Source organism: Phyllobates terribilis, unplaced genomic scaffold (assembly GCF_046119375.1).
Source record: "Phyllobates terribilis strain yellow unplaced genomic scaffold, ASM4611937v1 Scaffold_9__5_contigs__length_417890890, whole genome shotgun sequence".
NCBI classification, from domain to species: Eukaryota; Metazoa; Chordata; class Amphibia; order Anura; family Dendrobatidae; genus Phyllobates; species Phyllobates terribilis.
The window spans coordinates 209,977,266-210,095,365 of record NW_027362769.1 but is presented as its reverse complement, the minus strand read 5'-3'; the positions used below and the strand labels follow the sequence as shown (position 1 = coordinate 210,095,365).

Below are 118,100 nucleotides of genomic sequence, written 5' to 3'. Positions count from 1 at the left end.
TTTTTAAGCCTGAAGTAAAGGTCTGATACATGTTCTTTATGTATAGGACAAATAGAGAAACCTAAAAAGATCCAGGTTTACTCCTCTCATAAACCTTTTAAGCATCAGGCATTGATGCAACTGCAACCTCTGCACTAATTATATCTAAAACTTTACCTATCAGTAGGTGGAATCCATCTAACATATAATATAACCACAATTCACTCTTGATTCAAGAGGCCGGATCTGGCTACCAGAAGAAAACTATTATGTAAATGTTCCTCTTTATTCCAGTGTTGATTACTGAAATTTTTACTCACAAGTCATGGATTGTCTAGAGCAGACTTTTATCTAGATTTCGCAATATCGTGCATGTTTGGTAAACTGATGTAGGTCCTTCAATTGGCATGTTTGTTTGGGATTATGTTCTCCATATATGAATGTACAGTCATTGTATGCAATATGTACCAATAAACCAGGTATACTGAGGTAAGAAGAGGCTGCTCACACTGTTGTCCAACCTGCCTATCTGATCTAATACTGAAGATACCAGGATTGTTGAGGTAAGAAAAGGCTGCTCATACTGCTGATCTAATACTGGAAATACCGAGAGTGCTGATTCACTGAAGTAAGAAGAGGCTGTTCACACTGCTGTTCACCCTGTCTTTCTGATCTAATACTGTAGATAAGAGGTGTTCTGAGGTACGAAGAAGCTGTTTACACTGCTGTCCACCCTGTCTTTCTGATCTAGCATTGGAGTTTCCAGGAGTGTTGTGTTAAGAAGGAGCTGCTCACACCGCTGTCCACCCTGTCTTACTGATCTAATAATGTAGATACCAGGGTTTCTGAAGTAAGAAAAGGCTGCTCACAGTGCTATCCACTATACCTATCTGATCTGTTACTGGAGATATAAGGGGTGTTGAGATAAGAAGAGGCTGCTCACACTGCTATCCACCATACCTATCTGATCTGTTACTGGAGATATAAGGGGTGTTGAGATAAGAAGAGGCTGCTCACACTGCTATCCACCATACCTATCTGATCTGTTACTGGAGATATAAGGGGTGTTGAGATAAGAAGAGGCTGCTCACACTGCTGTCTACCCTGTCTAGCTGCATGTGTGATCATTGCATTACTCCACTATCCACATATTTGGGTCTATGGGAGCGTGATGCACATGTAAGACCACCGCTCCTTTCACTGTCTGTGAGACCTGTAGTTGTGTATGTACATTTTGTTAGACCTATAGAAGAGAATAGAGTGGTGGTCACTGGTCACACATGCAATCTACAACTCCCATATACCCATACAAGTGAATAAAGCAGTGGTCATGCATGGGAACTACTCCTCTGCTCACAAGGGGGTCACAGGACTGGTACAGTCCCAGCAGTCGGACCCCTAACAACAATATATTTATTACTTGTCCTGGGAATAGGTGATAAATGTTGTTACATTTAACTTTTATAACCTTTTTCTTTTCACAATCCAGTAACATACAATATGATATATGTAAAAGCAAAGTCACAATATACAATCACTGAGATGAATACCAGTTACCCCAGTTGTCAAACCTATACTTATCTTTCACCCCTCATATACCTGAACACATGTTCCACTGAATTGATTTGCATGTTTTATGTATAGGACATAAACCAGAACCACATGTCATGTAAGGTCTGACATTTTCCAGCACTGCAGACTATTGAACATCATAAGTGGCAAGAAACTGACAGCTTTAAAAAAAACAACATAATTTGGCAAATACCCTGTCGGGAGCTGTTTATGCCATTTGTGTCTATGTGTAGCCACCGATGTACACGGCATGAACCTCTAAGCCCAATGAGTGGCTGCTGTGGTCACAGACACAGTAGTTGTGACGTCAATGCTTATTTCTTAAAGCACCACTCCAGCATTTTATTTTTTTTTACCGCCGGAGTGGTATCACTAATCCAAGTTCCCTGCCCCTATTCTTATACTTACTTGCCACTATCTTCCTCTGTTATTGGTGCCGCTCCAGTTGTCTTCAGCAGTTTATCACCTGCCGGATCGCTCAATCATTTGCAGGTCAATCCGGTAAGTGACAAGTCAATATACAGTACAGACCAAAAGTTTGGACACACCTTCTCATTTAAAGATTTTCCTGTATTTTCATGACTTTGGTTCTTCAAAGTAGCCTTTTGCTTTGATGACTGCTTTGCACACTCTTGGCATTCTCTTGATGAGCTTCAAGAGGTAGTCACCGGAAATGGTCTTCCAACAATCTTGAAGGAGATCCCAGAGATGCTTAGCACTTGTTGGCCCTTTTGCCTTCACTCTGCGGTCCAGCTCACCCCAAACCATCTTGATTGGGTTCAGGTCTGGTGACTGTGGAGGCCAGGTCATCTGGCGTAGCACCCCATCACTCTCCTTCTTGGTCAAATAGCTCTTACACAGCCTGGAGGTGTGTTTGGGGTCATTGTCCTGTTGAAAAATAAATGATGGTCCAACTAAACGCAAACTGGATGGAATAGCATGCCGCTGCAAGATGCTGTGGTAGCCATGCTGGTTCAGTATGCCTTCAATTTTGAATAAATCCCCAATAGTGTCACCAGCAAAGCACCCCCACACCATCACACCTCCTCCTCCATGCTTCACGGTGGGAACCAGGCATGTAGAGTCCATCTGTTCACCTTTTCGGCGTCGCACAAAGACACGGTGGTTGGAATCAAAGATCTCACATTTGGACTCATCAGACCAAAGCACAGATTTCCACTGGTCTAATGTCCATTCCTTGTGTTCTTTAGCCCAAACAAGTCTCTTCTGCTTGTTGCCTGTCCTTAGCAGTGGTTTTCTAGCAGCTATTTTACCATGAAGGCCTGCTGCACAAAGTCTCCTCTTAACAGTTGTTGTTGTAGAGATGTGTCTGCTGCTAGAACTCTGTGTGGCATTGACCTGGTCTCTAATCTGAGCTGCTGTTAACCTGCGATTTCTGAGGCTGGTGACTCAGATAAACTTATCCTCAGAAGCAGAGGTGACTCTTGGTCTTCCTTTCCTGGGGCGGTCCTCATGTGAGCCAGTTTCTTTGTAGCGCTTGATGGTTTTTGCAACCGCATTTGGGGACACTTTCAAAGTTTGCCCAATTTTTCGGACTGACTGACCTTCATTTCTTAAAGTAATGATGGCCACTCGTTTTTCTTTACTTAGCTGCTTTTTTCTTGCCATAATACAAATTCTAACAGTCTATTCAGTAAGACTATCAGCTGTGTATCCACCAGACTTCTGCACAACACAACTGATGGTCCCAACCCCATTTATAAGGCAAGAAATCCCACTTATTAAACCTGACAGGGCACACCTGTGAAGTGAAAACCATTTCCGGTGACTACCTCTTGAAGCTCATCAAGAGAATGCCAAGAGTGTACAAAGCAGTCATCAAAGCAAAAGGTGACTACTCTGAAGAACCTAGAATATAAGACATATTTTCAGTTGTTTCACACTTTTTTGCTAAGTATATAATTCACATGTGTTAATTCATAGTTTTGATGCCTTCAGTGTGAATCTACAATTTTCATAGTCATGAAAATACAGAAAAATCTTTAAATGAGGTGTGTCCAAACTTTTGGTCTGTACTGTAAGTCTATGAGAGAAGGAGCAAGGGCAGAACAAGGTTCTCATAGAGTTACATTGAGAGCTTGTGACCATTTCCTATGATTTCCGGCTAGAAGATGCAGAAACATTAGTGGCACCACTTCAGCCCTGACATAAAAAAAATGCTGGAGTGGTGCTTTAAGAACTATGCCCTCTAGTGGATAGCTCATAGAGCAACCATGACGATGGTGGGCAGAAGTTGTGCACCCGCTCTGGCACAGCAAAAGAATTTAGAATATATCTAACATGACAACTACCATGTATACCATGACATATGCGAGAGGAGAATTCAGAGTTTGTGACAGATCCCATAAAATGCTATTCAGATACTGTCATGTATAGAACCAGATGGGAACACAAATAGTCTGCATCAAGCCACTGGTGATAACATGAAGTGCAATGGGACTGATTATAGGGCTATGCAGCAGTGGAGTGAAGTGGGTGTTGTAGATGCCTGTGGAATGAAGTACAAAAAGTAACATAAAGTAACCCCAGACCTAGTCAGATAAGATATGACACGGCACATGGGTCCTAGAAGGGGAAACCTGCTTTATTTAACCATGTACCTCTGGCTGCTCCCAACACTCCCTTCTCAATGGCAGAAAGGATTTCCGATTCAGTGGGAAATAATAGTGAGTTACAGATATTAAAGGGGTTGTCTCTGCAGGTTAAAAAATAAAAAATGGAAAGACAGGTAATGTGTCACACAAGGTGAGGTAAAACTAAGTGCACAACGACGGGAAGAGGGTGAGGAAGCCCAAACAGTAGGGAAAGGGGGAGTGGAGACCCCTAGGCAGATCTGACAGTCACCCTGACTACCCAAACGTCCCTAAATAGGTTCCGCACCTATCGCCGAGAAGGAAACCTAATCCCTGACTGCCCCTATCAACAGGCCCCAGGTAGAGAGGGGACAGGGTGAGCACTAGTCAGCCCCCTCTGCAACTAAAGACAAACAGTTAAACAGACAAGGGAAACACTTAGCTAGAGATGACACCAGAGAGATCACACCAACTATCCTCCAAGGGAAGTCCAAGAAGACACTAGTCGACTACTAGAACTTCAAGCCTGGATAGAGGAAAATAGAGCTATCACCGGCGACTCTCTGGAGAGACTGAAGGTATTTAAACATCCAGCAAGGGTGTGCCAATTAGCAGTAGAAGGTGGAGGTCACTGCTAACATGGATAAAACTGAATTCATCATCTTTCCACCGTCTCACTCAACTCCCCCACCTGACCTATCCATCATAGTTAATGGCTGCTCACTTTCCCCAGTCCCGCAAGCTCGCTGCCTCGGGGTAACCCAGAACTCTAATCTCTCCTTCAAACCACATATCCAAGCCCTTTCCACTTCCTGCCGACTCCAACTCAAAAACACCTCCCAGATCCGCACATTCCTCAACCACGAATCTGCAAAAACATTAGTGCACACCCTCATCATCTCCCGCCTCGACTACTGCAACCACCTGCTCTGTGGCCTCCCTTCTAACACTCTGACACCCCTCCAATCGATCCTAAACTCTGCTGCCCGACTAATCCACCTCTCGCCCCGCTATTCCCCGGTGTCTCCTCTCTGTCAATCCCTTCACTGGCTCCCCATTGCCCAGAGACTCCAGTTCAAAACCATAACCATGGCATACAAAGCCATCCACAACCTGTCTCCTTCAAACATCTGTGACCTAGTCTCCCGGTACTTACCTGCACGCAACCTCCGATCCTCACAAGATCTCCTTCTCTACTCCCCTCTTATCTCCTCTTCTCACTATCGCATACAAGACTTCTCCCGTGCATCCCCCCTACTCTAGAATTCTCTACCCAAACACATCAGACTCTCGCCTACCGTCGAAACCTTGAAAAGGAACCTGAAGACCCACCTCTTCCGACAAGCGTACAACCTGCAGTAACCCTCGCTTCACCATACCACTGCACGACCAGCTCTGCCCTCACCTACTGTATCCTCACCCATCCCCTGTAGATTGTAAACCTTCGCGGGCAGGGTCCTCGCTCCTCCTGTACCAGTTGCTGACATGTATTGTTCAAAATTTATTGTAATTGTTTGTGCTATGTATATCCCTGTCACATGTAAAGCGCCATGGAATAAATGGCGCTATAATAGTAAATAATAATAATCTGTTGGCTAATTGGCAGGTACCAGTATCGGACAAGCCAGACAGGTATCATGCAGTACCTATCAGGCGTGCACTATACGTACTGATACCTTGCAAGAGTTCTGGGCGCCTGCAGATACAGTTTTCATCCAGAAAACTCTGACAATTTTTTACTAATTTTCATCAGATTTTCATACATGTGCTCGTTTCTTACATCTATATGACATCTGTGTGCGATCTGTTTTCATACAACTACTAATGTTACTCGGATTAAACTCTAGATCCAGTCGGATGAACAGTGGAGCAGATCCTGATGCACGTTTCGCCGACTGGCTTCCCTCATCAAAGTCAGTCGGCGAAACATGCGTTGGGATCTGTGCCACGTGTGAGGTCTGTACAAATATGCCATCTACTTGTCATTTATCTGGTAAACTCTAATGATGCACTGATTGCACTTTATACATACTACCTACACATGTGTTGACAATTTAACATGCACTAATGGCATTTTATATACTGTATATGTGACTATGTCAACACTGAGTTATTGTCATGCTAGGTATGGGAAGAACCCAGCGTACAATGATGGGAAAAGGGGGGGGGGCCAGCAACTAGGGAAAGGGGGAGTGGAGACCCCTAAGTAGATCTAACAACACCCTGACTCCCCTATCGTCCTTAAATAGGTTCCGCACCTATCCCCGAACAGGATACCTTAACCCTGGCTGACCCTAGAGCTAGGCCCAAGGTAGGGAGGGGGAGGGGTGAGCACTAGTCAGCCCCACTGCAGCTAAAGACAAATAAGAGAAACATACAAAGGGATACACTTAGCTTTGAGAAGACACCAGAGAGATAATGACTACAATCCACAAAGGAACTCCAAGGAAAATCTAGCCGGCTGCTAGAACTCCAGGCCTGAACAGAGGATTTTACTCTATCACCAGCTACTCTCTGGAGAAACTGAGTGGATTTAAAGATCCAGCAAGGGTGTGTTAATTAGCAGCAGAAGGTGGAGATCACCACTGGGTCCTAAAGAGGGAAGGATGATGAAAGGATCAAGAAGGAGTCTGCAAGGCCAAGCGTAGCGACCTTCTACAGCCGGATCCAGAATGACTGTCAAACCTGACACACCCGTTACAGTTATTTATATTTGGTATGATAATCATCAGGATAAGCACAATGCACTATATAATTATACTCATTTCCTGCTGAAGTGTATATCAATATTATATTACATGCGGTGTACTGGTATTTATCGATGAATGATTTATATACTGTAACTAGATGTAATACTGTACCTCCCACATAGTGATTATTTTACTCAGTGTGTAATATCCCCTATTCTTTTAATTGTTTGTACATATATCCACTTAATAAAGATGATTATTTTGAACAATTTTGGTACTGTTCCCTTTTTGTAGGATATGAGATTTGCATTAAGTACATACCAGTTGGTATATACATAGCATCTGATATGTTCTGTTGCTAATTATACCATGCACAACGTAGTTTTCACTAGAATTGGCTGTATCACCTGCAGAAAAATGTGTTCGTGAAGTTGGTATATATTATATATACAGTACTGACCCCTGGCCCAGCAGGTCTCATGATAACTGAACATATACTTCTCTTCTCCTCAAGGATGATGTATTAGCTAGCAGTGTCAATTCCCTTATGAGCTTTTCAGATGAGGTGAAGAAACTTAATAATACTGCAAGAAATATATGAAGGTATAAGGAAGGTTACCATTCGGCATGAGCAATCTCCCTGTGTAAACCGGTCTAAACTTCTGAGCCTGTAATGGACATAAATGGGGAAATGTTGACTTCAGAGTTGTCTAGAGTCAAATATAAATATGAAAGCAGCTGATTATCACCAATAAATGATACAAGGAGCATGTGTTTGTAGAAATGCAATTACTGAAAATTGTTCTCAAGATGGTAATAAATCCACAAACAATGGTAGAACCATTCCCCGGCGCGCGTTTTAGGATCGCTTAACTACTTGTGTTCTGGAAAATCGTTTACATCAGTCATTGAAAATAGTCAGATTAGTATTTTTGGGCTTTCATGAAGTTATATTTACATAATTGTTATTTAATATCATAAATATACTGTCATGCTGAGGACCAGTCCCCATTGCACCACTTGTAATATTGTGTGGGTTTCTTCTGTCCTCGTTGCAGCCCATGGACTGTTCCCAGGATCTCCATGATAGTTTCTGCCTGTATTGGTGCCTCATCTGACGAATCATGATGACTACTTCATCCATGGAGATGTTGCTGTTGTGCTTGGAGCGAATCTCTCACCAGGTTTTTGCTACCCCATTGGAGAGCAGTATAATGTAGGAGCAGAGAACCTGATTCCAGTGATATGTCACTTTACTGGGGGCTGAAGGTTTGATTAAAAACTGTCTTATCTGCTGCAGAGCTACCAGTTTTCTGAATGCTGAGCTGTGTATAACCCCACCCACACCACTGATTGGAGGTTTTCTGTCTACACTGTGCATAGGCAGAAAGCTACCAATCAGTGGTGAGGGTGTGGCTAGCAGGGTAAGTAGTTCTCTAGTGATAATCTCCTGCTGATAAAACAGTGATTTTATAAAAACTACAGCAAGCAGCCCAGTAAGTGACACATTTCTGGAACTGGGGTTTCTATCCCTGCATCATGCTGCCCTGAAATTAGGCTATCAAATATTTGGCGACAGATTCCCTTTAATGTTCTTCTCTGCTTCTTTCTAAGAACCCAGAAACAGCTGCTTGGCTCTTGTTTGACTAAAATCCTTGGTCATAATTAGAGATTTTTTCAAGGGTTAGACATTCACAGAGTAGCTTCCTATAGGTGGTGATAGAGATACAATTTTATTCCTTCTTCTTCTTTTAATTTGCAACTGCATATTCCTATCATGAGGGACTTTAGGGTGTTGTACAGAATTTGACAGTGACTCTCAGCACCTTCCAGTAGTCTGGGTAATGACATTACCAAAAAATCAGAGGTTCGATTTTAGAGTCAGAAATGAGGTGGCATATGAGGTGAGATTGGTGTATCTCATGTAAACAACTTTAATTTAGTAAGGATTAAACTTAACCCTTTAGTGACCACCAATACGTCTTTTTACTCACCTGCGATATAAGAGACTAGCATCCCCCGATGGTGACAATCCTGTAGATATCAGCTGTACACTATAGCTGACAACTTGCTGCCTCAGACATGATCACAAGTGTTAGCCATACAGCAGGGAGGGGCTAAGAGGCAGAAAGGGTTATCTGGGAAATGATAGTCAGTGTGTGATAGGAATAGAAGAAGTAAGGAACTTAGAGTTCAGGCCGCAAAGTGTGTATGAGAGAAGGATGTAGACAGCAAGCCTGTAACTGAATCTAAATGTGGTTGTTGATTTGAAATATGGCTGGCAAGTCCTGGGGCCTAGACAAGTGAGACAGGAGGCTAGAAAAGGGAGTCAACTCCAGTTGTACAGAGTCGAAAGTCCAGAAGATAGCTATGGGTTAGTGGGGACCCTGAGACGGCTGGCAATATGGACAGAGACTATGTGTAATCCAGACCTGGCACAAAATCTTAGAGATGGAGGGCCAAAGCCAGATAAGCTATGTAATTGTCAGTTGCTATATGGAAAATGTGTGCCTCTGTTCAACACAGAAGATATGTCAGCTAAATTTTACACCTGCCATCCTCTTTGCAAATGCTTCATCCATCTCCAAAGTTATGTTTATTTTTACAAAATGTACTGACTCTTTCCTTATCTATACTGAAAGTTCTGGGGTCCTATGTCATCAAGCAATGTGCAGCCTGATAGAAAAGTGTCAGGAGAGGTCACCGCCAGACACACACTCTGAGGAACCTGTTTCACTGATGCTAAGAGTTACCCAAAAGATTCTCATGGATTGGTTCTAAGCACCTGATGCTGAGTTGTTTTTCTTCCCTGGCCTTCACAGTCCCCAGATCTTAATCCTGTAGAGCATCTCTTGGATGAGGTAGAAATGGTTGTTCAGAGCATGTCTCTACTTCCATCTAACGTGTGGCACATTCGAGAAGCTATTCTGTTCACATCTACTAATATTCCAGCAGAACAACTTCAAAGCCTACTAGAATTTATGCCATGATGACTTTTGGCATTTCTATAGGTCAGAGGGGTCCAATGTGCTACTCGATGGATGTTTCTAATAAAGTGGCCATGTAGGCAATATGTTGAATAATGATGTATCTATACTCTATGTACTGTATGCATCTATATTCTAAGTGGTAAGACGATGTGATAATGACCATATAAGAGGTCAGCAGTGCCATAAATGGACCATGAAGGCTGAGGGCATTGGGGCCCAGGATTTTATCACACATCTTGTTGATCTTGATTTTGGATTATGGATTTTAGCATCTACCATTGCAAGGAGGGATGGCTGTGCATGTAATCATAAAAATATCCATTTAATAATCCATTGTATATAGAAGCAATAAACACAGTACATGGACCCCTGTATAGATGACTTCCATAGAGGCTGATGTGTATGCCTCGTCTCTCAGCTTAAGCAACTTGTTAGTCAGTGAATTCTACCAGCGGCAGTAACACTATCAATATCTCTAAATTGGGTTCATACCCAGTGAAGCACTTAAAATGGCCTATTTGTATGTGAAATGTCACCCACTTTGATGAAATGAGATTGCTTAAATCGTCCATCTCTCAGCTGGCGAGAGGTGTGAATCCTCTGAGTGTAACGTGTAATCAGAGATCATGGGGTAGTAAAGATCTTCTTACTAATAATTTTCCAGTGCCTTTTTCCTCTGTACGTATTCGCTTCCTTTCTTGAGCTGAAATTCTTGCTAAATAAAACTACATAGCAAACTGCCATCAGTGAGCCATGCTAAATTATGTAAAATGTGTTATTTAAAGCTAAACTTCATTTGGAACCATTATAAATGTGATTTTTGGTTTAAAGAACCAATTCAAACTCCCTATTAGATTCTTTAGCTTTAAGGGGGTATTCTCATGTCTGAAAGTTAATCCCTATCTGCAGGATAGGGGATAACTTCCCGATCCCTGGGGGTCAAATTGCAGGGATCCCCACAGATCCCAAAAGTCTGATGGAGCGGAGGTTGAGCATGCATACCTCCACTCCATTAATTCTTTAATGGGACAACCAGGGATAACTGAGCACAAAGCTCTTCCATAAGAATGAATGGAGCGGCAATGCGCATGATTGACCACTGCTCCATTCACACGGGACTCTTCAGAACCCTGGTTCTCGGGATCAGCAGAATCCCAACAGTCAGACCTCTAGAGATCAGAAAGTTATCTCAGATCCCCTAGCACTTAGACGTGAGCACCACAACCTTACAAGTGCACACTGGATCTATTGATCTACCTATCCCACAGATAAGGGATAACTTTCAAACTTGACTTGAATACCCCTTTAATAGACGGGAGTGCCTCTTCCGGGACTAACGGCAGATCATAAAATCTCTTTCTCTAGAGGATCAGGCATGTCTGGGAATTACACGGACAGCCTACTGCTTTCAGTAGGTTCAATGCAATGCTGCATTTTTCCTGTGGTGGCGCTGTGGAGAAATTTAACACTTGTTTCTAGCTCCTACTGTATTTAGTCCTAGGCATCACTATAGATAGAGGCTGCAAACAAACCTTTTCTGATCCTGCAGTCATACACCCTCTGTCTGTCGCCTAGTTGTTACTAATAGGCTTTCTGCTGGTTAGCAAGCAGTAGGTTACACATAAATGGTTTGTAGCATGTAACAATGGAGGCACATGGTCTGCATAGGAGGCACAAAACGGTGGCAGATTATTTTTTATGACGACTATTTGGAAAGTTGCTCTACTTCTTTTGTTATATGCATTTGGGGCTAAGACATTGTTATAGTCAATATTAGACTAAAGTATTTTCATGTTGGCACTTGGTTAATCCAACCCTTTTAGACTTCAGCTTTTTATGATCACATGTACTAATATGTTGGTTAATGAACACTTTCTGAAACAATTCTTTATACTCTCAACATTGTATAAATTATAACAACTTTGTAATAAATGTTTATTAGAAATTTCCTACTGGTTAGTTTCTACCTCCCCTATACATACTAAGTATCTCCATGGTAACAGACAACAAACAAACTGTGTAGTCAGACTCTGTAGTCACATTTCCTCCAATTAGTCCTCTTCTCCAAGCTAACCTACCAAATGTGAGATAATAGGAAATTAATGGGAAATAAAGTATGACACTGCAGGATTACATTACATTAAGTTTGTGTGCTCTCTGTTATCATGAAGAGGCATAATCTGCATAGGAGCCGGAAACACAAAACAATGGGAAATATTTAAAGGGAATCTGTCAGCATGAGAATGCTGTCCAACCTGTAGACACAGACACCATCTTATAGCGCATACGTGTGAAACTCTGGCCCGTGGGCTAAATCTGGCCAGCAGGATGATTAAATTTGGTCCGCGACAACCACCACCCCTATGTTAGGCTATTATTCTGTATCGAGGACTATGTGGGTCCCATCATACTGTATAGAAGGCAATGTGGTGCCCATAATACTATAAGGAGGACTATGTGGGGCCCATTATACTGTACGGAGGACTAATTGGGGCCCTTTATTCTGTATGGAGGACTATGTGGGGCCCATTATACCGTATAGAAGACTATGTGGGGCCCATTATACTGAATAGAGGACTAATTGGGGCCCATTATTCTGTATGCAGCACTATGTGGGGCCCATTATACTGTATGGAGGATTATGTGGGGCCCATTATCCTGAATAGAGGACTATGTGGGCCCATTATTCTGTATGAAGGACTATGTGGGGCCCATTATACTGTATGGAGGACTGTGTGGGGCCCATTATACTGAATAAAGGACTATTTGGGGCCCATTATACTGTATGGAGGACTATGTGTGACCCATTATACTGTATACTGACTGGCCCAGCACTTTGTCCAAGTTTTTCATTTCGGCCCACTTTGTATTTGAGTTTGACATCCCTGTTATAGGGCAAGGTGAGCTGAGCAGATTGATATATAGTTTTGTGAGAAAGATTCAGTATAATCTGTGTTTTAATCCTCTGCTCTTTCTGTGATTTTCAGTCCAGTGGGCGTTCCTATCAGTGACTGACAGCTTCCTATGTATAAGAGTGCATGCAGAGATAGCTGTCAGTCACTGATAGGACCGCCCACTGGACCAAAAACCCCAGAAAGAGCACGGGTTTAAATGATGAAAGCACAGAATATACTGAATCTTTTTTTCTCACAAAACTACATATCAACTTACTCAGCTCCCCCTACTCTATAACATGATGTCTAAAGATTAGAATTCATTTTCATGGTGACAGGTTCCCTTTAATAAAAAACTTTAGTTTTTGGTGTATTTGGACAACTAAAGAAATGGCACACATAGCCTTCATTAAAAAAAAAACATATCAATATTACTACACATAAGAAGTGTGCTCATTAGTGATGATAGAGTATGTTCTGTTAACCCTTTCGGCAAGCATGCTCGGGTGCTCGCCGAGTATTTTCAGCGTGCTCCGGTGTTATGTTTTAGTCGCGCTGTGTGAATGATTTTCAACTGTTTGACAGGTTTAATACATGTGAGGAATGCCTAAGAAACAGGCATTCCTCACATGTATTAAAGCGTCAAACAGTCGCAAATCATGCACACAGAGTGACTAAAACGTAACATCCGAGCACGCTGAAGATACTCGGGAAACACCCGAGCATGCTCGTAAATCTCGAGTAACGAGCATGCTTGCTCATCACTAGTGGTCATGTCTCTGTCTTTGAAGGTTTCATCTACCATACGTTGTGGTCATAATGGGTCTGATGGGTTAACTAGGTAATGGGCCCGTATACAGTTCCAGAACATGGGCTCTATCTTTAAGGTTTCCCCGGTGGGTCAATACACAAGTTTGTAGAAGTCTAAGTTGAAAATAAAATTTTGACCGACTGACATCTTTATTTCAGCAGCATAAAATACAATTTCACAATGTGGTGACTTTCCTTAAGGACAAGTCAAAAAATAATGTGAAAAAAAAAAAAAGGTGGAGATACAAAAATCTTCTGTGACGGCTTTACACAAATATCTTTTGTTAGCCAGAACCGGACATCAAGCCTGAGCAAGATTGGTGGAGACTTTGCCAGATGCCACCAAACCTCCCCAAAGGGTGCCAATGAAACATAACAGAACACCCCTAAAAGTGGATGGAGTAGTGTCACAATAACATACAGTACCAGGCTAAGGAGCTGAACAATACAGTGCTTTTGTTTTTAATATGGCACATATTATTTCTGTACAGTGTGACATCATCATATACGGCGGCATGTGAGCAATATGTATATATTTTATATGACGTTTATATATATGTACATATATTTTATATATATTTAGAAATCAAAATAGACAAATACATGACACAAAAAGCTTCTCAAAGGGCCACTGTTTAAAAAATGCCCACGTGGTTATAATAGATGGCGCAGAATATAATTTCAGAGTAGCTTTGAACCACTGGCTCAAGTCTCTAAAAAGGATGTATGGATGGCTCTGTGGGAAGATTCCCTTACAGTCCACGTAAAAATAAAAGAAAGGATTCATGGGGGGCCGTAAAGTAATAACATAAGGTAAAATAAAGGGGAATAAGAAAAGAAAATTACTCACCTATACTGGTTGTCCAATCGCGGGCACAACTCTAGGAATGGCATTAAAGGAGTTTTCAGTCTCCAAAAAGCAAACTGTGCTTTACTCACCATCTCACCATCTCCATTGCTGCTTCTGGTCTGACATAATGCCGACAGTGCTGCAGACAATCAGTGAGCTCAGCGGCTGTGTGTGAGTTGTAAGCAAGAGCTGCTGATTGGCTACGGTGCTGTCATCCCTTTTTAAAGGCCTGAAAGAGCAAATTGCGTCACTCTCAAAATCTTCACTCTTATATCTCCACTTTGTGATCTTATTGATGTCTGTCTCATGACAGTGACACTTTAAAAGATAAAAGTTAACAAAAACCATAGCCAAGGGTCTCTGTTTTAAATAGCATTGTCCGTGATTTAATTAATACTAAAAGCAGAAAATATGGTAGAATAACTTATACTTGGATAATACCCCTTTTTTCTAGCAATGCCATTCAGATTTAAGGGGAATCTGTCAGTAGGTTTTTGCTATGTAATTAGAGGAAAGCATGATGTAGGGATTAAAACACTGAATTCAGTGATGTGTCACTTATCAAACTGTGTGCTGTTGTTTTCTTACAATGAAGGTTTTATCACCAGGACACTATCACTGCCAGGACTGGTGATCAGGTGAGCACTGGTCCGACCACGCCTCTTTCTCTGATAAGCAGCTCACTGTCAATATACAAAGTACTCGGAAAGCTGTGGTGTGGGCGGGGCTATCTTTCTTAGCTCTGCTGCTTGCTACATTGAAAAACTTTGATTGTGTCACAACTGCTGCACCCAGTAAAGTAAGTGATACATCCCTGAAATCAGGGTCTCTTTTCCTACATTATGCTGCTCTCAGATGAGGTAGCAAAAACTTGGTGGCAGATTCCCTTTAAGTTATTTTGTTATCTTATCACATTCTCTGCTTTATGAAAAATCTTGAACACCCCTTTAATGCAAACCAAAACCCTGCTCAGGGCAATGTCCTTAGCAAATACCATTAAAAAAATATTATTTCCTACAGAAAACACTTTTTCACAAATCTTTCAGTCCACATACAAGATATGGATGGAACAAATAAATATATTTATTTTTAATAAATATACACTCTTAGACTACACTTTTTTCCCCCCAAATATATGATACAGTATTCAGCAGAGCTCAAAGATGGCAATGAAAATGCATATTCTATAAGAAATGGTGATCTCTGCTGCAATCCCATGCAAACTCCCTTTTGTTTTTTTCAAATAATAAACCTTAATGTATCATCTTTAAAGTGTAACTCCACCTTAAATATGGTTCAGGGGTAGAACATATTATAATTGAAAACGGTTTTATTGTGGTATTTGGGGAGACGTATCAATGCTGTTATAGGATGCATGAATATAGTGGGTAACAATGGTGCAAAGTGCTTCATATTCATCCAAATGCAGCAAGTGGTGTCTGAACCAGAACCAGAGTGTCTGAACCCGAGTACAAAATGGGGATTGTCTCCAACTTTTCCAAGCAGCAAGACATAGGACAGACAAATGCTCCCTTACACATTAGCTCATCATCAGGTTTTGTATCTAATGTGTATCCCTTAGTCATCCTCACATTATTTGATACTGCCATTGTGTAGGGGGTTTGCATCAATTTGTTTGCCCACCAATCTCGATCTGGCCCAATGTTTTGTAATGTTTGATGGGAAAATTTTTAAATCCTTTTAACCATAAAAAGGGAAAAAAAACATTAGTAATTTGGTGCATGGCATGTCTACTATTTTTGGCAAGTTTGCTAAAAGAGTTTTCCAGGGTCAGAATACTAACAGCATATTTTTCGATCGTTGGGGGTCCAGCTGTCGGCATCCTTGCTGAGATCGCAGCAGTGCTGCGAAAGTGCCGCAGTGTGAACACTGTCTACATTGTAGCATCTGCGTTGGGTACTGCAGAGTGGCCCCATTCCTTTTAATAGCGCAACGCTGCAATACCTATGACCATAGAGTTGGACCCCTTAAAGGGAATGTATCATCAGAAAATGACCTATTGTTTAAAACACATATACCTATATATATTTCTAGGCAGCTTACCTAACATTTTTAAAACTCTGTCGACTCTATTTTGTCCAAATAACTCAGATATCTCCGTCAGTCCTACAGACTTTAAATGGAGCAAAAGTGAACATGTTTGACCATTGCTCTATTTAAGCTTTTCTAGAATGGGCGTTGGGACCCCAATTCTAGTGATTGTGGAGGTTCCAGTGATGGAGCCCCCAATCATACATGTAGAACCTATCGTGTATCCAGGATTCTGGAAGCATCTCCTGGAAAATCAGGTTCATGTGTCTCCCCTGATGATTTCCACTGAAGCTCTGTATGCTCAGACTAGCTGCTGTGTAGGAACACAAGCTCGCCAGGACATCAGGGCATGAAGAACTTATTACCATTACAGGGGTATTCTCAAGCTTGGAAGTCATATATATATACACATACACACACACACAGACACGCACGTAAAAGTTGCCTCTCCAGATATATGATAAATATAGATTGGCAACTAGTTTTATTTTATATCACAATCTGTATTTAAAAACAATATAGAATTCCTGTATAATTTTTACTGGAATTAATATATATATTAAAAAAGCACATCTGACATGAAAACTAAATGTAAACAGTAGGTTATTTTCTGATGACACATCAATATTCTGATCTTAAAAATTCCCTTCATAAGTCTCCCCCAGTGGGTACAGTGCTGAATATAGTGTTTGTACTCCCGAAACAGCCCACAATTCTCATTAGTAGGGAATTAGTACCTCAACAGGATAAAGTCTTTTCCCCACCACCCATGAAGAGATACTGTATGGACAAATATCATATAGACACTAATAACCTATCTTGTCTACAACTCCTAGAACAAAGTGAAAAAATGCTCCAAATGTATTTATTTATGTATTCCCCTTCTACATGGGCCAAGTGGTTATCAAATATAAATGTTACCATCCCTGTAAGGGCAGGTGCAGACGGACGTATTTTCTGGCCGAGCGCGATCCAATGTTTTGTCTTGGGGCCGTGCACATGTCCAATCTCTTCTTGGGACAAGATACTCGGTATTCGGATCGCACTCTGCCATGCAAGTCAATGAGTGTGTGGAAAGTATCAGACTGCACTTGGATGACATCTGAGTGCAGTCTGATTTTCACAGCCTCATAGAATGGAGAAGAACAAGAAATGTTTTTCTCCATCTTCATCTCATCTGAGAGAATCGGATCACACTCTGATCACACTCTGATCAGAGTGTCATTTTCATAATTGACCCGATTCTCTCAGATGAGATAATATATCCTCGTCTGCACCTGCCCTTATACTCAAATTAGCAACAAGGTCGTCCTTAGTATAGAAAGCATAGCAGCTAACCTGCTTGTTGGTGGTTTCCAGGCAGCTAACCAGCTTGTTGGTGGTTTCCAGGCAGCTAACCTGTTTGTTGGTGGTTTCCAGGCAGCTAACCTGCTTGTTGGTGGTTTCCAGGCAGCTAACCTGCTTGTTGGTGGTTTCCAGGCAGCTAACCTGCTTGTTGGTGGTTTCCAGGCAGCTAAGCAGATATATTTAGGAAAAAATGATCGGAAAATAAGGCAATGAAGGCATAGTACAAAGTATAGAGCGAATGTGAATAGAAGGTGGAGTTTCACTTTAAAGTAAAATATAACCTGTAAGGGTATAACAGTATCCTGGGAGAGGCATCTTTATGTTACATATGCGTTATTATAATATATAGATTTATTTTACAGCTTTATATTTGTATCTGGCTTTATATATATATTTATTTAATTTCTATAAATATGGATTTGTATATTTACCGTATAAACAAGTATATAAATATAGATATGCCTTAACACACAAACGTACCACATATGCCAACAGATACAGAATTTAACGTTGAAGGACATAACTGCATACACCACATGGTTTAGATTTGTTGTTGTTGTTTTCAGGAGTTTCACCACATTCACAAATTGGACCACAGATACCAATATCTCCCTATAAGTTGAATATGAGAGGTCGAGTGAATGGCAGTGTCCCATAGGATTGCTGCAATCTCAACCCTAAAAGTCCTTAGATGAGTTTTTGGACCTCTGATATGTAGCTTTCTATGTCCCTTGTATCTCATGATAGATGGAATAGGAAGTCAATGGTGGTACAAGGCCTTGACACTTAGAATAATTATCAGCATTTTTCCGGGACAAGGTCAGAAGAAGCCGATTAGACCAACATTTAACAAATGCTTTGCATCGTGGATATTTACTGAGGCACATAGGCTAAATGCTGCCACTCAATCGGAAGCAGCAGAATAATTGCTTCCAATCTCATGGTTCCTTGCAAGAAAACGTTGTGCGACGTCGCTTCCATGGATCTCACGTCACCTCCAAAGATGCTGGGGATACTCTGTCACATTCTGCCCGGGACCTCAGGCTATGCCACTGCTCCACTGCCGTCCGGTGCGTATTTAACATGCGTCGCCAGTGGTTGGACTCTGGGGAGCCCGATGAATACTGACCAATCACTATCCTCCCAATGAAGTCATTGCTGCTTTTCATGTTGTGTCCATACACTGCAAAATAAAATTAAATAATGTAAAATATCACTTTTTTGACATTTTTAAAAGCCATGTGTTTTAAGGGGTAACGTTTCTCCTTGTGGAGAGTGACAAGCCAAGCCTGGCATGTCACAGTGAGGAGACTTATAAGCCATGCATGCTCCTTGAAACACCTCAAAATGCTGTTTCTGCAATTTGAGATTCTGGTTTGGCTTTTATCCTAAGTCATAATGCAAGCCTCATTAAAGAGTCGATATTGACTTTTAGGATCGCAGCTTCCAATAGGTGGCAATAGAGTTTTACTCCTCTTCCTTTCGGAAGAGACAATTTGCTTTCAGACCTCAAATTACTCATGTTTTAACACAGGAACAGTTCAGAAATCAATATCTGGTGGACTAACTATGATTTTTAATCACAGCTTTCATGCGTCTTGGCATGGTTTCCACCAGTCTTTGCTTTCCAATAGAAAACTGTTCAGTGGTCTCTTAATTTTTGCCAGAACTGTACATTCATATATTGTTAACTCATTATTTGCTTTTACTTGAAGTGTGGCCTGTACCAGGATTCAAACTCAGAACTTTTAGCAACAGGTTTCACTGCTAAGAATAGGAGAATTTTCTCTTCCTAAATATCTGAACGGAATTCTTCTTCTTTACAGGAATATTGTACTGGTAAAATGTGTATGTGTAAGGAGATGGACCAGCTGCCGTGTTCCCCTTTTAGAGATCAATGCTGCTGTGGTATAGAATGTGAATAATGTTTTGTTCCTGATATTTAATACTGCAGCCCACACCTAACGGTCACAAGATATCACTGTCTAGAATGTAGGTGAAAGGTGAGGTTTGACCAGGAAAACAGCAGGCATAGAGACAGTGTGAGAGTTAACTAAGTGTAAGGACAACCCATTGTAGGTGGGCACTTCGGGAATCTCTGTGTAGTTTCAAGGAACAGGAAGAAGTGAGTCAGTGGTGAGAAGTAGTGAGAGATGACAAGTAGCAGTCGCAGGTCAAAGGCTGCTAGGGACAATATGAGCCTAAAACCTCGCGGCAGTGGATTGCCAAAGAACCCCTGTGTGAGAGCCCCTTTGCCAGCGTTGGGACCTTGAGATGGACATGGGTCACTTGGGTACACTCAGCCTGCTAAGCTGCCGGAGAAAATGGACTCAAACTCACAGATGCGGAAGGTGATGGAATTTGAGTACACTGCTAGTGGTGGAGAATAAATCTCAGTACTAGGGAGGTTAGCAAGAGGGATGCTCTACCCATACCGAGAACAAGGACTGAAGTTGTGTCCAGTACCTGTGGGAAAGACAACAACCCATTGGGCCTTATCATTTATACCTGTTTGTAAAAACTGCCGGTTACCAAGTAAAAGTTAGATTGTTTTTACAAATTCTGGATTGATTGCTGCACTGTTTCCAGAAGAGGAATTCCTGGATTCAGAGGAGGTCTGAAGGCCAGAAGTAAGTGGAAAGCACCACATACACAGCAGCACACCGGGACGGTGTCTGTAGTGTGCCAAAGCGTGCAGAAGCAGCAGCTCGCCCACGACTACCTCGCTCAGGCACCTTACATATGTATTATGTGTACATTCATATTTTAAATATGCTTGCGTGCATCTCTCTACTATGTACGTGTGTGTGTAATGTATTAGCATGTGGATATTTTATACATGTGAGTGAGTGTGATACATCGCCTGAGACTGATTAGAAGAACTTCTGGCATTGACAGCACAAAGATTGTTGACTTCTGCTGCCAGTGTGTGTGTGTCAAAGTGATATTTTCTGAGAATGGGGGAGGCAGGTGTATTATATACCAGTGTTACAGGTTTGTATGATTAATAATTCAATTATTAAACTTAATTATTTTATTGATTAATTATAATTATTTACTACCATAAGCTAATATGTGGTTGTAAACTGGGGGGAATTCATTATTATACTAATAGGATGATGGATGATCACTGCATTAGTCCATTTAATTTTTGCCTCAGTAAGCAGAAAAGAAGGAATCGCACCTTGGAGAAAGCGTCAACTGATCGGCTCAACGCAGCTCCAGGAGAGGTCCGCCTAATCAACACAGTTACAGAGAAAGCAGGCACAGATACCGAAATGATGAAGAGGGGAGTAACTACCCAAAATATGCAGGGTATATACATTATTTCTGAGCTAAATCTAATACATACGATTGCAAGAGGGATTCAAAAGGCTTCAAAACATTCTTCAGAGATTATGTTGTCAAATAAGTGACCTATTATTGTACAATTTTACCAAATTATTACATTTCATCACTCCAAGACCACATTTCTCAGATGTTGAGTGGGAAGATTTCAAATAAGCCAAAAATCTGACACTGTATAATCACCCGTGGGTTTATGTACATAACAAACCATCCAAATATGTTAGATGAGTAACTGTACCATTTAGGAAAAGAGCTAATTCTAGATATTTGTTTGGAGAACATGCAAAGCATTAATAATCTAGAACGTCTGCTGCATGATGACGCACAGAACTCGTTCCAATCCCGTATGCATTAACCCTATTCCCTTTCTCCCTCTGAATCTATGAATTTCAGTAGTAGCGTAGTCAGGGAAATGTCTCCTTGAGATAGTCCTACAGAGAATAAATGGAGTGGTTGTCCTCATGGTCGACCTCCACACTATGCAGACAGAGCTTTTATGAGCTCCAATTTCGGGATCGGTGGGTGTCCCATCAACAACGATCGTGAAGTTATCCCCTATCTTAAGGTTGTAAATAACTTCAAAAGTTGGCACAAACCTTTAAAAGGGGGCTCAAGTTTCAGAAAACCCCTGTCCCCCAGCTGCAGTTTGTTTTAAAATAACAAACTGCGCTTTACTCACCCCTCCAGGTCCAGCTCTGAGTCTCCGCCGCTGCTTCAGGTTGTCTGCAACACGCACTTCATGTCAATAGCACTGCAGCCAATCAGTGACCTGACGGGCTCTGTCCAGGTTGACGGCAAGAGCTGCTCTGAATTGCTTAGCTCACTGATTGACTGCAGCACTGTTGACGTGAAGTCAGCACTACAGACAATAACATACAACTGGAGCAGCGGCAGAGACTTGGAACAAGACCAGGGAAGGGTGCATAAAGTAGTTAGTTTTTAAAAAAAAAATAAAAAATTAATTAACTGCAGTGAGGAAAGGGGGATTATCCGAAACTGCAGAACTCCTTTAAGTGGCTTCGGAGATAAGTGGCAGTTATTTCAGAGGCCATGGACTAACACCCGTCTTCTTCTTCTCTTTTCACACAGGTACATGCTATTCCCTGCACAATTCCTCTGCTTGCTGTATATGCCGCCATCTAATGCTCTACTCTCCTGTTTCAACTCACTGGTTGAATTCTCTGCTTGATATTTCTGCTCTATCTGTCCCATTCCACTCAATACTCACATATGTCTGTCCTTTCCCCACTGTTGATTTTATCTGATGTTTAGAGGTGCTAAACTGCAGAGCTTACAGAGTCCTGGCTCTGTCTTTGATCACCCAGCCATCTCCTGGTGTGATGACCAGCTGGTAATTTAGCCACAAGCAGCTCCCACAATGCCCCTCACTTGATGGTTTAGTGTGCCCTATATATTTAGAAGCTCTTTAAGGGGTGCACGCGTGCTGGGTTGTGCACGCGTCTTCTTGTGCAAAGTCGCTTCGGAGACCACTTACTCTCTATTACCTATGTTTCTGTTAGCGCTCACTTTACCCTCTATAGTCCTCCACTTTCTATTAATCCCTCAAATCCCTACACCTAGTAAGGAACTTTTCATCTCTCCCTCCATCCTCCCCATTCATCTCACCTCCTCCTCCGAATTATTCCTCAACATTCAATCCTGGATCTCCAAACACAGACATCCACCTCATGCTCTCTCCTGCTCCCACCTGCTAACACTTTCTCTGCTCCTCCTCGTTGCTGGAGATATCTCTCCAACTCCTGGTCCTCCTCACCATATCCCCACAGTTACTTCTACCTCCTATCCACAACCTTCCACAAACTGTCGCAACCCTTCTAACCTCATACCCATCCAACTAATACCCACTTCCTCAGTTGCACTAACAGGAGCTCTATGGAACGCTCGCTCTGTCTGCAACAAACTTTCCTACATCCACGACCTTTTCATTACTAACAAACTTTCCTTCCTCGCCATCACCAAAACCTGGCTCACCCCCTCTGACACAGCCTCCCCAGCTGCACTTTCATATGGCGGATTCTACCTTTCCCACACACCCCGCCCCAACGGCAAACATGGCAGAGGCGTAGGTTTTCTCCTGTCAGATACCTGCGCTTTCACCCAAATATCACTGCCACCCTCCGTTACACTCCCCTCTTTTGAGGTGCACTGTGTGCGTATCTATTCCCCCTCTGACCTCCAACTGGCTGTCATTTACCGACCCCCAGGGCTAGCCACCACTTTCTTAGACCACTTCACCACCTGGCTGCTTCACTTCCTTTCCACTGACATCCCCACTATCATAATGGGTGACTTCAACATCCCCATTGACACTTCCCACTCGTCTGTCTCTAAACTCCTATCCCTCACTTCCTCCTTCGGCCTTGCTCAATGGTCTTCGGCAGCTACTCATAAAGATGGCCACACACTGGACCTCATCTTCACCCGCCTCTGTTCCCTATCTAATCTCTCTAACTCACCCCTCCCTCTCCCTGACCATAACCTCCTCACATTCTCTACCCTCTCCTCTCCAGGTGCACAATCCCCACTCCACAAACTTACACACGCTCGCAGAAACCTCAAACACCTTGACCTACACTCACTCTCTGAATCCCTCCTCCCTCTCACAGACATAAATTCCTTACACAATGCAGATGTTGCTGCCGCTTCATATAACACCACAATAGCTGCAGCTCTCGACTCGGTCGCCCCTCTCACACACACCAAATCTCGCACAATCAACAGGCAACCCTGGCACACCAAACTTACTAAAGAACTGCGACGGGCCTCCAGGGTTGCGGAGCGAAGATGGAAAAGGTCTCACTCCATCGAGCACTTCATCGCATTCAAACAATCCCTCACTACTTTCAAGTCCGCCCTCACTACACCAAAACAAACCTACTTCTCATCTCTCATATTCTCCCTGTCTCACAACCCTAAACAGCTGTTTAACACTTTCAATTCTCTCCTTCGTCCCCCAGCACCTCCTCCCTCTTCTCTCATCTCAGCCGAAGACTTTGCCTCATTCTTCAAGCAGAAGATTGACACCATCAGACAAAGCTTTTGCCTAAAATCCCTACAACCCCTTCTCATATCTACTCAACCTTCCTCCTCCAAACCCCACTTTTCCACCATTACAGAAGGTCAAGTCTCCTCCTTATTCTCCAAATCACACCTGACCACCTGCGAACTTGACCCAATCCCATCCCACCTCATCCCTAACCTTACCACAGTCTTCATCCCAACCCTAACCCACCTCTTCAACCTGTCACTAACAACCGGTGTCTTCCCCTCATGTTTCAAACATGCCGCAATCACACCCATCCTCAAAATCCCTCCCTTGACGCATCCTCTCTGACTAGCTACCGCCCCATATCACTTCTCCCCTTTGCTTCAAAACTACTAGAACAACATGTCCACCTTGAACTGTCCTCCCACCTCTCCTCCTGTTCCCTCTTCGACCGCCTGCAATCTGGCTTCCGACCGCACCACTCGACTGAAACTGCCCTGACCAAAGTCACCAACGACCTACTAAACACCAAATCCAAGCGACACTACTCCATCCTCCTCCTTCTGGACCTGTCATCTGCCTTCGACACAGTGGACCATTCTGTCTTACTACAGATTCTCTCATCTCTTGGCATCACAGACTTAGCCCTATCTTGGATCTCCTCATACTTAACAGACAGGACATTCAGCGTCTCCCACTCACGCACCACCTCCTCATCTCGCCCCCTATCTGTCGGTGTCCCCCAAGGTTCAGTTCTAGGACCTCTGCTCTTCTCCTTCTACACCTTTGGCCTGGGACAGCTCATAGAGTCTCACGGCTTTCAGTATCACCTCTATGCTGATGACACACAGATCTACCTCTCTGGACCCGATATCTCCTCCCTACTAACCAAAATCCTACAATGTCTGTCCGCCATCTCATCCTTCTTCTCTGCCAGATTTCTAAAACTCAACATGGATAAAACAGAGTTCATCATCTTTCCACCCTCTCATTCATATCCCCCATCTGACCTATCCATCAACGTCAATGGCTGTTCACTCTCCCCAGTCCCACAAGCTAGCTGCCTTGGGGTAACCCTGGACTCTGATCTTTCCTTCAAACCACATATCCAAGCCCTTTCCACTTCCTGCCGACTCCAACTCAAAAATATCTCCCCGATCCGTGCATTCCTCAGCAAAGACTCTGCAAAAACACTAGTGCATGCCCTCATCATCTCCCGCCTAGACTACTGCAACCTCCTGCTCTGTGGCCTCCCTTCCAACACTCTTGCGCCCCTCCAATCTATCCTAAACTCTGCTGCTCGACTAATCCACCTGTCCCCCCGCTATTCCCCAGCCTCCCCCCTCTGTCAATCCCTTCGCTGGCTCCCCATTGCCCAGAGACTCCAGTTCAAAACCCTAACCATGGCATACAAAGCCATCCACAACCTGTCTCCTCCATACATCTGTGACCTAGTCTCCCGGTACTTACCTGCACGCAACCTCCGATCCTCACAAGATCTCCTTCTCTACTCCCCTCTTATCTCCTCTTCCCACAATGCCATACAAGATTTCTCCCGTGCATCCCCCCTACTCTGGAACTCTCTACCCCAACACAAGACTCTTGCCTACCATGGAAGCCTTCAAAAGAAACCTGAAGACCTACCTCTTCCGACAAGCCTACAACCTGCAGTAACCACCGCTCCACCACATTGCTGCATGACCTCCTCTACCCCCACCTACTGTATCCTCACCCATCCCTTGTAGACTGTGAGCCCTCGCGGGCAGGGTCCTCGCTCCTCCTGTACCAGTCGCTGACTCGTTTTGTTAAGACTATGTAAATGTGTTTGCTATGTATACCCCTATCACATGTAAAGCGCCATGGAATAAATGGCGCTATAATAATAATAATAAGTTAACAAGTCAAATTATACACATGCAAAAAAGTCCCTGACCACTCCAGCCCTGCTGCTATGGTGGACCTGGCAATCTTTTTTAGCTGTCCTATTGTAATGATGTTCCAACTAATCCTCACGTCAACACTGCAGCCAATCACTTGATAGCACATGATCACTGAGGCCACTGATAGACTGCAGAGGTCATCGTTTGGTTGGTACATCATCACTTTAGAGCAGCCAACATAGACTGGCAGATCCAGCATAGCAACAGTGGAATTACTGGGTTATCTTAACACCTTCTCACTGCAATCGTGGTGATGCAATGACCTAGTGCAACATAGTGCAATCACGCATTTATCATCTCTCTACAGGATGACCCTTTACATTAAAAAGTTAACCTTAACGGGATTGTCCAGGATTTTTACACTGATGGCCTATTCTTAGGATAATTCATCAGTATCTGACTGTGGGGGTGTGACACCTGGCTCCCTCGCCAATCAGGGGCAGCTGGAAGTTCTCAGTTGTGGAGCCTCACAGCTCCGTCAACTGTATAGTGGCCGGGTGCTGCACATGCGCCTCATATTCGAATCAATAGGGGGCGGATGTGCAGTACCCAGTCGCGGCCACTATAAAGTTGATGGAGCTCCACAACTGAGCACTTTCACCCACTGCCCGCATTGGGAACAGCTTATCAGCAGGAGGTGCCGGGTGTCGCATCCCCACTGATCAGATATCGAGGACCTATCCTAAGGATAGGCCATAAAGGTTAAAGTCCTGGACAACCTCTTTAGCTAAAAATACAAGTATGACTGTAATTTGAATTCAACAGAGTGTATGAACCAGACATAAAATGATTCTTGTCTAGTAATATTAAATTCTATAGTAAATATCTAGAAAATATTAGTAAATATTCATTTTCTTTTTTTAGTCTGATCCATTTGCTTTGGTTTGCAAGTCATATTATTAGGCTGGTAAAGTCATTCATAGCATTTTTTGTATAGTACTTTAGTATTTTCATCGTCTGTAGCGCATTGAATCTAAGTGATCTAAATGTAAATGCTTTTTATAATCCTGAAGAACAAGGGAGGTTACAAAAATCAGAAACCAACAAGAACTTTGCTGCCCTCAACAGGATTAATGATTAACATTCAATATAAGAAATAAAACCCAGAACTATTACACAATATAATGAATTATAAAAGCACATTAGAAAAAAAATCCCGAACTTATACATTTCTGAAATTCTATCAGGATTTATTTTTTTCATTATTATTAAAAATTACTAAAACTATTGTATGACAATGCTTTAAAATTGATATTAACTTCTTGAAAGGAAAGGTACGATTTGTAGACAGATCACAGCTGTAACTGTTAGGCAGCTGCACCGGTTATATGTACCGGTGGTCCTATGTAAAACTACATATAACAAGTTGTGATGTAACGATAAGTTGTGCCAAATGAAAAACTCAACTCTCACCAAAAAGTTATCACCTATCTGACATTGATAATGCTGGTCTCTTAATGGGTCGCTATAAAATGATGAACTTGTCCTATTATGGCTGAAAACGAGATGGAGTGCAACTTTCCATTCTATTAGTGTCATTGCACTCCAATGCCTCTTGGAAGAGACGTGGAGGTCAGAGGGCCTCCTGAAAACAATGTTCCCTTTATTAGGAAGTGGGTTTCCCATTGTGTTTGCCTATGCAGTGAATGCAAGGGTTGCCAAAATCAGGAAGCGTATACCCATGCGTGGGTGTGAAAAGGTGCATGGGAATACACCTCCCTAGAAAAGACACTGGATTTGAGTTTATGTTATGCTATCATTCAGTGGTGTTGAGAAGTCTGGCCCAATCCAGCCCTTGTTCATTTTTATAAGAGTCAGCCTGTCAGCATTTTCAGTTGACAGGCAGATGCGCTTATCAGTTATAATTCCACCATTAAAAACCCGCTCTGATAAAACGCTAGCGGCAGGGCAGGCCAGGACCTCCAAGGCGTAGAGAGCCAGTTCATTCCACATATCCAGCTTCGATACCCAATAATTATAAGGCACAGAGGAATCACGAAGGACGTTGGTACGGTCGGCAAGGTACTCCCTTAGCATCTTCCCAAACTTTTCACTCCTTGTGAGAGTACCCCACGCCTCAGGGCCTGTGCAATGGGAGGGGCTTAGAAAATTCTCCCAGAACTTTGACAGTGTTCCCCTGCCTCAGCTGGATTGGAGTTGTGTCTCTCTTGCCTGTACTCCTTGGTTGTCCAAAGAACAGTGACCTCTGCCGCCAGCATTTTCAGATGGGAATTTTTTTAATAGTTCCGCAACAAGGGCCTTCTGGTACTGCCCGATTTTTGTAGACCTGTCCACCTCAGGAATAAGAGATAGAAAGTTCTCCTTGTAGCGTGGGTCTAGAAATGTCACCAACCAGTAATTACTGTCACCCAAAATTTTGAGAACGCGAGGGTCATGGCAAAGGCAGCGTAACATAAACTCATCCATGCGTGCCAGACTGCTAACGGGCAAGACTTCCATGTCCTCACCAAGAGGACGACTGACCATGCTCTCCTCCTCGTCCTCGTCCTCTCTGTCCTCAGGCCATCCACGCTGAACAGACGGTAAGACAGTTGTGCAGGTAGTACCGTCTATAGTGCATGAAACTAGCTCCTATTCTTCCTCCTCCTCCTCTTCCTCATTGTCACCCAATCCACGTTGGGATGAGATGAGGCTGGGCTGTGAGTAATCACCCTGCATGGCTCTTTGCTCCATCTCATCATGCTCCGCCTGCAATGCATCCTCTTTGATTGTGATCAGAGAGCGTTTCAGAACACAGAGAAGCGGGATGATGACGCTAATTATGGCGTCATCGCAGCTCATCATCTTGGTGGAGTCCTCAAAGTTTTAGAGGATGGTACATAAGTCTGACATCCATGTCCACTCCTGAGGTCCTATATGTGGAGTCTGAACTGAATACTGACGGCCTTGTTTGATTCTGGTACTCAACAACTGCCCTCTTCTGCTCACAAATCCTTCCCAACATCTGCAGTGTAGAGTTCCAACGCGTGGGGACATCACACACCAGTCTGTGAGCCGCAAGCTGCAAACGCTGCTGAAACACGGCAAGGGCGGCGGAAGCTGTAGGTGACTTTCTAAAATGGGCACACAGGCGGCATACTTTAACAAGCAGATCCGGCAGCTCCTGGTAGGATTTGAGAAATCGCTGAACCACGAGGTTAAGCACATGGGCCAGGCATGGTATGTGTGTGAGCTCGCCTCGCCACAGAGCCGCCACCAGGTTCCGGCCATTGTCACACACGACCATGCCTGGCTGTAGGTTCAGCGGTGTGAGCCACAGATCTGCCTGCTCTTTAAGAACTGTCCACAACTCTTCAGCATTGTGCGGTTTGTCACCTAAGCATATTAGCTTCAATACAGCCTGCTGCCGCTTGGCCGAAGCAGTGCTGCAGTGCTTCCAGCTTGTGACTGATGTGGTCATTTCGGAGATGGAGGCTGAAGAGGAGGAGGAGGCTGAGGAGGATGAGGTACAGGAGCTGTAGACTGTGGGGGCAACCTTGATTGACCTAGGGCCAGCAATCCTTGGCGTCGGGAAGACGTGTTCCATCCCAAGGTCCAACTGGGTCCCGGCTTCCACTATGTTACCCAGTGTGCCGTCAGCGAGATGTACCGTCCCTGCCCACAAGCACTTGTCCACGTGTCCGTGATTAGGTAGACTTTCCTGGTAACTGCGTTGTTGAGGGTATGGCTAATGTTTTGGGACACGTGCTTGTGTAATGCGGAGGCGGCACACCAGAAGAAATAGTGGCGGCTGGGGACCGAGTACCGAGAGACAGCCGCCACCATCAGGCTGCGGAAAGCTTCCGTCTCCACGAGCCTAAAAGGCAACATTTCAAGCGCAAGCAATTGTGAAATGTGGGAATTTAGTAGTGTGGCCTGTGGGGCGTTGGCTGCGCATTTGCGCTTGTGTTCCAAGTACTGGGGTATGGACACCTGAACGCTGTGCTGGGACAAGGACGTGTACGTGCTTCCTGATGCAGCTACTTGAGAGTGTGAAACGACAGGTGCAGGGCAGGAGGCATGTTCGCATGCACCATGGACAGGGGATTGGCTTGCATGCACAACAGAGGAAGAAGCAGTGGTGCCACCCGCAGACACTGTTCCTAGACCCTGGGGTTCGGCCCACAAAGTCGGGTGCTTTGCTGCCATGTGCCTGATCATACTGGTGGTGGTCAGGCTTGTAGTTTTGCCACCCCTGCTGATGCTGGCCTGGCAGGTGGTGCAAATGGCCTTTTTGGGGTTATCGACAGAGTCTTTAGAAAACAACCAGACTCGGGAATACCTAACAGTTGTACTGGCAACTTCCTTTGTGTTGGTGTTACTGGGAACGGTTGCCTGCCTTGTGTCTGCGGCCACCACACTGCTTCTTCCTGCCTGTTGGGGTGCTCTGCCTCCCTCCGCTTGTGAGCTCCTGTCCTCGCTCTGCATGTCCTCCTGCCAGGTTGGGTCAGTTACTACATCATCCACCACCTCGTCTTCCACATCCGCACCCTGGTCCTCCTCCTGACTTTCTGGCAATTGTGTCTCATCGTCCACCTCTTGTGACACTTTCCCACCGTCGCCTTCGTGTGACCGTGGCTGCTCAAATATTTGGGCATCGCTACATGCAATCTCCTCTTGCCCCACTTCAAGTAGACCGGGCGAGAGGCCCAAATCTATAAATGGAAAAGTGAACAGCTCTTCGGAGTGTCCAAGTGTGGGATCAGTTGTCTCCGGGCACTCGGCATGGTGGGAGGAAGGAGAATCAGGGTGAGGAATATGCAGTCCAGACTCACGGCTACTGAGACTTGACAGTGTGGAAACACAGGGTGGTGGTGGTGGTGGTGGCAAAGTGACTGGAAGCATTATCCGCTATCCAACCAACAACCTTTTGACACTGCTCTGGGTTCAATAGTGGTGTGCTGCGGTCCCCTAGGAATTGGGACAGGAAGGTCGGGCAAGAAGATGTGGGTGTTTGTTGTGGCACAATTTCAGCTTGCTCACGGCCTCGGCCTCTGCATGCACGATCACCATCTCCATCACGTCCAGTTCCCCGTCCCTTGCCACGCGCCTTGCCCATTTTAAATGGAGGACAATATTTTCCATGCTCACTATAAATGGCTGAATTTGGAGCAAAGTTATATGTAATCCGTGTGATGGAGAAAGCACAGTTTTAAATACCTGGCCTGTAACTATTTTGAACAGCAAACTGGTGTCAAAAACGTTGCTGACACACTGAAAAAAATTAGAATGGAGGCCAGAAATGGCAGAATTTTCAGAAAACGTATATGTGTTCCGAGTGAGAGACAAACCACAGTTTTAAATACCTGGCCTGTAGGTAACTATTGTGAACAGCAAACCGGTGTCAAAAACTTTGCTGACACACTGAAAAAAATTTGAATGGAGGCCAGAAATGGCAGTATTTTCAGCGCAATTATATATTGATCCGTGTGACCGACAAACCAGAGTTTTAAATACCTGGCGTGTAGGTAACTATTTTGAACAGCAAACCGGTGTCAAAAACTTTGCTGACACACTGAAAAAATTTTGAATGGAGGCCAGAAATGGCAGTATTTTCAGCGCAATTATATGTGATCCGTGTGATGGACAAACCACAGTTTTAAATAGCTGGATTTTTAGCGCTGTAATATGGAAAGGACCTGGCTGTATTCTGCAGTGCCAACAAGCAAATGGCGCAGAAAAAGGTTGTTCTCTGGATTGCTTTTTAAGCAAATAATGAGGATTAAGATCCAAAAAAAATTATTCCTGGCCCCTGAGACCTGGGCCTTTGTATAGAAATATCTAACAGCAGCAGAAGGCAGAATTGGAATGGAGCCTCTTGTGCTATATGCTCTGCAGTCTGCTATATACACTGCCTGCCTGCCTATATACACTGCCTGCCTGATATCTCTGCAGACGGATTAGTCCTCAGAAGGACTGTTTGTTAAGATGGATATGTGTAATGTACTGGTTTTCTCCCTACACTACCTAATACACAATCAAATCTCTCCCTAGCTCAGCAGCACCTCTCCCTACACTGCCTGATTGCGGAGTAGACTGACGAGCACAGCTATATAGACCTGATGACGATGTGCAGCCAGCCAATCACTGTAATGCCACAACCATCATGGCTGCGGCATTACAGTGAGTGGCAGGCAATCCCTGCATGTTGATTGGTGCTCTAAAGAGTGACAAACATGTAGGGACGGGACCCGAGCATCCGCCCGAGCATCTCGCAAGTACTCGGAGAGCTCCCAGCATCTCGGGTACTGAGATGCTCGGGCAAGTACCGAGTACTTGCGAGTATGCTTGCTCATCACTAGTCATTTCCCTTCTGGAAGGTTAACCTATGCCCCACTCACAAGTCTTTTCCAGCCTCTAACAGGCTTTCCTCCAGGATTGCTCTGTATTTAACTACATCCATCTTCCCATCAACTCTGACCAGCTTCCCTGTCTCTGGTGAAGAAAAGCACCTCTACAGCATTATGCTGCCACCACCATGTTTGACGGTGAGGTTGGTGTTTTCAGAGTGATGTATAGTGTCTTACATTTAGCACGAAAAGTTCTACCTTGGTCTCATTTGACCAAAGCACCTTCTTCCACATTCTGTGTTTCCAACTTGGCTTTTTGCAAACTGCAATTGGGACCTCTTATGGATTGCTTTCAAAATTGGCTTTCTTCTTGCCTCTTCTATAAAGTCCACATTTGTGGAGTATACGACTAATAGTTGTCCTGTGGATAGATTCTCCCACCTGAGCTGTGGATCTCTGCAGTTCCTCCAGAGTGAACATGGGCCTCTTGGCTGCTTCTCTAATTAGTGCTTTCGTTAGATGCCAGGTGATGTGGATGGCCATGTCTTGGTATGTTTGCAGTTGTGCCATACTCCTTCCATTTTTGGATGATGGATTGAGCAGTGCTCCATGAGATATTCAGAGCTTGGTCTATTTTTTTTAGAACTTAACCCTGCTATACAATTCTACACAACCTTATCCCTGACCTGTCTGTTGTGTTCCTTGGTTTTCATGATGCTGTTTGATCCCTAATGATCTCAAACAAACTTCAGCGGTGGCGTTCACAGATCAGCTGTAGTTATACTGAGAATAAATGACACCCAGATGGACTCAATTTATGTGACTTCTGGAGGCAATTGGTCACTCAAGATTTTATTTAGGGGTTTCTGACTACAGGTCACAATTTTCAAATTGAAATTTACATTTTTTTTTAAATATTTAGAAAAACATTTATCATTTCCTTTACACTTCACAAATACTATTTATATTACATAAAATCCCAATAAAATAAATTTAAGTTTGTGTGTGTAACATGAAAAATATGTGGAAAACTTCATGGGGTACGAATACTTTTGTAAGACACTGTACATGTAAAATTGCTCATGGATTTCATAGTTTCATAGCATAGAGCAGATCTGGGGCAGGGGTGGACATACCCTTGGGGCAGTATGTGCCGCTGCACAGGGGCCTAAGAGGTAAGGGGGCCACTTTTACCTCCAGCATTTGTCACGCACATAAAGAGGTGCATTGTAAATAGCTAGTGGACTACAGGGGGCCATAATATACTGTTCATGCAAAGGGGCCCTATTCGGACCCTCCCCTCTACTTATCAAGGGTAACGTAGCTCCATATAAACATAATAACACTGCTACACTCACAGTCAGACGCACAGTGTGTGCATGGCAGGCCAATCTGTCACTTTGCATTACAAGCTCTTAAGAGCCTATGTAATTGAATTATGAAGTGCCCCAGCAGATGAGTAATCTGGGGGGGATACACAAGCTGATATTTTACCTCATCTGTAAATTAAAACACGGAGCAATTATTCATGTAAAGCCTCAGAATTTCCATGCCAGACATTTGTCCTTGGTTTGTAAGAGCCAGGAGCATTTCAAAGAAACACAATAGAAGCCAGAAATTAATATTTTTGATTCATTTTGTGGAGAGCGTCCAATGACAACCCTCATGGGCAGCTGGCAGAATTTGGGAGAACAATTGTCGCCAACACTGAAATGGCTTTGATTGTTGCTTGTAATATTGAACAATATATAAATTAAGGGCAGAGCGGATAACCTTAGTCTGTTGCTCAGCTATCTGCATCACAGAAGATGTCATTGAGCGTTGACGATGATCAAGTCTTAGTTTATCGTATGACTGGCAGTTTCCTCCTCGCAGTAGGTCTACTCCATTGTGCCAAATGTAACTGCTATTTTCCTTAGAAATGTATGCAGGGCCATTTACGGAGCTGTCAATGGGGGAAGAACATTTGAAAGTCCCGGCGATCCTTTATGTATGTATTGATCATCTTTATTTTTGTCACAAAAAGTTTTGATTTTGAAAACAGTTAAAGTACGCAAATATGTGGGGGATGAGCAGTGAATATGGGAAAATCATTATGCTTGAATCATGAAAATAAATATATGTATCACAGAATACATAAGAAAATGGAGGCAGAACTGTTATAAAGTAAGATTAGAAATAAAGTGCCTTTTTATTGGCTCATAATGGCAAAGTTTCAGTCCAAATGAAGACCTTCCTTGAGAAAGGTCCTCATGTGCATCGAGACGTCACCATTATGGGCCATTAAAAAGTCACTTTATTTCTAACCTTACTTTATTGGAGTGCTGCCTCAATTTTTTTTGTATATACTTGGAGGATTGGGCTTGGCACCCTACAATTTTTTGCTGATGGTGCACCTACTTTCCATCTTATGACAAAATAGAGTTATAATAATTGAGTTATGACCTGGAAAAGGGTTGCCCAGAGGAAGACTGCTCCAAGGGTAGGGAAGAGCATTAAGGCTTGAAGAACCCAAATAAAGGAGTCAAAGAAGTGCAAATACCTGGTGGGATGTCAATGTAGTCAACCCAGGGCCATCAAGTTTTCAGGAATGGGTCTATAGTCTCAATCTAGTGGGCATGAATCTTTTCAGATGTCAAAGTCTGATTTATTCTAGATTTCATCATGTCCATACAGCAAAGAGGGGACTTCCATTGGAAAGCAACATGTGTATACATATAGTATGCTGAGAAAGCTTGAAGAGAGAAGCACATAGGATTATCAGAGAGTATGAGAACAAATGGGAATATCATAAATGGAACAAAGACCTGGATGTTAAGCTGTAACATTTGAGACCAGAAAGCTAAGACCTTAGGACACTATCACTACATGTACAAGTGAGTGCCAAGATCCATGAAAGCAAAGTAGTGAAGACCCTGGGTAAAAGTGATGGATCCTAATGAGAACCAGATAGGTTCGATGCAATATCATGATGGAGTATTCAGTAAATGTAACTATTCTCACTTTTTTGTCTCCCAGATATATCTACAAATGATAGTGGGTGCGGAAATAACTCACAGAAGTGATGGTGCTGCTGCATAATTTCCTAGATTATAAAATGGAAATCCTTTAGGCTGTTTTTAGAATCGTATCTTTGGCTATGTATTGCGTGTTTTGGCTAATGCCGCATTCAGACATCCATGTGACGTGGACCGAGCACGGACTGTGATGCATGGATTCTTCGCAAATCTCATGACCCAAACTAGACAGTCTCACAGGACAGTCTATCCTGCAGATAGGTCTTTAATATCCTTGTAGTGGACAACTGTGGCGCCCCTGAGGGTTCAGTCGCCACAGAGGTACTGCACCTCACTCAGAGGTGTGGTGTCTCCTTCTCTCAGGTAAGGAGGGAGTGCTGCCCGGAACCCCAAACACCTGCATCCAACACTACACTACTCCAGGTCGGCAGGAGGGGCAAGACGCAATGTATGTTTCTGCTGAGCCCAGACCCTGGCTGGAGTGGGAGGAACCCAAAGGTAGGGGGAACCAGTAGTGGGTGTGGGTGGAGGAAGTAGTTAGGGGGAGCACTTTGGTAGGAGTGTAAAATAGGGAAGCCATCTTAGGGTGGCAGAACAGTTCAGCAGATGAGTAGTGAGGAGAGCAGTTCAGAAGAACAGCTCAGGACAGTTCAGAAGAACAGTCCGGGGGCAGAGTCTCATTAGGAGCTCTGCTCCACAAGTAGGGCCAAGTCTGGAGGCCCAGGAGGGGAGCAGGGAGAAGGCTCCGTTCTGTCAAAAGGGATCCTAGGGGGTACGGCGAGTGCAGGACGGCACCCGTACGCCCCGAATCTGTCAGAAGACAGAGTGATCGTAAGCCGCATTCTAATCCCCAGGAGGGTCAAGCAGGTCCGGGATCCGACGTACAGGAAGGACTTCAGAGCACCCGAGCAGGATTGAGAGTGGGCAGTGCAGGGCAGGAGGAAGAAAGACCCAGTGTGAAGTCGGTCTAGAGAGGAACACGAGAAAGTGGGGTTCTGTCAGGCATTCCTAAATCCCCTGAGGAAGAGCTGAACCCCTGCCTGGTGAACGCAGCGCGACGTGGGAGGCTGTAAGCTGACAGTGCACCCTGTCGAACTAAAGAACTGTGAGTAAAGACACGGATGACTGCACTGCACCGCCTCTGTCCAATTATTTCGTCCGTGCCATCATTCCCTCCCTGCACTACAACTCCCAGCGCAACCACCATTTACCTACACTGCCCTGGAGCTAGCTCTACCTGTGGAGAGCCACACCATCCCTGCTGCCGTAACACCAGCTCCAGAGGACCCTCTAGCCGCAATCCACGGGTGGCGTCACGAACACTTAAATCCCCTATAACTATTCCCCTTTTGGGTGACCTCCCTGGACCACGGACCGGGCCAGCTACTGTGATATACCCCGGCAGCCAGAGGCCCGGCTGCCGAGTACCCCACGGCCCTGGGGGCGCGTCACAACCCTTTGTAAGGACCGCTTTGGCTGCACCACTAGTTAATATCGGCAATTATTTAACTGCAATATCTGTCACACAGGGAAACCCCTCTTACAAACCTCCGTGGATAGGAATCACTATAACATCAGTTTCGTAAAGTGCTGGGGAATTTGAAGAAAAAAGATTTTCCTGTAGCTGAAATACTATTAACCAGAAAATCAGTGAGTCCCCCATAGATAACTGACCTGTCACTGCACCGCTCGCCTCCTGATAAGGTGGGTGCACGTACTCACTATATATAGTTACTAGTTTCATCACTCAGCTCCACTTATGTCTCTCCGCACAATGTGACCAGTGCTGAGACCTCTGTATAATGAAGCCGTGATAGATACCATGCTGTGAAGCCTTCTCTGGAGGTGGATACCTTCTTACACATTAATATGGCTTGAGATAAATGGGATGTGACGGTTAACTGCGACATATCTGTCCATGGCTTGAGTGTATAGGATTTCCTATAATTACCCCATTTAGAACCCATTTCAATGGTATCCTCCATCTAAATAAAACTGTGAACCAAAGCGAGCATCTATTTTATGCCATGTTCACACAATTTGTTTTTTTGCCACAATTTTCCAATAATACGGTAAATATGGAGAATTTGCTGCATTTTTGGAAAATTGTTGCAATTGGGAACACATTGTGTGACCACAGCCCTATAGACATGTAGCTTTCCTAACAATAATAAGTATAAAGTGTGTCAATATTATTCAATATATTTTTGGAAGTATATTTATGAATTGGATAAGTTGGGACAACTTGAAAGACATTTATGTCTAAGTGGAGTTGAGGATGAGGATCGCACATTGTGGGCTGGTTACAGGGCATTTTTCATCTCCACAACTCACCTTTTTGTCCCTTTTCTAGGCATTCTGACCTGTGGTTCTCACACACTTTGTATGGGACCCTTTTTGGCCATCATTTTACAGTTGACTCCAAGTCATGTATACCAATTGCACACGTTTTATTCAATTGCAGGAAGAGGGTTAAAAGTATTGTACATTTTTGAATCATTTTATGTGATGTTCCAACTATTTAAAAAGGGGTTTGGGTACATTACTTAACACTAGCTCAGGACATACAATGAGGTCAGGGCCAAGAGGAGACTTTGGTAATAGGACATCTAGACTCAGGCAAGTTGCGAGACCAAAAAAGTGTGCACAATTTATATACTACTTGCTGCCATGTAACTATTTTACAGTTTGCAAAAAAAAAAAAATCCCTAATCTGGCAAGATCACAGGCTACTCTCATAGTTGAACACAATTTACATTGTGGTCAATAATGGTAAAGTCACACACAACTTGTGGATTTTTGGTGACAACGACAACAGTATCACTGTTGCATTTTTGGAGCTCGGCAATGGAACCACATTGACATACATTAGATATGATGGTATCTAATCTCAGACTTTTAATAACTGTTTGCACTTTGTCTCTTGCTAATAATAATCTAGTTATTTACCTTGATAATGGGGTAGAAGTATTTTTGGAGCAGTTTCTAATTTAAAAGGGGTTCTCCATTTTGGACAAACTCAACTTATTAAAAGGGTCCCTTGAAAATAAGCTGGTAAAAATCTGTTCTCTTATTGGAGCCTCCAGCTATCAATTGTTTTTCATGAGAAAATTTGTCAGAACCACAAGAGGAGAGACAAAGCATTACAAAGTGCCGATTCAATTCAAGGTGTTGTCTGTGTAATGCAAGATAGAACTGGTCCCTCACAACAAGAAATGTTCTTTGTAACTCCTTCCATCCTAACCAAGTGGTGTGGATACTGAACAAGGTTTCCATCACTAATAATTCCTCAACTGGCTATATGAAATGGGTTTTCTGAATTGGACAATCCTGTTCAGATATACTTTTACAGTTCGTAAGATATTATGCATGTGCAAAAGCTCGGACTGGTCATCAGGGGAGAAGGAGAATCCCCAGGTGGGCCCCTCACACTTTTGCATTAGTAGTGTTTAGCACAGTACTCTTAATGCATCATGTACAGACAAGGGCATCATCTCAGCATTCATTTATCAAACTACTAAGTTTATTATTATTTACAAGCATAGGCAAATTTGTGAACAGTGGTCACGTAATATTGCTTGCCGCTGAAAAGTAGCCCCCTAGGATCAATGTGAGCCCTTGGCATCTCAGTCCAACCCTGTATGGCCATATAGCCATTATCATGTCCAAACATGATGCAGCGATTATAAAAGAGAGCTCATGGAACTGTTTGTATGGGTTTGTTTAATTTTACATATTGTAGCGCCATGGAATAAATGGCGCTATAATAGTAAAAAATAATAATAATACTGTGCAATCCTAATGGAATACAACACAATAGAGTTCAGGTGGCAATCGACTAAAGCAGGTCAGCTACATCTTACAACACAGAAATAATGAATTCAGCTAAGCCTCAGGTTGCTGTTAAATATTTAATCAGAATTCATAAAAGCTAACAGCAAGAAATACATGATGCATTTCCTATTCTGAAAAGAAAACTGCATTAAGGGGAACAGAACCCGGGACTTTAATCACCGTTGGTTATACACAATAAAACCCTTAATATGAAGCAGTGAATTCTTATTCTAGTGCCTCATGCTGGCCACCAAGGCTCCGAGCACTTCACTCGCAGCAAAGCCGCTTTCATTCCAGGACCCTTTTGTAAGCACGCAGTCGGTGATCGCTTTTCAAACAGCAGATTTTGTAATGCCGGCCAACGCGCAGCCCTTCACTAGCAATGATCAGTACTTTTCATTGAAATTTGTGATTTAAAGAAAAATAAAACAGTTTAGCCAATGAAAGAAAATAATGATCACAACCAGAGGCAAAGAGCCAGCATATTAACACAAATGTATCCATCGTAACGGCTGATATGATAGAAATGTTATGACAGAGGCGATGTATGGTAACAGTATGGTTGGCATCTGTTCATACTACTCATTGCACCAGAATAGTATGGCATGCTGTGCTATTCAGACTCATTATAAGGGCCCGTGCACACAACTGCTTTTCTTTAGTGCTATACGTAATTTTCATGGATGGCACACATACACTGTGTTCCAAATTATTATGCAAATAATATTTTCTCAGATTTTCCCAAATTACCTATATGAATTGCAGTCATTGTAATTTTCCAGTCAAATAACTATTAGAGTACAATTGAAAGGTTTTTGTACAAACTGCCTATGATAACAGTATATTTGTAAAAAAACAAAAAACTCAAACTGCACTCAAAATGCATGTTCCAAATTATTATGCACAGCAGAGTTTTCAACCTTTTCATTTTAATAAAGAACAAAAAAATGGTCATTTTTGAAATTATAAGCATTAGCAGGTTATTACAAACTGAAATCAAACAGTTTTCAACTCAAAACTTTATTCTAGGTGATGTTACATTTGCACATAGGACCGCTTGTTCGAAAGGAGCTTCTGAACTCTCTCGTCCATTGAATTTGTCAGGTTTTGGATGGTTTCTGCTTCAATTGTTTTGCATGAGGACAGAATACCCTCCCAGAGCTGTTGCTTAGATGTGAACTGCCTCCCGCCATCATAGACACTCCTTTTGATGATGCTCCAGAGGTTCTCAATGGGGTTGAGGTCAGGGGAGCATGAGGGTCACACCATAAGTTTGTCCCCTTTTATGCCCATAGCAGCCAGAGATGCAGATGTGTTATGTGCCGCATGAGACGGGGCGTTATCATGCATGAAAATGATCTTGCTGCGGAATGCACGGTTCTTCTTCTTGAACCATGGAAGGAAGTGCTGTTTGAGAAACTCAACATACATTATGGAGTTCATCTTTACCTCTTCAGGAATCCTAAAAGGGCCGACAATCTCTCTCCCCATGATTCCAGCCCAAAACATTACTCCACCTCCTCCTTGTTAGCGCCGTAGCCGTGTTTGCATGGGGTGTCCATCAACCAGCCATCCTCCAGTCCATCCATCTGGACCATCGAGATCATTTCATGCATGATAATGCCCCGTCTCATGCTGCACATAACACATCTGCATCTCTGGCTGCTATGGGCATAAAAGGGGACAAACTTATGGTGTGGCACCCATGCTCCCCTGACCTCAACCCCATTGAGAACCTCTGGAGCATCATCAAAAGGAGTGTCTATGATGGCGGGAGGCAGTTCACATCTAAGCAACAGCTCTGGGAGGGTATTCTGTCCTCATGCAAAACAATTAAAGCAGAAACCATCCAAAACCTGACAAATTCAATGGACGAGAGAGTTCAGAAGCTCCTTTCGAACAAGCGGTCCTATGTGCAAATGTAAGATCACCTAGAATAAAGTTTTGAGTTGAAAACTGTTTGATTTCAGTTTGTAATAACCTGCTAATGCTTAGAATTTCAAAAATGACCATTTTTTTGTTCTTTATTAAAATGAAAAGGTTGAAAACTCTGCTGTGCATAATAATTTGGAACATGCATTTTGAGTGCATGAGTTTTTTATGTTTTTAAAAATATACTGTTATCATAGGCAGTTTGTACAAAAACCTTTCAATTGTACTCTAATAGTTATTTGACTGGAAAATTACAATGACTGCAATTCATATAGGTAATTTGGGAAAATCTGAGAAAATATTATTTGCATAATAATTTGGAACACAGTGTAATTATGATACTCAATGAGGCTGTGAACATGTCCCATTTTTTTCATCGGACTGCTTGGTCGAAAAAATGGAGACATGTCCGATTTTGATTTGAGGGGTCGGATCAAATGCAATGCAAGTCTATGAGTCGGTGAAAAAAATAGGGCCGCACTTGGATGACATCTGGGCGCGATCTGATTTTCACAGAGTGACAGAAAGAAACTCTTATTTTTTCTGCACATATAAGAAAGACTGATGACATTCTGATCAAAGTCTGATCAGAATAACTGGTCCATTTTTTTATGAATATTGAGAAATTGGTGGTGTGAACCTACCCTAAGTCAAAGAGGTCTTCAGGATCCATAACAAAACAGATTTTGGAAACTTAAGTTGTGTTAAGGCATAAGTGAAACGAAACCCATGACACCAACGCACACATAGTCACTAGTGGTAACTGTGTACTGTATACGTATTCCCAAGCCTACTGCTCAACTTTGATTAATAAGATTGTCCAATCCAGGCAACCATTTCTTAGAGTAAAGTCATCATGACAATCAACTGTGTTCCCCATGTTTGACTTCTCTAACCCCCTGATGTTTACCTTGGGCGAAACTTCTGACATAGGCATATGTCAGCCATTATATTTACTTATAAGGTTGAAGAAACTATGCCGAAGTGTAAGGATGGTTTATGGATATGTTTGGTGTATACACCATGGGTTCTCCTGCTGAAATTTCTGCATGTTAATAAACCCATTAAACGCTCAAAAAACATTTGGCAATGTTCAGAGCTTTCTAGTTCTCGTAATTTGACACATCTGTCTAAACAAAGTGTCAACACATCAATGCAAAAAAATGTTGAGCAACGTTGAAGAGTTTTTCCAGGGATCCTGTCATCAAATATCTCACCCCTTAGCCTTCGACATTGTGTTATGCAGGAAGCCAGTAGCATCCTAAAAATATCCATCTCGGAAAATCATAGAGTAGTAAAGACTCTGTAAGGTCTTGTTCACACACTGTTTTTACCATGCATTTTTGCTTTGGAAAAAACACAGCATTTTATAGTACCAGCAAGCAATTTTTTTTTTTCATATCTGCAGAATGTCAATTCTTTCAGTGTTTTTGCAGCATTGAACTTATTCCAATAAATATAAAAACAAAAACACAAGTAAAAACATACCATACAAAAATGTGGCACGTTTTTTTACACTGTGTTTTCCCTGCCAACGCTCTGGTTTTTGCAGTGATGATATAGTGCCAACATTATCGAGTATGCCTTGGGATTACATGAAGAGATAGAATGATTTGCACAAGCCTCATACACAGAAGATCTGTGGTTAGTTCTGTAGATGTTTGGAACAACCCCTGCTAAAGTCCTTCAAAAACTGTGTATTAGTGTACCTAGAATAAGTGATGATATGACCCCACAGAGCACTGATCTCAGAGTCTGGGATTATATGAAGAGACAGAAGGATTTGCACAACCTCATACACAGAAAATCGGTGGTTAATTCTCCAAGATGTTTGGAACAAACTCCTGCCAAGTTCCTTCAAAAACTGTGTATAAGTGTACCTAGAAGAAGTGATGCTGTTTTGTAGGCAAATGTTGGTCACTAATGATTGGATTTACATTTCTCTTTTGCTCATTCACTTTGTTTTTTTTTTTGTTAATTCATAAAAAATGAACTATTAACACTTCTATTTTGCAAGCATTCTAACAACATTTTCTCCTGCCTAAAAACTTTTGCACAGTACTATATTTCCTATTGTTAAATATGTCACTAGTTATAAATTATTGGGGTACAGTGATACTAGTTCACTCTACCGTATATAGTTGAGAGAGTGACACAATTTTAGTGGTATATTGTCACCAAACCAATTTTTATTAATCTGATGCATCCCTGTAACCAGTGGGCTGTGGGACTATAGTATTGTGACATGTGTATTCCTGCATCGGCTTATGTCGCCAGGCGGCGCCGCTCTCTCACTTCAGGCAACAATTCTAGTTTTGTGTCCTCTGGGACTTGTAGTCCCATTCATACTGAGAATTATTGAGTTAACTGCGGTGTGGTTTGGGTGGGGATGCAAGCTATTTAAGATCCTGAGATCCTGCTGTCCACTGCCAGTTATATTCTGACCTGCCTCTGTGTATCTGGTGCCTTGCTGTTCTCCCAGTGGACGGTCCTGATTTTGACCTTGGCTTGCTTTTTGACTATTCTCATTCTTTACTATTTTGGCCCTACATCGATGTCCTGATTCAGACTACCTAACTATTCTCTGACCTCTGATTTGCTCCTCCGGATAACAGCTGTTCTGTGGAAGCAATTCAGTGGACCCCATTTTTTAGCCAGATCCCTGTACAGGTGTTAAAGGGTGAAGACTGGTGTTCTTTTGGAGTCTGCAAGACGGGGTGGCTTGCGCCAAGTCTGTCTGAGGTAGCCGTTTTGAGCCTGCGGCCTCTGACACACATGACAAATATTTGGCTAAAGGGCAAGCTTTTCGTATTTCAGCCTCTGTTTATGCTTCAACACTGCTTTTGTATTACACATATTTCGGTTATTAAAAGGGATCTTTCATTAGGTCAAAAAAGGTCAGGTCTCATTATTCCTGCTGCTCCACAGAGTACGCCATTTTTGGTTTTATTTAAATCCTCCATACGGTTCCAAAGATATGAGCCTAGTTGTTTGGGGCTAAGTTTTATGGTCTTTATTATGGGGGAGTAATTATGCAGAGCAGCCTAAAGACAAGCCCCAGAGAAGCCTGTAAACTACGCCCTCTAGGTTCATACCATAAAAGTTAATACTAAATAAAAAGGCCCATATCTCGGGTGTATTAAAAATAAAAGCTGCATACTTAGGTGAGCAGTAGAAACAAATTAAGAGCAAAAACTGGCCATTTTGACCCGGTCCATTTTAAAGGGCATCTTTGACATGATTACCTTCACCTAGCAGCGTCATTTTTGGCAAAGTCACTAATATACAAAGAGGTCTTCAGGAAACCTCCATAGAACCAAAAGTAAGGGTTGTCATGCTGTGTTCTCCCTGCTGTATTAATAGACTCATCAGTTAGATGTGAATCACCTTGTTTAACCTAAAACTGAACATGGTGACACATTCCTGTCTGCCAGTCACAACATTTCCTACCAGCAATGAAGATCTGAGTGCGAAGATGACAGGTGGAAGACGACGTGCGGTTGCATACTGAATAACATATCACATGCGACTAGAGAAGATGTGATGATTATAAGGCCGGATGTAGAGACTTATTTGTACTAAGCTATATCCATCATAATAGGCCAAAACCAGTCAATGCTTGAAACTAAATGTAACTGGCTAAAGTCAAATCTATATACACAGAGTCGTTGGCCAGTTTTGCTGAAATTAGGGGGTTTGGACAAATTTTCTTTAATGTTTCTGCACATGATGCAATCACTAGTTAAAATGCCCAAGGAGGACTAATAAAAAAAATGTAAAAAAAATCAATGTAAGATCTAAAAAAAATAAAAAAAATTAAAGAAATAAAAAAAAAAGATAAAAGTTCTAATTATCGCCTTTTCAAGGAATGAAAATAAAATCTTAAAAAAAATATATATATTTGGTATCACCCCATTCGTAACTGTCCAAAGTAGTAAAATATAATAACATTTATCCCATATGGTGAACGCCAAAATGAAAAAAGGAATTGAAACGGCAAAATCGCTTTTTTTTGGTTACCCTGCATGCCAGTAAAATGTAATAAGAGATTTTTGCAACAATAAGGTTGTGAAGGTCTTGAGACAGCTCTTTGGTTTTACTCATCATGAGTTGTTTCTTGTGCGGCACCTTTTTATTGGCCATCAGTTGAACCAGCTGATATTATTTTTCACTAAGTGGCAGGATTGCTTTTTAATTACTGATAGATTTCAGATGGTGTCATGACTTTCTATGGCTTTTTGCACCTCTCTTTCTTCATGTGTTCTATACTTTTTCCCTGTGTCATGTCTCATTATTACACATAATTTATGGACATCTATGGTTTGATTTCTTTGATTGCGTGGATTGGATCAGTTGTTACCGACATCTGGTGACAATTTCATGTCAATAGCACCTTTACAACTATATTTACTTAGAAAATTGGTGACGTGTTCAATACTTATTTCACCCGTTGTATATATATTTACTCAAATTCTAAAAGTACTATGGGCTGTAACAGTTTACAATTGATGGGATAAGCAGCGCACGTAATGACATATGTGCCACTTTCTGTGCTTAAAGGCCTCAGTAATAGCTAAGGGCTTAGCTGGTGATTGACACATGCAGGCAGCAAAAACCTGCAATCTGTCATGTGAAGGCCAGAAGCAATTGCTCTCTGCTGTCTGGCACTCTTTAACCCCATCACTAGTATATAAGGATAATTACGCAATACTGAGACAACTTAGCACTTAGTTTTGGTCTTCCACTATAGATCATGCAATATTATTTTTGCTTTGTATACATGGCTGCAGGGCTGTGCAGCAGTTATAGGCTGTAGCCTACAGCCAAAGGCATTTAGCCGGTTGCTTCCTCGCAGGTGGTGCGTTGCTGTACTGTTAGCCTCCATACAGTTCTGCAGATAAATGGGTTACATCAGATTACAAAAAAAAAAGAAAAATTTATTTCAGAAACTGCTCCACTCTTATCCCCAGTATGTGTCTGGTATAGCAGCTTGGTCTGATTTAAAGTTGACGAGACAGAGCTGCAATACCAGATACAGTCGATGGACAGGGGTGGCGCTGTTGTGAGAAAAAAAAATCAACATCTTTCTTTATAAAATGTATACAATGAGCCTCATGGTTTTAAAACAGTTGAGCTGTAAACATCAAAGCAAACCAGGGGATGTTTTCCTCTGTTATAGACTTATGGATTATTTTATTATTTGACTACTTCCACTTACCTGTAAATACTAGGCTGGCATTCTCAAGCTCTTCTTGAGGAACCTTGAAACTGAAGGACTCATTGTAAAAAGGGTCAATTGTGCCTCTCATGCAGGATGTCTTTTTGGTTTTTGCTAACTTCAACCCATGAACCAATTGGATTTTCACAAATGGATCTGTCCAAAAATAAAGTATAGCCTGGTCATAATTATATAATATAGTAATAACTATACAGACTACTGCAAAGCAAAGACATATACACAACGTATATATATATATATATATATATATATATATATATATATATGTATACAGTACAGACAAAAAGTTTGGACACACCTTCTCATTTAAAGATTTTTCTGTATTTTCTTGACTATGAAAATTGTACATTCACACTGAAGGCATCAAAACTATGAATTAACACATGTGGAATTATATACTTAACAAAAAAGAGTGAAACAACTAAAAATATGTCTTATATTCTAGGTTCTTCAAAGTAGCCACCTTTTGCTTTGATGACTGCTTTGCACACTCTTGGCATTCTCTTGATGAGCTTCAAGAGGTAGTCACTGGAAATGGTTTTCACTTCACAGGTGTGCCCTGTCAGGTTTAATAAGTGGGATTTCTTGCCTTATAAATGGGGTTGGGACCATCAGTTGTGTTGTGCAGAAGTCTGGTGGATACACAGCTGATAGTCCTACTGAATAGACTGTTAGAATTTGTATTATGGCAAGAAAAAAGCAGCTAAGTAAAGAAAAACGAGTGGCCATCATTACTTTAAGAAATGAAGGTCAGTCAGTCCGAAAAATTGGGAAAACTTTGAAAGTGTCCCCAAGTGCACTTGCAAAAACCATCAAGCGCTACAAAGAAACTGGCTCACATGAGGACCGCCCCAGGAAAGGAAGATCAAGAGTCACCTCTGCTTCTGAGGATAAGTTTATCCGAGTTACCAGCCTCAGAAATCGCAGGTTAACAGCAGCTCAGATTAGAGACCAGGTCAATGCCACACAGAGTTCTAGCAGCAGACACATCTCTACAACAACTGTTAAGAGGAGACTTTGTGCAGCAGGCCTTCATGGTAAAATAGCTGCTGGGAAACCACTGCTAAGGACAGGCAACAAGCAAAAGAGACTTGTTTGGGCTAAAGAACACAAGGAATGGACATTAGACCAGTGGAAATCTGTGCTTTGGTCTGATGAGTCCAAATTTGCGATCTTTGGTTCCAACCACCGTGTCTTTGTGCGACGCAGAAAAGGTGAACGGATGGACTCTACATGCCTGGTTCCCACCATGAAGCATGGAGGAGGAGGTGTGATGGTGTGGGGGCGTTTTGCTGGTGACACTGTGGGGGATTTATTCAAAATTGAAGCCATACTGAACCAGCATGGCTACCACAGGATCTTGCAGCGGCATGCTATTCCATCCGGTTTGCGTTTAGTTGGACCATCATTTATTTTTCAACAGGACAATGACCCCAAACACACCTCCAGGCTGTGTAAGGGCTATTTAACCAAGAAGGAGAGTGATTGGGTGCTACGCCAGATGACCTGAACCCAATCGAGATGGTTTGGGGTGAGCTGGACCGCAGAGTGAAGGCAAAAGGGCCAACAAGTGCTAAGCATCTCTGGGAACTCCTTCAAGATTGTTGGAAGACCATATCTGGTGACTACATCTTGAAGCTCATCAAGAGAATGCCAAGAGTGTGCAAAGCAGTCATCAAAGCAAAAGGTGGCTACTTTGAAGAACCTAGAATATAAGACATATTTTCAGTTGTTTCACACTTTTTTGTTAAGTATATAATTCCACATGTGTTAATTCATAGTTTTGATGCCTTCAGTGTGAATGTACAATTTTCATAATCATGAAAATACAGAAAAAGCTTTAAATGAGAAGGTGTGTCCAAACTTTTGATCTGTACTGTATATATATATACACATTTTTATAATCTGTATGGCAGTAATGCAGTTTATTATTCATATATAGTGTATAGTGTATTTGCTGGTGTCACAGCATCTTGCACCTGTTCACACTTGCTTCATTCGGATCAATCGTGCCAATGCAAGTCTACATTATGGATCAGTGAAAAAAATGGACAGCACTCAGATACCATCTGTGTTTTGTCTGTTTTTCGTGGACTGTTTGATAGGAGAAACTTGAAAAACCTCCATCAGTTTTTTTTTTATCCAAGAAAAACATACAAAACTCTGACCAAACTCTGATGACACTGATCAAAAACACTGATGAAACTCGGACCAATTTTTGCTTACAAGAAAAATCACTGATTAAAAACATGCCTTTCTTGAGGAGGTTTTTTTTTTCAGTTTTGGTTTTCCTGAAGAGGTTTTGAAGTGCTTTTGAGGCATTGTGGAAGAGTTTTTGTCCTGAGGTATTTTTTGCAGCCTTTGATTGGACAATGCCTAGTTTGGAATGGATTCCAACAGGATCCACTTCAAAGATGTGACACGCACTTTCTTTTTTTCCACCACGTGATTAAACACTGAAGTGAAAAAAAAAACATTACTGCTCTTCAAACATTCCAGGTCTTGTGCTGCCCTGCGTGACCCGGAGACTCTGATGAGCGGTAATGTTAGGCCACGGCCCCACTATCAGTATTTGGTCAGTATTTTTTCTCAGGAGTGGGAGCCAAAAATTACTGACCGAATACTGACCAAATACTGATAGGGGGGCCGTAACCTTACTGACGTCACCACTCTACAAAATCGCCGGGTCTCGTGCTGGGCAGTGGGATCTGACAGTAACTGTAGGCAAAGTCTATGAAGCGTTAGAACGAGACTTCACAGCCTTTGTTCATCGGAATCGCTGGACTATGCCAGATTTGGTGGACTGTTTTTCTTTTTTCAATAAAGTGGTGAATGAGGGAAAGTGTGTGAGAGTCTTTATTTCATTAAAGTATTTTTCGTGTGTGTGATTTTTTATTTTGATTACTGGGATATTAAAGGGGGTATCTGATAGATATCTCTCTATTGCTAACACCAGGGCTTGATGCCAACTGTGGTTTTGGACACTACACAGCTGACATCAACCCCAAGAACTATTACCCCGAATGCCAACGCACCAGGGCATGAGGAAGAGATGGGCAAAGCACCAGAATTGGATCATCTCATGTGAAGCTCCACTTCTGGGACGGCTGTGGGCTTGTATTTTTAGGCTAGGAAATTCCCAATAACCAGGGATCTTCCCACCCTGATAATATCAGCTGTCAGCTGTCTGCTTTACCTTTGCTGGTTTCAAAAAATAAGGGGGACCTCATGTCATTTTTTTTTTCATTTCATTATTTAATTAAGCACTACACGCTATCTATCTATTATCTTTGCATATCTTTAAAACTTAAAAATCAGTAATTTTTTGAATGCATTATATTCCGGTATGTTTCACATGGACACCACACGGATAATGAACATGTACACACAGATTGAAAAAAATGTACACATGGATGTTGAAAAAAAGCACACGGATGCTCAAAAAAACGTCTTACATGGATGTGTTTTTATACGCACGTGTGAAGGAGGTCTTACAAGGCTATGTTTTTTTTGCTGCATTCAAATTAAAAGCTGCTTTTTACAGTCACAGCAAAAGCTATTCAAGTTCAGAAATCTTATGCACACGCTTATTTTTTTTCCTGACTGAATTGGAAAACTGCAGCGTTTTTTTTGCAAAACCTGCAGTGTGTCAATTTTCTCAGCATTTTTGCAGTGTTTTTTCACCCATAGAAAGTAATTTTGCAGCATTTTTGGGGAATAAAACCATTTTTGCAGCATTTTTGGGGAATAAAAGTAACTGTATTAAGCATGTACTGTACACAAATCACACAAGTAATCTCCATAAAAATACATGGCAAAAAAACGCTGGGAAAACGCTGAAAAAAAGCATTTTTACTGCCAAGAGAGCAGAAAAAAACGCTGCAAAAACGCAACATGTAAACATAGCCATAGGGTTCCATCAAAAAAGATGTGACTAGTCACGGCTGTAGGGCACACACAAATTGATCAATTTGCGGATGCTGGGCTCGTTAGTTTTTGGTTTGATGTTGTCATGTCTCAGGGCTTCTGTGCAGGGGAGAAACTCTATCATCAAGATTGATGAGCTGATGATATTTGTCTTGTTTTGTCTCGTGCTTAAAGTACTTTCAATTCTTAAGCAAAGTCTATGCTGCACTCTTTGGTATACATCTATACATATAAAAGGAGCCCTACTGCTGGGTTACAAATTATTACAGTTTTGCAAGACCCCTGGTCCAGCGGCCACGCTAGTAGTCTGTGGCCTCCGGACCAGAGCCCTGCAATCCTCCTACTACCAGCAATATCCCTGATCCTTGATTAATATTCTGATTATAACCCACCCATGTGATATCTTATATGTGTCGTGCTAACATCGCATCAACCTACTAATCTGAAGAGGTTCTGGAAATCCCGCAGGTGGTAGGAGGTTCGCAGTGCTCTGGTCCAGTGGCCACTGGATCAGGGTCCAGCAAATCTTTTTGCTCAATTCTACAAACCATAGCAAAAAATATCTGAATGGAGCCTATAGGACGAATCCTACTGTTCTCTGTACGCAGCTCCTATGCAGACTGATATGTGGCTCCATGGTTATAGACTTAAACCAACTCTCGCGTGAATTTGTAGCCATGTGCTTCGCTCTTTCATGAGCCAATACTATCTTAAGACAATGGTTACCGTACCCAATAACCTTTATGTGCACAACAATGGGCATATGAGTAAAGGAGAAGCATTATACAACGATAAGCACACCTGTGATAAAATACGTAATATTTTTTTTTATTAAGGACAAAAATCATAACAATAAAATCAATTAAAAAACAAAATATCCTCAAACGACCACTGGTATTTATAGCAATAAACGGAATAATCAAGAATATACAATAAGAATATAGTGCAATATACAAGCATAAATAGAACCCTAAATACGGTAGGTACAAGGAGTATACACAAATGGGATTCTAAAATAGGATCAAATATATCCCAGAAAAAGCAGAAAGTACAATGGATATGCAGACAGCACAGCGGTGCAATAGTAATATAGTAATAGGCATATATACAGCAGATTTTCCATCCACAGTCTGCAGAGTAAAATGACCGACACTACAGGTTTGAATTCACTTATGCTGCGGACTTTACCAGCATTGCATTACATTGCATGTGCGGCAAATTCATAGCAATTCCACAATGGAATTTCACAACGAATTGGTCATATATATATATATATATATATATACAGTACAGACCAAAAGTTTGGACACACCTTCTCATTTAAAGATTTTTCTGTATTTTCATGACTATGAAAATTGTACATTCACACTGAAGGCATCAAAACTATGAATTAACACATGTGGAATTATATACTTAACAAAAAAATGTGAAACAACTGAAAATATGTCTTATATTCTAGGTTCTTCAAAGTAACCACCTTTTGCTTTGATGACTGCTTTGCACACTCTTGGCATTCTCTTGATGAGCTTCAAGAGGTAGTCACCGGAAATGGTCTTCCAACAATCTTGAAGGAGTTCCCAGAGATGCTTAGCACTTGTTGGCCCTTTTGCCTTCACTCTGCGGTCCAGCTCACCCCAAACCATCTCGATTGGGTTCAGGTCTGGTGACTGTGGAGGCCAGGTCATCTGGCATAGCACCTCATCACTCTCCTTCTTGGTAAAATAGCTCTTACACAGCCTGGAGGTGTGTTTGGGGTCATTGTCCTGTTGAAAAATAAATGATGGTCCAACTAAACGCAAACTGAATGGAATAGCATGCTGCTGCAAGATGCTGTGGTAGTCATGCTGGTTCAGTATGCCTTCAATTTTGAATAAATCCCCAACAGTGTCACCAACAAAGCACCCCCACACCATCACACCTCCTCCTCCATGCTTCACGATGGGAACCAAGCATGTGGAGTCCATCCGTTCACCTTTTCTGAGTCGCACAAAGACACGGTGGTTGGAACCAAAGATCTCAAATTTGTACTCATCAGACCAAAGCACAGATTTCCACTGGTCTAATGTCCATTCCTTGTGTTCTTTAGCCCAAACAAGTCTCTTCTGCTTGTTGCCTGTCCTTAGCAGTGGTTTCATAGCAGCTATTTTACCATGAAGGCCTGCTGCACAAAGTCTCCTCTTAACAGTTGTTGTAGAGATGTGTCTGCTGCTAGAACTCTGTGTGGCATTGACCTGGTCTCTAATCTGAGCTGCTGTTAACCTGCAATTTCTGAGGCTGGTGACTCGGATAAACTTATCCTCAGAAGCAGAGGTGACTCTTGGTATTCCTTTCCTAGCGCGGTCCTCATGTGAGCCAGTTTCTTTGTAGCTCTTGATGGTTTTTGCAACTGCACTTGGGGACACTTTCAAAGTTTGCCCAATTTTTCGGACTGACTGACCTTCATTTCTTAAAGTAATGATGGCCACTCGTTTTTCTTTACTTAGCTGCTTTTTTCTCGCCATAATACAAATTCTAACAGTCTATTCAGTAGGACTATCAGCTGTGTATCCACCTGCCTTCTGCACAACACAACTGATGGTCCCAACCCCATTTATAAGGCAAGAAATCCCACTTATTAAACCTGACAGGGCACACCTGTGAAGTGAAAACCATTTCTGATGACTACCTCTTGAAGCTCATCAAGAGAATGCCAAGAGTGTGCAAAGCAGTCAACAAAGCAAAAAGTGACTACTTTGAAGAACCTAAAATATAAGACATAGTTTCAGTTGTTTCACACTTTTTTGTTAAGTATATAATTCCACATGTGTTAATTCATAGTTTTGATGCCTTCAGTGTGAATGTACAATTTTCATAGTCAAGAAAATACAGAAAAATCTTTAAATGAGAAGGTGTGTCCAAACTTTTGGTCTGTACTGTATATATATATATATATATATATATATATATATATACCGTAAATATATATAGGTGATTTCTAGAGCAATACATTTATCACCTATCTATAGCACAGATGGATGATAAATAAGTGAGGGTGCAACTACTGAGACCCCCAGCGATCACTAGAACGAGCTATGGATTGATGCTGACCGTGTGTCAGTTTTTACAATTTTTGTTGCTTTTATATATATATATACGAAAAGAAAATCTTAGCTCCTCCTATCCATGAGGTTATGTTCCCATGATGAGTTTTTGATGCTGTATTTTCATTGTAAATAAGCCCCTATACTTTGTGTCACCCCCACCTCATTGTAGACTGTAAGCTCTTACGAGCAGGGTCGTCATTATTTTTGCTTTAATTATTATATTATCTTTAGCTATGCTACTTATGACTGTTGTATATGAACCTCTGAATTGTAAAGCGCTGCAGAATATGTTGGCGCTATATAAATAAAGATTATTATTATTATTTTCGAAAAAAATGCAAGTAAACTATTTAACTTCATGGGTGCAGAAAATTTACAAACATCAAAAACTCACCAAAAAGCTCACCATGGGAACGTAGCCTAAACAGTAAAGTACGGACAGCACATGGAGGACATCAGAGTGCAATCGTTTTTTTCTGAGCTATTGATTTGCATTTGCTAGTTTGATCTACAACACAGATCAATGTAGGATGTTTTCTACATTTTTTTTTATTTTTTGCAGACAGTCTGCAAAAATAAAGGACATGTGAATAGAGGCATTCATTAATGGGTGCATGATCTACCCGTAAAGATAATGGATAGCACAAGTACCAAAACAACTAATGTCTGAAACCGGCCTCATACACAAGGATGAGGCTGTTGAGCTCAGGAGATCTATGACTGGTTCAGATGAGTGTCCATTTTTCACCCAGACAGACAATGTGTCATCAGTATGCTATTTTTATGTCATTCTTGTGTCCGTTTTTACATCCGTATGACAAAAATACTAGCCAAATACTCAACGTGTGAACATGGCCTTAGATAGAGACATTAGCAAGCCCAAGCCTTACCAGATCCCTGGCTCATATCAGTCTGAAGAAGCTGTTTTGCTCGGATAATATCCACGTTCAATCTTCCAGCACTTGGCAGGTAATTAAGAGACAGGAGCAGCTCGCCCAGCTCAACTTCATTCTGAAACAAGAAGATACATGAGCAAGACATGGAGTCACAGATACCCCAGGCCGTTACCTCAGCCTCACGTGGTCTTACTGAAATGTACTAACCTAACAGATACAAGCTGTAGATCTTTATATTAATGCTAAAGTAGAGATATCTAATCGGTGGTGGAGTCACTTCAATATCTGGAGCCCTTTCAGGCCTCGTTCACACGTTCAGTATTTGGTCAGCATTTTACCTCAGTATTTGTAAGCCAAAACATGAGGAAAAGTATAATAGAAACACGTCACCACTTCTGCATTTATCACCCACTCCTAGTTTTGGCTACAAATACTGAGATAAAATACTCACCAAATACTGAACGTGTGCACGTGGCCTTACAGAGAAAATAGCAATTGGGTCAGGGGCGGACATACCGCCTGTTCAGCCAGTTCAGCGGGGGGCCCCATCAAGAAAGTTGCCGATCTGATCGGCACTTGTTTCTCCACCATGATGTTTTGCTGATTGGTGGGGAAGCCGGGTGTCGCACCCCCACTGATCAGATATTGATGACCTAAACTAAGAATAGGCCATGCATACAAGACCCCTTTTAATGAAGCCACCACTGAATTAAGATGCCTCCACATATTACAAGTGCCATGCACCTCCTGTTACTCCACTCAGGGACTCAATTACATTTCCTGGGTAATTTATTACATTAAATTGGCATAAATTTTGATAAATTTACTGGGTGGGCTTTGTCACGCCCAATCCCATCTCCATTCACTTTGGGAAAGCTGGCCGGGACTACGTTGCCAAAACTCGCAAAATGTTTGCGCAACTTCGCAAAAATCTTTGCCAACATTCAAGGTGTTTTTCACAAGAATTATGGGAAAACACCGTGATGCAGGTCCTAAGTGGGTATATGCATAATGTGTATACTGGCTTTGTGTGTACCTGTATAATGTGTGTTTTTATTGTGTACATGCATATTTTATTTTATATATGTTTGTGTACATCTACAGTATGTAAAGTGTCGATGTGTGCATAATAAATAAATGCATGTGTGCAATGTGAGTAACATAGAAACATAGAATGTTAGAGTTGGAGAGGACCTCCAGGGTCATCGTGTCCAACCCCCGGCTCAGTGCAGGAGTCACGAAACCATCTCAGACAGATGTCTGTCCAGCCTCTGTGTGAAGACTTCCATTGAAGGAGAATTCACTACCTCTCGTGGCAGCCTGTTCCACTCATTGATCACCCTCACTGTCAAAAAGTTTTTTTCTAATATCTAATCAGTATCTTCTCCCATTTCGTTTCATCCCATTGCCTCTAGTCTTTCTTTGTGCCAATGAGAATAAAGCTGATCCCCCTACAATATGACAGCTCTTCAGATATTGGTAGACAGCTATTAAGTCTCCTCTCAGTCTTCTCTTTTGCAAACTAAACATTCCCAAATCCTCTAACCATTCCTCATAGGACATTGTTTGCAGACCGGTCTCCATCTTCTCTGAACTTGCTCCAGTTTGTCTGTCTTTTTTAAAATGTGGTGCCCAGAACTGGACACCGTATTCCAGATGAGGTCTGACCAAAGAGGAGTATAGGGGGATAATTACTTCACGTGATCTAGACTCTATGCTTCTGGTAATGTAACCCAGACTTGTGCTTTTGCTGCTGCATCACACTGTTGACTCATGCTCAGTCTGTGATCTATTAGTATACCCAAGTCTTTTTCACATGTGCTGTTCCTTAGCCCTATTCCACCCATTCTGTATATGTTTTTTTCATTTTTCTTGCCCAGATGTAGGACTTTGCATTTCTACCTTTTAAAAACCATTCTTTTAGTTACTGCCCACAGTTCCAGTTTGTTTAGATCTATTTGAATCCGCTCTCTCTCTTCTCTAGTGTTATCTATTCCTCCTATCTCATGTGTTTCTGCGTATTTTATATAAAGACGTGTAATGTGTACATGCCTATGTTGTACACGTGTATGTGCATATTTTATGTATGAATGTGTAATGTTTGCATAATGTGAATGTATCAATTCTGCTGTTTATACACGTATGTGTACATGCATACATATGTGATTATGGGTGTTTTATACGCGAGTGTACATTGACGAGGGGGCCCCGATGTATTTCCTGCACAGGGGCCCATTGCTGCTAGTGTCTGCCCCTGAATAGGGTACATAATACATACAAAACATTGCATATTACACCATACTGTATGCCATTAATATATAATTATGGCTCCATCTTTCACTATAAATTGTACTCCCCGCCTCCCTAAATAGATAAAGCATTCATGCTTTATTTTCTGTTTGCTATAGTTGTATGGTACATCTTACAACTCTGAGGAGCGAAATCACCAACAGGGTCCCCAACTTTGATGGGTCTTTAATAGTATTAGTTTTGTCATATGAGCCAAAGGGACCTATTGGCCCCCCTATTTCTCAGGCTACAAGTGTGACTGCAACTCCTACACTCACTATAGTTACACCCCGTCTATGAATTTGCACTTGTCAATAGTCGTACCTACAGTCAACGAGGGCACTTCTAGCAGGGCAGAAATTTAAAGGGATTGACTCATGAGGACCATTCCTTTCTTACAACAGAAGCCGGCAGATGGGACTTCTCTCATCCTCGTGATCAGTTGTTATCACCGGTGACACATATCCCCTACAATGGCCAACGCAGGGGAAATGTATTATTACATGGCAGTTTAAATGAATTTCCATCCAGGCAATGCATAGATTAGCTTTTCTCCATAAAGTCTTTATGGCTACAACTTAAAAGGCACGGCTGTTTAAAGGGAATCTGTCACCAGGTTTTTGGCATCTAATTTGAAAGCGGCATAATGTAGAGACAGAGATCCTGACTCCAGCGATGTGTCACTTACTGGGTTGCTTTCAGTAGTTTTGATAAAATCACTGTTTTATCCATGGGGGATTATTACTAGAGGACTTGTAAATTTACTGCCAAGTAGTCCTCCATATTTATGAGCTTTTTGTTACCCCACCCACACCACTGATTGGCAGCTTTCTGCCTACGTACAGTGCACACATAAAGCTGCCAATCAGTGGTGTGGGCCGGGTTATACAGAGTTCAGCATTTAGAGAACTGCTAGATCTGCAGCAGATAAAACAGGCATTTTTATGAAAATTGCAGCAAGCAGCACAGTAAGTGATACATCGCTGAAATTAGTATCTCAGCCACAACATCATGCTGCCTCTTGAAAAAGCAACATCGAGCATTGCGAAACGCGCGTCAAAGATGCCCCTCACCCGCCTCCAATTGCTGATACCCACCTGCATCCTTTGGTAAGGCCCAAACCCCTTATTGCTTTTCCTTCTCTTTTCCTTATGGCACTGTCCTGGGATATGATGATCTATTTGTATAGACACCGAACTAAGATTCTGTCTACCTGGACTGCACTTTTTGGATTTTTTTTTCAGCTGGAGCCCATTCACTGTTTGCTGTCGTTTATTGGCATTTCTATTGTACCCCTATTTTTTCGTATACTTACTGTTTGATGTATGTAGATATAATAAAAACTATTCTTATACCAATTTAACTCCCGGTTCTCTTATTTCTCAGACAGGGTAGTAAAATCTTGGTGATAGATTTCCTTTAATGTCCATGGAGACTACTGAGTGCTTGATTTGATGTGAAAGGACAAGTAACTGATGTAGGACTATACATAGAGGATAGGACACACGAGGTCTGCCTGGGCGATCAGAAGCGTACTCTATACAGTGCTGGAGACACTGTCAATAATAGGAGAATATAGGACCCTGAAATACTACTCTTGTGGCACTGGCAAATGGTTAAATATTTAGAAATTGTAGAAACACAGTACCAAATAACATTCCTGTTGTCAACCGGGTGTGTCCTTGCACAGTTGGTCTGACACTGTCAGCACTGATTGGATAATATGACAGTGTTCAGAGACATGCACCCAACTGGTAACTCCCAGTTGTCAATTTATTTACAAATTTCTATTTGGAATAACAGAAGAAGTGTACAGCGAAAAAGTTATAGGAAATATATTCATCTGCCTGATGAATCCATAAGAGCCGATGACCTGTTACCAGAGTCCAAGAATAGGGACATTCTATATGCTTCCCAAAATCCACAAATCTGGAAATCCAGGAAGACCAATTATTTCATGTGTGGGCACCCTTACTGAGCAAGTTTCTGGATGGGTAGAGTGTGTTCTTAAACCACTGGTAAAGAGTACACCCAGCTACATTCAAGACACGACGGACCTACTGAATAAACTAGCACAATAGGTCCTCTACCAGAAGGAACCATCCCGGCCACCATGGATGTGGAATCTTTGTATTCTAATATCCCACACAAGGATGGATTAAATGCCTGCAAAATCTTCATAGAAAATACAGGAATTGATGCTGATTCCGTGATGAAACTTACAAAATTCATCCTCACCCACAATTACTTTGAATTTGATAACAACATATATCTACAGGAAACTGGTACAGCGATAAGAAGTAAAATGGCTCCACAGTACGCAAATCTTTTCATGGCCAAGCTTGAAAGTGACTTTTTGTCCTCATGTCCCATCAGGCTTCTGGCCGTTACATTGACAATATTTTAATCATCTGGACGGAGTCTGAGGAACAGCTGAAGACGTTCCATGAACAGTTTAATCGATTGCATCCCACCATTAACCTAACACTCAACTACTCCTGTACTGAAATTAACTTTTTGGTCACCATCATCAAGATACAGAACAATGAAATAGAGACATCCTTGTACCGGAAGCCAATCGACCGTCCTACATACCTTAAATGGGACAGTTTCCATCCAAAACACATAAAAAACTCTATTGTCTACAGCCAAGCCATCAGATACAATCGGATATGTTCCAACCCTATGGATACAGACAAACACCTTGATGGCCTCAGAAAGACCTTTTTGAATCAGGGCTACTATCCAAGAACAATTGAGAACCAGATTACAAGAGCCACCAGAATATCAAACAATAATCTCCTACATTACAAAACCAAACAAGAAAGCAACCGGGCGCCTCTAGTATTGATCTACAATCCAAATCTGGAGGCTCACAGCATCAAATACATGAATTATTGGTATTAAAAGGTAACTTCAAATCTCAGAGAGACAGAAGAGTCTCGGAATATAAACTAATGGTGACCTTTGACACCTTCAGAGCAGGAATGAATGTGTCGCATGGATTTATGTCATTCTACATCAACTAAGGAGTGTGCTCCTTGGGACCTGTTTGGTCATCACAAAACTTGACCAGACCTCAATCACATAACAATAAATCTTTCACACTTCTTATCTATGAACTGCTCCAATATTTACGGCCACATTTGTTTATCCCTCTCCCATACTCATAGTTCTGCTTAACGTCACCTGTTTCATCTATTGCATTATTTATGTGTCCTATTGTGTGTATATATGTGACTCTTCAGATTTCATGTTATATTATGCCTGATGAAGAGGCCTGAGTAGTCTCGAAATCTTGCAACTTGTTACCATCTTTTCAGTTAGCCATTAAAAGGTATCAACCACTGAGGACTCTCAAATCAAAATAGGAAAAGGGGGAATTTAAGCATTTACTAAAGCAGACATGTAAGGAGACCTGGTGGGATTTCAATAAGAATGCAGCTATTTTGGACCTTAACCCCTTAACAACATCTGACGTACTAATACGCGTCTGTGCCCTGGGACTTAAGAGCCAGACCCGTATTAGTACGTCATCGCGATCTCGCGCGCACACAGGCTGTGCGGGCGCGATCGCAGCCGGGTGTCAGCTGATTGTCACAGCTGACACCCGGTACTATGTGCAGGGAGCGGTCCTGCACCGCTCCCAGCACATTAACCCCTGCGATGCTGCGATCGAAGTCGATCGAAGTCGATCGCGGCATTGCGGGGGCAAGGGGAGGTGATCGCCGATACTCACCTCCTCTTCCGGCTTCCAGCGCAGTCTGCAAAGGCTTCCCGGGTGTTGCCATGACGACCCGATGTCGTTATGACAACATCCGGGTCACCAGACAGCAGGAAGATTGTTTGGACATGCGCAGTGCATCTCCAAACAATCTTCACACTGTGCACCGCTGACAGCCTGCATGGCATAGGGATGGTGCTCCATTCCTATGCCATGCAGGCGATCAGAGAAAAAAAAGTGAAAGTCCCAGAGTGGGACAAAGTAATAAAGTGTATAAACTGTCTGAAAGTGGAAAAAAAAAAATAATCCACCAAAAATAAAAATATAATGTACCCATCAATAAATATTATTATAAAAAAACAAAAAAAAAAACAATAAAAGTACACATATTTGGTATCGCCGCGTCCGGAACAACCTGACCTATAAAACTGTCCCACTAGTTAACCCCTTCAGTGAACACGGTAAAAAAAAAAAAAACGAAGCAAAAAACAATGCTTTATCACCATACCGCCAAACAAAAAGTGGAATAACACGCGATCAAAAAGACGCATATAAATAAAAATAGTACCGCTGAAAACGTCATCTCGTCCCGCAAAAAACAAGCCGCCATACAGCTCCATCAGCCGAAAAATAAAAAAGTTATAGCTCTCAGAATAAAGTGATGCTAAAAAATATTTTTTTCTATAAAATAGCTTTTATTGTGTATAAGCGCCAAAACATAGAAAAATGATACAAATGTGGTACCGCTGTAAACGTACTGACCCAAAGAATAAAGCTACCTTATCAATTTTACCACACGCGGAGCAGAATAAAAAAAAAAAAAAAAACAATTCCTGAATTGTTGGTTTTTGTTTATTCTGCCTCCCAAAAATCGGAATAGAAAGCGATAAAAAAATGTCACGTGCCTGAAAATGGCACCAATAACAACGTCAAGTGTGCCCAAACTTTGGAGCTCCCCCACAAGTGACCCCATTTTGGAAACTAGACCCCCCAAGGCACCTATCTAGATTCATAGTGAGCACTTGGAACCCCAGGTGCTTCACAAATTGATTCATAAAAATGAAAAAGTGGTTTTTTTTTCACTTTTTAATTTTTATGAAGCAATTTGTGAAGCACCTGGGGGTTCCAAGTGCTCACTATGCATCTAGATAGGTGCCTTGGGTGGTCTAGTTTCCAAAATGGGGTCACTTGTGGGGGATCTCCAAAGATTGGGCACAGAGGGGCTCTCCAAACGCAACGTGGTGTCCGCTAACAATTTGAGCCGATTTTCCATTCAATTTGTTAGCGGATACTATGTCGCGTTTGGAGAGTCCCTGTGTGCCCAAACATTGGAGCTCCCCCACAAGTGACCCCATTTTGGAAACTATACCCCCCAAGGCACCTATCTAGATGTGAGCACTTGGAACCCCCAGGTGCTTCACAAATTGATTCGTAAAAATGAAAAAGTGTTTTTTTTTCACTTTTTCATTTTTACGAATCAATTTGTGAAGCACCTGGGGGTTCCAAGTGCTCACTATGCATCTAGAAGGGTGCCTTGGGGGGTCTAGTTTCCAAAATGGGGTCACTTGTGGGGGAGCTCCAAAGTTTGGGCACAGAGGGGCTCTCCAAACGCAACGTGGTGTCCGCTAACAATTTGAGCCGATTTTCCATTCAATTTGTTAGCGGATACCATGTTGCATTTGGAGAGTCCCTGTGTGCCCAAACATTGGAGCTCCCCCACAAGTGACCCCATTTTGGAAACTAGACCCCCCAAGGCACCTATCTAGATGCATAGTGAGCACTTGGAACCCCCAGGTGCTTCACAAATTGATTCGTAAAAATGAAAAAGTGTTTTTTTTTTCACTTTTTCATTTTTACGAATCAATTTGTGAAGCACCTGGGGGTTCCAAGTGCTCACTATGCATCTAAAAAGGTGTCTTGGGGGGTCTAGTTTCCAAAATGGGGTCACTTGTGGGGGAGCTCCAAAGTTTGGGCACACAGGGGCTCTCCAAACACAACATGGCGTCCGCTAATTATTCAAGCAAATTTTACAATCAAAAAGTCAAATGGCGCTCCTTCCCTTCCGAGCCCCGCCGTGCGCCCAAACAGTGTTTTTTCCCCAAATATTGGGTATCTGTGTGCCCAGGGGAAATTGCACAACAAATTTTGGGGTCCATTTTTTCTTGTTACCCCTGTGAAAATAAAAAAAATTGGGTCTAAAGTAACATTTTTGGGAAAAAGTTAAATGTTCATTTTTTTCTTCCACATTCAAAAAATTCCTGTGAAGCACCTGAAGGGTTAATAAAGTTCTTGAATGTGGTTTTGAGCACCTTGAGGGGTGCAGTTTTTAGAATGGTGTCACTTTTGGGTATTTTCTGTCATAAAGACCTCTCAAAGTGATTCAAATGTGATGTGGTCCCTAAAAAAATGGTTTTGTAAATTTTGTTGGAAAAATGAGAAATCGCTGGTCAACTTTTAACCCTTATAGCTCCCTAACAAAAAAAATTTTGGTTCCAAAATTGTGCTGATGTAAAGTAGACATGTGGGAAATGTTATTTATTAACTCTTTTGTGTGACATATCTCTCTGATTTCAGGGCTTAAAAATTCAAATTTTGAAAATTGCAAAATTTTCAAAATTTTCGCCAAATTTCCGTTTTTTTCACAAATAAACGCAAGTGATATCGAAGAAATTTTTCCACAATCATGAAGTACAATATGTCACGAAAAAACAGTCTCAGAATCAGGGGGATCCGTTGAAGCGTTCCAGAGTAATTACCTCATAAAGTGACAGTGGTCAGAATTGTAAAAATTGGCCTGGTCATTAACGTGCAAACCACCCTCGGCGCTTAAGGGGTTAAAGGGACTCTGTCAGCACAGAATGACTGTTCAAACCAAGTACAGATGGTCAGTGACCTGTGGCGCCCCAGAGTTTCAGTCGCCACAGAGGTACTGCACCTCACCCAGAGGTGTGGTATCTCAGGTAAGGAGGGAGTGCTGCCCGGAACCCCAACACCTGCATCTGTGGCGCCCCTGAGGGTTCAGTTGCCACAAGGGTACTGCACCTCAGAATGAGGTGTGGTATCTCCTCTCCAAGGTAAGGATGGAGCACCACACAGGACCCCAACCACGCATTCAACACTACACCACTCCAGTTCTGAAGGGGGCCTAAAAGCACCATAGTGCTGCCCCGGTCCGGAATGGAGGAGTTGGGAGGAACCAAAGTTAGGGGGAACCAAGTAGTGAGTGAGGGTGGAGGAAGCACTTTACTTAAGCACTTAATAGAATCATATATAACTGGAGGCCATTTTAATAACCGCGTCTTTAGTCGTGGGTCTTTTGGGACGGCGGGTCAGCACAAGGCTGCAGCCGCCTCAGGGTCCACGGTTCCCGGTCTCAGGCCTCGAGACGGGGGATTGGGGCAGAGTTAAAACCGGCTCTGTCCCCGGTCAGAGTCCAACCAAGAAGGTCCAGGAGGGGAGCAGAGGAGTTAGGCTCCACAGGCGAAAGGATCTCAGGGGGTGCGGACGGTGCGGAGTCGCCACCTGCATACCTTACTCTGGCCCTGCCAGAGAGACCCTGCTGCAAGAGGGGGTACCGGTCCCCGATTATCTGACTTTGCACTTCACGTCTCTGTCGGAAAAGTCCGGAGGCTTATGTGGATCCCAGGGGGATACGGACGGAAGCGGAGTCGCCACCTGTATTCCCTAATCTGAGTTCATCCAGAGGGACCCGGCCTTACACCAAGTTCTCACCACTAGTAACCAAGAAGGGCACCCAGTCGGTCCGGGAGCTACACGCTACCCATCACGGACATCGCAGTACCCGTACGGGACACAGTGGGGGACATAAGGCGGGAGAAGTACAACAGGAGAGAAACACTTTAGAGCGGGGGTCCTGTCAAGTGCTCCTGAACTACCTGGAGTGTGCTGAACCCCACCCTGGCGGCCGCAGCTCGCCGTGTGACAGCAGAGAGAAGCTCTGAGCTGAGAAAGCACCACCGTGAGTAAAGACTTAGATGACTTCGAATATTGCCTCTGTCTGTTCTTTTCCTCCGCGGCGCTGCACCCGCCAACGCTCTATCCTGCATACCTTCTCTTACGCTGCCCTGAGGCCCCGCTCCACCTGTGGGGAGCCGCACCAACTAAGCTGCCTGACCATGGGCCTCAGAGGACTGTAGCAGCGCTGGTGATCCTCACCAGACACCACAGGTGGCGTCACGAACATTCCCCTTTCCCGTACACCTTTCCCCCCATTAACTCTTGCTTTTAAGAGTGACCCCAGGGTACGGCCCCAGGAGCCGGCCACCGCGGCATCCCCCAAAACTAACAGCAAGGCCCGGGCACTGAGTCGCCCCCATCATCACCCTGGGCGCGTCATCTCTTCCTGGCGTAATGAACAGGATTTCGTGCCCATGGCAATGGCAGAAGTCTATACCCATTGCCATCGGGTACTGTGCACCTTTCCTAAAGACTGTATTTCCACATTCAATGTGGCGCCCACCCAAGAAGAACGGGCTCCATTATGTGCAGGGACAACAACAACAACCTAAGCCCTCCCACCGTGGGCCAGGTTCTCCAATGGCGCCAAAAGCTCAGACCGCCCATTGCCTTAGAGACTGTCTGCATAATTGTATCCATCAAGACGGATGGGACGTCCCAAGGAGTGCCCGTCTGCGAGCAGCCACTGAACCGCCCTCGAAAGAAGAGGAGAAAGAGAGGGAGACAAGGTGTGGCCTGGGCAAGTCTAGACAGACCACCCCTGGCAGCTGCGATGGAAGGAGAAGAGGAAGTGCCCTCCGTCGTTGGCCTACCAGCAGCCACCTCCCTCACCCTGGAGGGATACAGCATACAACTAACGGCAGAGGAGACCGAGTTCCTCCGCGGTGAGACACAGGACCTGACCCGAAGACTCGAGGAGGCCCAGCGGAGAGCAGCCGAGGAGTGGAGAGATGACCTGCTGGGGAAGCTTGCGGCCCGACGCCAAGACCCACCAGCGATGCCCCAGCCCAGGCGGAGAAGGAGATGTACCAGGAGGCCGCATGCAGCCCAGGAGCGGGTAAGCAAGAAATCCCTGCCCCGGGCGCTGAGTGTGCCGACCTCCTCCTGGACCTCCTACCGTCACCTCCATCACGGGCGCCACCGTTTGGGAGCAGCTACTCGCCCCGGAACCTGAGGCCCAAGCCACCACAGCCATCGGAAGCCTGCAACCCCTCACGCTCCCGGAACTGCCAGCACCTGCCCTCACCTGGGTGTACTCACATCCAAACCCGGACTGGTCCGCAAGAGTCGAGGACCAGCAGCGGCCCCCGTTAACGCCATTACCAGCACCCCCGGTTGCTTGCCCAAAAGCGGAGGAGTTTAGATGGGACAACCAGGGGGGGGGATCTAATGGGGTTTCCCCGGGAGACCCAAGCTGAGGCTCGACGGCGAAGGAGCATTGCAGAAGTGAGCTCCTCCAGGTAGAGAAGGAGCGGCGTGCCCGGAGGGTCCGCTGTGAAAAGTTGGAAGTGCGGCCAAAAGCTGCAAAGCCCAAGCCAGGCAGGCGGAGGCCTCCCGTTTCAGTCCCCGGGAGGAAGGACTAATCATCCGGTTCCACCAGGAAGCGGGCTGGGGTTTCATCCGCAGCCCCCAGTTCAATTACGACGTCTTCGTCAACCGGCGAGATGTTAAATCCCACCTGGAACAGGGCCACCCAGACCGTAACTTGTACCCGGGAGATCTAGTCTCCTACACCCGCCACCACGGAGTCCGCGGGTGGTACGCCCTAGAGGTGCACCGGGTAGTCAAGGAGGATGCCCCCCTGCGCATTGCCACTGGAGACCGGTCCGGTTCTGTGGGCAAACATGAACCGTACCCCCGGTGGGGATACCATCAGTAATGCGGCCCCGGAGGCTGAACTTCCATGTTTCTTTCGGTTGTACTTATGTTTTATTAAGACATTATGCCTGCGGACGGTGAGCAGTCAACAGACTGGATTGTAAATAGTTTGTACCTACTAAGGTGCCCCCTATTGGTTTTATAGGCACAACAGCTGACCTCAGAAGCAAAACCTGTCTGGGTGGCACTAACGGAGGTCCAACTCAGGATCGCCATGCCCTGCAGCCACCCCAGGGCACTTAAATAATATTTTCTACTGTTTTTCTATATGTATAATGTCTTGGTAATTATAATGTATAAACTGCAACGTTTAATAAGGTGCCTCCCATAAAGGGAAGATTGTTATTGTTATGAAAAATATTTTTGAATGTCTGAAAATACCCTGTCTTTGCTCTATTTCAGCCCGCGGACGTGCTGTGTTTCACCAGGGGGGAATGTGGCGCCCCTGAGGGTTCAGTCGCCACAGGGGTACTGCACCTCAGAATGAGGTGTGGTATCTCCTATCCAAGGTAAGGATGGAGCACCACACAGGACCCCAACCACGCACTCAACACTACACCACTCCAGTTCTGAAGGGGGCCTAAAAGCACCATAGTGCTGCCTGGTCCGGAATGGAGGAGTTGGGAGGAACCAAGTAGTGAGTGAGGGTGGAGGAAGCACTTTACTTAAGCACTTAATAGAATCATATATAACTGGAGGCCATTTTAATAACCGCGTCTTTAGTTGTGGGTCTTTGGGACGGCGGGTCAGCACAAGGCTGCAGCCGCCTCAGGGTCCATGGTTCCCGGTCTCAGGCCTCGAGACGGGGGATTGGGGCAGAGTTAAAACCGGCTCTGTCCCCGGTCAGAGTCCAACCAAGAAGGCCCAGGAGGGGAGCAGAGGAGTTAGGCTCCACAGGCGAAAGGATCTCAGGGGGTGCGGACGGAGCAGAGTCGCCACCTGCATACCTTATTCTGGCCCTGCCAGAGAGACCCTGCCGCAAGAGGGGGTACCGGTCCCCGATTATCTGACTTTGCACTTCACGTCTCTGTCGGAAAAGTCCGGAGGCTTATGTGGATCCCAGGGGGATACGGATGGAGCGGAGTCGCCACCTGTATTCCCTAATCTGAGTTCATCCAGAGGGACCCGGCCTTACGCCAAGTTCTCACCACTAGTAACCAAGAAGGGCACCCAGTCGGTCCGGGAGCTACACGCTACCCATCACGGACATCGCAGTACCCGTACGGGACACAGTGGGGGACATAAGGCGGGAGAAGTACAACAGGAGAGGAATACTTTAGAGCGGGGGTCCTGTCAAGCGCTCCTGAACTACCTGGAGTGTGCTGAACCCCACCCTGGCGGCTGCAGCTCGCAGTGTGACAACAGAGAGAAGCTCTGAGCTGAGAAAGCACCACCGTGAGTAAAGACTTGGATGACTTCAAATATTGCCTCTGTCTGTTCTTTTCCTCCGCGGCGCTGCACCCGCCAACGCTCTATCCTGCATCCCTTCTCTTACGCTGCCCTGAGGCCCCGCTCCACCTGTGGGGAGCCGCACCAACTAAGCTGCCTGACCACGGGCCTCAGAGGACTGTAGCAGCGCTGGTGATCCTCACCAGACACCACGGGTGGCGTCACGAACATTCCCCTTTCCCGTACACCTTTCCCCCCATTAACTCTTGCTTTTAAGAGTGACCCCAGGGTACGGCCCCGGGAGCAGGCCACCGCGGCATCCCCCAAAACTAACAGCAAGGCCCGGGCGCCGAGTCGCCCCCATCATCACCCTGGGCGCGTCACATTCAACACTACACTACTCCAGGCCGGCTGGAAGGGCAAGACACAATGTATGTTCCTGCTGAGCCCTGACCCTGGCTGGAGTGGGGGGGAACCCAGAGGTAGGGGGAACCAGTAGTGGGTGTGGGTGGAGGAAGTAGTTAGGGGAAGCACTTTGGTAGGAGATATAAATAGGGAAGGCATCTTTTTGGTGGCAGGTCAGTAGTAGAAGACAGTTCAGAAGAACAGTTTGGGAGCAGAGTCTCAGTAGGAGCTCTGCTCCACAAGTAGGGCCTGGTCTGGTGGCCCCGGAGGGGAGCAGGGAGTAGGCTCCGTTCTAAGAAGGGATCCTAGGGGGTACGGCGAGTGCAGGATGGCACCCGTATGCCCCGAATCTGTCAGAAGACAGAGGGATCGTAAGCCGCATTCTAATCCCCGTGAGGGTCAAGCAGGTCTGTGAATTCCGACGGACAGGAGGGACTTCAGAGCACCTGAGCAGGATTGAGAGTGGGCAGCGCAGGGCAGGAGGGAGAAAGACCCAGTGTGTAGTCGGTCTGGCTAGGAACACGAGAAAGTGGGGTTCTGTCAGGTACTCCTAATCTGCCTGAGGAAGAGCTGAACCTCTGCCTGGTGAACGCAGCGCGACGCGGGAGGCTGTAAGCTGACAGTGCACCCTGATGAACTAAAGAACTGTGAGTAAAGACTCGGATGACTGCACCGCACCGCCTCTGTCCATTATTTCATCCGCGCCATCTTTCCCCCTGCACTACAACGCCCAGCGCAACCTTCACCGCCTTACACTGCCCTGGAGCAAGCTCTAACTGTGGAGAGCCACACCATCCCTGCTGCCGTAACACCAGCTCCAGAGGACTGCTCCGCAGCGGCGGCTCCCTTTAGCCGCATTCCACAGGTGGCATCACAAACACTTACTATAAATCTCCTAATAATATCCCCTTTTTGCACTGACCGCCCTGGGTCACGGACCGGGCCAGCCACCGTGATATCCCCTACCGGCGTACGCAGAGGCCCGACTGCCGAGTACCCCACGGCCCTGGGGGCGCGTCAGACCCATGGTGGGGCCAATCATTTATATACACCTTCCATCTGCTTGGTTTCCATCTATCTCTTCCCTTCTCTGGCCCTGTGAACCTGGAGCTGTCAATGAAAAAAGAGGGAGATGGAGATAGCGGGAAACCAAGCAGGTAGGAAGGTCTATTTAAATGATTGGCTCCACCATGATGCACCAAGCGGCGGGACTTGGTTTGAACAGTCATTCTGTGTTGACAGAGTCCCTTTAAGGAGGCAAGAATCATTCATCATCTCACCACTGGATAGGTGATAAATACTAAATTGGTGGAGGTTAAGTACTAGGATCACCACTGATTGCAAAAATGAGGGACACTATTCCCCCCAGCCATAACACAGCGGCCAGGAGTAGATTGAATGAAGCTGCTGTTGGGCGTGCTCTCTGCCACTTCACGTTATTCTACAGTATATAAAGCATTGAGAATGTTACATGTTTTGCTTTATCCACAAGTTTCAGCCTATGTTATTGTCCTATATTGTAGATTAATATGTATTCATATACTGCCATCATTATCTATGAGGCTGAACCCTGTAACATTTAAAACAAGCTCACACATGAAAATGATGCATAATAACAAAGATTTACAATCATCAAATGACAGATCACAAATGCTCCACTTTCCAGTTATATGACCGCCTAATAAGATGCTAACAATTGTATAGATTGTGGGTTTATGAGACGACCATGCTCCAAATCAGGGTGACCTTTTCCTGCTACAGGTTGTCACCGGAGCATTGTAGATGGGATTTCTACAGAAATGCAATAACAAAGACTCACGCATTTGGTCCATGAGAACAGAGTCTGTGACCTTTATACCATTGTTCATACAATCCTTTAGAAAAAGAACAAAGAAATAAACTGTACAAAGCTGAGTACAAAAACACTCCACATGAAATATATATTATTTTTTTTGCTATCAGATTGATAGAGGCTTCTGTCACAGACAATAATATATAAAACAATTCTATTAGGGATTTTGTAGTTTTATAGCCAGGTATATGGGTAACCTAATATACCAAATTATCATCACTTTCATATGTAGGTTGAAACACAGTCATTGACTAAAACAGAAATAGCAGTGTAAGACACTTAAAAACGAAGTAAGGAACGACCAAACTCCGCTAAAAGGTGAGGTTGTAGAAGACAACGACCGAACTTTGCTAAAAGGTGAGGTTGTAGAAGACAACGACCGAACTTTGCTAAAAGGTGAGGTTGTAGAAGACAGTTTCATGTCAAAAATCATACACAGGGGAAGATTGAGCACTGTAACAAGGCACAAGGTAGTTATACTGCATCAGCAAGTGTTTTAAGATGTGCAGTACAAACACTTTTGAAAACGCATCAAGAAATTGATGACGTTGAGGATTGTAGGCACAATGAATTTCCAAGAAAATCTAATGCAGCAGATGAAAAGATACATCAGGCGTACTTCCCTTTTGAAAATGGAAGATGTAAAGCTGTGCCATTAGCTCAAAACTAGCAGCGACTTGCGGGACCAAGCTAAACCCATGTACAGTTTGGAGATGTCTGGCTAGAAGTGGTTTTCACAGAAGAATTTTAGCAAAAGAGCCATACCTTTGAAATGGAAACAAGGCCAAGTGACTCAACTATGCACAAAAAACTGAAACTCTGGTGCAGAAAATAATGCAGCACGTGCTCAGGATTGATGAGTCAAAATGTGAAATATTTGGCTATAAAAGATATAGACCACAATACTATATTCACTTGTAGATTCAATTCCTCCATTAAACTTCCTTCCATGACAAGATAAATGGTGATATGTACTAAACCTATTGGGGATAGACACATCTGCATTCCACCTGACTTTACCTAGTGTTACGTGGGTTTCATCTTTATAGTGAATCGACGTTTCATTCTTTTATTGTTACCTGTAAACTGGTCTGGTTAATATGGCTGAACCCCCGATCTGACACATAATGAAACTTTTTTATTCTGACCCTAATTAATCAAAATAATAAAGTTGGTCTAATCCAAACAGAAATATGTCTGAAACGTTAAAATAAAACTATTATTTTGTTTAGTAAGAGGTTTTTTAGGGCTTCACAGAGATGGAAACAAGGCTACAAAGACCACTTTATATTAAGAAAGAAAGAGGTAGCTCCTCTTAGTAAGCACCTGTTCACACCTATTTCTTATAGTGGAAGTGCCATCATTTTCTTTGTCACTTTATATTAAGGTCATTTACAGACATCCTATCAGGGCACATTAACTTTGGGCAGATTTTGGCTTTACATACAGTATACAAATGAAGTGGCGAATGTCTTTGTCCTAATTGTTGTATTGTTTTAATACATGGTATCAAAAGTTAAAGAGGGTCTTTCATAAAATTTTTCATGTTGAACTGGACACATGATGTAAAAGTGGCTGCAGAACTGAGTAGTATGTTTTATTTATGTTGTGACGATATTGGCAATCAAAGTATTTGGCACCTAATGAGTTAACTTTTGTTAAGTCCAAGCGGTTGTTATCAGAGCTTTCACTGGGGGTGTGTACTTCTTTTTCCTGTATTATGCTAACCAATCATAAGCAGGCAGAAACACACAGCAGAAAAAGAACATGCCTCACCATAGATTAGAGCAGGCTTATCAATGTGTGAGACGTATGACAGGTAGCCCTGATATCCTGCTCTAAACTCCTGCATGATTAGAATGTGTAGATGACTAACATCTTTCAGTTAAGGTCCCGGCAATCAGTATGGGGAGAGGTGTAGCACAACTGAGTTTAGTTATGTCATATTACAAATCCATCTATCAGCTTTTCTCTTCTCATAGCGAGTTCACCTCTGCTGTGCTGGCCCTCCCTACACACTGCCTGCCTAAAGATGTGTCAGTCATCACACTAAGGGCTGTTGTGCTCAGGGCAACCTGTACTCACTCTACAGTGAGATAAGAGCAGTGTGTCATTACATCTTGCACAGAAGTAGTCCAGAATAGACTGCTCCTGTGTGAGAGGTAATGACAACCTGCTTTCACTACAGAACTAGTACAAGCTGCTTTAGAACAACAGACATAAGTGTAATTACATCTAACGCAATAAGAAACCTGCTCTAAACTATGGTGGGGGAGTGTTCTTTCTCAAGTGTGTTGATACCTGGTTATGATTGGTCAGCATCATACAAGAGAATAAGAACACGCCCTTCAGTAAAAACTCTCTAACACCCACATGGACTTAACAAAAGTTGACTTATTAAGTGCTAAATCCCTTGAGGTAAAATAAAAAAAACATTTTTTTTCCACTCTGTTGCCACTATTATATTGTGTGTCCAGTTCAACATGAAACATTTGGTGAAAGTCCTCTTTAAGTTTCATGGAATTTTGCTATCTATTCTTCTGTGTTTTGAGTTGTTCAGAAACATCCAAGTGGCTTACTCTCTTGATTTGTGATTAGGTTAGCAATATCACTACCTCCAATAACAGTAAATTAGTGTATGCTGTTTACCCACTGCATGCCAACAAACCATCTTCACCCTTTCCCAATCCTCTGATTAGTTCAAATGAGTCGCAGAATGCCTTTACAAGACAAGGGACACATGAGCATTGTCATGGGAAAATGCTGCTATCCGTGATACAATTCTGCATTCTCTGGCATCAGAATCTACATAGTGATGAATGTATCATCATCAGTAAGCACGGCGACATCTGTTTTTGTAATCCTCATTGGAATAGCTTGCAAATAGTATTCAGTAAACTAATGAATCTTACTTAAAAAAAAAGCAAGTCAGAAAATCATATAAATGCCAAGCGTGGTAAAAAAAAAAAAATAAGCCAGCAAGGTAGAGACATAGATTGAAATATGGTATAAGAGTGATTGCTGAAAATCTTACAATAAAAGAAAAAATCTATTACCAAATGTAAAAAATAAATAAATCAGGAATGAATTGTACACCTTTTATGCTTAAAATATATTCATCCGGAAAGTGCGCCAAGTCAAGAAGTCAATTTTTTGCAAAATTAGATGAGGGATTATCTAAACAGCCGTCGCCCGTGCTTCAGACTCTCAATAATATGTGACTTATTGATGATGCTACTTGTCTCGAAATAACACTAAATGCTCCTGAGTGGTAGCTAGATGTCTGTTCTCTCATTACACAGTCATTTCAGGAGAGTGCTGGAGGGTATATCCCATTGTGTGAGGGGCTATAGGGGCATTATCATGTGTGTGGGGGAACACTGGGAGTATCGTAATGTGTGTGGGGCATCATTGTGTAAAGGGGCACAGTGGTGTCATCATACTGTGAACGGGCGTTATAATGTGTATAGGGGTCATCATACTGTGTGGTGGCATTGTAGGTGCATCATACTGTGTGTGTAAGGATTCAATACGGATGCATCTTTGGGGCAACATACGGCATGGAAGCCATAAAAGGGGTACTAAACAGTTTGGGAACACTAAGTGGTATCATTAGGAGATTATTATTGTGTGGTCATACAAAAGGAACTTGGCGGGGTAGGAGTGTGACTTAGCTGTCCTTCAGAGTTGTGTGGTATGCCCGTGTGCTGTGACATTACTATAATATCCATCTGCTGAGACATCACTATTTGTTATTACTGTGCTGTGAAGTCACCATTTACTACCCTTACATTTAAGAGGATTTGTCAGCAGGTCAAAAATAGACAAATTTTTCTTTGATTTTATTCCCTCTGCTCCCATGAGTATACTAATTTTAGGTTTGTATTATTTAAAATCCACCTTATAGTTCCAGAATATAGAGGCTTTTTTGTGTAGCTATTTTTATGTTTTTTTTTTTTTGCTCATTGGGTAATTATGTGGAGCAGCCTGAAGATACGTCCTCAGAGGATCCTGTGAGCAACACTCTGGGCTCATTCACACGTCATGTACGAGATGAACTGACCGAGTCTCATCAGTGATTATGGTCAGTTTTATCAGAGTTTCGTCTGAGTTTGTCTAAGTTTCATCAGTTTTTCTCATACGTGAAAAAAAAAAAAAAATGTTTCTCCACCTTTTCCGAGTGCTGTCTGATTTTTTTCTCGGACCCATAGACTTGAATTGCCGATTTTGACTTGACGCTCGGATCAAAATTGGACATGTCTTTGCGATTTTGGCCCCATTGACTATTGTAGGTACGAGCTCTATCTGTGAAAAACACGGATAGCACTCATAAGCAAAGAACGGATGCCTGGATGAGCCCTTTCTTGTAAAGACCATAAAAATTAGCGCTAAGTTAAAAGGCCCATATCTTTGAAATTGTATGGCGGTAATGCTTAGGGGAGCAGCAGAAATAAAATAAGAGCAAAAAAATGGACACTTTTCAACTGACAGCTCTTCTTTAATGTATTTGTGACCTATATACTGTGGCATCATTGTATTTATTATAGCTTTATTGTGACATCACTGTGTTTATTACCTCTGTATTGTGGACTTCATTAATACCTTTTTTGTGATATTAGGTTTCCTCATCCCTATATTATGACATCACTATATTTATTATGCCTTTATTGTGACATCACTATCACTGCCTTTATTAACCCTGCACTGTGACATCACTGTGTTGTATTACTTCTATAGTGTGACATCACTCTGTCTGGTAACCTGTATAGTGACAGCACTTTGTTTACTATTTCCGTCCTGTGATATCAGTATTTATTATTCCTGCACTGTGACATCATTGAGTTTTTTATTCCTGTATACATCACTCTATCTAGTAGATATGTATAGTGACATCACTTTATTATTTCATTACTGTGATCTCAGTATTTATTAACAGAATCACATAGTTTGCAGTCCGCTCACCATCCTGGTAGCTCTGCTCTGAACTTGCTCCAGTTTTAGCTTTGCATCCCCAAAAGCTTCATAGAAACATGAAAGGGCAGAGTTGGAAGGGACCTCCAGGGTCATCGTGTCCAACCCCCTGCTCAATTTACTAAACCATCTCAGACGGATGTCTGTCCAGCCTCTGAAGACTTCCATTGAAGGAGAACTCACCACCTCTCATGGCCGCCTGTTCCAATCATTGATCACCCTCAGTGTCAAAAAGTATTTTCTAATATCTAATCTGTATCTTCTCACTTTCAGTTTCATCCCATTGCTTCTGGTGCTTCCACGTGCAAATGAGAATAAAGCTGATCCCTCTACACAGTGACATCCCTTCAGATATTTGTAGACAGCTATTAAGTCTCCTCTCAGTTTTCTCTTTTGCAAGCTAAACATTCCCAAATCCTCTAACCCTTCCTCATAGGACATTGTTTGCAGACCGGTCACCATCCTGGTAGCTCTTTTCTGAACTTGCTCCAGTTTCTTCATGTCTTTTTTAAGATGTGGTCCCCAGGACTAGACACAGTATTCCAGTTGATGTCTGACCAAGGGAGTAAAGGGGGGTAATTACTTCATGTGATCTACACTCTGTGATTCTCTTAATACATCCCAGAACTGTGTTTGCCCTTTTTGCTGCTGCATCACACTGTTGACTCATGTGCAGTCTGTGATCTATAAGTATCCCAAAGACTTTTTCACACGTGCTGTTGCCTAGTTTTATTCCTCCCATCCTGTAGATGTAATTTTCATTTTTCTTGCCCAGATATAGAATCTTGCATTTCTCCTTGTTGAATACCATTCTATTAGTCATTGCCCATTGTTCAAGCTTCTCTAGATCCTTCTGAATCCTTATTATCCCTGTACTGTTACATCACTGTGGTTATCGTCTCTGTATTGTGACATGGCATTGTGTTATGCCTGTATTATGACATTGCAGATTGGTGAGATACCAGTCTGTACATTATCCATATTCTTTGACATGGCAGTAAGAATATTTTCTGTGCAGATGTAGACACATCACTGTGTCACAACATAGCAGAATGCATCTAAGAGAATAACATAAATTGCCTGTAAAGTTTGGCATCCTGCAACAGCTGTAATATTGCGTTCAGAAGCATTAAACTAAATTTCTGGACTTTGGTTGATATGAAATTGGCCACTGTTTAGCTAAAAAATATCAAACGGGTAGGAAATAGAAAACTCCAGTTTTCTACAGAATTGAGTGCCTGACAATGTTTTATGATCTGATTTGTAAATTAATGAATTATTCTGTGTATTCATATAAAAGTGTCCTATTGCGCTGAGACAGAATATCATTACTGCATAAATAGACACAATGCGCTTGTAATTACACACTAGGACATGACATAACATGCTTTATGAATCCACCGCAGCATTCCTGGGAATAAAAATGTTTGTTGCCGTTGACGCGCCCCTGGGCCTGTGTCGCGCTGCGTTGCGCACGCGGGAGCTTACCCGGAGCCGGATCTTTTGAGGGCTGTAGTCTCGTGGCAGCGATCCGGTCCGTGCCCAGGGAGTCAGACTAAGTGGCGCTGTATTAGCAGTAGATGTTGGACGACTACGCCACCCGTTGAGTACAGCTAAGGAGCTGCTGCTGCAGGGCAGACCGCTGAGGCCGGTGGTAGGATTGTGCAGCGTGATAGTATAACCCCCAACGGGAGGGGTAAGGCCTCAGGGCAGCCGACGTGGATGATGGGGGTAGCAGGGACCACTCGGAGACGGTACGGTGTAGTTCAGGGTCTTTACTGGTGACAAAGATAGACCCTCCCGGAGTACTGGCTAGCGATTGGGGCCTGGTCAGTCCTTGAGCAGATGGGATCTCCCCTGGCCAGGCGGAGTTGTAGGCCTCCCAAACTAACGATACTCTTCTGGCTACCTTGCTAGAGGCGGGTATAAGTAGCCCACGTCCCTGAGTGTACCGTGTGGTGCTCACCCGTATGGCCGGTGACTCGGGGCCTTCTAGTAGCTTCCGCTCCACGACGGCGGTGCTGGTCCCATGCGTGTGACCGTGCCTTCGGGTTTCTTGGCCAGAGGACCTGAAATCCCCTGCCGGGCGGTTTCTGCTGCTGGGTAAAGATTAGTCCCCACAGCCTCGGACTCCGGGTCCGGTGATAGCTTCTCAGTCAGGGCGAGCTCTGCAGCTGCCAGCCCCTGACTCCTTATAGCACTGCTCCCACAGAGCTCCTGATGTTCTTCTCCTATATCTGCTGCTCTTCTCTGTCTCTACTTCTTCTCTACTCACTAACCCTGCCTCAGCCCTAGGTTTATCTAGGGGAAGTTCTTCCCCTCCCAGGACTGGGCAGGAGGTGTGGCATGCACAGGATCCCTGACCAAGAGACCTCCCACCTGCTCTCAGACATAGCATTGCTGTTACTGTGGAAACCAGACCCCTGGGGTGCCACATTCCCCCCTAGTGAAATTTAGTACTCCGGGACTAAACATATTTTTAAACAGAACAAGGTATAAACAATAATAGTACAATAAGAAAAACATATAAAGATGGTTACGGCGTGTCCGCAACCGGGTGCAGTCTTTGAAGAAAAGCAAGGTGTCCATTTCACCAAAACAGGGAGACGTAACCAGGTAGGGGTCTGTCCTGCCCCGAGTCCTTAACAGTCTTTAGTCCATTCCTAGGTTACGCTCCAACCATGTACAAGGATTCCCGGTAAATCCACCAAGGACTCCTATAAATAACTAGAAACACATAATTATACACAAGCAACAAGAAAAACAGGTAACCACAAATAAAACAATTTATACACTTCAAATCCTCCAACGTGCGGGTAACTGGCCTCTAGTGGCCCTAGTGGACCTACGGAGCTGACTGTCTAGCCCTGAACTACAGGGTGTAGGAGCTGTCAAGGGTAAACTGGGCAGCTGTCTACCGGCTCTTTGGCTCACTAGGGGTACGGCAGGCTCACTATAAGCAGAGGGTTGATCCTCCTGTTCTGCTTGTGTGGAGTCTTCTGCCTCCTGGACCGGCTGCTCTTCCAGCTCTACCTGTTGCTCCGTAGGCACTTGGGATGCTGGTTGGAGGAACGTGAGGACGGGTACCACAACTGCACCATTGACTTGAGTCCAGGACCGAGGGAAGTCTCCGAGCACAGTACTAACCATATCTTCCCTTTCCTCTACGGGTCGATGGTCTTCTTGTTCCTCTTCAGGGTTCCGTAGCTGTTCAGGACACTTCTTCAGGTGATCCCGGGATACAATGGCTATGGTCTCCCCTCCGTCTTTACTGATGGTACAGACTTTCGGGTTCTCGTGGCTTGAGGGCAGTACGGTGTACGGGTCCTTCTCCCACTGGTCGTCCAACTTGTGGAGCCGTCTTTTCCTCTTCAAGACCTGCTCTCCGGGTACCAGGGGAACAGCGGGAGCATACTGGTTGTAAGTTTTCTCTTGTCTTTCCCTAGCCTGACAGAGACTTCGCTCCACGTTCTCCTGTACTTTCCGGTACTGCTGCTGCCTCTCTGTGTCCCAGTCTGCTTCTGGTGAAGTGTCCTCGGGTGTCAGGACTCCCATTTCCAGGTCAACAGGTAACTTACCAGGTCTCGCCCTCATTAGGTAAGCCGGGGTACAGTTGGTGGAACCTACCGGGATGTGGTTGTATAGGTCCACCAGATCGGGCAGCTTCTCAGGCCACAGACTGCGTTCTTCCAGGGGCAACGTTTTCAGAAGATCCATTACCACCTGGTTCATTTTCTCACAAAGTCCATTAGTTTGCGGATGATAGGGTGTCGTCCTTATCTTCCGGCAGCCATACAGATTGCAGAATTCCTGGAAGACCTCCGCTTCAAAGGCAGGTCCCTGGTCCGTCAGCACTTGGTCCGGGTACCCGTGTGGACGGCAGAAGTGCTGCTGGAAGGCTCTAGCTGCTGTTTGAGCTGTTAAGTCCTTAACGGGGACGACAACCAAGAACCGGGAGTAATGATCCACAATGGTTAACGCGTAGACGTAGCCACTTCTGCTTGGGGTCAGTTTTACATGATCCAAGGCTACCAGTTCCAACGGCTGCTTGGTGACGATGGACTGAAGGGGGGTCTTCTGGCTGGCACGGTCCTTCCTTCTTAGGTTGCACGGGCCACAGTCTCTGCACCACCTCTCGATGGTTCCCCTCATGCCTACCCAGTGGAACCGCCCTCGCAGCAGGAACTCCAGCTTCTTCCATCCGAAGTGTCCAGCCCCGTCGTGGTATGCCTCCATCACCATGGCTGCGTCTCTTCGTGGCACCACTACTTGCCAGATTAGTTCATGCGTCCGGGAGTTAACCATTCTGCGGCACAACTTCCCCTTGTAAAGGAACAGTCGACTCTTCTCAGCCCACAGTTGTTTGGCTTCCTCCGGAGCGTCTGGGTCAAGGCGAGCCTCTGGCCGAGTCAGCATCTCCTTCACCAGTCGGACGGCAGGGTCACTGTCTTGCGTTTCCTCCCAGTTGTAGTGAGGCAAGGGGTTAAACGTAGCGGCTTGCTTACTCCTTACCCGATGGGAATACTGGATAGTCCCATGACGGTGGAACGCGGGGAGTTCGACTTCTTCCAGTCCCTCTGGATCTTCTCCTACGTCCGGTAGGTTTGGCATCCTGGACAGGGCGTCCGCGTTGGTATTGGAGCGTCCTGCCCGGTATTTGATTGTGAACTCGTAGTTGGACAGACGGGCCATCCATCTCTGCTCTAGGGCACCGAGTCTTGCCGTGTCCAGGTGTGTCAACGGGTTGTTATCCGTGTACACGGTGAACCGGGAAGAAGCGAGGTAGTGCTTAAAGCGTTCGGTGACTGCCCACACCACTGCCAGGAACTCTAGCTTAAATGAGCTGTAATTCTCAGGGTTTCTTTCGGTGGGTCGCAGTTTTCGACTGGCGTAAGCGATTACTCGTTCTTTCCCCTGCTGGATCTGGGACAGTACGGCTCCTAGCACGATGTTACTTGCGTCGGTGTAGAGGATAAAGGGCTGGCTGTAATCAGGGTACGCCAGGATTTCATCCCCCGTGAGGGCCATCTTCAGCTGGCGGAAGGACTCTTCTTCTAACTTCTCCCATTTGAAGGGCGGCTTCTGGTTCTTGGCCTTCCGGGACTGGCCTATCAGGAGGTCCTGCATAGGAGCTGCCTTTTTGGTGAAACCGGGGATGAATCTGCGGTAATAGCCTACCAACCCGAGGAACTGCCGCACTTCCTTTACACTGGAGGGACTTGGCCATTCCTTAATTGCGGTGATCTTATCAGGGTCGGGAGCCACTCCGTCAGCGCTCACCACGTGTCCCAGGTACTGCACCTTTGGTTTTAGGAGGTGACACTTGGAGGGTTTTACCTTTAGGCCGTAGTTTGCCAGAGCTTCGAACACTTCCGCCAGGTGTTTCAGGTGGTCCTCATAAGTCTTGGAATATACGATGACATCGTCCAGGTACAACAGGACCGTCTCGAAGTTTTTGTGGCCCAGACAGCACTCCATTAATCGTTGAAAGGTTCCTGGTGCGTTACAGAGTCCGAACGGCATGCAGGTAAACTCGCTAAGTCCCATCGGGGTGGTGAATGCGGTCTTCTCCCGGTCCGCCTCTGCTACAGGAACCTGCCAGTACCCGCTAGTGAGATCCAAGGTAGAGAAGAAGTTAGCAGATCTTAAAGCAGCCAAAGACTCCTCTATCCTTTGTAAGGGGTACGCATCCTTGTGTGTGATACGGTTGATTTTCCGGTAATCTACACACATCCTCATGGTGTTGTCTTTCTTTTTGACTAAGACTAGTGGAGCTGCCCAGGGGCTACAGCTATCCCTGATCACCCCAGCCTCCTTCATGTCCCTAAGCATCCCCTTGGCGTGTTGGTAGTGTGCAGGGGGTACGGGTCGATACCTCTCTTTTATGGGAAGATGGTCTCCCGTGGGGATGTGGTGTTCTACCCCCTTGACTCGCCCGAAGTCTAACGGGTGTTTACTAAACACTCTCTCGTACTCTTGAACCACCCGATAGACTCCCTGTCTCTGGTGTGAGGGAGTGGAGTCAGTACCCAAATGTAGTTGCTGACACCAGTCCTCCATTGTTTCCTTAGAGCCGTTACCTTCCTCCGGGGAAGATGGAGGCAAGGGTTCTACGGACTGTATGGAATTTTGATTGATGGTATACAATTTGGCTAGCGTGGCATACCGGGGCAGGTACACTTCCCTCTTCCCGATATTTATTATGCGAACGGGCACCCTCCCATGGCGTACATTGACCACCCCTCGTGCTGTCAAAATGGTGGGCCTACTGTCTGAGTAAACTGGTTCTACCATTGCCTGGTAATCTCTACCTCTCAGACCAATAGCTGCCCGGCACCAAATCATCATTTCACTTTTTGGGGGCATGGCAATAGGAAAAGGGTCACACATTCTTACGCTACCAATCTCACCACCGGAGAGTTCTATCTGTTGCCGTCGCATCAGTGCCCGGATCTCTTTCTGGAGCACTCGCTGCTGGCCGGAGCTGGCGTTCTTGGCAACCTGCTGTAAAAGGAAAATCACCTCTGCAAGACAATTTTCAATTACATTAGTTCCTAGAGTTATCTTTGGGTGACTCTCGTGCTTGTCAATGTCTACAATGATCAGTCCCTGTGCCGCCAATTCGACTCTACCGATTTTAATGGTCACCTCTTTAAATCCTATCTGTGGCACGGGCTGACCATTGCTGGCGATGATACTCAAGTCATCGTCAGGGTAGCGGGTGATGTCCGAGTCATTCCAGTACTGCTTGAAGAGCACGTACGGGATAGTGGTAACCTGTGACCCGGTGTCCAGTAGGGCACTCATGGGGATGCCATCCAGTACCACAGGCAAGACTGGACGTCCTCCCACATATTTGTCGCGCCAGTTCGATGGGCCTGAAGATCTTTTTCCTGGGGTTTGGCCCTCTACCCCAGGTTGTGCCAGTTTAAAGGACAGTACCTTGCCATATGTCCGGGTTGATTGCAGCGGCGGCAGATGGGTTGTCCGTCCTCGTTGTATCGGTCGCTGGGTCTTCCTCTGGCCGGTGGGGTCCTCCTTGGTCGACGCCACGGGATGTCCTCCGGTCCGGATGCCAGCTGGATCTTCCCTGGAGTGGAAACCTGTAAAGACTGCACAGTTCGGGTTAGCGCGGCAACGCTTTTAGCTAGCTCTTGGACCTGATGGTGCAGGTCTGGAGCCGGGTCATTGTTCAAAGCCTGCGCATCAGCTCCCACAGGCCCTGCCGACAAGGGTGCCGCCTCCTGGTGGTAAGTGGTAGTGGGGCGTCTGTGGGTCACAACGCCACCTGGTGCCGGTTCTCGGAGCACCCGGATGGCTCTGTCCTTGAACTGTGCAAATCCCAGATGAGGGTCCTGTAAGGCCATTGCCCGCAACTCGGTTCGGTGGGCATTGCAATATAAACCCTCTATAAATTGTTCAGTCAACAGCCTGTCCTCGTCTCCCACGCCGTCAGGGTCGGTCTGCTTAATGGCTCTCAGGGCCTCTTGTAGGTTCAGGGCATAGTCCCTTATACTCTCGTGTGCTCGCTGCTTGCACCCGTAGAATCTAAGCTTGATCTCGGCTGAGGTGCGGGTATCAAAGGTGTCCCTCAGCCAGGTTAGTATCCCTGCAACAGTCCTCCCCCCAGGTGGCCAGGACTTTACCTCCCTTTGGGCTGCCCCGGTTAATTGGGCCACCAGGATGCTCACTTTTTGCTCTTCTGTGAGGGGATACACCTGGAAGAGGCTATCCAGCTTTTCTCTAAAGTCATGCAGGGTATGTGACTCCCCTGAGTACTGGGGTAGCCAGGCCGCTCCCGGGATATAGGGCATGGTGAAAGGCATGACTGCAGCAGCGGTGGCGCTGGGGGGGGTTGAGGCAGTGAAGCTCTCCTCCGTATCCGACATCTTCCTCCCCCCTAGTGGACCGTGGCCTACCTTGCGATGATCCTCTTCCGTAGGCCGCGGCTCCGCAGTGGATCGTCAGGGTTGAGGACCTTCCGTCGCGCTCCTGTGACGTCGGCGTCTGCTGGGCTCCTTCCAGGACCTTACGCAACGTCCGGACGTGAGGCGGGGCTTCAGTTCTCGCGCGCTTTCGGAGTCCACGCCCCTCTTCTTCCCGCGCGGCGTCTTCAAGATGGCGTCCAACGGCGGGAAAACTCCACGGATGGCGGGAAGAAGGCAGAAGATGGCGCCGGATGGCGGGAAAACTTCGCGGATGGCGGGAAGAAAGTAGAAGATGGCGCCGGATGGCGGGAAACCTCCACGGATGGCGGGAATCTTCACCACTGGTAAGTTTGAACAGTCTTTTTCAGGCACGCAGTACCCGGTGGTTGCGGGCACGAAATCCTGCCGACTACGCCAAAAGTTGACGCGCCCCTGGGCCTGTGTCGCGCTGCGTTGCGCACGCGGGAGCTTACCCGGAGCCGGATCTTTTGAGGGCTGTAGTCTCGTGGCGGCGATCCGGTCCGTGCCCAGGGAGTCAGACTAAGTGGCGCTGTATTAGCAGTAGATGTTGGACGACTACGCCACCCGTTGAGTACAGCTAAGGAGCTGCTGCTGCAGGGCAGACCGCTGAGGCCGGTGGTAGGATTGTGCAGCGTGATAGTATAACCCCCAACGGGAGGGGTAAGGCCTCAGGGCAGCCGACGTGGATGATGGGGGTAGCAGGGACCACTCGGAGACGGTACGGTGTAGTTCAGGGTCTTTACTGGTGACAAAGATAGACCCTCCCGGAGTACTGGCTAGCGATTGGGGCCTGGTCAGTCCTTGAGCAGATGGGATCTCCCCTGGCCAGGCGGAGTTGTAGGCCTCCCAAACTAACGATACTCTTTTGGCTACCTTGCTAGAGGCGGGTATAAGTAGCCCACGTCCCTGAGTGTACCGTGTGGTGCTCACCCGTATGGCCGGTGACTCGGGGCCTTCTAGTAGCTTCCGCTCCACGACGGCGGTGCTGGTCCCATGCGTGTGACCGTGCCTTCGGGTTTCTTGGCCAGAGGACCTGAAATCCCCTGCCGGGCGGTTTCTGCTGCTGGGTAAAGATTAGTCCCCACAGCCTCGGACTCCGGGTCCGGTGATAGCTTCTCAGTCAGGGCGAGCTCTGCAGCTGCCAGCCCCTGACTCCTTATAGCACTGCTCCCACAGAGCTCCTGATGTTCTTCTCCTATATCTGCTGCTCTTCTCTGTCTCTACTTCTTCTCTACTCACTAACCCTGCCTCAGCCCTAGGTTTATCTAGGGGAAGTTCTTCCCCTCCCAGGACTCGGCAGGAGGTGTGGCATGCACAGGATCCCTGACCAAGAGACCTCCCACCTGCTCTCAGACATAGCATTGCTGTTACTGTGGAAACCAGACCCCTGGGGTGCCACACCGTTATATGATAAACACCATGTAATGTGTCCTGCTAACCAGAGGTGTAACCTAAAGCTCCTGGACCCTGGTGCAAAATTTGTAATAGAGCCCCCCCACCTACTGTATATCCTATTTACAATACCAGTGTCTTCTCAGTCAGACAAGCCCTTTATGAACCAGAATTGAGGTTGACGAAGCAAGCACAGCTCCCATTCTAGCAAACATGGACACATAGTCATGTATATGACTACTGTCTGACAAAGTAATGGCCCCCTTACACATCAGATGTTATTCATCCTGAGTTTGGAGGGACCAGCTGGCCATTTGATGTGAATGGGGGCCTCCAGATTCACCCCAATAGAAGAAGTCAAGAAAGAGAAGGATCAGGTAGTTAAAAGTTCAAAAAGTTCAAGTGTCTAGTAGAGGCTTTCCTCACTCTCCCCGTGGAGAAAGCTTGGCCAAGTTGGGAGAGATCAAATGATCAGCTGACATACCTCTCATGGCTAGGACCATCTAAAAGAGAATCTGTCAGCAGGTTTATGCTACCTCATCTGAGAGCAGCATGATGTAGGCAAAGAGATCCTGATTCCAGTGATGTATCACTTAAATTAATGGGTGCAGCAGTTCTGACACAATCAGAGTTTTTAGATTTAGCAATGCAGCAAAGCTGAGGAAGCTGCCTCCGCCCACACCAGGCTCTGTATATACAATGTCTATAGACAGTGAGCTGCTTATCACAGTAGAGGGAGAGTTGGACTAGCATGCATGCACTGCTGTAATCCTGACAATGATAATCACTGGGTGATTAAACCTACAGTCTAAGTAAACAACAGCACATAGCCTGACATGTGACACATCGTTTAAATCTGTGTTTTAACCGCTACAGCATACTGTCCTCAGATTACATAGCAAAAACCTGCTGGAAAGATTCCCTTTAAGGCTTTCCATAGCAGAATGCATAGTCTAATAGCGATGCTAAGAGCAATCAGCTATAACATGAAAAGGTATGTGTCAGATGAGACAATCTGCCGAGCATGGGTATACTTTAACTAAACTTTCCATGTATTATTTTGTAATATTTTTATTAGCAATATTCTAACTATATTTTTACGAAGTTCAGGTTCCCTGAACAGTCTTTTTGTTTCTCATATATACAAAGGACAAATCATCAATAAGACCTAACACGTTACACTTGAATCATCCAATAAGACCCTGATGACAAGTGATTGGTTCCTAAGGATCGGTTTACACAGACCGACTGGAGACATTAAACGACTGCCGATCAGTAAACCTGCCATTGTTCTCAGCTGTGCGAATCCTGTTTACACAGGATGATGCAACACTGGGAATGTTGCACCCCTGAGAATGATGATCCTTTGCGTTGCACAAAAGATCATTTGACCCAAAGAATCAAGCATTTCGCCGGTTTATCGGGTGATTGGCAGGCTGTTTGTACCGGAAGATGATCATGAACAAGCGTTCTTAAAGGGGGTCTCCAAGAAATGTAATAAAATGAATAAATAAAATAAATAATACATATGCTGCTGCTCTCTTCTCCCTGTGCTATCATGTCATTCATAACGTAATGTTATGACAGTGCAGGGAGACTAGAGCTGCAACATGAGCAGAGTGTGTCACATACACCACTATGCATCTATTTCAAGTATCAGGGCTTTATGCCCCAATGCATGTGATAAATACAGAACAGTTTATGTAAGGACATATCAGTCTTACCAGATCACATTGAGAAAAACAGTTCCAAGCCTCTTTGGGGGCGTTGTTTATTCCCATCTATGACACTACCTTCTTATGATTGGGCAATATCACACAGTGGAAAAATAAACAACCCCAGGAGAAGAATCTCTGCTAATATCCCCTTGGGTGAAGGGTAAATTAGTATCTAATGTTTACAAGCTAATATCTCCACAACAGAGATGAGAAAAATCTGAAAAATGGATCCTCTTTTAAACAATAAATGGCATCACATACATGCCCGATAGTGTACTATGTGAATGGGAATTTTATTAGATTCCACTGGATTCCTTTCACAGCACACTGATAACTGCCAGCTTTAATTTCCCATCCCTAAAGGAAGATTTCATAGATATTTCCCTTGATTTAGGTTTACCTGAGCATAATATCAGTTTAATATTGCTTCTTGTACATAGAAACAGAGGTCATCAGGGTCCATATTTCTGTTCCCATCGTTAAGCACTGATGATAATCCATTCAAGCTTTTAACACTAATTACCAGTTATCTAAAATGTATAATGCTTTACTCCTCCAATTCCAACCACAAAATAAGGAATTTTTAGTACAAAAACAGAATATAAAATCTCCACTGTCTTTGTATAATTACAAGGTACTGAAAACAAATTTTCACAGGACTGCTAGCCACCACGTAGCCCTCTACTCCCTCTACTTCATCCCTTTCGGGGCTTCTTCTTGTGGGAACTGTCCTGCCAATCATTCTGTTTAAAACATTCTACAGCAGATGGAGATATGGACTTTATAAACCACAGTTTAGCTGCTGCAGAACATCTTGATGAAGGATCATTCCTGCCAATCACAGAGTGACAACCTACGCAAAAAAAGGCATATAGAAGTGAGCTGTTTGTATACAATGTAAAGTGGAATCATTTGACTTGTTTGCTGAAGTGCCTCATAAACCCCCCACATCACAGCTACTGTAAAACTTCTTTATGAAGAGTGGTGGATTCAACATATTCAATCAATAATTAACATGATGCTCCAAATTCCTATACAAGAGGTTCTGCAGCAGCTGGGATGTGTATTATAAGTCATGAACCTGTGCTATATATTAGCCAAGAAGAAGCCATGATTGCGCCAGGACAATCCCAGGGTCCAAATTACAGAAAGGGGTGGAGTCTGTGCTAGTCCCGTCCAAAAGTGGGCATTCGAGGGATTTGGGAGGGGATGTTCCTAGGCAGTCTCAGGGGTGGGGCTTAAATACGCCAAATTTTGAGTGTTCAAATATTAACATGTATGTTGCTGTATTATAGGCAGATTTAGACAATAGGGAGCCTGTGTGCAGAAATAGAGATTATACAACTTCTAACTCCTTACTGTAACTAAAGAACCAATCACTCATCTGATGGATAAAAATCCATCAGTAATACTGAGCCAACGGAACTGGCTGCCCTTTTTTAAGTGTGGTAGGGTCATCCTTTGTCTTTAGGGCCCCTGTGGTTTGTTATCCCCTATGCTATATAGTATTAAAGTGGAACTAAACTTCTCAAACTTTATATATATATATATATATATAAATAAATAAATATATATATATATATATATATATATAGTAAAAAATCCTACAGATTAGTGGGAATCTGAGAACTAAGACTAAGACAACCACTGATCCTTTAAAATACCTGCATAAGCTGGTGCCCAGCAGTGTACAAGCTCAGTTGAAAGTCTATGAGTCCGTCCACCACTGTGCATGCCCTCATGCAGGAGCTCTATACTTCTGCTTGCCCAAGTGAGCGCTTCTGAAAAGTCTTTTGCCGGAGAGCTCCTCCCCTCTCCATAGATTTTTAAAAGCACCAACTGTCATCTCCTATTTCCTAAAATATGTACAATATATACGAGATAATATAATGTCCACGGGAAGGGGAAGGCAATTTTAAATGATTATTAGCAGTTCTTTGTGGTTGTAAAAAAATGAAAAAATGTGAAAAATAGAAAAGTATTTTTTATTTTTCTGTACATTTTCCCCTAAGAAAGGAATAAAAAAAGACATCAAAATTAACCCCTTTGTAGCCTCAAAAAACAGGCAAAAGTTATTTGAATTTCTAAACAAGAAAAGTTTTTAGAGATATTAAAAGCTCTTGTATGATAAAACCCTAAAATATGCCTGATCAGGAATGGGGAAAAATGACACCCCCTTGGAAAGAACTATAAAAATCAGTACTAAATACAAAAATCTGAGCAATCAGTGGGGGTGTCAGGACTTTGACCCGCGCCGATCTGCAGGAAATATTAAAGGGTTCATTCATTATATTTATTTATTTTATTTTAGGGTTCCAGCTGTCTGAAATATCAAACTCAGAAATGCTCACCTTCCCCTGTTCCGCTGCTTTGCCAGTTTTTTGTTGACAGGCTGCAGCGGTAAGATCACCACTACAGAACAAGTAAAAGCAGCAGCCAATCACTGGGCTCTGCAGCTCATTCCTGTCTACATCGGCAGAGCTCAGTCATTGGCTAACATGCGCTGTAGTGATGATATCACCGCTGCAGCCTGTCAACAAAGACCAGAATAGTAGCGCTGGAGCAGGGGAAGGTGAGTATAGACCCGTTTGTTATGAAATACATTTTGTGGACAATGACTTTTAAGGGCCTATGACAGACAAAAGAAACATTTTTTGAAAGTTCAGTTCTACTTTAACAATATTAGAAGTCTCCATAGAGACCTGCACCTCGTACTTGATAATGTTACATTGGTCCTATAATTAGGGATTAAAAGATTTTCTCTTATTTATAAGCATCAAGAAACCCTACAGCATTTTGTAGAATTACTAACGGAGCATAATTGTACAGAAACAGCTGGTTACAGAGGAACTTTAATAGTACATTAGTTGCCCTGGATACTGCAATGGTCAGCGATGTACCAAGAGTCCTCGTCTCCGGCACAACTGCTTCCTTATTACTGCATGGCCATGGCCGGAACATATGCTTCTGGATCCTATTTATGATGCAGAAGAAAGAGCAAAACACAATCCATCCAGAACATGATGTACAAGATCATTAGCAGAGAATCAGTCACACTGGTGCCATTCCAATAGGATCTTCTGCTACTTTCCCAGAAAACTCTTGAGCTCTTACTTTATAGGATGAACAAGTACATTTTGACATGATCTTCAATGACACTAATGGAGAGCTAAGTGATACCTCTAAGAATATTTCCCTAGGTAGTATAGCCATATCCAACACGTATTCTATATGTTCTTAATACAGAGAAATCTAGCTAATGCATATGAAAGTCTATCTGAATGCTTCAAAGTGGACCTGTCACCAGGTCAAAAGTGGGCAGTTTTTACTCTTATTTTATATCCGCATCTGTTTTTCGATTTTTTTTAATTTTAATCCGCCATGTGGTTCTAGAATTATGGGCTTTTTTTTAATCTAGTTCTAAATGGTCCAAAAAGGGATGTTTTAACATCATATGAAAGTAGTTAAAATTGGCCTTTAATCATATGGAATAAAAAAAATTAGCAAAATGTGCACATATTAAAAAAAAATTATTCTTACGCGTTTCGGGTGGAAAAACCCTTATTAATAACTCTTTTTTTAATATTTGAACATTCTGCCCATTTTTTTAACCCTTTTAGGATTAAAAGCTAAGTTTTATCTACTTTTCTTTGGTTCTAGAGAACATCAGCTTTTGGATCTTTGAGAGGTATTTGACCTGGAAGCCAGATCAGAGCATACTCTGTGCACCACACCCAGAGCACAGACGTCTTGGAAGTCTCCTGGGACACTTATCCCTAAGGCAGGAGTGGTGAGCGTAATTGACAATTTTTCTCTTTTTATTTAGCACTGATTTTTATGGTCCTTGGCAATGGGGGTGTCATTTTCCCCCATTTATAACCAGGTATATTTTAGGGTTTTATCGCACATGCACTTTTAATGGCGATAAAGAATTTTCTTGTTCAGATATTCAGATAATTTTTTCCTCTTTTTTGGGGGATAAATGAAGCTTAATTTTGATGTCATTTTATATTCTTTTATTTTAGCTATTATTAGGGGCAAATGTAAAGAAAAATAAGAAATACTTTTCTATTTTTCTAATTTTTTTTTTTTAATTGTTACAACCAGAAAGAACTGCTAAAAAAACATTTAAAATCGCCTTCTCCTTTCTGTAGAAATTATTTTAACTTGTATATGTTGTATGTATTTTAAGAAATAAGAGATGACTGTTGGTGCTTTTAAAAATCTATGGAGCAGAAGAGGGAGGAGTTATACAGAAAACAACAATTACAGTTCTGCATAGAACTTTATGTGCACAAACTGTCATCTCTCATCTCTGTAAAAGTCTTTCCTCATTGAAAACAGATTTTCCCCATAAATTGGGAATTTTAAAAATGAAAAATCATTCCAGGAGGAGAAAGAAGCAGATTTATCTAATAAAATATATTACAAAGTTTTTTTTATTTTCATGTGTATTAATGATTTATGGGAAATAAAAGAAAAAGAAAACAACAGTTACTCTTTAAGTGGAGCAGCATAAAAACTAATTCCCCCAGAGAATCCTGTGATCTACACCCCCTTAGTAAAAACTCTAAAAAATGGAGTTTGTATGTTCTCCCCGTGTTTGCGTGGGTTTCCTCCGGGTTCTCCGGTTTCCTCCCACACTCCAAAGACATAATGATAGGGAATGTAGATTGTGAGCCCCAATGGGGACAGTGCCCATAATGTCTGTAAAGCGCTGTGGAATTAATGGCGCTATATAAGTGAATTAAATAAATAAATAAAATAAATAGCTTCCCATTAGTGGAGCTGTGTGAGGGCTTATTTTTCGTTTAGTAGCTGATATTTTTATTAATATAATTGTGGGGTACTTAAAACATTTTGATTGCTTTTTATTGCCTTTTGTTAGTGAGGTGTGATGATGACTCCAAAAAATGGAAAATCTGGAAATTCATTTTCCTTCTATCTTACCACATGAGTTAATTAATTTTATATTTTGATTGGACTTTCATGGATATCAAATATGTTTTTTATTATTTCTTTATTTTTCAAGGTGAAAAAGGGGTTGATTCAAACTTTTATATTTTTGTATACTTTTTATATATATTTTTTTAAATTAATTGTTGTTACTTCCATTAGGGGATTTGAACCTGCATCTGTGCTTTTTATGGTGACTATGATGGCGATGACGAGGGCCTTCAGTAGGCCTCTGGCTATCGTAACAACCCATTGGCTTCCTGCAATCACTCATGGAGGGCCAATAGGAGCCAAAGCATGTGCAAACTGTCAAGCAGTCCATGTAAATGCCGCTATCAGAGTTTAATGTTGCCATTTAAATGGTCAAACTCAAGAGATCGGAAATCACCGAGAATGGTGCAGGTCCAGCTCCTGAGTCCGCTCCACAGATGCTTATCCGATATAGGATGTACTATTACAGGGTTAAGGGTTTTCTGGTATAGACTTTCCACTGTAGAAATATGTCCCTTTGGCCCATATGAGAAAAACAATATTATTGTAGTCCCATGAGTTTTGGGCCCTGTTGGACATTTTACATTGGGGCCCACAAACTTCAAATTACACCACTTATATATTCCCCACTTATATACAGTATATAAATATATATACACCTCATATACATCAGTTACAAATAGTGTGTGGATTTGTAAATACTTTCCAGTTTCATCTGTAATAGTGCCCCATGCTGTTCGTCTTGTGGCTTTGATCCACCTTAAGTAATGGACCAACATGCTCAGTAGGCTCCCTGCTGTGTCCCTGCTCCTGCTACCTAGCAATTTGTTAGTTAAGGGGCGGTTAATATGTGATAATGAAAGGAGCAATGGAACATGTGCTGTAAATGTAAGGAGTGGGGACCAGAGCAAGCAATAAGAAAGTAGAGCGGGTGCAAATCGATACATGGGATTCGGTCCAGTGGCCATGTCAGTAATCTGTGACCACTGAACGAGAGCCCTGTGAATAGACTTTCATCTTCCAGCATCCACGGCTCTTTTTTTTGATTAGCCGGCCTGGTGCGACGTCACAAGTGCATCATGACAAAACGATGACATCGTGCCAGGCCGGCTAATCAAAAGAAGAGCCGTGGATGTCTTCAGGTAAGAGCCACCTTATAGCCACAGATTTCTGACATGGCCACTGGACCAGGTCCTGCTAATCGATTGGCACCAATTCTTAAAGAGAGATATAGATTGATAGGTATAAAAAAGGCATCACTCCAAAACAAACAAAATTTGGAAAAAAGTGGACATGATTAAGCCCATATGACAACGTTTCGGGCTTGAAAAAAGGTTTTATGAACTGAAACGTTGCAATTTGGGCTTAATAAAGTCAATTTTTTTCCAAATTTTGTTTGTTTTGGAGTGCTACCTTCTTTTTATAATATCTATTATGGAACAAATTGGACATTTGTCTGAAGACCATTACTAAATGGTGCTGTTCCACAACCCCTCTATAGATAGATAAATAGATAGACAGACAGACAGGCAATTAGAGGCAGCACTCCAAGGTCAAAAATTGTGAGTGGTTTATTGACCCATTGTGATGGCGACGTTTCGTTCCAAGGAGTGTGGAACTTTATCAAGTGGTTTCATAAAGTTCCACACTTGGAACGAAACATCGCCATCACAATGGGTCAATAAACCATTCACAATTTTTGACCTTAAAGTGCTGCCTCTAATTGCCTAGATATTGTTAAGACTTGGAGTTGCCTGGGGGGCTTTGCACCCATCATCTTTAGTTTTGATATTGCTTGTGCTGCACTTTTTTTTTTACGCTTCTAGATAGATAGATAGATGGATAGATAGATAGATAGACTATACTTATAAAACTTACTATCTATCTATCTGGTATTAAATTCAATGTTTGCATATTTCTTAGTGCACACAGTGGCTGCTGCACTCTTCGGTATGTATATACCAGTTGGTGGTGTACATCTGCTTTTGTTTCTTTGTAGCAAACATTTGGAGGTGGTGACTACCTTCTTAGTTGGCAGAGCGCTCCTCCCATCAGTCTGATTTTAATTACCATTGGATCGTGCCCTTTAAATTTGTAGGCTTTTCGCCCAAGAGAGGTCAGATAAAAAGAAATCAGATAAAAAAGTTCCCGGTTCATTTTGGTAAAATCTTGCTATTACTAAATTGTAAAAAAAAAATGTGGCTCAACCAATGGACTTGCAAGTAGAATGTAAAAAAAATAGTTTTCTATATTGTCTTCAATGCGTACAACATAAAGATTCTAGTCCTTCTATACACAAGACAAGGGGTACCAAGGACAAATCAAAATAATGAGGGGTTTTTTTTTACTGAAAAATGTTTCCCTGATTTAAAAAAGGGTAAAACTTGTAGCTAGTTCCAGTATTAACCCTTCATACAAAAGCCACACTTCCCAGAAAGTACGTACCCATCGAACAAATCTGTAATTATTAATAATTTTGTAAACACCATTTGGTCTTTTCACCAACTATAGTCAATACATATATGATGTTCACTTACCTGAGAGCTTGGTATTAAAGCTTTCCACCAATGTCCTCCTTTGACAAGGTCAACCTCACTCAGCGACATGGAGACTTTCCCAATAACACAATGTCGTGAAAACTTGTCAAAATCCACCACTGTCAAGAGCAATGTTCTTCTTTGGGCTTCTAAAAATTGGATGTCAAAGGTATATCTCTCTTCAAATACTGGATTTTGAGTCTTCCGTTTGACTCCAGTTTGCTTAGAGTTCTTCTGGTCTGGCAGCAGACACATCTTGACGTATGGGTTTGAATGAGCCATGTCTTGTCTAGAACCATCGTAAGATATGGGTGGTGGTAGATCTCTGGCTTCAATTACTCTGACGATCAGATAGTTGTGAAGCAGATCATACTGGGTACTAAAATGTAGCATACCTAGTTGATACTTAGTTAGAATTTCATCATCGGTTAATGAGTCTACATCGTCATTACTGGAATCGACAGGATACAGATGAGGTTCAAATTTCCTAAAATAGTCCTCAGGGGTGTATATTTTTCTCAGTATGGTTGGTTGGACAATTTCTCTTTTTGCTCCTAATGCACCAAACTCAATTGGTTTAATGTCAATTAATGGAGAACTTGGTCTTCTGGATTCTAAACCTAGGAGACGACAATATGTGACATTTTGTTTGAATGAACATACAGCCCACATGAATATAACAAAACAAAAATAATAAGCCCATGATAGATACTGTATATACCTATAATAGAAGGCTATACAATTACAATGTAAAACAGCACCAAGAAATCAATGGTGCTTTAAAAATAAATAATAATATGTTAATGGGATTTCCCATGAATGACATTAATCAACTATGCTTCGGACAGGTATTAAATGTCTGATAGTTGGGGGTCTATTATTAGAACGAGAGTCCGGAGCTTCCGCTTTATTCATTACTGTAGGACTGACAGATTGTAGAATGCTGTGCTTGGCTATTACCTGCAGCGGGCCTGTGTGAACATCGCTTTATTTAGTATCCAAGCAATGAGAAAGAACAGAGGATTGGGACCCCATTCTAGTAATCATGATAGACTAAGCACTCACACCTTGGGCATTTAAAGAGTTATGACCTATCCTTTAAGAGACATTTAATAGAGTCGGAACTATGTAGGCCATGTTTTATTAATCTTTTTGCCCCCTTTCTTGTCATCTTTAGTGAACATTAACAGTATAGGTAATTATGGTCCTTCCATACTTCCTTTAATGGAAATCTGTTGGCACTATCCAGCACCCAACTGCACTTCCCAAGCCTCTGCCTCACCAGATCTATTTCACACGACCTTCTTCTACTTGACTGATAGCTCACTGGCTGTGTTGTCAAGCCACTGAGCTGTCAGTCAAGAGGAAGAACTAACTTTAGCCCGATTCTTATTCATGGACTTCATATATATAAACTTAAACCCCCCATACAAATTAGATAGATATTGGCCAAATGATGCTTCGGCCAATTGTTTAGCCAACAGCCATCTTGGCCGGCTCTCACTTCCACAGAAGAACTCATTCATTCGAACGCTCCTCTTTGAGAAAGTCACCAAAAGACAACTCTGTTGGCGACTCATCACCAGGAGAACAAAGTGATTGACTTTCCGAAATAGAACATGCCCAATCAACATATCCCCGACACTCAGTTGGCCGATGACCCCATACACATTAGACTGTTGGCCAAACCCATCAATATCGACTGGTGTGACCAACATTAGTCCAATGTGTATGGGGGGCTTAAACCATAACACCAGGCACTGCCAATAGAGAAGAGTGCAACTGTATCTAGAAGAAAGCTGCTTAGCTTTTGAAATCTCTTTGTCATGTATTGAACTATGGACAGTCTCCTATTTTGAAATTTTTTTTTGTCAGCCCCAATAAAATGGAAAGTTCATTCATTGATGTTGTGAACAGACCATGGGTTACAATTCCCTTCACTAGAAAGGATTGACAGTCGTCTCCATACACAGTTGTGACCACCCTGAAGGACTCCCCTCATACAGACTCCCACCACACATAGATTTCCAATGTGACTACTACAAATAGTATACAGAGATTGGCTTCAATCACAAGTTGACCAAAACCTCTCCAGACTCTAAAAGTAGAAGAATCCTTGAGTGCAAATGTTACAGATCTATAGTTTTAGTGCTGGTGGAACGTTCGATAACAATAAATGTTGTATATGTGGGTTTAGAAGTCTTACTTGAAATACGTCTTGTAAGACTATATGTAGATCTGGATGTATCTGAAGACGATCGTCTTCTGTCGGGTGATGTGTCCTGTGGAGTAGGAGGAGGCTCACTTGTTGCGTTGTCTGAATCTCCCTCCTTGTCTTCGCTCCGATTATTTATCCTGGTAAATTCATGGGATAACACATATTATTTGCAAACAATAGGAAAAAATTGCCTTTTTGAGATAACAGTTTAACACAGTGAATCAGTTTTTCCCGAAGTGTTCCTTTACCTCCCTTCCTATGCAACAATTTCGGGAAGAAACCACAGAACGTATACAACAAAAAAGAAACAGCAAGTTCAGGAGCTAATGCCATGATCAACATCCGGAGCTGTCAACTATCAGAGATCCCTGATCATAGCCATTTATCCAATTAGATGCTGTAATTATCTGCTGGGAATCAACAATGTCCCAGGTCTGCCATCTTGGCATCCCTATTAGGTTCTGCAAGACGTAGGCTTAATAGGTGTAACACTGATGGGCAACAATTAATACACAGAGATACTGTATTATTGTAGTAACTGATCATGTGTTCAAATCCCTTAGAATGACTAAAAAACAGAAATATTTTATCAAGCTGTTAAAAAAATATAAAAAAGGACATTTTTTTCCTTATATAGTTATGTGAAAAAATAATAACAAATGCACATAATTTGTATTGTCGAGTCCAAAACAACCTAAACTATAAAGTTATAAAGTTGTCGGCAGAATTGCTATTTTTTTTTGTAAATTCTTTATTTTAAAATGTTGTGGCATGTAACAAACAAATGCACACATGAAAAACAACCAATGTATACATATGGGCATAACAACTGAGAGAATTGCTATTTTTGTACTTTTTGCTGCCTCAAAATAAATTCCAGCTCATCCTTTAGAAAACAAGACCTCACACAGCTCCATGGAAAGAAAAATTCAAAAAATTATTGGCTTTCAAAATATGGTGACTCAAAGACAAATTATATTTTTAATAAAAAAAATTGGGGGGGGCTAAAGTAATATGTTTTTTTCCCCTTTTGATGCTCACCAAAAAAAAGAATTAAATTGTTTTAATACATTGTATTTTATTTTTCGGTCTAACATAAAATTAATACGCAACTTAATGAATAAAAAAAAAAAGGAAACACAAAAAACACAACATAACAGATGATTCAGCACCATGAAGTCTCACTTTACTAACATCCATGGTGGTGTTTGAGCAGGAAAGGGTCCTAGGATCTCCACTTCATCCTCACTTGACTGGCAGCAGCTGCATTCGTAGCACTTCTGACAGCAGTTTCTGCACGTCCAGCGGCACAACAGCAGATCTGAAATTTTAGACAGGAACCCCTGTGTCGAAACAAAGCAACAAGTAGCAAATTGTAACCTGGAGAACTCAACTTCTATTGGCAATCATGTTTGGTGTGATTCATGGAGGAATGTCGGCAGTTATCAAGAGCCAAAAATATTCATCATTCCGCAACCTAGTGTTTCCCTACTAATTCTGTCCTCAGAATTTACACAGATGAGAAATATAAAATAATACAATCTAATGTCAATTATTATCGGTCATAAGCTACAATACCAGATACAGCTCATGCAGAAAGGTGCCACTGTTTTTGGTCCTTAAAGTGAGTCTGTCACTATGTTTTTGCTACCCTATCTGAGAGCAGCGTGATGTAGGGGCAGAGGCCCTGACTCAAGTGATATATCAGCTACTGGACTGCTTGCTGTCGTTTTGATAAAATCACTGTTTTTTCTGCTGCAGATCTAGCAGTTCTCTGAATGCTGAACTCTGTATAACCCCACCCACACCACTGATTGGCTGCTTTCTGTGTACATTGTGCACAGCCAGAAAGCTGCCAATCAGTGGAGGAGGCAGGGTTACACAGAGTAGGAGGACTACATGGCATGAGACACCTAGTCATATAGTGATAATCTCCTGCTGATAAAACTGTGAATTTATCAAAACTACAGCAAGCAGCCTAGCAAGTGACACATCACTGGAATAAGGGTCTCTGCCCCTACATTATGCTGCTCTCAGTTTAGGAGCCAAAAACCAGGTGACAGAGTCCCTTTAAGTTACCTTTTAATTCTTATACAGATCAAGCAATACTGAAATCAGACAGTCAATGAAACTGTAAGGAATAAGGCATTGTGCACATGGCAGAGACAATGAAGGACTAGAGTGGTACAGTAGAGCCCCTAAAAGTCCATACTGACAATTTAATGGACATTTTTTTAAGAAAAATTAATGCATTTTTGACTAACATTAAAAATAATTTTGCAATATGATTTCATTAAAAAAAGCTTCTACAGCCTCTTTGTATCTCAGTACATGGCTAAATGAGTTAATGGTCAAATGCACCAGTCATCTTGTTCTGACCCAGAGTTAATAACTCTTATCTCTCTTATCCTCAAAGATGATTTATGACCACCTTCAATAGATCAACCTTTAAAAGGGTAAAACATTTTGTACTTTTATTTTTTCATTGACCTATCCGGCCATACACAATGATAAAACTTCAAATCCACTCACCTCATTTATTGGCTCCAACTGTCCTTTTTGATATCCGCAATTAAGTAAATAGGAGAGCATTAAAAGAAAGAACAAAACCAATTTAGTGTTTGGCTTTTTTTAAAACAATGTTGTCAGAACCAATTGTGTATACACCAGACATCAGATTGAGACAATTCGCTTATGTGGAATTAAAAGTAAAAGTATTAAAAACAGCAAAAATGTATAAGCTGTTCATTTAGGTACAGTGATGTGAAAAAGTGTTTGCCCCCTTCCTGATTTCTTGTTCTTTTGCATGTTTGTCACAATTAAATGTTTCAGATCACAAAACAAATTTAAATATTAGACAAAGATAACACCAGGAAACACAAAATGCAGTTTTTAAATAAAGGTCTTTATTATTAAAGGAAAAAGAAATCCAAACCTACAGGGCCCTGTGTGAAAAAGTGATTGCCTCCTAACCCTAATAACTGGTTGGGCAACACTTAGCAGCAATCACTGCAATCAAGCATTTGCGATAACTGGCAATGAGTCTTTTACAATGTTCTGGAGGAATTTTAGCCACTCATCTTTGCAAAATTGTTGTAATTCAGTTACGTTGGAGGGTTTCTAAGCATGAAATGCCTTTTTAAGATCATGCCACAGCATGTCAATCGGATTAAGTTCAGGACTTTGACTAGACCACTCCAAAGTCTTAAATTTTCTTTTTCTTAAGCCATTCAGAGGTGGACTTGCTGGTATGTTTTGGATAATTGTTCTGCTAGATAACCCAAGTGCACTTCAGCTTGAGGTCACGAACAGATGGCTGGACATTCTCCTTCAGGATTTTTTGGTAATCAGCAGAATTCATGGCTCCATTTACCACAGCAAGTCTTCCAGGTCTTGAAGCAGCAAAACAGTCCCAGACCATCACACTACCACCACTATGTTTTACTGTTGGTATGATGTTCCATTTTTGAACTAATGTGCTACTTCTACGCCAGATGTAAAGGGACATACGCCTTTCAAAAATTTCAACTTTTGTCTCGTCAGTCCACAGAGTATTCTCCCAAAAGTCTTGGTGATCATCAAGATGTTTTCTGGCAAAACTGAGATGAGCCTTTATGTTCTTTTTGCTCCGCAGTGGTTTTCATCTTGGAATTCTGCCATTCATGCCATTATTGTCCACTCTCTCTCTTATGGTGGCGTCATGAACACTGGCCTTAACTGAGGCAAGTGAGGGCTGCAGTTCTTTGGATGTTGTTATGGGGTCTTTTGGGACCTCTTGGATGAGTCGTCGCTGCGCTCTTGGGGTAATTTTGGTCGGCCTGCCTTATCCTGGTAAGGTTTACCACTCTTCCATGTTTTTGCCATTTGTGGATATTGGCTCTCACTGTGATTCACTGGAGTCCCAAAGCTTTACAAAATTGCTTTATAACCTTTTCCAGACTGATAGATCTCAATTACTTTGTTTCCAATTTGTTCCTGAATTTCTTTGGATTGTAGCATGATGTGTTGCTTTTGAGGATCTTTTGGTCTACTTCACTTTGTCAGGCAGGTCCTATTTAAGTGATTTCTTGATTGAGAACAGGTGTGGCAGTAATCAGGCCTGTGTGTGGCTAGGGAAATTTAACTCAGATTCCCAACAATGTGATAAACCACATTTAATTTATGTTTTAAGGGGGGGGGGGGGGCAATCACTTTTCATACAGGGCCCTGTAGGTTTGGATTTCTTTTTCCCTTAATAATAAAGACCTTAATTTAAAAACTGCATTTTGTGTTTCCTTGTGTTATCTTTGTCTAATATTTAAATTTGTTTTGTGATCTGAAACATTTAAGTCTGACAAACATGCAAAAGAATAAGAAATCAGGAAGGCGGCAAACACTTTCTCACATCACTGTATATAAAATACATAGTCGGCCGGGAGGAGGGAGATGCAGCTTCAGTTTCTCTCTTTCTCCTCTCTCTTTTCAGTGAGATGGAAGGGCAAGCCTGCCCGCTCTGCGGCCACAAAATAAAAAATAGAGTTTCATTCAGGCAGCAGAGGGGAAAAAAAAGACCTAAAACACAGGATAGACAAGCAATTTCTAAAAATTCACTTATCCGGGATTTTCAAAAAGTATTAGCATCAAAACTTGTAAAATAATGCAAAAAAATAAATAAAAGAACCATTACTTGACTAATCAGTCCTCCTCCACCAGCATTGATGATCACTTCTAATTCTCCAGTAATGACGTCAAGTCCATTGGTCATGTGACTGCTCTGTCCAATTACTGATCTCAGTAGTGACATTTTCATGTATAGCTCATGACCACTACGGACAATGACTGGTTGCAGAGGTCATGTGGTCAATCGACATAATGTTATTGGTGTACGAATGACTGAGATCGACCAGAGCTGTTGTGCAGGAGCTGATCAGGAAAGTAATTGTTCTTTTATTGGTTCGCAACAATTCCTGCCAACTTGTTGAAAATCCTGGACATTGTCATACAGTATATATTCTACACATACAGTTATACTGTATGTAAAATTAAATCTGTCACAAGGTTTTTCTACCTCATTGGAGAGCAGCATGATGTAAGGGCAGAGATCCTGATTTCATGATTCCAGCGATGTGTCACTTACTGAGCTGCTTGCTGCAGTTTTGATAAATTCATGTGTTTTTTTGCTGAGGATCTAGCAGTTCTCTGAATGCTGAGCTCTGTATAACCCCGCCCACACCACTGATTGTCAGCTTTCTGTGTACACTGTGCATAGATAGAAAGCTGCCAAACTGTCATGGGGGCGGGATAATACTGAGCTCATGAATATGGAGGAGTACATGGCAGCAGGTTTACTAGTGCTCTAGTGATAATCTACTGCTGATAAAACTGTGATTTTATCAAAACTACAGCAAGCAGTCTAGTAAGTGACACATGACTAGAATCAGGTTCTCTGTCCCTACATTATGCTGCTCTCAGATTAGGTGTCAAAGACCTGGTGACAGATTCCCTTTAAATGGTAGAAAGAATTCTCCTCCTCAGGCAAATCAGGAGCTTGAAAACATAGAAAGCCGTGTTACTGTGCTTCTCATTAGTAAGAAACTCATTAGGGAACATAATTGTAAATTAGCCAGACGCACTGATCATTAGACTCCGGTTACTAAAACACTGGGCACATTAGAAAACAGGCAAAGTAATGGATGTTATAGTATAGTGTCGCCATATATGCTCCTTTGTTAACTAAGCAATAATGACCAGCTAATTGTTTAGCACATTGACGTAGGTAGTGAATTTTCCTTCACACAGTCAGGCAGGGTTGTACATAGATGAAAGGAAGGATTAAAGGGGTTATCTGGGACTATATTTTTTTAATAATGTGCCTAAGAACTAATAGGCAGGTAGTTGCTAACTACCTGCCTGTTGTGCACGGCGCCGATCTCCGCTGGCATAGAGCGGTCTGTCCTGCTGGTGATTCAGCGGCTTCTGCTAACATCACGTTGACAGAGCAGCAGCTTCTCTTCTGCTCCATTTTAGGGGCGTGACTGCTGACATCATGCTTATTAAATGCTGGCTCCCCACTGCCTAACTGCGGGGAGCCGACTGTCAATCAGCATGATGTCGACAGTCACGCCCTGTCAACAAAGCAGCTTGAAGAAGAAGAGCTGCTCTGTTCAGGAGCAGCTGAATTGCCAGCAGGAGCCGGTGCCGGGTACAACAGGGAGGTAGTCGTCTCTGTTAGCAACTACATGTCTGTCAATTGTTAGGCTCATAGTAAAAAGAAAAAAAGTCCTTGACAACCTCTTTAAAATGAGCTCCCTTTCTGGCGCCAGTAGACATCACTGATTTGCAGTCTGCGGCAGTCATGTCATGCTGGGAGTTATGGTGCCAAAAAAGTTTCTGACCACTTCTATACAATTCCTTTATTTTTCCTTAAAAATTTAAAAACAGAAAAAAAATTAAAGTATAAATGCTGAACATCACCAAAAAAACTACGGGGTTATTGTGCCATGTTGTTACATTATTGCTACACATTTGCAACAGATTCTGTGTTTATTAAATATGGTCTAGTAACCCCCATAAAAGCAAAAAATGTGACATTTATTTGACATACTGTATGTGCCCATGGGTAATTGTAGGGTGACAATGCAGGTAGGTAGGAGCTTCAGGATGGACTTAGTAGCTCAGTCTTGGGAACTCGTCACCATGGCCTGTGACCTTCTGGTGATGGCCCCAGATTCTAGTCTAGTAGTAGTGTATGGGTGATTGTTGGATTGTTTTTTCTTCCATCGGAGGACAGATCTTAGCTTAGAAATTAACTCAGGCTGTAACCATAGAAACATCTGCAAAGGATGGCACGGCTGCAGACCCCCTCACCTCTCCTGGGAGACAGGGAATTAGACGCCACAAATGATTCCTCCTATGTGCCTACAGCATTTGCAACAAGTAAAAAAAAAAAATCAGACCCTCCTCAGGACGTACAGTGCTTCATCACATCAATCCCCAGCACGGCTCGGGGGCATAAATGTAATCATAGTAGATATAAGCCTCTGACTGAGCCAGTCTTGATGAAAAGGAGAGAAGCCCGTCTTGTCTTATTGGCAAGGTTATTTAAAAGTCCTTTAATATTAGATATGTGAAAGACAATAGATGATGTCATAGAAGACACATAAAGAGGAAGAACTGGCGTGTCCTCCCATAGGAACCTCAATAATGTGCCACTGCCATACATTTACATCCAGGCTTGGACTGGCCCATAGGAGAAGCGGAGAATCCTCCGGTGGGCCACCACCCTATTATATGAGCAGTACTTGGCACAATGAATCACTATGTACAGACAAAGGCAGCATCTTCTTCATTTAACAATCTACCCAGTTCATTGTTATATAAATTTGTGATTGAGGATAATGTCACATTTGCATGTAGCTGAGTGACCCCTGGAGTTGGTTACTGGTGGGCTTGTGGCACCCTAGTCCGACACTTAGTTTATAGTGGAAAAAGTCCAATATAGTGTATATCTTCTTTACAAATGTGTCCGTTTTTATCTCCACAAGAATTTTTAGAAAGTGCTGGTAACATTTTTGTATACATTATATATATCGCAACGTCCAAGGATTGTTACGATCAAAGCCATAAAGGCCAAAAGAGTTGTCTACGTCTGTTATTCTTAAAATTCTTTTATCCCCTATCTTAAATTCTATATATAGGGGATAACTTAATATTTTGGGAATAACCCTTTAAACAATTTTTGCATATCAGTAGTTACCCCCAAATCGCTCAGAGACCCAACTGCAGAACATTAACATGCTCTTAATTTGTATATCCATAATTAATCCATGATGGTCGATGGTCCATGGAGAAGTCACCACATCAACACTAATGCAGAGCACAGCCTAAAATATATGGGGACATTTGCCCCTTCACTTTAAATAACCAACATATTTACCTACTGCTCATGTTCCCTTCATTAGACCCCTTAAATGAATTCAGGACATTGAAGATGAAGGCACACAGCCAGCTAAACAAAGCAGACTATCTGGCTCACTAGTCTGTCTGATTTAGGCCACAGTCACACGTTCAGTATTTGGTCAGTATTTTACATCAGTATCTGTAAGCCAAAATCAGGAGAGGAACAAGCAGAAGAAAAGTATAATAGAAACACATGCACTAGGGGCGTACATAGAAATCATGGGGACCCATAGCAGAAGTTCTAATTGGGCCATCCCAACAAAAAAAAAAATATTCGGCAGGGTCACAGAAGAGCGTATCTCACAAGTTTGCAGCCTTTGCAAAGTAATTTTACTCCTACTGAAACCTTAGATTCTCCTTTCATTGCATGCCAACAAAAGTGCCACACAAACATTGTATTATACCACCACAGTGAATTCCTCCATACTCACAGTATGCTGACCGTAATGTACCCCACCTTAACCCCCCCGGCAAAGTATAGTGACCCCAATACAGTATGACATCATCGCGCTCCCTGCCCTGAGACGTCAGACGCTACAGAAGAATGATGGAGGATGAAGAGTCAGCTGATACTCCCTCTATCATCATTATTTTCAATTGTATCGGCATCCAGGATGCCGATAGAGTTGAACATGCGATGTCGGGTGGGGCAATGGGGGAAGGCCAGGACCTGCGCTGCCCCCCCCGGCTCACGTGCTCCATAGCAGCCGTGTGGCTTATCGCCACTGTCGTGCACCACTTCTGCATTTTTCACCCACTTCTGATTTTGGCTTACAAATACTGATGTAAAATACTGACCAAATACAGAACGTGTGAACATGGCACTCTAAATAGTGCCAGAACATGCAGTGTCACTGGAACCCCTTGAGACCCCAACTTGGAACACAGGAAAAACATGGTTAGGCTACGTCCCCACAATTAATTTTTAGTGAGTTTTTTATGCTGCGTATTTTCGAAAAAATGCAAGTAATCTTTTTTTATCTAATGGTTGCAGAAATGGTGCAGAAAATTTGCAACATCAAAAACTCACCAAAAGCTCATCGTGGGAATGTAGCCTTAAGGTATGTTCACACGTCACATTTTTGCTGCATTTTTGCAGCAAAAAAAAACAGCATTTTACTGTCCCAGCAAAGGGAGTGAGATTTCTGAAATGTCATGTACATGCTGCTTATTTTTTCTTTGCAGATTTGAAGCAGTTTCATATCCGCAGCAGATCAAGTCTTTCAACGTTTTTGCAGCGTTTTTTCTATTGAACGGGAAAGTTTTTTTATGCAACTTTTGTCCTGCTTTTTGATGCAGAAATGTCTGCCACAAATATTTAAATGTAAATGTATGGGCACAAGTTAAGCAAATGTGAATTGCAGTAAATAAAAAAGGCAACCATGCCCTATTGGAAATAATTTAGCTTTAAAAGATTATATGTTTTACACACCACATACTTATCCAAAGGCACAGCACATACGTATTATAATGCACAGCGCATACGTATTTTAATTATATTGCTAGGTAAATAGTCCACAAATTTACCATAGCTAATAATACAATAGATTATAGCAATAATAATAATAATTATATAAGTACAATTAATTGTATGGACATAAAATATACATTGTAACACTTCCAGTTGTTGATGCCGATACTGATACAATGTCTGTAATTATGCAACAAAACAAACAAACAAGAACTGCAAAACATGAACATTATAAATGACAACAAGACTATAGAGAAAACTCATTTTTTATTTTTTTTTCACAATAATAACTCCCTTTAATTCTATTTTTTTCCTTTAGTTTCAGCTTCTAATGAATAGCTATAAACTATAGAGATTATCAGGTTAGGATCTGTGCATTTTATAAGACAAGGACCCACCTACATCCACGTCTCAACAGGTTATAAAGCACAGATCCATTTTTATTGCGTACAATAGCTGCAGTATATCTGCAATCAATAAAATACAGTACAATAAAAACATAGGAAGTCAATGTAACTGTACAATCATACACACCCAAGTCAGTTACATACATAGTTTTTTTGTAAGAGAATTAACAGTAATACGACAACAGGACCTGGTCAGATAATATAATATTATAGTACACCAGAAGTCAAACAATGACTATAATGTTCTAGTTTTCGAATACATGGCTATAGTTTTCTTTGTCTCCCTTTATATTTCATTATTAGTACGAAGCAAGCTCCCGACAAATCAAATCCCCGTAGATAGAATATAGGCTATAATGGTATAATCGATGACATTTAGCAATTTTTTTAGATGCTATAAGAATACTTACAATCATTGTCTTTGGTAATCAATGCAAAACAGACTGTGTGTGAGCTGCTCTGATATTCCAGACCCACTGATATATTCGATTACACTTGATTACAGAGAGATAGTCGCGTAGCAATGACTAAGTATATGCCTGCTCCTAGATTATACAACAGAATCCTCTCTCTCTACATATATATTTATATATATAATGGGAAAGGATAATAGAGAAGGTCTCTAGAAAAAAACAAGTGGTGGGAGGGATGAGAAGTGGTACAGAGGAGATGAGTGTAGGAGGGAAATGGAAAATAAAAACAAGCTGAAGGTCAGAAGAAGCGTGGTACAGAATGATGGACATTAGTGATAGGAGGTAGGAAAATGGAAAAAGTGGAAGACTACTTGAAAAATGCAGAGGAAGAAGCATGGAGGAGGATTGATGAGGAGGAAGAATGCATAAAATAGGAAGTAATGGAAGACGCCTGCAACCTTGACACTAAAGGCCCCCTTCACATTAGAAGAAAGTGAGCTAAGCCAATATTCAGCAAGACCAGTGACCATCTGATGTGTATGGGGGTCTCCTCACTCTACCCCCGAGCTGATGTAAGGAGAGAGAATGATTGTTGGAATTTGAACATACGATTATTTTGTTTTTAGGGGAGATAAGCTGCTGTCAGAGGTGTCTGGTAGGAGTTTTCTCCTCTCTCCCTGTTACAAACAAATTGTTTAGCTGACTGTAACACTCATGTATGGAGGAGTTGGGAGCAATAGGAGTCTGCTGAACGAAAATTTGGGAAAATTTGGCCAACTGCTACAGTATGTCATGTGTATAGTTAGCTTAAGGAAAAGAGTTATGTCACATCACACATTTTACCATTTTGCCCTTGGTATTCTAGTAGCAGAAAAGAAATGAAGGGATTGTCCAAGGTTAGAAATAAGTTGATTGGGGATGAGCGGCAATATGAGAGCGCGCACAGAGACAAGAATGGAGCTTGTTCAAGCAATAGGACTTTTTTCCTAATTCTGAACCTTCAAATGCCTGGAGACTCTCTAACTAGTTCTCTAGTTAGGACTAGTTCTTTGGCTGGTTTCAGGGGAAAAATGGTTCAATTTTCATCCAAAAAACAATTGTCATCCATGTGCCATCCATGTGTCCGTATTTCACGTCTATGTAACATTGTTGAGACATCCATATTTAAAATGTTACATGATCAAGTACAGTTTCCTGGGTTAATAATTGCAATGTGTCCATAAAAATCAGATGTTGTAACACGGAAGATCCATATGGGATCTGTGTTTTTTTTCGCGCACACATTGAATTCTACGGGGGAGTTTTTTTGTAAATCTGGAAGAGAATAGTGCACGCTGCAATTTTTTTCTGCAAGGACACTCAGTCCATGTGAGAAAACAGTAATCTGAACATCCCTATTGAATTACATCGGTGAGTGTGCAGTCCGATTTTTACTCTGCATGCTGTGATCCCACAACCGGAAGTTTGGGCGGGCTTTCTAGTAAATGTTGAACCTTTTCAGAATTTCAGGAGGTGTTAGGGAGTGATCTATGCACTTTCGACAATAGCTTATATTTTGGAAAATCACCAGTCTGGGGCTGCTTGCTCTTTTGTTAAAGCACCACTCTGGTATTTTTTTAATTTCACCCCTGGTGTCTGCTCCCTGCCCGTAGTAAAATACTTACTAGCTGCCATCTTCTGCTCTTCCCAGAACCGCTACGGTCTTGCCCCGCAATGTTGTGACTGCAACTTCTGACTGACTGGAAGTCAGAGGTAATGGTCACAAGCTCTCAATATAGGTCCATGAGATTCTCATTTTGGTCTCATTCTGCCTCTCATAGATTTACATTGAGACATTAACGCCGGCTCGCACAGGAAACACTGCAGTGATCCGGCAGGTCACAAACTGCAGAAGACGACTGGAGCAACGCTGATAACAGAAGAAGACGGCGGCTGGTAAGTGTTACGACTAAGGGTAGGGAACATACATTAGTGATATCACTCTGGGGATAAAATAAAAAAAGTATTGCTTGAAATAAAAGAGCAGCATCAGACTCTTTAACAAGCCTTGTCACATGAATTAGGATTAAATCCAAAACCTTAGTTTGCAGACATTGTGTTTTGGGGTACTGACCCTCATCAGTGCAAAATGTGAGATCTGGTTTAGCTGGGTGAGAGGCGTCTGACAGGGATACAAGGGGTAACGTTTCTCCTTGCGGAGAGTGACGTGTCAAGCATGGCATGCCAAGGTGACGAGACTTTTAAGCTGCAATGCTCCACTGGGAAATATGCAAATTGCCTCTTCAGAGAGGAAGAGAACTAGAACTCTTGCACTAACTATAGGAAGTAGCAATCCTAAGAGTCAATATCAACTCTCTAACGAGCCTTGTCACATGACTTAGGATTAAAGCCAAAGCCAAAATCTCAATTTGCAGACACTGTGTTTCAGGCTGTGTGCCCACGTAGCATTTTTCAAGCGTATATGCTGCGGAATTTCCGCAGCGTAAACGCTTGAAAAACGCATGTATATCCGCACCCCATGGTCCCCAATGGGATTCCGCAAGTTCTATGCACATGCTGCGGATTTTTCCGCAGCGTTTATGCCGCGTTCAAAAATCCGCAGCATGTCATTTAATTTTGCGTTTCCGCAAGCGGAATTGCCTTTGTCCAATGCATAAAAAACGCAAGGCAATTCCGCATGTGGAAAACGCGTGATAAACGCGCGAAAAATGCGCGATAAACGCGTGCGGAATTCCGCATGCGTTTTTCCGGGAGAGGACTTGCATTTTGGCTATGTGCCCACGTTGCATTTATGAAGCAGAAAATTTCTGCTGCATAAATGCAAGTCCTCTCCCGGAAAAACGCATGCGGAATTCCGCACGCGTTTATCGCGCATTTTTCGCGCGTTTATCACGCGTTTTCCACATGCGGAATTGCCTTGCGTTTTTTATGCATTGGACAAAGGCAATTCCGCTTGCGGAAACGCAAAATTAAATGACATGCTGCGGATTTTTGAACGCGGCATAAACGCTGCGGAAAAATCCGCAGCATGTGCATAGAACTTGCGGAATCCCATTGGGGACCATGGGGTGCGGATATACATGCGTTTTTCAAGCGTTTACGCTGCGGAAATTCCGCAGCATATACGCTTGAAAAATGCTACGTGGGCACACAGCCTTATGCAGCAGAAATTTTCTGCTTCATAAATGCAACGTGGGCACATAGCCTTAGGGTACTAATAAAGTCTGAATAAAAGTGGGGTATTATTTTTGAATATTTTTGAATATTTTTTCGGTGCCAGATTACAACCTTCTTCCCTCACTATTGTCTATTTGTAGATACCAGCCCAGAAGATCCAAGCAACGTCTATCTCAGAACTTATACGTCCTCTGCGGCATGGTGATGAACAGATGGTTTTTCTTCCTTTTTTTTTCTTTTTGTCCAAGGTAGCCTTTTCTCAGTTGTCGGCATCAGATAAAGTATACATGAGGTCTCTGTTGGAGTTAACAATGACCTGCTTGAAGGTGGAGTCTACTGTATTTGTTGATAACACTGTACTAGTTTCAACTACTTAGCTTTTATGCCATATATGAGTTTTATCCACTTTGGTTTGAAGAATGAAAAGTAAAATCTTCTGTTTAACCAATTTGGACACCAACTGTTTTTTTCTTCTGAGAACCTTTCACCACATTTTATGTGCTAAACTGGCCATATCATGATGAAGTGGCTGAAGATCTCAATAAAATATAGTTATTATTTTTTTATATCTCATCTCCGTTGCAGAGATATTAGCTTGTAAACTTTATATGCTAATTTCCACTATAACTAAGAGGGTGTTTGCACAGATTCTTCTCTGGGGGTGTACTTTTTGATGCCTCCTACATATGATTGGGCAATGTCATGCAGGAAAAAAAAGGAATCACGTCCCCAGAGAATGTTAGAACCGGCTATCTCAGTTTGATATAATAAGACTCATGGCTAACCAGGTCGCACAGATCTCACTGCTGGCGATTACTGAGCAGGGGGAGGAGAGCAGAGATGTGTGTCCATACAACACCGCTCCGCATCTATCCTAGACTTTGGGGAATAATGCCCTCAGACCTGGGATGGTTATGGAGTGCTGTATGTGACAAGTATGTGACAAGCACTGATTGCCCAATTCAGCTTGTCTTTGTCATGCTATGGGAAGAACCCAGCGTACGACGATGGGAAAAGGGGGGGAAGCCCAGCAACTAGAGAAAGGGGGAGTGGAGACCTCAAAGCAGATTTATCAACACCCTGACTTCCCTATCGTCCCTAAATAGGTTCTGCACCTATCGTCGAGCAGAATACCTTAGACCTGGCTAACCCTAGAGCTAGGCCCTAGGTAGGGAGGGGGAGGGGCGAGCACTAGTAAGCCCCACTGCAACTAAAGACAAGCCAGGTAAACAGATAAGGGGATACACTTTGCTTTGAGAAAACACAAGAGAGATGACGACTACAAAGGAACTCCAAGGAGAATCCAGCTGACCGCCAGAACTCCAGACCTGAACAGAGGATTTTACTCTATCACCAGCAACTCTCTGGAGAAACGAAGTCTATTTAAAGATCCAGCAAGGGTGTGTTAATTAGCAGCAGAAGGTGGAGATTACTGCTGGGTCCTAGAGAGGGAGGGATGATGAAAGGATCAAGGTGTCTGCAAGGCAAAGCACAGCGACCTTCTACAGCCAGATCCAGAATGACTGTCTATCAAATCTGACACATCTGTGACAGTCATAAACAATGGGTACAACACAGAATTTATGAACATAATATACCTGTGTACAAGCAGCCTACACACTGATCAGCCATAGCATTTAAACCACTTTGTGTAGCCACTCCACCGCTCCCCAAGCAAGCTATGTAAATGACAAAACTCTGACACTGTTCTGTGATATTTTGCACCAATTAAAGGGGGTTTTTTTGAGACCATAATATTAATGACCCATCATTAGGAGAGACCATCAATATAAGATCACTGTGCGTCTGACTCTCTGCGCCCCCGACAATCAATAGCAATCAGCTGATTCAGTGCAATGATTAAGGACATGCATCCAAAACACACTTGCCTGACAATAGTAATATTTTTATGTGGGGTGGTCTTGGTTGCATTTGTCATTTATATATTTTTCTATAATAAACCATTGAATCTCCTGCTGCTGGATTTTTGTCTTCTTCGGATACTCCTGGCCCTCCGCAGTCTCCGTGCAGTGGAATTCCTTGGGTTGAACTGACCATATAGGTTCCTCTACATGTTTTTTTGTCTTTTGGTCAGTACTTACGATTGCATATCAAGAACACCCCAAAAAAACTGCCATTTTGGAGATGCAGTAACCGAGTCATCTATCCTTCTCAAGTCACCTCTTATTAATCTTGCTCAGATCTTTATTCTTGCCCAGTTTTCCTGCTTGCAACACATCAATCTCAAGAACTGATTGCTTACTTGCTGCCTAATCCTAACCTTTCAAAGTTGTCATTGTAATATGAGTCAGTGGTTTAAATGCTCATCAGTGGTTGTGTATTTAATAGTAATGTGTGTATATATATATATATATATAAATGTTATATACAATATATATAGTGTATATATATATATATATATTTATTGTATATAAAATTTATTTTACAAATATTTAATGTGTACAATGACAATGTCATTATTGACAATATGTCACAAGAAAGAATCATTCTGTACGATAATCCCCATGCGACAGACACGGATACATTATGGCCACTGTGACTAGCAGGAGGACACAATACAAGCATACAGTCCCGCCTATAGGTAACCTGACACATTTATAACAAATGAGCAACATCTGCTGCCGACATGTTCAACTGTTGCTTCCCAGATACTGTCCAGTGTGCGCATTACATCCCTCACCAATGGAAGTGTCAGCTCCACCCAGCAGCACCCATCCAAACTCCCAGCAGCCAGAAAACAACCTGCCTACAATATGCCGCAGAGACGTGTGCATGTCACATCCTCATTAACCCCATAATAAACACTACAATGGTCTTAAAGGGGAACTTCAGTAAAAACAAAACAACAACAAAAAAAAAAACAAGCATCGACATGATGAATTCTGAAAACTAAGTGACACAAATATATTTATCCCGTGCTTAAAAATAGGCACCATGCGAATGCCATTAGGGTGAGTACCAGTAACCACACAAGGGAAAAGAAGAGGGTCCCTAATGATGGAGCATATATGTGTCCCACAATTATACTATGCTGGTGTTACAGGGGGCAGAGCACTGGTCGGACTGAATTTAGTTCACAGCAACACATCACCCACATGTTGGCATCATTATGCCACGCCTGCCATATTTCTCCATGGTGGGAAGTTCCGATAGGGATGGATTTTATGTGATGGATAGAAGTAACCTATGTGATCTATCATTCTGTCTGTCTGTCTATCGATCTACAAATATAAAAAATAGAACTGTGGGCCAATAAAGTCCTGTAACTCGCACTATCTTTGGAGTCTTCTTCCATTTATTTTACTTTTTTTTTTTTGTTAAATATAACTGGTGCGGCTTCAATTTGTTTCTTTCTTTTTATCCATCTATCTAGCTATCTTTATTATTTGTATATAGTTTCTATATATAAACAAATAAAAAAATAAACATTGATAGCATAGGTTACTTCTGCTTTTACATTATCTATGTTTATTTGTTTACATATGTATACATAAACAAATAATCAGATAGATATATAGATGAATAGCATAAAGTAGGAGTGACCTATGCCTTCTGTATATATATAAAATCAAGATCACAAAAGGAGCATAACGGGCATATTCAGTCTAACCCTGCTTCATTAGAATGCATAGTCAGTATAATAGCAATACCACATGTAATCATGTAATATAGATATGAGAAAATACACTTTTCAATATTCCTTCCTCTAGAAACACTTTTTCCATATATTTAGCTTCTATATATATATATATATATATATATATATATATATATATATATGAGACAAAGTTGTGCCTCCATGTTTGCTTCCCCCTGCTGATTGTTCCCATATGCCTATCCCACTGGTGTGTTCTTACCTTGCAGTCACAGCCCATCTTCCTTTGCAGCCTTTGCCCATTGACAAGTTCATTGGCTGAAGCGTCACAAGTTCTAACCACAAACTTGATTTTCAGCAATCAGTATAAGTGTGAATGCCACCTACCTGTATATATGCCATCTTCGCTCACAGTGCCATCAGGTGCCTGGGTTGCTGCCTGTACATGGCCTTCTTCTTCCTCTTCTTCTTCTTCTTTTCCCTCAATAAAAGCAAAAAAAAAAAGAGACACAGACGTGACTTGTTTAGTTGATGATCAGATTGCCGGATTGCCCTTCTTCATGGTGACACTTCTCCATCAGTAGACAGGAGGCTACTCCTACTTGTTGCTTGCATGACACATCAGATGCCCCCTTGCTTTACTTGGGGGACATTTTCAGTGACTGAGCCTGCTTCAGGGAAAGGCTCCCTCCCCTTGTCACTTACACACTGTGTTGCTTTGATTATTAGTGTCCTCTTTGCCTGCTTTCCCTGTTTTGTTTTGAATAGTGCCTATATTTCCAGCATAGACTCACTGTCGCCACCTTGTGGCCACCAGCAGTATTTTTTGTCTTCTTTTACCTAGTAAGAGCCCTAAGGCAATGTAAAAATGAGCATTGATGTAATTGTTCTGCTGTGCTTCCAGCATCAGTGTGTGGCTCTGCTCAGTAATACAATTTGCCCTATATTAAAAGTGTTATTTATGTGCTATTAATTCAGTTTCTTTCTAAGGTATTGGTATAATATAAATAATGATTATGCAGTGGAAAAATCGATGCCCTCTAATTAAAAATGAATGGTCTATCGTTGGTTTATACCAGAAATATTTTAGGGTTTTTTTTTGTGCCAGTTGCAAATTTAAAAATGGGTGCTGTCCCTTTAAATGTATTATCCAAGCAGCACAACTTGTCCAGTTTATTCTATAGGGCACTCCTAATCACTACAGGTAAAGGAATAAACCATAAACCTCATTGTAAAGTTGCTTAAAGAAGGGTAATAAAAAACTGTGTATGCACAATGACTCAGACAGGTGGATTGGATCACAGTGTAAAGACTGGCTGTCTAGTGCCACCTTGTGGGCAAAAAGCAGATAATTTTGATGAGCTCTTATTCTAAATCCTATCCTAAATATTAGTTTTTTTCTTCCATGTTAACATTTTAAAAAACACAATTTTTTATTAACTTTTTTTTACTAGTTTGGTTTCCAAGTCATTTGTTTGTTTAAACATTATAAAGTTTATGTTGTTTTTATTAATTATGTCCACCATGGAAAGTTATTAAACTTTACATATTACTTTATTAGGGAATTTGTTTTCATTCCTGTAAATTAATTGCATGTAAGTGGCTTCTAAACTCTGGCTTTTACCCTGTCTATTTGTTATCCTTCAATTGCAGTGATATCAGAATGTCCTGATTTGGAGTACTGATAATGGCAGTGAAATGCTCGAGTACTATCCATGTTTTTCACAGATAACACTCATACTTGTGATAGTCTATGTGGCCTTTCACATGTCCGGGATTTTCTGCGGACCGAATGGTCCACCGAAAATCATAGAGACATGTCCGATTTTGATCCTAAGCACAACACTTAGAGGAGTAGACAGGTGCTGACCCTTTCACTGCCATCATCAGTACTCCATGTGAGAATGTTCTGATATCAATGCAGCTGAAGGCAGGCAAAACAAGGGTTTCCAAGCTACATTCCATACTGGACAAATTTAAAAAAAAAATTAAAGATTAGTTACTTTTTAAGTTTATTCTCATATTCCGAATTAAGATCTAATTAAAATATAAATGGTGGAGGAAGACTTCAAAAGGATTCCAATCCAAATCTTAAAAAAAAAGTTTGGCTTTTATTCTAAGTCATGTGACAAGGCTCATTAAATGATCGATATTGACATTTAAGATCGCTGCTTCCAATAGGTAGCGTTATAGAGTTCTAGTTCTCTTCCTCTCTGAAGAGGCAATTTGCATATTTAATTTCCCAGATGAGCATTGCAAGGCTTAAAAGTCTCCACAAGGAGAAACGTTACTCCTTGGATCCCAGACAGAGGCCTATCACCCAGCCAAACTAGATCTCATACTTTGCACTGATGAGGGGCAGTACTCCGAAACACAGTGTCTGAAAATTGAGATTCTGGCTTAGCTTTTATCCTGAGTCATATTGCAAGGCTCGTTAAAACGTTGATATTGACTTTTAGGATTGCTACTTCCTAAAGGTGGCACTAGTGCTATAGTCCTCTTCCTCTCTGAAGAGACAATTCACAATTCTATTTGCGCACTATTGTTCTGTTGTTACAAGTGAACGACTATTATCGTCAGGGGTATCTTGGACTTAATACCTCGACCAGAGGTGCGTCACAGTACTATTCGGCCAATCACTGCCGTCACTCTCTGTCTCTTAGGCAATACGAATCGTCGTACAAGTCCTAACAGAAGTCCACGAAAGTCCCTTATCAATCAGTCTCTTTGCACACCTGTTGTGCCGTCCGCTGTTGTCCCCTGAAGCATGACCCTAGTCCCCTTTGTACCATAAGTCTACACTGGAAGTTACAACTCACCCGAACGTCCCCCTCCTGCGGCCTAGTCGTCTCCCTCTGATCTGGATCTGTGCATTCAGCTCGGATCTGGTTACTCGGTTTTTCACTCGGATCTGGCTACTCAGTTCTGGTCACTCGGTTCCTCACTCAGATCTGGTTACTCGGTTTTTCACTCGGATCTGGCTACTCAGTTCTGGTCACTCGGTTCCTCACTCGGATCTGGTTACTCGGTTTTTCACTCGGATCTGGCTACTCAGTTCTGGTCACTCGGTTCCTCACTCGGATCTGGATACTCGGTTTTTCACTCGGATCTGACTACTCAGTTCTGGTCACTCGGTTCCTCACTCGGATCTGGATACTCGGTTTTTCACTCAGATCTGGCTACTCAGTTCTGGTCACTCGGTTCCTCACTCGGATCTGGTTACTCGGTTTTTCACTCGGATCTGGCTACTCAGTTCTGGTCACTCGGTTCCTCACTCAGATCTGGTTACTCGGTTCCTCACTCGGATTTCATTACTTGCAAGGGTGGCTATAAGCCAACTTCACTGCACCACACGTCCATCCTGCTACAGGCGCCGACACCCTCCTTCTCTCCCCTCCTAGTCCTTTTATAATAACTGTGCCACACTTGTCATCTGACCTGGTGTCTCCTCCAATCTCTTCCCCTCAGGAACCATGTAGTTCACTCTACAGTTTCGGCTGATGCAGTTCTTGCTACTTTATCTTGTCCTGCAACATTTAACCAGCAGATGGCGGTGTCTGCTTGCCGACACTCTATTAGACCTCAAACTGTGGAAATCTCTCATTTCTTCAACTCCTTACACCCATGTCATGGACCACATCCACACATATAACTATAATCATACCACTACAGGCCCGTCCTCCTCCATTCAGTGTATTTGGTGATTATTATGGCGCAAAAAGGTGGGAACTGATTATTAAGTCAAGCTTATAAACTATTGCCATATGCAATCCCCATTCATTTACTGGTTACAAGCAGATTAGAAATATAGCTCAAGGTTTATTTTCATTGATTTCTTTGTTGTTCAAATTACAATTTGGTCGTTTTAGGAAGACGGGTCAAAAAGTCCATAGTAGTGGAGCACAAATCATCTAAACTGAAACACAGGTTTGGCCTCCCAAGTGTCGCTATAAGGCCCCCGGTGGGTTCTGGTGGTAAATGGCAGTTCTCGAGAACTCATTTTCTTTTTGCAATCAGTGCTTTTTGGAGGTGAAGTCTTGGGATAAGTGCTGTGACAAACTTAAAGGGGTTTTCCACTACTAGAACAACCCCTTCTTGATCTAAATGTTTGGCCTCGATAAAATAAAAAAGCTTATACTCACCTCCAGTGCCGGCGCCGATCCAGCGGTGTTGACACTCATATTCCCAGGGCTCTTGTGCGGCTGTTATGACACGTGAGCCCTGCGTCCAATCAGCGCTGGTGTCACTGGCTCCGCCTTTGTACAAATTGAACATGGAGAGGAAGTCAGGACTGCGGCTGATCTCTGATGAAAAACTACATCCCTTAGCAGAGTGGTAGAGAGTACAGTGTGGACCATTAGGTTGACCAAGCTGCTGGTGTGAACTGTCAATCTTTTGGAGCACTCCACCTCCGCCGGCAAAGCAAGAAGCCAGGTTTGGGAGCAATGTACTCCTGAAGATTCATTGTGAGACAACCCCTTTATGGTGCAAAACATACAGACTACATTTAGCCCATGTAGCGACGTCAAGGGTTGAGAAAGGCTCTGATGTCATGAGGTGAAACGTTGCCACAATGGGCTAAATAAAGTCTGCATCTTTTGCACCTGAATATTATTATTATTATTTATTATTATGGCGCCATTTATTCCATGGCGCTTTACATGTGAAAGGGGAATACAAAGCACAAGAAATTACAATAATTTTGAACAATTCAAGTCAGCAACTGGTACAGGAGGAGAGAGGATCCTGCCCGCAAGGGCTCACAATCTACAAGGAATGGGTCAGGATATAGTAGGTGAGGGTAGAGCTGGTCGTGCAGCGGTATGGAGGAGCGAGGGTTACTGCAGGTTGTAGGCTTGTCAGAAGAGGTGGGTCTTCAGGTTCCTTTTGAAGGTTTCCTCGGTAAGCGAGAGTCTCATATGTTGGGGTAGAGAGTTTCATAGTAGGGGGGATGCACGGGAGAAATCTGGTATGTGATTGTGGGAAGAGGAGATAAGAGGGGAGTAGAGCAGTAGATCTTGTGAGGATCGGAGGTTGCATGCAGGTAAGTACAGGGAGACGAGGCCACAGATATATGGAGGAAACAGGTTGTGGATGGCTTTGTATGCCATGGTTAGGGTTTTGAACTGGAGTCTCTGGATAATGGGGAGCCAGTGAACGGATTGACAGAGAGGAGAGGCCGGGGAATAGCGGGGGGACAGGCAGATTAGTCGGGCAGCAGAGTTTAGGATAGTTTGGAGGGGGGCGAGAGTGTTAGCGGGTTAGAATATTGGTGTTCAACGTTCTTTTGTGGAGTATGTAATAAGAGGTTCCTGGAGGCTTTGCATCCAGTGGAGGTGGCAACTGTGCTGCTTTAAGTTTTGTATTTTCTAGATAGATAAACCCAGTGGTGTGGTGCTGAATGGACTCACTCATTGCCTGGTGTTGGCCTACTTCTCCCGACATCCATCATAAGAATACAGTAGAAGTTGTGAAGATTTGTATTAAGTGGGTTCAGACGCTCAGCTTATTCCATACACAGGGGGTGCTGGCTGTTCTAC

At 42.9% G+C, this 118,100-nt stretch overlaps 1 protein-coding gene across 6 annotated transcripts; it reads right to left on the bottom strand.

Annotated features, from left to right (window-relative positions):
* Positions 1 to 13,648: 13,648 nt before the first annotated feature.
* On the bottom strand, positions 13,649 to 113,412 carry SYT17 (synaptotagmin 17). 6 transcript variants are annotated; one of them, XM_073647644.1, is made up of 8 exons: positions 112,948 to 113,412; positions 98,071 to 98,088; positions 96,724 to 96,881; positions 95,527 to 95,675; positions 93,321 to 93,940; positions 54,286 to 54,406; positions 46,365 to 46,520; positions 13,649 to 18,961 (listed from the first exon to the last, which is right to left on the bottom strand). In XM_073647644.1, the coding sequence occupies exons 1-8, from the start codon at positions 112,960 to 112,962 to the stop codon at positions 18,765 to 18,767; spliced, it is 1,434 nt and encodes a 477-aa protein (XP_073503745.1). In that variant the 5' UTR covers positions 112,963 to 113,412; the 3' UTR covers positions 13,649 to 18,764. The 6 variants fall into 6 exon arrangements, with proteins under 6 accessions (XP_073503745.1, XP_073503744.1, XP_073503747.1 ...); XM_073647643.1 differs by lacking the exon at positions 112,948 to 113,412 and adding an exon at positions 112,823 to 112,919; XM_073647646.1 differs by lacking the exon at positions 112,948 to 113,412 and adding an exon at positions 112,823 to 112,919 and having other exon boundaries at positions 96,733 to 96,881.
* Positions 113,413 to 118,100: the final 4,688 nt, after the last annotated feature.

What these genes read in the sequence shown, in the direction of transcription:
- SYT17 (XM_073647643.1), bottom strand. An exon ending in CCACCATGGATGTTAGTAAA is followed by an intron (nt 95,676 to 96,723) that starts GTGAGACTTCAT and finishes TGAATTTACCAG; the next exon opens with GATAAATAATCGGAGCGAAG. An exon ending in TCTTACAAGACGTATTTCAA is followed by an intron (nt 93,941 to 95,526) that starts GTAAGACTTCTA and finishes GTCGTCTCCTAG; the next exon opens with GTTTAGAATCCAGAAGACCA.